The sequence below is a fragment of the Macaca fascicularis genome, chromosome 14, assembly GCF_037993035.2.
Source record: "Macaca fascicularis isolate 582-1 chromosome 14, T2T-MFA8v1.1".
In the NCBI taxonomy this organism is placed as follows: Eukaryota; Metazoa; Chordata; class Mammalia; order Primates; family Cercopithecidae; genus Macaca; species Macaca fascicularis.
Window position 1 is genome coordinate 93,032,019 of NC_088388.1, and position 109,383 is coordinate 93,141,401.

The 109,383-nt window shown below is 40.2% G+C and overlaps 1 protein-coding gene and 1 pseudogene across 1 annotated transcript; one reads left to right on the top strand and one right to left on the bottom strand.

The window, feature by feature from the left end:
• The first annotated feature begins 22,187 nt into the window (after positions 1-22,187).
• Positions 22,188-102,373, top strand: HEPHL1 (hephaestin like 1). Its single transcript, XM_005579371.4, has 20 exons — positions 22,188-22,357; positions 39,466-39,710; positions 58,941-59,153; positions 59,763-59,942; positions 62,880-63,134; positions 65,871-66,039; positions 68,252-68,391; positions 68,534-68,665; positions 70,403-70,614; positions 77,609-77,759; positions 81,167-81,379; positions 83,949-84,162; positions 86,382-86,521; positions 89,079-89,219; positions 90,782-90,888; positions 92,727-92,949; positions 94,188-94,327; positions 99,406-99,568; positions 100,038-100,106; positions 100,193-102,373. The coding sequence occupies exons 1-20, from the start codon at positions 22,188-22,190 to the stop codon at positions 100,393-100,395; spliced, it is 3,480 nt and encodes a 1,159-aa protein (XP_005579428.3). The 3' UTR covers positions 100,396-102,373.
• On the bottom strand, positions 50,052-51,001 carry LOC102133316 (prohibitin 1-like; annotated as a pseudogene).
• Positions 102,374-109,383: the final 7,010 nt, after the last annotated feature.

Genomic DNA, 109,383 nt, shown 5'->3' on the forward strand with positions numbered 1-109,383 from the left:
AGAATTAATGTTATAAAGAAGTACTGTTTTTAATGAGAAAGTGATGAGAATAATATTCATGCATTATTTGTACCAGATAAAAGCTTTTTAAGTATTGTATTGTTGATTTAAAAATGACAGAACCAATGAACCAGATACCAATTTATTAGAACCACAAATTATCTCAATCTTGTCCTATAATTCCATTTTTAGGAAAAAGACAAGAAAACAGTTGGTATCAGAGATATAGTAGTAGAGAAATAACTTTTAGGTCAAGAACTGAGCTCAATGAACATTCATCCTAGTCCTCATTTCTACCCTACAGAGCATACCATAAGGCCTGGTCCTAGAGTGAAACCATTCATCCTTTAGGATGGTGATTATTGGTTAAGTTCATTATGTGAGGACATTTAACAGATACCACAGAATGATTTTCCTTGTTCAAATAAGGGATTCATTTATTTACTTAAAAATATTTATTGTGTGCTTAACTGTGTACCTGACCTTTCTAGGAGTTGAGGTTTCCTTCAGAAGAAGAAAGTCTGTTTTGAGACAAAGTATGGAGTTTATCAGACAGACAAGTGGAAGGAAATGCATTCCAGGCTGGGGGATCTTCAACCCCCATGTTGAAAAGCTCCTAAACCCCACTGTACATGGTGGATTTGGAAACATACAAAGAGTGCTTTGTGGTGGAGGATAAAGTTGAAGAGGTGTGAGGCTGGTTAGGTCCTCAGGGGCTGGATTAGGAAGGGTCATTTATGGCACAAAGAAGGCTGCAGGAGGTGGATCATCAAAAGATTTGTGTAAGAGAAAGATTACTCAAGAGCAGCATGGAGCCATGATGGAGGGGACTGGAGGAGCCATGAGACCAGTGAAGACATGGGGGCCATCTCCACACATGAGATAATGCCTGTCTTGATCAGCAGCTGTTGCAGTGAAGAAGAATGGAGCCAGAGCTGTCAAAGGAGCTAGCAATGATGAATGTGGTAGAAATTAAGGGGAGGGCATGTAAGAGGAAGCCAGGTTTCCAGCCTAGGCTCCTGGTGGTGGTACCCATTACTAAGATGGACACAGGAGGAGCAGGTTTGGGAACTGAGATACTAATTTAGGTAACATGAACCCCAATGTCACTCTTTGATAACCCCACTGCTAGTGTTACTTATGCCAGTCTTTGGTGGTGGAACAACTCAAGTCAGACCAATCCTTGATGCAATATGAAGGAGTCACATCTCAAGGCCCCACTTTCCAATTTTTTCTAACAAGTAAAAATGGTGCCCATTCACTTTTTTCTTTTTTAATTACACAACTTATACATGACTATATGCTTGTTGGAAAAATTCAAGTAATATAATTTACCCTTGCTTGGTTTATTAAATTAGCAATTCTCAAACTTTTGAACTCAGGACCTCCTTATACTCTTAAAAATTACTGGAGACCCCAAATAACTTCAGTTTATATACAGCTTTTGATATTTATCACTTTAGAAGTTAAAATTGAGAAGTTTAAAAAATACTTATTAATTCATTTTAAAAGAAGAATAATGTTAACATAAAACCCATTAAATGTTAGCATAACATTTTTATTTTATTTTTATTTTTTCCTTTTTTTTTTATTATACTTTAAGTTCTGGGGTACATGTGCAGAACGTGCAGTTGTGTTACATAGGTATACATGTGCCATGGTGGTTTGCTGCACCCATCAACCGATCACCTACGTTAGGTATTTCTCCTAATGTTATCCCTCCCCTAGCCCCCCACCCCCTGACAGGCCCCAGTGTGTGATGTTCCCCTCTCTATGTCCATGTGTTCTCATTGTTCAGCTCCCACTTGTGAGTGAGAACATACGGTGTTGGGTTTTCTGTTCCTGTGATAGTTTGCTGAGAATGATGGTTTCCAACTTCATCCATGTTCCTGCAAAGGACATGAACTCATCCTTTTTTTTGGCTGCATAGTATTCCATGGTGTATATGTGCCACATTTTCTTTATCCAGTCTGTCATTGATGGGCATTTGAGTTGGTTCCAAGTCTTTGCTATTCTGAACAGTGCTGCAATAAACATACGTGTGCATGTGTCTTTACAGTAGAATGACTTATAATCCTTTGAGTATATACCCAGTAATGGGATTGCTGGATCAAATGGTATTTCTGGTTCTAGATCCTTGAGAAATCACCACACTGTATTCCACAATGGTTGAACTAATTTACACTCCCACCAACAGTGTAAAATCATTCCTATTTCTCCACATCCTCTCCAGCATCTCTTTCCTGACTTTTTAATGATCGCCATTCTAACTGGTGTGAGATGGTATCTCATTGTAGTTTTGATTTGAATTTCTCTAATGACCAGGGATGATGAGCTTTTCCCATGTGTTTGTTGGCCACATAGATGTCTTCTTTTGCGAAGTGTCAGTTCATATCCTTGTAAATTTGTTTAAGTTCTTTGCAGATTCTGGATATTAGCCCTTTGTCAGATGGATAGATTGCAAAAATTTTCTCCCATTCTGTAGGTTGCCTGTTCACTCTGATGGTAGTTTCTTTTGTTGTCCAGAAGCTCTTTAGTTTAATTAGATCCCATTTGTCAATTTTGGCTTTTGTTGTCATTGCTTTTGGTGTTTTAGACATGAAGTCTTTGCCCATGCCTGTGTCCTGAATGGTATTGCCCAGGTTTTCTTCTAGGATTTTATGGTCCTAGGTCTTAGGTTTAAATCCTTGATCCATCTTGAGTTAATTTTGTATAAGGTGTTAGGAAGGGGTCCAGTTTCAGTTTTCTGCATATGGCTAGCCAGTTTTCCCAACACCATTTATTAAATAGGGAATCATTTCCCCTTTGCTTGTTTTTGTCAGGTCTGTCAAAGATCAGATGGTTGTAAATGTGTGGTGTTATTTCTGAGGCCTCTGTTCTGTTTCATTGGTCTATATCTCTGTTTTGGTACCAGTACCATGCTGGTTTCGTTACTGTAGCCTTGTAGTATAGATTGAAGTCAGGTAGCGTGATGCCTCCAGCTTTGTTCTTCTTGCCCAGGATTGTCTTGGATATGCGGGCTCTTTTTTGGTTCCACATGAAGTTTAAAGTAGTTTTCCCCAATTCTGTGAAAAAAGTCAGTGGTAGCTTGATAGGGATAACACTGAATTTTTAAATTACTTTGGGCAGTATGGCCATTTTCACGATATTGATTCTTCCTATCCATGAGCATGGAATGTTCTTCCATTTGTTTGTGTCCTCTCTTATTTCCTTGAGCAGTGGTTTGTAGTTCTCCTTGAAGAGGTCCTTCACATCCCTTGTAAGCTGTATTCCTAGGTGTTTTATTCTCTTAGTAGCAATTGTGAATGGGAGTTCACTCATGATTTGGCTCTCTGTTTGTCTGTTACTGGTATATAGGTATGCTTGTGATTTTTGCACATTGATTTTATATTCTGAGATTTTGCTGGAGTTGCTTATCAGCTTAAGGAGATTTTCGCTGAGACGACTAGGATTTTCTGAATATAAAATCATGTCTTCTTCAAACAGACAATTTGACTTCCTCTCTTCCTATATGAATACTCTTTATTTCTTTCTCTTGCTTGATTGCCCTGGCCAGAACTTCCAATACTATGTTGAATAGGAGTGGTGAGAGAGGCCATTCTTGTCTTGTGGTGATTTTCAAAGGGAGTGCTTCCAGCTTTTGCCCATTCAGTATGATATTGGCTATGGGTTTGTCATAAATAGCTCTTATTATTTTGAGATACATTCCATCGATACCTAGTTTATTGAGAGTTTTTAGCATGAAGGGGTGTTGAATTTTGTCAAAGGCCTTTTCTGCATCTATTGAGATAATCATGTGGTTTTTGTTGGTTCTGTTTATGTGATGGATTATGTTTATTGATTTGCATATATTGAACCAGCCTTGCATCCCAGGTATAAAGCTGACTTGATCGTGGTGGATAAGCTTTTTGATGTGCTGCTGGATTCGGTTTGCCAATATTTTATTGAGGATTTTCACACCAATGTTCATCACGGATATTGGTCTGAAATTTTCTTTTTTTGTTGTGTCTCTGACAGGCTTTGGTATCAGGATGATGCTGGCCTCATAAATGAGTTAGGGAGGAGTCCCTCTTTTCCTGTTGTTTGGAATAGTTTCAGAAGGAATGGTACCAGCTCCTCTTTGGACCTCTAGTAGAATTTGGCTGTGAATCCGTCTGGTCCTGGACTTTTTTGGTTGGTAGGCTATTAATTACTGCCTCAATTTCAGAACTTTTTATTTGTTTATTCAGGGATTCAACTCCTTCCTGATTAAAACTTGGGAGGGTGTATGTGTCCAGGAATTTATCCATTTCTTCCAGATTTTCTAGTTTATTTGTGTAGAGGTGTTTATTGTATTCTCTGATGGTAGTTTGTATTTCTGAGGGATCAGTGGTGATATCCCCTATATGATTTTTTATTGTGTCTATTTGATTCTTCTTTCTTTTCTTCTTTAGTAGTCTGGCTAGCAGTCTATCTATTTTGTTGATCTTTTCAAAAAACCAGCTCCTGGATTCATTTAGTTTTTGAAGGGCTTCTTGTGTCTCTATCTCCTTCAGTTCCTCTCTGATCTTAGTAATTTCTTGTCTTCTACTAGATTTTGAATTTGTTTGCTGTTCCTTCTCTAGTTCTTTTAATGTTAGGGTGCCAATTTTAGATCTTTCCTTCTTGCTCTTGTGGGCATTTAGTGCTATAAATTTCCCTCTACACGCTGCTTTAAATGTGTCCCAGAGATTCTAGTATGTTGTGCCTTCCTTCTCATTGGTTTCAAAGAACATCTTTATTTCTGCCTTCATTTTGTTATTTACCCAGTAGTCATTCAGGAGCAGGTTGCTCAGTTTCCATGTAGTTGTGTGGTTTTGAGTGAGTTTCTTAATCCTGAGTTCTAATTTTATTGCATTGTGGTCTGAGAGACCGTTTGTTATGATTTCTGTTCTTTTGCATTAACTGAGGAGTGTTTTACTTCCAATTATGTGGGCAATTTTAGAATAAGTGCAATGAGGTACTGAGAAGAATGTATATTCTGTTGATTTGGAGTGGAGACTTCTGTAGATGTCTTTTAGGTCAGCTTGGTCCAGAGCTGAATTCAAGTCCTGAATATCCTTGTTAATTTTCTGTCTTGTTGACCTGTCTAATATTGACAGTGGGGTGTTAAAGTCTCCCTCTATTATTGTGTGGGAGTCTAAGTCTCTTTGTAGGTCTCTAAGAACTTGCTTTATGAATCAAGGTGCTCTTGTATTGGGTGTATATATTTAGGATAGTTAGCTCTTCCTACTGCATTGATTCCTTTACCATTATGTAATGTCCTTCTTTGTCTCTTTTGATCTTTGTTGGTTTAAAGTCTGTTTTATCAGAGATTACAATTGCAACTCCTGCTTTTTTTTTTTTGCTTTCAATTTGCTTGGTAGATCTTCCTCCATCCCTTTATTTTGAGCCTAGATGTGTCTTTGCATGTGAGATGGGTCTCCTGAATATAGCACACTGATGGGTCTTGACTCTTTATCCAATTTGTCAGTCTATATCTTTTAATTGGGCATTTAGCCCGTTTACATTTAAGGTTAATATTATTATGTATGTGTGAATTTGATCCTGTCATTATGATGCTAGCTGGTTGTTTTGCCCATTAGTTAATGCAATTTCTTCATAGTGTTGATGTTCTTTACAATTTGATATGTTTTTGCAATGGCTGGTACCAGTTGTTCATTTCCATGTTTAGTGCTTCCTCCAGGAGCTCTTGTAAGGCAGGCCTGGTGGTGACAAAATCTCTCAGCATTTGCTTGTCTGTAAAGGATTTTATTTCTCCTTTGTTTATGAAGCTTAGTTTGGCTGGATATGAAATTCTGGGTTGAAAATTCTTTTCTTTAAGAATGTTGGATATTGGCCCCCACTCTCTTCTGGCTTGTAGGGTTTCTGCAGAGAGATCTGCTGTTAGTCTGATGGGCTTCCTTTTGTGGGTAACACGACCTTTCTCTCCGGCTACCCTTAGCAATTTTCCTTCATTTCAATCTTGGTGAATCTGATGATTATGTGTCTTGGGGTTGCTCTTCTCGAGGAGTATTTTTGTGGTGTTTTGTGTTTCCTGAATTTGAATGTTGACTTGTCTTGCTAGGTTGGGGAAGTTCTCCTGAATAATATCCTCAATAGTGTTTTCCAACTTGGTTCCATTCTCCTCATCACTTTCAGGTACACCAATCAAATGTAGGTTTGGTGTTTTCACATAGTCCCATATTTCTTGGAGGCTTTGTTCGTTCCTTTTTATTCTTTTTTCTCTAATCTTGTCTTCTCGCTTTATTTCATTAAGTTGATCTTCAATCACTGATATCCTTCTTCTGCTTGATCAGTTTGGCTATTGATACTTGTGTATGCTTCATGAAGTTCTCATGCTGTGTTTTTCAGCTCCATCAGGTCATTTATGTTCTTCTCTACACTGCTTATTCTAGTTAGCAATTCATCCAACCTTTTTTCAAGGTTCTTAGCTTCCTTGCATTGGGTTAGAACATGCTCCTTTAGCTTGGAGGAGTTTGTTATTACCCACCTGTTGAAGCCTACTTCTGTCAATTCGTCAAACTCATTCTCCACCCAGTTTTGTTCCCTTGATGGTGAGGAATTGTGATCCTTTGGAAGAGAAGAGGTGTTCTGATATTTGGAATTTTCAGCTTTTTTTTGTGCTGGTTTCTCCCCAACTTTGTGGATTTATCTACCTTTGGTCTTTGATGTTGGTGACCTTTGGATGGGGTCTTTGAGTGGACATGCTATTCCTTTCTGTTTGTCAGTTTTCCTTCTGAAAGTCAGGCCCCTCTGCTGCTGGTCTGCTGGAGTTTGCTGGAAGTCCACTCCTGACCCCGTTTGCCTGGGCTGCAGAACAGCAAAGATTACTGCCTGTTCCTTCTTCTGGAAGCTTCGTCCCAGAGACGCACCTGTCAGACGCCAGCCAGAGCTCTTCTGTATGAGGTGTCTGTCTGCCCCTACTGGGAGGTGTCTCCCAGTCAGGATACACGGGGTTCAGGGTCCCACTTGAGGAGGCAGTCTGACCCTTAACAGAGTTCAAACGCTGTGCTGGGAGGTCTGCTGTTTTCTTCAGAGCCGTCAGGCAGGGACGTTTAATTCTGCTGAAGCTGCATAGCTATAGCCACCCCTTTCACCAGGTGCTCTGTCCCAGGGAGATGGGGGTTTTATTTATAAGTCCCTGACGGGGCTGCTGCCTTTTTTTCAGAGATGCCCTGCCCAGAGAAGAGAAATCTGGCAGTCTGGCCACAGGAGCCTTGCTGAGCTGCAGTGCCCTCCGCCCAGGTCAAACTTCCCAGTGACTTTGTTTACATTGTGAGCGTAAAACCTTCTACTCAAGCCTCAGCAATGGCGGACACCCCTCCCCTCACCAAGCTCAAGTGTCCCTGGTTGATCTCAGACTGCTACTGTGCTGGCAGTGAGAATTTCAAGCTAGTGGATCTTAGTTTGCTGGCCTCTGTGGGGGTGGGACCTGCTAAGCCAGACCACTTGGCTCCCTGGCTTCAGCACCCCTTTCCAGGGCAGTGAACAGTTCTCTCTTACTGGTGTTCCAGGCACCACTGGGGTATGGAAAAAAAGAACTCCTGCAGCTAGCTCAGTGTCTGCCCAAATGGCTGCCCAGTTTTGTGCTTGAAACCCAGGGCCCTGGTGGAGCAGGCACCATAGGGAATCTCCTGGTTTGTGGGTTGTGAAGACCGTGGGACAAGTGCAGTATTTGTGCTGGAGTTCCTCAGGCTCAGTCCCTCATGGATTCCCTTGGGTAGGGGAGAAAATTCCCCAACCCCCTGTGCTTCCCAGGTGAGGTGACACCCCACCCTGCTTAGGCTCGCCCTCTATAGGCTGCACCCACTGTCCAACCAGTCCCAGTGAGATGAACCAGGTACGTAAGTTGGAAATGCAGAAATCACCTGCCTTCTGCATCGATCTTGCTGGGAGCTGCAGACTGGATCTATTCCTATTCGGCCATCTTGCCAGCAATCTCCAACTAACATTTTTTAAATTAAAATTTTCCAAAAAACATTTAGTGAGAAGAGTGGCACAGTTAAACAATGGTGCAAACCTGTCCAAAGGTTTGCCTCTGTCTTCAGCTTCTTGTGATGTCACATGTCATGTGCCTCTGGAAAACTTCAGTGTACATTTGTGAGAGAATGAGAGTAACAAAATAAGCAAATCATAGCTTTGTATCATTATGAAACTTTTTCTGTGGGGGACAGGATCTTGCTTTTTTGGCCAGGCTGGAATGTGGTGTGACTTCGACTCACTGCAGCCTCAACTTCCTGGGCTCAAGCAATCCTCCCATCTCAGCCTACAGAGTAGCTGGGACTATAGGCCACCATGCTTGGCTAGTGTTTTTTTTTTTCTTTTTCTTTCTTTCTTTTTTTTTTTTGTATTTTTTTTTGTGGAGATGGTGTCTCGCTATGTTTCCCAGGCTGGTCTTGAGCTCCTGAGCTCAAGAGATCCTCCTGTCTCAGCCTTGCAAAGTGTTGAGATTATAGGTGTGAGCCTCTGTGTTGGGTCATGAAACAGTTCTGACCTTACATGTCCCCTGAAAGGATCTTGGGGACCTCAGGATCCCTGGACTGTACTTTGAGAATCATTAAACTGTTTCATTAGGGGAGTGCTGTGGTCAGACTTCAGTAATTGGATTTCCATGGGATGCAGGGCAGCCTCAAGTGAGACAGCCAAGTCTGGCCACCTGGTTCCTCACGAAATGTAGTTCTGCCTTGGAGCAGCTTTGTGGTGAGCAAGTCAGGCAGCTCTCTGGACCTCAGTGACATCACCTGGGAAATGAAGTGGTCAGACTAGAACATCTCCAAGTTCTCTTCCTGCTCTAAAATTCTATGCATTTATGAACCTACTTGTGGTACATGCCTAGCACATATTTTTTGAATGAATGTATGAATAAATAAAGAATACATAATGTTGTTGAAAGGGCTTTTGCATTTAATGGAAAACTGGACTAGAATGCAGAGGTCAACAACTCACATACCTGCAGGCTGGGTGCCCTGAACAAACACAGCAGACTGTTGTGAGACTGTGGACTGGTGGGGTCTGCGATGAACTGGAGGGATCATAGCCTTATTAAGGAAATCAAATTCAGATTTTTTTTTTTTTATTAGATACTGCTTTAGACCAACAAAACAGGCTAGAGTTGGCCTGTGGGCTGTAAATTGGAACTTCTGAACTAGGTGGTTGCTTAGGTTCCCTCTGACTTGTAGCAGAGTCTTACTGGTATCTCTTCCTGAAAGACCAGGTGCCTCATGCTCCCTCTGTTCCTCCTTCCAGTCTTCACCTATTCATGGCAAAGCACCTAATAAACTCATCCATTGAAGGCAGCTGCAACCAATGAGACCAATGCCATGAGATACTTGCATTTTTACAGGGTTAGTCTTAAGCCAAAATTAGGACGCTATGACAGTGGAATTCGGGCATCAGGGATCAGGCCAGAGCAAGGAGCCTTGGCCATGCTCCAAAATCCATACTACATGTGTACATGCCCAAACCTGGGAGCTGAAGCCCTACCTATAAAGCTCTTCTCTGTAGCATGGCTGTGTGCTTTGATCATCAGAAGCATTGTTTCTGGGATTCTATGCCCCAGGGAAGTCTCACCTAAGCAGCTCCCACCTGGAGCCAGAGACCTCATTTCTAACAGGAATTCACCTCCTGCAGCTACCCACACCCAGAAATTTGCTACAGTTAATCAGCATCATTGATGCCATATAACAAGATTTCCCAAAGAGCTCTGCTCCTCAGGGTGGGATTTTAAAAAAAGTGCTGGTGAACAGCCTGGTACCTTCCCAGAAAACAGGTTGGGAGTCTGTAAACTCCTTCCTGGGTGCCCTGTCCAGCTCATCTGCATTCTGCCAGCCTCGGTCACTGAGGTATACTAAGCACAGCCCTATTGAGCCATTAGTAAAAGAACCATAGAAGGGTGGGAGAAAGAAGAGGGGCTCTTTCATCTTCAAAGAAGAGATGATCTAGAGTTTGGATTGACCTTCAACCAACCAGTCCTAGAGAGCGCCCTGATTTGCCAAACGCCTCCACACAGACATCACACTGAAACCTACAGGTCTCAAACAAGAGAACTCACTTTGTCTTTAAGACTTTTTCTCTGGTCACTAAAGATGAGCAGAAATGGAGATGTCTCCACTAGTACAAATGAATGTGAGTACAACCAAGGTCAATACAAAACAAGCTTCAAGGATCAGGGAGGACCCACCTATTTTAAGAGTATTGGATACACACACAAAATTCTAGGTTCAACAAAAGAATTCTGAGAGTTCTAACGCAATGGAATTTGACCTGTACTGATCACCCACATGTGCCTTCTTTGTTTCTGATAGGAGGTCTCAGGAGCAGTTTTTTGTTTGTTTTGTTTTGTTTTGTTTTGTTTTGAAATAGGGGTCTCCAACTCTTGGCCTCAAGTGATCCTCCTGTCTCAGCATCCTATAGTGCTGGGATGACAGGCATGAGCCACCACTCCTGGTCATCTCGAAAACTTTTGGTGACTGGATTTAGGAGAAGTTATGACCATATATCATGTACCCAAGTAACAACACAGCTGGTTGTGAGGTTTGAGCATGGAGGGTGGCAGGGCATATTTAGGTTATGAGGGGGATCATGAAGGGGATCCCTGTTCTGTGGAGGAGTGAATGAATGCCTGACCCTTTAGTCATAGAAAGAGGCAGTTGTGAGTCTCTAGGATCTTTCCTGCCCGTTGCTCTGGTTTCTCTCTTTGAATGAGAAACACAGAGCGCCACCCTAAAGGGTCCAGAAGTGTCACCCATGAAATGCTATGGGAAAACCCTATGTCTCGATCACAGTGGCCAGATTGTGCCCACATCTCCCGTTTCTCCCCCAACAAAACCTCCAGACACTGGAGCCAAGAGAAGAGCTAGATGCCTGAACCCAGTATTGTCCTTAGACCTGGGCAATAGGGCCCCTGTGCCAAGCCACAGCCCTCAGAGGGTCTTTTGTTTAAAGTGCTGCCCTGAAAGATGGTTTCCTTCTGAGCTCTGGGACTGTCTGGGCTCCTCTGGGCAGGTTACCCTGAGACCAGACAGCAACCTTCTTATGCCTTTGAAGATCTCCAGTAGCATTTTCCCTCTTTGGGGTGCTCTCTAACCCTCTAGCTTGTGCAGGGGGAGGTGGTCATCCAGATGCCCTAGGAGCTCTAGGACTTGTGTTATTGGGTTGTTCAAGGGCCCTCTAGGCAGCTCCAGTTCCAGGAGGGTGGCCTTGTTGGTGGACTATTACAACTGGCAGACATGATATTTCTTTTGTAAGACTGGGCTACCAGAACTGTGCTCAGGTTACTTATATTCACCTCCCACTCCTAGAGGTGGCTCTTCCAAGATCAAGGATCCTATAGTGCCTTGTCATCCCAGATCAAGATCCACAGAACAAAGAGCACTGGGGGCTTGAATCACCTCCTGGGCTGGGAAGGGAGGGGAAGACAGAGGAGCCTGAGGAGAGAGTGGAGGGAAGCCAATGTCCTTTGTTCTTCTTTTCACTGTATCCATGATTGAAGGCTGGCTTTTCTGAGTCTCTGACACCAGAGTTTGCCTCAGGCTTGTGGGAGGTGAGGTATCAGCAGGTACTTTCCAAGTGGAGGAAAAAAATGAATGCCTGAGAGTGGATGTTCCCACTGGGCAGGGACGTGTGGCTTCTTAACTTTTCTCAGAGAACTCAACCAAAGTGTCTTTCAGGACCACCCTGAGTTGTCCTGTTTTTTTTTTTTTTTTTTTTTTTTTTTTGAGACAGAGTCTCTCTCTGTCGCCCAGGCTGGAGTGCAGTGGCCAGATCTCAGCTCACTGCAAGCTCCGCCTCCTGGGTTTACGCCATTCTCCTGCCTCAGCCTCCCAGGTAGCTGGGACTACAGGCGCCCGACACCTCGCCCGGCTAGTCTTTTGTATTTTTTAGTAGAGATGGGGTTTCACCGTGTTAGCCAGGATGGTCTCGATCTCCTGACCCCGTGATCTGCCCGTCTCAGCCTCCCAAAGTGATGGGATTACAGGCTTGAGCCACCGCACCTGGCCAGAGTTGTCCTGTTTTTTGTCGTTGCTGTTGATGATGACGGGTGAGGTTTCTAGGGATAGGACTTCTATACACTCTATTTCACCCTGTAAAATATAAGCATGCTTCAGAACAGGCTGCTGGGCCACCTCCCCAGACACCTCCTGGGTGCGGTCTTTAGGTTCTCTCTGCATCATTCACCTTGGGTTTAACTTGAACTTTGCTGCACTCATCACAATATGTAATTAATCTAGAAAACTTATTTGTGGTTCACAATTTATGTTGTTCACTAGATTATGAACTCTTCAAGGACAGGGACTGTCTGTCTCATTCCCAGTTGACTAGAATGGTGTTTGGCACAAGGCAGATGCTTGGTAAATATTCTCAAACAATTAAATACATTATTTCATCACAGCACTTTTATTTGTTGGGGTGTTTGCCCATATGCAGTCTCTATGCTGTGCCTTTACAATTCTTAGGTCCTGGTTATGTTGGAGGAAACCTCTTGTATGATGCTCATGTTTCCCGCTTTGAAAGGGCCTCCTGAGCTGGCATTGGCTTTCCGGTTAGCCCAGTTCCACTAATGCCCACCGAGTGTGGAGCTCTGGTGTGTAGGCTTTGGAGTCAGAAAGACCTGGGTTTGAATCCTGGCCCGGCCATTTTCTAGCTGTGTGACTTCAGGCAAGTTATTAACCTTCCCAAACCTTAGTTTCCTCATCTGTAAAACAAGGACAATAACATCTACCTCATAGGGTATTCTGGTTGCAGGATGAAAGTGATACTATGTGTAAAACAGCATGCCGGCTGATATACTGTAAATGCTACAGTTGTTAATATTATTTCCTCAGGGCCTGCTGAGCACCTGGTTCTATAATAACCACTACACAAAAAAGAACAAGATAATCCCCTGATCCAGATAAGAAATGGCTTAAACACCAGACCTGGGTGTGATGGTGAGGCAGCCTGGCCCTCAGACCTCAAATCTTGGAGCAGAGGTTCTTGGTAAGAGCAAGAGTTTAAAAACTGGGGATCTAGGGTACAGGCAGCGGAGGCTGGAACAGCCCCTGAGCTGCAGATTCTTTTAATAAATTCTTGAGACAGATGTAGTGGGAGGGTGGTATGGAGACCTGGTCAGATGCTATTCTCAAGGGGTTCAGGATCTTTTAAAGCAGACTAACATGTAAGCAAACAATAACATAAACAGGGATAGGCGTGTGGGCAGAGTACAGAGGAAGCACAGAAAAGGGAGTGATTAATTGCCAGGGGCTGGGAGGAGGGAGGGTGTGGTAGGTGTGGCAGGAACCAAGGAAGGCTTCAGAGAGGAAAAGCCCAGGATGATTTGGGAAGATGAGAAGGAATTTAGTGGGGGTGGAGACTGGGGAGCACGTGAGGCAGGGGTGGAGGGTCGGGACACAAAATGGAGGAATGAAACAAAATGGTATGTTTGGGTGTTTTAAGTGGACTGTCTGGGTGGATGGGCTAAGCTGGAGGGGCATTTTGGAATCCTCCTCCAGTAAACCAGTCCTTCAACATCCCTGGCCCATATTTCTTTGCAGAGCATGGGTCCCACTCTGCAGCATGAAGCAGGTGACCATGGTCTCTAGGCCCCCCACCAATCCCCATTTTCCTCGTCTGGATGGGTTCTGTAGGGATGCTGGTTTTAGAGTCTTACAGACCTCCACTATTTGCCAGTTGTGGGGCATTGAGAAAATAATCCGAATTTTCTAAATCTCAGCTTCCTCATTTGTAAAATAGGGGTAAAACTTGTGCACACCCTGAAAGGGCTGTTGTAATAAGAAAATGAAATAAAGATCTAGTGCAGAGACTGCTACATAACATAGAGCCAGTGTACATTTGCAAGCATCTTATATTCATTTGTTCATTCAGTCATTCATTTGCACATGCCTTAGTTTGCCATTTCTCCAGTGCCTATGATGTGTCAGATCTTGGGGACACAGGGGTGAACAAGACCCAGCCCCCGTCCATGAGAAGCCTGTGTTGAGTGTGTAGGGGAGAGCAGATGAAGAGGTGGTCACTGTACTGTGTGACGGGCTATGGCAGAGGCATGCACAGCACTGGTGGGAGCTCAGAGGAAGGGCACAACCATGATGATGACTAAAGGTTGAGGAGTGACCCCAGTTCCCAGAAGTCAAATCAGGACCAGCTCTAAAAGTTAAGTCAAGACCATTAGTCCTTACCCTAAAGGCCAGAGAAAACCATTGAAAACTCTCAAGCAGTGGAGAGACCTGGTCCTGTCTGCAATCGGTAAGGTCACTCTAGCACCAGTCAGTGCAGTAGAGAAGCCACAGGGCTCCAGGTGGGGAATAATGAGGTACCATCAAGGGACTAGGGGCCCCAACGAGGTTTGAGAGCCATGATTTACTGTAGCAGGGCAGGGAGAGTGCAGGGCTGATGGAAGCTTGCAGTCACAGTTTGGGATATCAGAAGTCTTTTAAGGAGAATTCAACATATCTCTCAAAAAAGCAAAAAGTCTGAAGAATGGGAGAATCAATTTTGTCTCTTCCATTTTACTTATTTTAGAAAATGACACTTCAGCTAAGGCTAAGTAGAATATTATTCATTTGAATTGGCTTCTCCCAGGTCTAGCTAAGATAAATTTTTACTTAAATAGCCTGTATATAAATAAATTGGGGGAAATGACACCCTATCCAATAAATGGTGCTGGGAAAACTGGTAAGCCACATGTAGAATAATGAAACTGGATCTTCATGTCTCACCTTATATAAAAATCAACTCAAGATGGATCAAAGACTTAAATCTAAGACCTGAAACCATAAAAATTCTAGAAGATAACACTGGAAAAACTCTTCTAGACATTGGCTTAGACAAGTAATTCATGAATAAGACCCCAAAAACAACAAAAACAAAAATAAATAAATGGACCTAATGAAACTAAAAAACTTCTGCACACACACAAAAATAATCAGCAGAATAAACAGACAACCCACAGAACGGGAGAAAATATTTTCAATTTATGCATCTGACAAAGGACTGATATCTAGAATCTACAAGGAACTCAAACAAATCAGCAAGGTAAAACCAAATAATCCTATCAAAAAGTGGGCAAAGGACATGAATAGATAATTCTCAAAAGAAGATATACAGACAGCCCACAAACATATGAAAAAGTGCTCTACCTCACTAATTACCGGAGAAATGCAAATTGAAAGCACAATGAGATACCACCTTATTCCTGCAAGAATGGCCATAATTAAAAAGTTAAAAAAAAAAAAAAAAAGATGCTGGTGTGAATGTGGTAAAAGAACATTTATACACTGATGATGAGAATGTAAATTAGTACAGCCTCTATGGAAAACAGAAAGGAAATTCCTTAAGGAACTAAAAGTAGAGCTACTATTTGATCCACAATCCCACTACTGGGTATCTACCCAGAGGAAAACAAATCATTACATGAAAAAGACACAGGCATATGCATATTTATAGCAGCACAATTCACAATTGCAAAGATATGGAACCAATCTAAGTGTGCATCAACTGAGTGGATAAAGAAAGTGTGCTGTAGATACACCATGGAATACTACTCAGCCATATAAAGGAATGAAATAATGTCTTTTGCAGCAACTTGGATGGAGCTGGAGGCCATTATTCTAAGTGAAGTAACTCAGGAATGGAAAACCAAATACAGTGTGTTCTCACTTATAAGTGGGAGCTAGGCTATGAGGATGCAAAAACATAAGAATGATATAACGGACTTAGGGAATTGGGGCCAGAATGTTGGGAGGGAGGTGAGGAATAAAAGACTACATATTCAGTGCAGTATGCACTGCTTGGATGATGGCTGCAGTAAAATATCAGAAATTACCACTAAAAACTTACCCATGTAACCAAAAAACACCTGTACCCCCAATCCTATTGAAATAAAAATAGAAGTTAATTTAAAAATATAGCCTACACAGGCCCACCTTGTCCTATTGCCCTTCGTGTCATTGCACTTCACAGATACTGCGCCTTTTGCAAATTGAAGGTTTGTGGTAACCCTGAGTTGAGCGTGAGCTGACAGAAGTTTGCAGTCAGAGTTTGGGATCTCTCAAAATGTATTTCTCAGTCTATTTGTGCCGTATTTCCAACAGCATGTGCTTACTTCATATCTCTGTGTCACATTTTGTTAACTCTCATAATATTTTAAACTTTTCATTACCATTATATCTGTTATGTTGATCTGTGATCAGTGATCTTTGATGTTACCATTGTAATTGTTTGGGGGCACCACAAGCCATGCTCATATACAACAGCAAACTTAATTGATAAAATGTGTGTGAGATGACTGCTCCACTGTTGGGAACAGGCCCCCAAATTTGGCCATAAACTGGCCCCAAAACTGGCCATAAGCAAAATCTCTGCAGCACTGTGACATATTCATGATGGCCATGACGCCCACGCTGGAAGGTTGTGGGTTTACTGGAATGAGGGCAAGGAACACTTGGCCTACCCAGGGCGAAAAACCGCTTAAAGGCGTTCTTAAACCATAAATAATAGCATGAGCAATCTGTGCCTTAAGGACATGCTCCTGCTGCAGATAACTAGCCAGACCCATCCCTTTACTCTGGCCCATTCCTTTATTTCCCATAAGGAACACTTTTAGTTAATCCATAATCTATAGAAACAATGTTTATCACTAGCTTGCTGTCCATAAATATGTGGGTAAATCTCTGTTCAAGGGTCTCAGCTCTGAAGGCGGTGAGACCCTGATTTCCCACTCCATACTCTATATTTCTGAGAGTGTGTTTTTAATTTCTCTAACACCACTGAGTTAGGTTCTCCATGACAGAGCTGGTCTTGGCACTCCATTGGCTGCCATTCTCCTGTCACTCTCTCTCCTCAGTCCTCTCTATTCCCTGAGACACAACAATGTCAAAATTAGGCCAATTTAATAACTCTACAAAGGTATGTGTTCAAGTGAAAGAGTCGCACATCTCTTACTTTAAATCAAAAGCTAGAAATGATTAAGCACAGTGAGAAAGTCATGGTAAAAGTTGAGACAGGCTGAAAGCTAGGCCTCTTGTGCCCAACAGTTAGCAAAGTTGCAAATGCAAGAAACATTCTTGAAAGAAATTTAAAATGTTACTTCAGTGAACACATGCATGCTAAGAAAGCCTTATTGATGATATGGAGAAAGTTTTAGCGATCTGGATAGAAGACCAAATCAGTCACAATATTCCTTTAAACCAAAGCCCAATTCAGAGTGAGGCCCTAACTCTTTTCAATTCTTTGAAGGCTGAGAGAGATGAAGAAGTAGCAGAAGAAAAGTCTGAAGCTATGAGAGGTTGATTCATGAGGGTTAAGGAAAGAAGCCATCTCCATAACACAGAAGTGAAGATGAGGCAGCGAGTGCTGATGGAGAATCTGCAGCAAGTTTTCTGGAGGGTCTAGCTAAGATAACTGATGAAGGTGGCTAAACTATACAATACATTTTTTTTCTTTGTTTTTTCTTTTCTTTTCTTTTTTTTTTTTTTGAGACAGGATCTCATTCTGCCTCCCAGGCTGGGTGCAGTGGCAGGATCTTGGCTTACTGCAATCTCAGCCTCCTGGGTTCAAGTGATTCTCCCAGCTCAGCGTCTGGAGTAGCTGAGATTACAGGCGTGTGCCACCACGTTTCGCGAATTTTTGTATTTTTTGGTAGAGATGGGTTTCACCATGTTGGCTAGGCTGGTCTCGAACTCCTGACTTCAAGTGATCTGCCCACCTTGGCTTCCCAGAGTGCTGGGATTACAGGCATGAGCCACCACACTAGGCCAATAAATTTTCAATGTAGACCAAACATCCTTATAGTAGAAGAAGAGGACAAGTCGATGCCTGGTTTTAAAGCTTCAAAGGATAGGCTCACTCTTGTTTTTATTTGTTTTTACAAGATGGGGTCTCACCATCTTGCCCAGGCTGGTCTCAAACTCCTGCACTCAAGTGATTCTCCCACCTCAGCCACCCAAGGTGCTGGGATTACAGGCATGAGCCACTGTGCCTGGCCCAAGGATAGGCTAACTCTCCTAGTAGGTGCTAATGCAGCTGGTGACTTTAAGTTGAAGCCAGTGCTCATTTACCATTCCAAATATCCCAGGACCCTTAAGAATTATGTACAGTCTACTCTGTCTATGCTCCCTAGATGGAATAATAATGCCTGGACAGCAGTACATCTGTTTGCAGCGTAGTTTACTAAATATTTTAAGCCCAGGGCTGAGACTTACTGCTAAGAAAAAAAAAATTCTTGCAAAATATTGCTGCTCATTAACAATGACCCAAGAGCTCTGATGGAAATGTATAATGAAATGAATGTTGTTTTCATGTCTGCTAACACAACGTCCATTTGGTTTCTCATAGATCAAGGAGTAATTTTGAATTTCAAGTCTTATTATTTAAGAAATACCTTTCTTAAGGCTATAGGTGCCACAGATAATAATTCCTCTGATGAATCTGGGCAAAGTAAATTGAAAACCTTCCGGAAAGAATTCACCATTCTAAATGCTATTAAAAATATTTGTGATTCATGAGAGAAGGTCAAAATATCAACATTAACAGGAGTTTGGAAGAAGTTGATTCGAACCCTCATGGATGACTTTGAGAGGTTCAAGACTTCAGTGGAGGAAGTACATGCAGATGTGGTAGAAATAGCAAGTGAACTACAATTAGAAGTGGAGCCTGAATATGTGACTGACTTGCTGCAATCTCATAATAAAATTTACATGAATAAGGTGTTGCTTCTTATAGATGAACAAAGCTAGTGGTTTCTTGAAATGGAATCTACTGGTGAAGATGCTGTGAATATTGTAGAAATGACGACAAAGGATTCAGCATATTACATAAACTTAGCTGATAAAGCAGGAGGAGGGCTGGGAAAATTTATTCCGATTTTGAAAGAAGTTCTTTTGTTGGTAAAATACCGTTGAACAGCATCATGCGTTACAGAGTAATCTTTCATGAAAGGAAATCAATTGATGTGTCAACCTTTATTGTTCTTATTTTAAGAAATTGCCACAGCCACCTCAACCTGCAGTGACCACCGTCCTGATCAGTCAGCAGCCATCCACATTGAGGCAAGACCCTCCACAGCAAAAAGATTGACTCATTGAAGACTCAGATGATTGTTAGCATTTTTAAACAATAAGGTGTTTTTAAATTAAGGTATGTACATTTTTTAGACATAATGCAATTGCACACATACTTACTAGACTATAATATTGTGTAAACACAACTTTTTTTTTTTTTTTTTTAGATAGGGTCTCACTCTGTCACCCAGGCTGGAGTGCAGTGGTGTGATCTTGGTATACTACAGCCTCGACCTCCTGGGCTCAAATGATCCCCCCACCTTAGCCCCCTGAGTAGCTGGGACTATAGGTGCACCCCACCATGCTTGGCTATTTTTTTTGTATTTTTTATGGTGACAAGGTTTTGCTGTGTTGCCCAGGCTGGTCTCAAACTTCTGGCCTCAAGTGATCCTCCCACCTTGGCCTCCCAAAGTACTGGGATTACAGCTGTGAGCCACTGTACGTGGCCTAAGCATAAGTTTTATATGCACTGGAAAACCAAAAAATCCATATGATTCAACTTTATTTTGATACTCGCTTTATTGTGGTGGTCTGGAACCACACCTGCAATATCTTCGAGGTATGTCTGTACCATAATTTCAAATAAATATGATTTAACCCAGGATTATCTTTCTCTGCTATTGATGCATGGTGTCAAATTTACCATATCTGAAAACTGGTGAATGTTTTGAGGAATGGAGTGAATATCTAGAACTGGCCATCTCACATAATAAATGCTTGATAAATGGGTTTCTCAACTTTAAAAAACATGTCAGAATAGTGTTCAACGGAGTTGGAAGTATTTGTTAACATTATTACTTACACAGGTTACTTAATCAAATTTTAAGTTGTCAAACACATCTTGTATGTAACTGCGTGTTTTCAAAAATGAGTGTTGACATTATAATTCACAGGTTTCCTGATAAAATTTAGACACTATCAAACACATTGGGCATGGAACTGTGGACTTTCCGAAATGAGTATTATAGGAACACTGCATTGTCTCATACCAGTTTCTTTTCTTTAGCTCCTATGGCATTCAAATGCTCTTTGAGTAACACCTTTACTGTCCTAGGATAAGGAAGAATTTGAGAGAGCTTTCCAGAACCCTATTTCATTGTTTTTAATAAACTCTTTCCCTCTTTTGGCTCTCAGGAAGTTCTCTGCTACAAACAGAGTAAATGCATTGACTTCATCTGCTACAGTGACTCAGATTTCTTGACCTGATCTATTCTGCAGATCTAGTTTTTGAATCAGAAGTTAGATAATGCCTTCTCCTGGGTTTTAATTACACGTGTTCAGTATCTTGGGCAGGAAAGTTAACTCTTTTGTCTCTTTGAGCTGTATCACTTATACCTTTTTTTTTCTTCTGTGCAAAAAGGAGGGAATATGTCCTAATAATGCTTTTGATAGGCCCAAAATAACCAGCTTCTTTGGGATATAAGCAACAAGATATTTGATTTGGGACATTTCCAAATTCCCCAAACCTTTTTTTTTTTTTTTTTTTTTAATGTGAGACAGTCTTGCTCTGCCATCCAGGCTAGAGTGCAGTGGTGTGATCTTGGCTCACTGCAACTTCCACCTCCCAGGTTCAAGCGATTCTTCTGCCTCAGCCTCCCAAGTAACTGGGGTAACAGGTGCATGCCACCACGCCCGGCTAATTTTTGTATTTTTAGTAGAGACAGGGTTTCACCATGTTGGCCAGGCTGGTCTCGAACTCATGACCACAGGTGATCCGCCTGCCTTGGTTTCCCAAAGTGCTGGGATTATAGGCCTGAGCCACTGTCCCTGGCCTATTATTAATTAAGATGAATGTTAATACAAACTGTGCTATGGGACATTTATAGGGTAGCTACAGTTTAAAGAAAAATAATTCTCTTACTTGAGACAGGTAGAAGGCATGGCACATAGGACTTTGGCAAAGAATAGTGGCAAGAAAGCTGAAGACTGTGGGGAAATGCAAGTCTGTGGGTACACAGGTTGACAGTCTCTCTTAGAGGGCATGAATGAGGAAGAAGGACTTTAACACTTATTTAGTACCTACTCTATGCTAGGGACTGGGATAGGCACTTTGTAGACATCATCATTTAAAAAGTTCCTTAAGAATCCCTCAATCCTTCTTCTATAGTCTCCAGCTCAATGATGTTAAGTGATTCCTCCATGCCACTAAATTAGAAAGTGGTAGGAACTCACATTCAAACCCAGGTCTGACCAACTTCAAAGGCCAGGAGGCTGTTTCCTTCATTCCATGGCTGTTCCCTCAAGAGTAACTCTGCATGGGGATCAACCTCTCTTCCAAGGTTGATCAAGGTCTCTATCAATACTGAGATTCTGGGACACAGATTAGATAGACACAGAAGAATGGCCCAGCCTTTTTCACCTGTTACTGAATTTTGTCTCCATGTGTCTGAAGGGTACTCCCCCATCATCATTTTCATTTATCCCAAGAAAGGCGGCTCCCTGTGTGGAGGTGGTGGCCACTAACACTTTGGCTGACCTGAGTAGTCAACCTTCTCATTTTTGCTGGTAGGATTTGAGAGAATATGGGGGAGATGGCACATGAGCCAATGAAGGATTAGTGGGGTTTTATGTTGTTGTAATGAACTTTATGATGTTAGTTTGTGGTTTCATGTAGCCTCATAAAACAAGCTGGATGGTGATTATGTCACTTCCTCTACCGTCCTGGCAGAGATGAGGCCTTCTTTAGTGCCTGGAGTATTTCCTGATGCTCCACTCAGGCCAGCTCACTTTTCAGATTTTAATGTGTTCCTGTAAGAGGTGTGGAAAAGAAAAGAAGCAGAAGGGGTGGGGGAAAGCCATCAGCCCAAGTTGTCATACTGTCATCCTGGCTGACAAATGACTGATGTCAGAGCATGGTACCGAAACTTACAGAAACAGGCCTATTGGCTTGGGCAGTAAATAAATAAGCCAGTTACACATTTCCTGGATGGCTGGCAAAAGTGTTGTTGTCAAAGTAACGCCCGCATTGAGCTTGCTTTGCTTATGCAAGTCCTCAACCTCTGCCTCTGCCCCAACTCCAAGCTACCTGAGGAGGAGGAGCTGAGTGAGGGGGAGGGACCAACAGATTTGTCCCCTGTGCAGGCTGCCTGCCTGCTTGAGTTACATCCACAAATGCCTCGGAAGCAGCCGGCTGGCTGCATCTTTCTCCTCACATTCCTGGGTCTGTCTGGGCTGGTTGGCGCAGTTACCAGAACATACTACATTGGGATTGTGGAAGAATACTGGAACTATGTACCCCAAGGGAAGAATGTTATTACTGGGAAAAGTTTCACGGAAGACAAGTGAGTGAACTTAGGGTCCTCTTTGACTCCCAGGTTTGGCCTCTTTTTGACTCTGCATGGGGAAGGTTGTATTTCTTGGGTACTTGTAATTGGGGTGAGTTGATCTAGACCAAGAGAAGATGTTTTGTTTTTTTGCTTGAAGATCCCTAGTATGGATGGGTGTGTAATTTGGAAGAGATATTCATAGCTCCATATATTTGTTGAGCCACCTATTAACAGCCTTGCCTGTGAAGAGGCATATACACAACCAGGTGTTTGACAATTTTCACCAGGCACTACTAGTAACTTCTGGGGGATTCTGTTTGTTTGTTTGTTTTTAAATGACAATACTTGGGATGAAGATTTGAGAAATTTCAGGAATTCCTTACTGTTAAAACACAGTGTTTTCTTAGTTTGTATTTTTGGAATGAAGCATCATAATTGAAGATGAGTAAGCTAAGTCATGTTTTTCAATGTTTAAAAGAGAGGGAAGTCACAGGAGATTTGCCTGCTATTTTCAGAGTTTCCTTGAGTCTACTTAGAGATAGCTCTATCACTGGTTAAAAAGTCTATTCCAGCTCCAAGTCATTCATGCTGAGGGCAATATCTTATCCCAGAACCCATAGCATAGCTAGGTGAGATGGTGCCACGGTGTTCTATGTTCCTGATTTTTAATTTGGGGCACAAAATAACCCTTGCTCCCTGCCCCCTCCAGGGCCTAATATCTTAACTATCTAGTTTGTTTCATGGATCTCCCTCTGAAGTCACCTCCTGACTCCAGAAGCTGCCATGCTATTTTCAACTTTGTGGTTAGTAGAACATCTTTTGAGATGTTTTGGCAAACTCTGTTGGATATTTGAATGCTTGCTTCTTTTCTGATAGGCAGAACCCATTGCATTCAGCATCCATGTTCCATTTCCTAAAGATGAGTTTAGTTGATAAAACTCAGGAACAGCACAGGGCCTAGCAAAAAGTCTTTAAGAGCCGGGGCCCCTTGTCTTTGAGGAAAGACCAAAGATACAGTTGACTTGGAAATACAGCTTCCAAGTTTTCTAACAACACCAAGGTGGTATAGTCATGTTTTGTTTACCAAAGATAAAGCCTATGCCAGACAAGCTGCCAAGGAAGACTTTTCCTTAAGCTTTGTACCAGGAAATATAATGTCTGCAGGGCTATTTCCAAAGGAAACTCTTGATTGCTTTCAATCCCACATCTGCTGACCATTGGTGGTGGTATCTTTACTGTGATGAATAGCTATGGGATTGAAAGGGTACCCAAAATGCCAGGAGCCTTCTCTACAAATAGAGCTCTGCTATTCTCAGAGAGGGCTCAGTAGGAAACGGTCAATGTGAGCAGCTACTGGGGATAAGAATATTGAAAATGTGTACACTGAGTGTAATGAATATAGCGTTTAAATGTGATACTGGATTGCTTTTCCATAAGATTAACACGCACAGAAATTCTGTCTTCTTCCTAAAATGCCCATGTCACTATAACTGTGTATGGACCTTTGTTCTGACCCAAAAATTCTATGAGGGATTTTTCAATTCATTATTGCTTGCAGATATTATTCTCATTTTATGAACCAGGAACCAAGTCTCTGAGGTTAAATACCTGCCAGAGTTTATAGAGTAAATGTCTGATATTTAAAGGACCAGGAGAGCCAGGTGCTCAGAATTCCACCATGAGTGGAAAGAACCTGAAATAGAAATCTGGAGACCTGACTTCTAGCACTTGCTTTGCCCAACTTGGTGTGTAATCTTGAACATGTCACATAATCTCTCTGAATATCACTTCCTTTAATCTGTGTAAGAAGGGAGTTGAAATGTAATCCATAGAGTCACTTGAGAAGTGTAATGCCAAAGCATTAGAAATAATTTTGAAACCGAATGAAAAATATCTTACCTGACTTGCCAGTTCTAGAAAGATTTTTGCAATGGTGAATGAAAGGAGACAGATGATTTGCAAATGTTCAGTCCTAGAAATTAGAGTTAGAGAAGACATGGGACTGATTGTGGACCTATGTGACAACTTTTGAAGTAGTCTGTATTTTTCTTTCTCCATTTTTTCCCCTGTCCTTTAAGAATTATCTCCAATTCCTCACTTCATACATGAAGCTTTCCCCCATGACCCTGGCTTGTTCTGATCTGTTTCCTTCCTAACCACTCATGGAGCTTGGGGTCTTTATCATGAACTTAGACACTGCATTTTCTTCCCTCTGCATTGCCCTCTAATTGCTTGATGTACATCAGTCATGTCTGCAGCTGCAGTAAAACACCATGATGATAGATAAGAAGTTTGGCCATAAATTTAATAGTCCCCCTTCCCTACACGAGCTTTGTCATTGACAGTACCCCATGGAGGATCTAGCATAGGGCAGGCATTCAAAATCATTGAAGTAAAAATGAATCACCTGATCGAATGAGTTGTTCTAGTTGCTTCATCTTTGAATAAGGGGAATGGGCAAAAATCTGGGGGAAAACATGGTGGGTGCCAAAGTTTCGGTAATGTAAAAACATTTGGAAACCAAACTTAGGCACATCCTGATGCACAAGGATGAGATCAGAAATGAATTGAAATCATTTCACTGAGACTCTGTAGCCCTTAGATGGTGCAATTTAATTTTCCTACTTGGTACCTTTGCTTGATTATAGGGTTCAAAAATATAATTGAGTCTGTAATCACTAATATTTCCTAGAAAGTATAGGATTTAGGAGTTAGATTCTATTTAGGAATATTTTCTCCAGATAAATATACTTCTTCTCCTACTCCCTGGAGTAAATGGGGGCACCAGGCTCCTTTGAGTTGCCTGGGGATGGTGTCAGTATTTTGATCTATTTATACCAGTCCTGCTCAGGCTCATAAAGTGCTTAATTAAGGTGTGTGTTTGGTGGTAAAGCCTGGTCTTTAATGGAACTAGAGTGGGGTCATCTTATTTAAAGCCACAGTTCTCACCATAGACCCCATTAGACAATCAACACACATTCTGGCATTTTCTTCCCAGTGAAATGCAGGGTTTTCATGGATGCTAACTCATGGGTGGAACTGCGCTTAAACACAAATGAGGCTAGCCACTGTTCAAACCCCAGGTTTGTAGGGTCTGTTAGTTGACCCAGCCACATCACTGCATCAGCCCAGTGGGTGGCAAGGGGCTTGGACTATTCTAAGAAGCAGGCCCTAGGACGGGTAGGAGAGAGAACTCACACATCTATCTGAAAGAAGGACCAACTGAGGGGAAGCAGGGAGGAGACAGAGGTTTTTGTGAGCTTTGAAATAAAGAAAAGAATATCATCTGGTTAGTGCATAGTCTAAACAAACGGTAACTTTCAGACCTCAACTTCTGTCTTATCAGCACCAAAAATATTTTGTTTAGACTGATACCATATGAATCTCTTGGAGCTGCTGTTATATCCTATATCAGAGAGTGATTGTTTCTAGCTGCCACTAGAGACTGGAGTATAATGTCTTTAACAAATTAGGATTTTGTATTCATTTGTAGAAGAATCCGGAAGTGGGCAGTCCAAGGCTGGTGGGATAGATGGTATAATAGGATCTCAGGGGCTTTCTATATTTCTGATCCACCATACTTAATTTATGTGCTTTAAACCCTATGTGGTTTCCCTCCTCAAGCACATTCATGGTCACAAGATTGCTGCTGGATCTCCAGCCGTCATGTCTATATTCCAGGAAGAAAGAGAGGAAGGGAAAAGGTAGAAGCAGAACAATTTTTGCTGCATCTGCCTTTTAAAGGGTTCTCACTGAAACCCTACCCAACTGATTTACTTACATCTCATTGGATATGCATAGCCACAAAGAGAACTTGAAAAAATATAATCTTTCAGCTGTGTGCTTTTCTGCCTGAATAAAGATAGAATTTGTCTCTGACACTAAGAAAGAAGGGGAGCATGACTATTGCAAGGCAGCTGGCAGTCCCTGCTACCCTCCTCTACCTCAGTTCTCCCCTGTTTTTCAGGATTCACAGGCATCCTCTTAGTCCTCGTCTTCCTTTTCCCACCTCCATATGATGGGCCCCCACCTCCATATGATGGGCCCCCAAGGCCTGGTTAGCAGGATCTGAAAGATAACTCATTGACAGTATAAGTTATCTAAGTGTCACTGAGTATTTACTATGCTCCAGGCATTGCTTTAAACGGTTAGCACACCATGAAGTGGGGTGACCAATCTTCTGTACCTGAGAGGGAGATCAGGGGGCATCAGGAGGATTTCCCCAGCCAAGTGTAGCCCAGCCTTGGTCTGAGGGAGATGCCGTGGCAGACCAGTTTGCTGGTAAAGTATTGGGCTCTGGCATCAACTGTTACATTTAAAATTCTTGTCCCACTTTATGGGTGAGTAATTCAATCTCTCTTTGCCTCAGTTTTCTCATCAGTAAAATGGGGATAGCGATAGTACTTGCTTTGAGGGTGTATTAGTTCCCTGTGGCTGCTATAACATATTACCACAAACTAGGTGACTTCAAACAACAGCAATTCATTCTCCCCCAGTTATGGAGGCCAGAAGTCTGAACTGAACGTGTTGGCAGGGCCACACTGCCTCTGGAGTTTCTAAGGGAGGGGCCATTCCTTGACTTTTCCAGGTTCTGGTATCTGCCAGCATTCCTTGGCTGTGGCTGCATCACTCTGATATCTGCTTCCACTTTCATATTGTCTTGTTCTCTGTGTGTGTCTAGCCGATCTTTGCCTCTTACTTATAAGGACACTTTTGATGGTGTTTAGGGCCCACCCAGCTAACCCAGGATGATCTCCCCATCTCGAGATCCTTAACTTAATCACATCTGCAAAGACCCATTTTTCCAATAAGTTTCTGTGGATGAGGACTGTGGAGTTGTCTTTGGGACTTAGGATCTGCAGATACTCAGACACAGTGCCTGCCACTTGAGAGCACTTGATCAGCTCTCATGGTAGCTCTGCTGTCTCATGGGGTTCTCTGGAGAGCAGGAGCCCTGGGGGAAAGACGTTGGCTAGTCACATTTTCCTCTTTTCTAACAAAGCTGTACACCTGACCAGAAATAATCATAACTGTCATTGATTCAGCACCACTCTCCCCGTTGCTGTTTGGGGGGTTCCACACCTATTCTCACTGAATCCTTATGATAGCTCTACCACAGTCACCAGTTTACAGCAGAGGAAACTGGGTTCAGCGAGGTTAAGTCTTTTCCCCATTTCACAACCAGCAAGTGAGAGAGTTGGGATTCAAGCTCATTCTCCTTCCCCCTCATCATGCCATTTGTTTTGAAAATGCCTTGTATATGCGCTGGAGGGCTTCTGTGGAAATGAAGAGTGAAAAGCGAGGACCCAAGACATAGGTGGTACCAGGGGACCCAGAGTGAAAGAATGTATCTAGAAGCATATCATCCAGATGCTATTAAAAATTATTAATCTCATAGGGAGGGTGCAGCTTCACCAAACTGAATGTGTAATCTCTGTCTCCACCCTTCCTTTTGCCAAGTGGCACTTGTCTCAATCTCATCCTTTTTTCTCCTTGGTGAAGAATGTTTCTTCTCAAGCTCAGACAATATTTCTTGTCCTTATTGTGACCCTTATGATCTCACGTGTTGGCTCTGATCACACTCTCTGCTAAGGTTATTTTGCAGTTTATCTTCATCCTGTATTTCCCTGCCCTCTCCAGACATGTGGGCTCTGGACAGTAGAGTTGGCAGTTAACATTGTAGAACTGTGTGTTTATTGTCAAATGCATATGTTTTGTTTCCCAACTAGATGGTAGAACTCTTGCATGCAGGGACTGAGATTAATACATCTCGGCCCCAGCTTCTAGTTTTATGTTCCAGACATAGTAGATGATCAGCAATTGCTCCAAGGAAGCGATTGGAAAACATTCCGCTAAAAGATGCAGGGGTCATGGGATTGCAGGTGTAGTTTACACCCCTGCAAGCTACGAACTCCTGAGAATCTAACCTGGAAGTCCAACTCTGCACTGTGTAGGGGATTCCCAAGGGCAGGTTTGTTCTGATAATGATTCTGATAATGATTAATGTCCCCTGCTTTTGGAAGATATCTCCCTCCACAGGATTGACCCCGGGCACCTGGCAATGTAATGTTCCAAGTCCCCATCTTGTCTTTAAGGCAGTTGCTAATGGTAACCTTCCTGGACTCACTGGATTCCTTTGCAGCAGGAAGTAGACACCTCCTTAGCTTGAGTCAAGATGTTAGAATGCAGACTGAAAATGTTCTTGAGGGATAGTGATTGCTCAGCCCCTCGCCATGGCTACGCAATGAACAACAGATGGCTCACCAATGTGACATTCTAATGAATATACTCCATTTAAATTGGAGGCTGCTTCATGGGGATGACTCCCTTGAAGTTACTTCCTTACTTTGTTTCTTGGGCAAATTTGCATTTTATAGAACTCAAAGGAGCTGGAGTTTCTGTTCTACTATTACAAATGCATAATATGTTCTCAATGGCTGGTTTGCTGTGTAGACACTAAAACAAACTGCTTTCTCTTCTCTTACTTCTGTCCCTTCCCACTTCTTTTTTTTTTTACTTTCAAGGTTTTTTTTCTATTAGTTAAAAAAGAATAGAGACAGGATCTCACTATATTGCCCAGGCTGGTCTTAAACTCCTAGCCTTAAGTGATCCTCCTGCATTGGACTCCCAAAATGCTGGGATTAGGCATGAGCCACCACACCCAGCCTCAACAAATTTTTATCAAACAGTTATTATAGTTTTTGTTTTGTGTTAAGTATCTTCCTAGGGTACCTTCATGGGTCAACCCTGTCCTACTCTTGATGTGGAGTCAGTGAAGGGGAAGAAGTCCTGGGACAAGGAGGAAGCTATGGGTTCTCTTCACTGTCTAAGCAGGAGGCTCCTCCCGCAGCAGAGGAGGAGAGGGTCTTGCAATAATAATTAAATCCCCGACCCAGAAGTGACACATGGCATTTCCACTCACAGCCCATTTGCCAGAACACTATGGCCCATCTAACTTGCAAAAGCAGAATCATTGTGGTCTTCTTTGGTTAGGGGGAAAGAAGAATTAGTATAGGCAAGCCCTGAAAAGTTCTACTACACGAATCATTTGGTGATCTTAGGAAAAATACAGATGCCATGGTCTTGCCAGTAGAAAGTCTGATTCCATCGCCTGAGAATAAAAATTTGGCAAATGTTCCAAATGAGTCTGATGCAAGTGGTACATGGGTGGACATTTGGGAACCACTGCTTTAGAAAACCCAATCCCCCCTTGGGGTGACTATTGGCTGTATAGGTGATAAGACTGATATGTGTCCAGGAATATGAAAAACAGTCAATGTATAACTCAGTGCCAAAATATGAAGCATATATAATAAAGGCTGCAGTCCCTACAGGGACTCAGCAAACACTTCACTGCCCCTCCTGATACTTATGTTGTCTCTTATTTGGGTGCCTTTGCCAAACAACTCATGGTAAGCCCTGGTCTTGTGGAGGTGATGGAGAAAGGTCTTGGGCAGAGGTGGGGTCAGGACCTTTTAGCAGATTAAAAGCAGCAGTACATATGTGAAGATGTGAGCATGTGTGTATACTTTTGTGTCTTCATGTGCGTGGTGGGAGAACAGGGTAGAGAAGTAGAGTCCAATGTCCATCCTTCCCTGCAGGACCTGTTGGAATGATAAGATCCTATGAATAGTAGTGTTGTATTATAGCTTTTTACACATCAGGCTGAACCCAGAGAGCATACGAGAGATTCTGAATTAATCCTTGCTGTGCCACCTTACTGGGTGACCCATTGTCAGCTATAAAACTGGGCAATCTGAGGCTTATTAGCAAGCTTGGGGATGACTCAATTCTTCCTCTGCCTCTTCCTCTTCCTCTTTCTTCTCCTTTTGAACAGCCTGTTCAATCAGGAGTTGTATTCAGCTACTTGTTAACAGAATCCTAAAAAACAGAAGTGGTTTAAATCGATTAAAGATTTATTATTATTGCTTACATAAAAGAGAGCCAGAGGTTGGCAATCATCTGGGTCCCAGGTTCCTTTTGGCTTTCACTTGACCATCCCTAGGGTGTGATCCTCTTCCTCATTATCTCAAGATGACTGCTGGAGCTCCAGCCATCTTATCTACATTTCAGGCATGAATAAAGGGAAGAGAAGAGGATAAAAAGGGTGTCTTCCAGCTACACCTGGAGAAGTATCATTGAATGACTTCTGCTTACATCTGATTGCCTACAGTTATGTCACATGACTATTCCAAGTTGCAAGCAAGGACTGAGAAATGTAACAGCCTCTATTATAAAGGTCCAGGGTCAGGCATCCCAACTTTTATATCCCATTCTCTTGCACAGGGAAGTGTAAATCTTTGCCTTGTAGAATGGGAGAGGGCTAACTCTTGCTCCTAGGTAGACACATGCAGGCTTAGTGGATGCTTGGATACAACAGACCCAAAGTGTTCATAGACAGGCCCAAGGCTTCAGCCTCAATGCCTGAGAGGAGAGTTGGCAAGCCAGAGACTGAGCAGGGATTCTCTTCCCTCCAACTCATTGAGCAGATGCCATGCTCTCTGCTCCAGAGGCCAATCCCTTTGCAGAGCACAGCTCAATCCAACAACACCCTTTGTTGTGGCAGTTTTGTTTTTAGAAATAGAAGGCATGCAAGAGAATTTTGGCCCCTTGGTGGCCGAACAGCCTGGGACTTCTTTTTTCAATAAAATATGAGCTTGTTTTTAGTATTGAATTTGTAGGTACAGAATAACTGCCTCTCCCATCACAACAGTATAAAAGAGAATGAATGAAAGTAAAATTCTCATCTGTCCTCCCTCCTACCTGTGGCTTCAGTCTCATAATCTGGAGGCAACACTTTGTTTCCCTGGTCACTTTCCAGATGTATTGTTTGCATATAGGTAAATGTGCATCGTTACACACACACACACACACACACACACACACACACACACACACACACAAATGGGATAATACTTTACATACGGCTCTGCAATTTGCTTTTATTTATTAGTGTCTTGGTGATCATGCCATATCAGCACCTGTAGACCACCTTATTCTTTTCTTATGGGTATGTGGCATGAATGCCATCATTTATTTACCCAGCTGCAGTTGAAGAACATTTTGGTCTTTCCAGGCTTTTGCTATCAAAACCATTCTCTAATTTTTAAAACAGGATTCCTGTCTGGATCACATTGTTTGGATTGGAAGCTGAACCTAGTAGTTGGGGGAGAGAAAGCATTGCTGCTGCCTCTGGGAGGTCTTGCCCCGTGATTCCTGGGGTTCTTCTCTAGTCAGGCCCATCTCTGGCTTCTCCATGGGGGTTCTACACCCATGGGTTCCTTCTTGTCCCAGGACCTCCTCCCTACCACGGACTCCACATCAAGGGTGGGATAGGGTTAACCCTGGGAAGGTTAATAATCGGGTGCTCTGGGAAGATAAATAGCATGGATCTCCTTCATCTATAGGAGAGGCTGAGTACTGAGGAGAGGAGAAAGTGGCCTCGTGGCGGCCGTTCTTACCTCCCTTTGGCTGCAAGCAAAAAGCAGTCCGCTCTACAGTTCACTGGACCAATTCTCCGTGGAATAGATTTTTGTGGCCACCTGTTAGTATTCGAGCATAACCTTTGGAGTCTCTACCCACCTCCCAAACCCCATCTCAAACAGCTAATCAAAGCCTCCTTTCCAATGACATGCAATGCTTACCTCACAGAAGTTCCAGAGGTTGCAATTTTCTCCACCTTCAATGTCATTTCCAGTGAATTTTATTCACCCTGCAATGCTTCCAGCTCCCCAGTGATGTTCCAGTGCCCTTTAGATCTGAGACCCAACTGCTCTACCCCTTAATCTGGCTCAGCTGAAGACCCCGGGGGATTCTCCAGACTCCGAGGCCAAGGCCTGCTTCGTTAAAAGAGGCTTTGTTGCTGGTGGGTTTGACCTGGCTTATGGTTTTATTAGGTGGTCTGGGGCAGGCTGGATACCTCAGCTGGTTAGAGAGCGGGAGTGATAATCACTTTTTAGCTTGACTTTTAAACCTGGCTGTGCTCTCTTTAAAGTCTTTTCTTTTTAATTTTGCTATGCTGTACGCTTCAGTTTACAAATTAGAAAATGTCAAGGTGGCTGTAAACCCCATTTGTTAGCAGGTCCCAACAGTTTTTGGGAGGCATACCCAGCAAACTGAAGCCTATAATGTTGTTATAGTAGGTAGCTAGTCAGGCATGAGCAGGGCAGGAGAGGGGTCTGACCAGGAATGTCAGGTAACCATCAGGTGATGGGCAGGCAGGCAGTTAACTGTCTCTCTAAAATAATAATAGGTCACAGTCAGTGCCAGGGAAAGGCAGTCTCCCTATAGATAGAAAAAACCTGAAACTGGTGATCAGCAGCTTCCTGATAAGATCTCAGGAGTTAGGCAAATGGGCCCAAGCAAGTGCACTGAGGGGCAAAATGGCAGAGTTTATCTGACATATGACCTTCCAGGGACATTCCACCGGTAAGGGAAGAATGCCTCACGTGAGCATGCGTGCAGCTCCGGTAAACACACTGCACATAGTCATCTCCCAAGTGCTGGCAGGCCACTGCACATATGGACAACCCATGCCAAGGGAAGAATCAGGGGAGAAGGGACGCAAGAGCCCGGAAGTATGCCAATGTATAAAACCCCAAGTCAAAAGGTCAAACTGCACACTTGTCTTTCAAGTTGCCCGCTTGGCCCTCTTCCAAGTGTACTTTCCTTCCTTTTGTTCCTACTCTAAAGCTTGCTAATAAACTTTCATTCCTGCTCTAAAACTTGCCCCGGTCTCTCCTTCTACCTTATGCCCCTTAGTTAAATTCTTTCTTCTGAGGAGGCAAGGATTTAGGTTGCTGCAGGCCCGTATGAATTTGCTGCTGATAACAAGGTTCATATGTTGAATTTCTGAGAGATGTTCACTGGATATTTTCTGATGGGCACAAACTGTACCCTGGACCCAGGAATCATTAGATAAATACCTTATGTATTTTGGTTTTAAGGAGGGCCTAGTAAATGAATATAGGTGGCTTATTCCCTAACCGTTGCCACTATGAGAAAACAACTCAGTGTGTGTCCTCCCAGTAGTAAGATATGGTGTCATCCAGGTGTAGAGAGGACCTGAAGACTCTGGAGTACTGTGTGGCCTGGCCATTTGTGTAGGGCAAGAAGAGCAACTATGTGCCTGGAGTGCCCCCAGCCTCATATCCACAGGAGACATCTAGTGTGGATCATGGCATTCTTCTCTCATTGAACTCAACCTTGACTTCTTTTCTAAGCAATTGCCACCAATCAGATTTGGTGCACAAGGTAAAATTTATTGGCTATCCTGGACCTAGAGGGTATTCAAATACGGTAATCTATGCTTTTCAGCAAATAGAGTTTGCAACACTATCCCAGCTTTAGCTTGCCAATATGGGGACAAACTCACACTTGTTTGTTTGTTTTTGAGTGCCAAAGCCATTAAACACCAACTCTGTCAGGGAAGTTGCTGGGGCTTACGAATAAAAAGGATGTTTAAAGAGGTTTTGTCTTCAATGAGCTCGCAAACTGGAGATGTGCATATCTCACTGTAACACACTTTGGTGAGTACCATTATTAGCACATGAACAGAGCACTGTGTATGTAGAGAGGAGGAAAAGAGGAAGAGTGTGAACCTACCTCAAAGGGTGCTTGGCAAGTAGAGAATGAGGAAGACCGTGGAGGCCCAGGAAAAAGAATGCGCAGAAGTCTTAAAATGCTGAAAGGACATGGTGTGTACCAAGAAGAAAGTGTCTGATCTGGCAGAAGCACAGGGACCTGGGAGTTGGGGCAAACAGGGAGGAAATGAGGCTGGAGAGAAAAGCTGTTGCTTCAAAGAGGACTTTTTCTGTTTGATTTGAAACTGTGGATCCTTCTCCCCAGCTTGACTCAGGTGCCCTTTCCTCCGTCTGTCTAAGTGATTCTTCCACCTTCTAGGGTTGTTCCCATCTTCTGCTCCATGCAGGGATGGATTCCAGGCTACCTCACATGTTGACCTTTAGCTCCATCATCCTGAAAAGCCTGCAGGGTGGGAAAAGCCACCATTTATTACTAAGACTGCTTAGGAGCTTTGGAGTAGAAGCTGCTTTGGAGTTTGTGCCTGAGTCACGGTATACTAACGTGATCATCTCTTTGAGGAAATGAAGATGAAGCCCTGAAAAGACCTCTTTATCTTTTGGATCTATAGTGTTTTTCCCAACCTTAATGAAGCTAACAAAGATTCATTATTTAATACAAAGGCTATCAGACCTGGTGTAACTCCATCAACAAAGGAATGTGGCTGTAAACCCTATTTGTCAGCAGGTCTGCACCTTGTCAGAAAGAAGGGAGAGCAATGCAGAAAAGATGACATTTAGGTAAAGAAAGATAATAAAACTTCACCAAAGAAAGTCCCAGACTAGACAGGCAAGCAGATGCCACCCTGGGTCACTGGGAGTAGGAGGCCCAGCTGAATCAGATACCAAGGAATAACACCCTCTCCCCAAAATCAGGCATCAAGTTAAACAGAGCCCTTCTGAGCATACAGATGTAATGACTCAGTATTCAGAGGTGGAGGGTAAGGAAGGGGCTTGATCCAGTGAGCAGAAGCAGATGAGAAAGATCATGTGGGCAGGTATGATGAAGAGGAATCAGATATGGGATCCTTACAAAATTGTCTTCCCAAGATACAGATCTGGTCAAATACATCAGTTCAAGAATCTTCAGTAGCTCTTAGTTGAAGATATAATTATATCTAAATGCCTTAGCCCAGCACTCAAATTTCTCCACAGTTTCACTCTTAGCAAATTTTCTGGTCCTATAAAGCTGCCTGTGATTTCCTGAACTGACCTCTAATTCTCTCACCTCAACACCTTTCTCAAGCTATTCCTTCTACTTGAGCAAGGTATTGAGGTGTCTCTCCCTCTGTCCTAAATTCCCATAACATGTTCTGTTCCTACAATTCTTAGCAGTTTCCTTTGTGCAGGTAACGAAGGCTTTGTTCCTCTTGACTACAAACATACTTATTTAGAGATTGTACCTTTTTCATTATTGCACTCAAAACATCTGGCCCAGTACTTTGCATGCTATAAATCCTCAACCTGTACATGTTGAAAGTCAGCAGAATGGTTTTCAAGCTTAACCAAGACTGAAACAGAGGTGATGCCCATGGGATCTTCTGGGAGAGTTCTTAAAGGAGTCATGCAGGGTGATGGGGGCAGCCAGAGCCTATGACAAAGGTAGGCAGAGCCTTCCCGTTGGTCCCTCTCCAGAGTGGTCATGAAAGTCTCTTTTAAATTTAATTTTATTTATTACTTTTCTTTTATACCACCACTGAAATGCCTGAAGTTCATGGAAGCCCTTAAGGGTTTGTTTCATTAGGGTGACACAGTCATACGTGAGTATAAACTTTATATATTTTGGTCCAGGAAATATGTCCACCTCAGAAGGAGCACTGTCCCTGCGTCTGTCTCTGGACAGAATAGGAATGCAACTGAGGTACAGTTAAAGGCTAAACCCCAAGGGTCTATGAGTTTATAGCTCCACCTGCTGATGTCTGAGGCTGGGGCTTGGGACTAGACAAGGGTGCCTGACCAAGGCATCTGCCTAGGATTCTGACTTGGAGAAGGGAGAGAAGAATCAGAGAGGATCATTGTGCCCTATGCTGAGGGAGGTGAGGGATGGGAAGAGTTGGTGCAGGACACTCTAGAGGAATTTGTGAGGCCTGAGTCATCTCACAACTTTTCAGGCTCCAATGCCATAGAACAGAGCTTCTACAGTCTTCTAGATCCAACTGGTCTACCCACCTTAGAATTACCCTGACACTCACGGTGGACCTGGAATGAACAGAACTGCATGAATTGCTCATTCTGGCCCAGAGTGGGTGGCTTGAACACTCCGTTAGACATTTTTTTTTTTTTTTTGTATTTTTAGTAGAGACGGGGTTCCACCGTGTTAGCCAGGATGGTCTCGATCTCCTGACCTCGTGATCCACCCGTCTCGGCCTCCCAAAGTGCTGGGATTACAGGCTTGAGCCACCGCGCCCGGCCTCCGTTAGACATTAATTCCTTTGGGAAAGGCTGGGATAAGTTTCCTTTGAAAACAATTGGGAAAGAGAAAAGAAAAACAGAAAAAATATTAGGGGCATAGAAAAGTAGAAAAGAGAAGAGCTTCATGATCCCTAATAGGTGCTTAACACAGTTTTTGAATAAATTATATGAATGATTGAATTCTTGGATCTGAGTGAAAGAATAGAAAGTACAATAAAATAAAAACAGAAAAAAATGAAAAGAAATAGTCATACGATGATGAAAACAAGTAGGAGTTGATTAGAGGGGAAAAAGTCAATAGCCAAATTTAAGAGATTAGAGGAACAAACAACTCTCAGACAAACTTCCTTCTATGGTTACCTGAAGCTCCAGACTCATGTCTCAGTTCCAAGTACACAAGAAAGAGATGCTTCACAAGTCCCTAAATTTTCTCGGATTTAACCAACCAGACACTCTTTGGCTGTCCCTGAACTAATCATGATGGCCCAGAGTAGGCTGGCTGGGGGATGAATGATATCAATTGGCCTGAATCACAATTCCTGCCCTAACAACAGCTTATTAGAGAAACTTGACATGCTCATGGGCTAGCCTGAGGCCCTTGCTCCATCAGTGGGACTGGGGGATGGAGCACCACCCAAAGCACAGAGAACGAGAGCGAGAAAGGTGTGCTCTCCCGCTCTCGGCACACTCCTCACTCCTCAAAGAGTGGAGTGTGGGTGCCGAGTTGCCAAAACTTTAAAATGTCTTCTACATCAACTTTCTTTCTTTCTTTCTTTCTTTCTTTCTTTCTTTCTTTCTTTCTTTCTTTCTTTCTTTCTTTCTTTCTTTCTTTTTCTTTCTTTCTTTCTTTCTTTCTTTCTCTTTCTCTCTTTCTTTCTTTCTTTCTTTCTTTTCTTTCTTTCTTTTTCTTTCTTTCTCTTTCTTTCTTTCTTTCTTTCTTTCTTTCTTTCTTTCTTTCTTTCTTTCTTTCTTTCTTTCTTCTTTTCCTTCCTTCCTTCCTTCCTTTCTTTCTTTCTTTCTTTTTCTTTCTTTCTTTCTTTCTTTCTTTCTTTCTTTCTTTCTTTCTTTCTTTCTTTCTTTCTTTTTCTTTCTTCTCTCTCTCTCTTTCTTTCTTTCTTTTGCTTGAGTAACTCTTCTTTGAGACTATACTGAAGCATTACTTCCTTAAGGAAACCTCCCCTGACCTATCTTTGACTCCAGATTAGATGCCCCAGAATGTAATCTGTGTTCTCATAACTCTCCCTTCCAGAATAGGGGCTCCTTCAAGGCAGGGGCTTTGTCTTTTTTCCTCCATATCCCTAGTACTGAGGTCAGGGCTTGATATAATTAATGTTTGTTGGATAACTGAGAGAGACTAAATGCACAGACACTTGCAGGAGTGTGTCTCAGAGTAAGATGTGGCCTCTTGCCCCCAAAAGGGACACAGCTACATTGGGATGGCTGCACCCAGGAGTGCTGGAGCTTTTGCTCAAGTAGAAGCCAGTATTTACAGAGCTGGAGCTAGGATGGGAGCTCCATGCTAATCACATAGACTGAGAGTGGGGAAGAGGGCTTCACCTCTCCAGGAGAAGATTGTCTGGCAACTCTCAAGCGGTGCTATTGTTTCACGCTCCCAGACACCAGGGACTGAGTCTCCCCAACATCTAGGTCCTCAGGAGGGCATCTGGTCATCTCAAGTCTTAGAATTCTATTTTTCTCATGTCCACCCCTTTTCTTCTATTGCACCACCCCCTTCTGGTCTCATAACAGTCTCTCTGCCCCTCAACTTTGCTCTGCCTTTTGCTCAACTCCTCTAAAACTTGCACAACACTGCCATAGAATAGTCCTTAAACACATGATTATCATGTCACCCATTTTGTGAAAAACCTCAGTGAGTCTCAGTGCTTCCAAGATAAATTTTAAATTCTCCAACCCGGAATTAAACTTGTCAGTCTATCTCCGGAGCTTACATGCATCCTTATCTCTCATTCCTCACCTCCTAGACCTTTGCATCAGCATATAACCTGCTCTTCTCATTCCATCTGTACTGCTTCCTCCTCACTGTACATCCATTGTCCCGCTTAGTGTCCTCAGTTTTCCCTTTTGTTACTCAATCCTACTTCTCCTTAATTCTTGCAATTGTCTGACCTCTTGTACCCACAGCAATCTTTTCCTTCTCCAAACCATTTTTTTTTTTTTTTTTTTTTTTTGAGACAGGATCTTGCTCTGTCATCCAGGCTGGAGTGCAGTGGTGCGATCTTGGCTCACCGCAGCCTTAACTTCCCAGGCTCAAGTGATCCTCCCACCAGGCTCAAGTGATCCTCCCACCTTGGCCTCCCAAAGTGGGATTACAAGCCTGAGCCACTATGCCTGACTTTCTGCTTTTTTTTTTTTTAAATGGAGTCTTGCTCTGTCACCCAGGCTTCCATGATCATGGCTCACTGCAGCCTTGACTTCTCAGGCTTGAGTGATCCTCCTGCCTCAACATCTCAGGTAGCTGGGACTACAGTCGGCCCACCACCATGCCCGGCTGTTTTTTTTTGTTTTTTCTTTTTGTTTGTTTGTTTTTGCAGAAACAGGGTCTCACTATGTTGCCCAGGCTGGTCTCAAACTCCTAGGCTCAAGAGATCTGCCTGCCTTGGCCTCCTAGTGTGGGGATTACAGGTGTGGATCACTATGCCTGGCCTCCCTGAACTATTAGGTTCCTAGAAATGTTGAGCCTGTATCTGTTGTATCAATCATTCACTTGATGCTTAATCATCTAAGCCCATTATTTGATTACAAACTTTTTACACCATCTAGCCACATGCTGGGAATGCAGTAAATGTGCAATGAGTGTTAGTTAAATGAAAAAGCAAAGGGGAACACGTTGAATGGAAAGGGGCAAATGTGTAGTGTGGCTTTAGAGTTCTTTGGATTTGTTTTAGTTTGGTTGTGAATACTACTTGTGCCCTTTGGCGTGCCACTTAATTGCTGAATCTCATTTCCACATTAGTAAATTGAGGATAATCTTCCCAGCCCTACAGAGATTACAGGTTATGGGGAACACCAAATGAGAGGTCATACATGCAATACTTTATAAACTCCTAATGGTAAGCTATTAGGGCTTCTCTTTTCATTTCGATTACAAAATATTTTTCTTCTTACTTTTAGACTTGCAACCTTATTTCTCGAAAGAGGGCCCAACAGGATAGGTGGTATTTACAAAAAGGCTGTTTACAGACACTTCACGGATGGAACCTACTCCATAGAGATCCCCAAACCTCCCTGGCTTGGATTCCTGGGCCCCATCTTGAGGGCTGAAGTGGGTGATGTGATTGTCATTCATTTAAAGAACTTTGCTTCTCGACCTTACTCTCTGCATCCCCATGGCGTTTTCTACAACAAAGATTCGGAAGGTAAATATCAATCCTCTATTATTGGGGTCTTGTCTCTATTTCATAAGTAAGGTAACTGTCAGAGTTAAAAAGATTTTAGGAGCACAATGATTACATGGATATGTTTGTCTCCTCTCTGTCTCCTTCGGCATCCATCTCTGTCTACCTATTCTGTCTCACTCCTTTCTTGCTTTTTTTTTTTTTTTTTTGTTCTGTTTTCTGTTTTTCAGAGGTAGTCTTACTCTGTTGCCCAGGCTGGAGTGCAGCGGCATGATATCAACTTACTGCAACCTCTGTCTCCCTGGTTCTAGATATTCTCCTGCCTCAGCCTCTGTAGTAGCTGGGATTACAGATGTGTACCACCATGCCCAGCTAATTTTTTTTGTATTTTTAGTAGAGAAAATATGGTTTCACCATGTTGGCCAGGCTGGTCTCGACTTCCTGACCTCAAATGATCCGCCCGCCTCAGCCTCTCAAAGTGCTGGAATTACTGGCATGAGCCACCATGCCTGGCTCCCCTTCATGTTTTTTCTTTCCCTTATTTCCTCCCTCTCTTCTTCCTTGCTCTTCTTTATGTTGACACAAAACTCCTCAGTACCTGCTCCACCATGCCCCAGAAGCACACTAGCTTTCTTCCTTGTCATTTAGTCATGCCTGATTTGCACATTGGATAAAGGGCAACATGCTCCTTTCACCCAGTAGCAGCATTAGCTGTGGGTATGGTTTTATCAACAGAAGCTGATCCCCACTCCTTGCTTCAGGCTGCTATTTTTGGTGCTGCCTTTGTGAAGCAGTCCTGTCTTCCTTCTTGTGTGTACTTTAGGAGTTTCATTAGGGCAGTTTCTGGATTCCTCCCTAATTGAAAAATATTAAACAACTTTCTTAGACTTTTGAGACACAAGTATTTCTCTAACATCAAAAATAATTTTTGCATCCTGTATTTCATTCTTGCTCATGACCTGGTGGAATGAGTCAAAAGGTGCTGTACCTGCTAGGTGATTGCTTCTGGGAAATGTGCCAGCACAGTGCCATTAACTCTGAGGCCAATCACATTATCATCAAAGGGGAGTTTCTGGGCATTAACAAATATCCCAAGGCAGCCTAACTTGTGTGGCAGCTGCCCCAGCCATGTCTCTGTAAGCAGCCAGAGGGGAGAACTCTGATGGTGAACACACAACTGGGATTGCCCTTTGTTCTGCACTCTTTTCCTCCACCTGGAGTGCAGCCAAGATTTTGTAGTTCTTAATTATTGAGGATGAGCACAAAAATTGTGCCAGGTGAACTTTAAGGTGTAACTGTGAATGCATTTTCTTTAATACAGTTTTTAAATACTTTTATTTTATGTTCAGGGGTATATGTGCAGGTTTGTTACATAGGTAAACTTGTGTCATGGGGATTTGTTGTAAAGATTATGTCATCACCCAGGCATTAAGCCTAGTACCCATCAGTTATTTTTCCTGATCCTCTCCCTCCTCCAACCCTCCACCCTCTGCTAGGCCCCATTGTGTGTTGTTCCCCTTTATGTGTCCATGTGTTCTCATAATTTAGCTCCCGCTTATAAGTGAGAACATGCGATGTTTGATTTTCTCTTCCTGTGTTAGTTTGCTAAGGATAATGGCCTCCAGCTTTATCCAAGTTCCTGCAAAGGACATCATCTCATTCTTTTTTATGGCTGCATAGTATTCCAAGGTGTATATGCATGACATTTTCTTTATCCAGTTTATCACTGATGGGCGTTCAGGTTGACTCCATGTGTCTTATTTATACTGCAGGTAGAAAGTAAAGCTGTACCAAGATAGTTGTTCCTGACTTTTCAAATATGGAGAAAATAGGGGCATCTTTAAGTCTAATTTTTGTCTTCTTTCTTCCATATGTTTCTGGAAAGCATACCTTAATAGAGTTAATGGTGTCCTGAAAAATCATTTAGGCCAGTGATTCTAAAGCTTTATAGGGCCACAAATTCCTTTTTCAAAAAAATTGTGGTAAAACATATGAACATAAAATTTACCATTTTAACCATTTTCAAGTGTTCAATTCAGTGGCATTAATTACATCCACAAGGTTGTACAATCATCACCATGATCTATTTCCACAACATTTTCATCATCCCAAATTGAAACTATATAGCCATTAATCAGTACCTCTCCATTCCTTCCTTTTGTTGCCCCACTGGCAACTTCTATTCTAATTTCTATGTCTATGAATTTGCTTATTCTAGGTACCTCATATAGGTGGAATCATACAATATTTGTTCTTTTGTGTCTGGCTTATTTCACTTAGCATAATATTTTCAAGGCTTAGTTATACTGTAGTATGCATCACAATGTAATTCCTTTTAAGGCTGAATAATATTCAATTGCACGTATATACCACACTTTGTTTATCCATTCATCTATTGATGGATGCTTTGGTTGTTTCCACATCATGGCTATTGTGAATAATACTGCTATAAACATTGGTGCACCACAGATCTTTCTGACCATCTGTGAGAGCCATGAGCCCTTGCACCAGAAAAGTATGTATGTGCACAATTTTCTTTTTGAGATGGGGTCTTGCTGTCACTCAGACTGGGGTGCAGTAGTGCAATCATGGTTCATTGCAGCCTTGAACTCCTGGGCTCAAGTGATCCTCCTTCCTCGGCCTCCCAAGTAGCTGGGACCACAGGCACCTGCCACTACACCCAGCTAATTTTTCAAATTTTTTTCATAGAGATGAGATCTTGCTAAGTTGTCCAGGCTGGTCTCAAATTCCTGGCCTCAAGCAAACCTCCTGCCTTGGTCTCTCAAAGTGCAGAGATAACAGTCATGGGCCACTGTGCCCAGCCTGTGGATAAAATTTTGAACCCGCTTTAAAGAGATTCTCAGGGTCCCTGAAAACATTCATAGGTCCTTAAATTAAGAACATTTCAAATGTTGCTTACCCAGGAAACCTTCTTTCTATCCTGTCTGCAGGACTCTCTCATTTCAGAAGTATGTTGGTTTATCTCATAACACTTAATACTGGCCAGGCATGGTGGCTCATGCCTGTAATCCCAGCACTTTGGGAGGCCAAGGTGGGTGGATCACCTGAGGTCAGGCATTTGAGACCAGCCTGGCCAACAGGCGAAACCCAGTCTCTACTAAAAATACAAAAAATTAGCCAGGAGTCGTGGCACATGCCTGTAACCCCAGCTATTTGGGAGGCTGAGGCAGGAGAGTCACTTGAACCTGGGAGATGGAGGTTGCAGTGAGCTGAGATCATGCCATTGCACTCCAACCTGGGCAACAGAACAAGACTCCATCTCAAAAAAAACCAAAAAACAAAAAACAAAACAAAACCAAAATAAAAGCAAACCCCATTAATACTGGTATAGTAGACATACAAATGGCCAACAGGTATATTTAAAAAATGCTCAACATCACTAATCATTGGGGAAATGCAAATCAGAACTACAATGAGATCTCATCTTACCCCAGCCAAAATGGCTATGATCAAAAAGACAATAAAATGCCCTCCCCCAAAACACAAAACACAAACAACCAGATACTGGCAAAGACACCAAGAAAAGAGAACACTTATACACTGTTGGTGGGAATGTAAATTAGTACAGCCACTATGGAAAACAGTATGGAGATTCTTCAAAAAATGAAAAATAGAACTACCATATGACCCAGCAGTCCCACTACTGGGTATTTATGCAAAGGAAAAGAAATCAGTTTATCAAAAGGGTATCTGCACCCCCATGTTTATTGCAGCACTATTCGCAATGGCAAAGATATGGAATCAAACTAAGTGTCCATCAGTGGATGAATAGATAAAGAAAATGTGGTATATACACACAACAGAACACTATTTGGCCATAAAAAGCATGAAATCATGTCATTTGCAGCAACATGTATGGAACTGGAGGTCATCATGTTAAGTGAAATAAGCTAGGCACAGAAAGACAAATATAGCATGTTCTCACTCATATATGAAAGCTTAAAAAAAGTGGATTTCATGAAGATAGAGAGTAGAGTGATAGATAACAGCAGGTTGGGAAGGGTGTGGTAGGGGGATGAAGAGAGGTTGGCTAATGGGTACAAACATATTGTTAGATAGAAGGAGTAAGTTCTAATGTTCAATAGCACCATAGGGTGACTATAGTTAACAACAATGTATTGTATATTTCAAAATAGCTAGAAGCGAGGACTTGAGATGTTCCGAACACAAAGAAATGACAAATACTCAAGGTGATGGATACCCTAAATACCCTGACTTGGTCATTTCACCTTCTATGCATGTAACAGAATATCACATGTACCCCATACATGTATACACATATCATATATCAGTTTTTAAGAACTGGTACGGTAAAGGGGACCTTTTCTGTTTGCTTCCTCGTGTGTGTCTGTCTCTAAATTAGATTGTAGGGTTCCCAGGAGCAGGGACCATCTCGGATCTTGCTGGGCATTGCTTCCCAGTACCTGGCCTAGTGCTTGGCATGTGGTAAGTGCTCTCTAAACACTTTTTGTGTGCTTCCCAGATCTAGCCCAAGATCATCAATACTCAGAGGAAATGTGCTTGGACCAAAATCTTACAGTTGATTAGGAGCTGAATTGGGATGGACACAGGCTATTCATTACTATTCTATCTCCCATTCTAGGGCTCTCTCCACTGTTCCACACTGTGCCTTTGCCTGTGCAGGTAGTTAAGCAGCACTGCCCATCCTGTGTGCAAATCTCAGCAGGCCACTGGGAAGTCTTGATTTTCAACCTTCCTGGGTCTACCAGAGGGATTCTTGTGAAAGTTTAGAGCAATGGCCACGTCTTTAGTTATGGGCATGAGGGACCCTTGATTTGCTTCTCCTCACCACCATATATAGTTTTTCAAAAGGTCTGTATTCATTGATAAACCTTTCATTGAGCACCCACCAGGTGCCAGACACTGATTCTGGGTCCTGAGGATAAAAGATGAATGAATCATATGCTGTAGTAAAAAAAAAAAAAATCAATGACCATAAGTATAAGGAGTTAATTTCAGTGCTCTTAATTCTGCTCCATTGATCTATATACTTATCCTTGGACCATTGCCACAATGTCTTGATTACTGTGAACTTCTAGTTAGTTTTGAAATGGAGTCGCATAAATCCTTCAACTTTGTTATTCTTTTCAAGGCTTTTTGGCTATTTAGGTTCTTTGCCTCCATATATATATTTGATCAGCTTATTAATTTTTACCAAAAAAAAATCAGCTAGGATTTTGGTAGCAGTTGCTTTGCATTAATTTGGTTGATAAATTGTAGGAAAATTCCATCTGCATTTAAAAAACAAATGGTCATCTTGCCAATATTGAGTCTTTCAATCCATGAACATGGAATTTAGGTCTTTAATTTCTCTCAATAATGTTTTAGTTTTTAGTTTACAAGATTTGCATTTATTTTGTTAAATTTATTCAAAAGTATTTTATTTTTTCTGTTGATATTATGAATGGAATAGTTTTCTTAATTTCATTTTTGGATTGTTTGGTGTTAGTGTGTAGAAATAGAATCAATTTTTGTATGTTGAAGTTATATTCTACTTCCTTGCTAAACTTGTTTCTTAGTAGATGTTTAGTAGATTTGCTGGAATTTTCTACATATGGACTTACACCATTGTGAATGAAGAGAGTTTTAATTCTTCCTTACCAATCTGTATACCTTTAATTTTTTTCTTTTGACTTATTACATGGCTATAACCTTTAGGAAAATATTTAATATTAGTAGTGAGACCAGATATTCTTACCTTTTTCCCAATCTTAGGAAGAAAGCATTTTGTCTTCCTCCATAAGCATGAGGCTAGCTGTGCATTTTTTCCAGATAGCTTTTTATCAGAAAGAAAGTTTCTTTCTTTTTTTTAAATTTTGAATTTTTGTGGGAACATAGTAGATGTATATATTTATGGGTTGCATGAGATATTTTGATACAAGCATGCAATGCATAATAATAACATCACAGTACATGGAGTATCCATCACCTCAAGCATTTATCCTTTGTGTTTCAGACAATCCAATTATACTCTCGTTATTCTAAAATGTACAATTAAATTATTTTTGACTATTGTCACCCTGTTGTGCTAGCAAATAATAGGTCTTATTAATTCTTTCTGTTTTTTTATATCCATTAACCATCCCCACTTCCTCCTACCTTTCCACTACCCTTCCTGGCCTCTGGTATCCATCCTTCTATTCTCTATTAGTTCAATTGTTCTAATTTTTAGTTCCCACAAATAAGTGAGAACATGTGAAGTTTGTCTTTCTGTGCCTAGCTTATTTCACTTAACATAATGACCTCCAGTTCCATCCACATTGTTGCAAATGACAGGATCTCATTTTTTCTTGTGACTGAATAGTACTCCATTGTGTATATGTACCACATCTTCTTTATCCATTCGTCTGCTGATAGACACAGTTGGCTTCCAAATCTTGGCTGCTGTGAATAGTGCTGCAATAAACATGGAAGTGCAGATATCTGATTTCCTTTTTGGGGGCTACATTAAAATGGGGTATGTACCCATACCAGTGGGATTGCTGGATTGTATGATAGCTCTATTTTTAGTTGTCTGAGGAAATTTCAAACTGGTCTCCATAGTGGTTGTACTAATTTACATTCCCACCAACAATGTACAAGGATTCCCTTTTCTCCACATCCTCACTAGAATTTTTTATTGCCTGTCTTTCGAATAAAAGTCATTTTAACTGGGTTAGGAGAATATCTCATTGTAGTTTTGATTTACATTTCTCTGATGACCAATAATGTTGGGCACTTTTTCATACACCTGTTTACCATTTGTATGTCTTCTTTTGAGAAATAGCTATTCAGATCTTTTGCCCATTTTTAAACCTGGTAATTAGATTTTTTTTCCTATAGAGTTCCTTATATATTCTGGTTATTAATCCCAGATAGGTAGTTTGCAAATATTTTCTCCCATTTTATGGATTGTCTCTTTACTTTGTTGATTGTTTCCTTTGCTGTGTAGAAGCGTTTTAACGTAATGTGATTCCATTTGTCCACTTTTGCCTTGGTTGCCTGTGCTTATGGGGTATTCCTCAAGAAATCTTTGCCAAGACTAATGTCCTGGAGAGTTTCCCCAATATTTTCTTGTTGTAGTTTTATAGTTTAAGGCCTTAAAGTTTTAATCCATTTTGATTTTATTCGATTTTTGTTTGTGATGAGAGATAGGAGTCTAGTTTTATTCTTCTGCATATGGATATCCAGTTTTCCCAGTACCATTTATTAAAGAGATTGTCTTTTCCCCAATGTATGTTCTTGGCACCTTTGTTAAAAATGAGTTCACTGTAGATGTATGGATTTATTTCCAGGTTCTCTATTATGTTCCATTTGTCTATGTGTCTGTTTTTATGCCAGTACCATGCCATTTGGGTTACTATAGCTCTGTAGTATAATTTGAAGTCAGGTAATGTGATTCCTCCAGTTTTGTCCTTTTTGCTTAGGATGGCTTTGGCTATTCTAGTTTTTTTGTGGTTCCATATAAATTTTAGGAATGTTTTTTCAATTTCTGTGTTGACTGTCCTTGGTATTTTGATAGGGATTGATTTGGACAGTATGAACATTTTAACAATATCGATTCTTCCAATCCATGAACATGAAATGTTTTTCCATTTTTTTGTCCTCTTCAATTTCTTTCATCAGTGTTTTATAGTTTTCATTATAGAGCTCCTTCACTGCCTTAGTTAAGTTAATTTCTAGGTATTTAACTTTATTTGTAGCTACTGTAAATGGAATTACTTTCTTGATTTCTTTTTCAGATTATTCACTGTTGTCATATTGAAATGCTACTGATTTTGTATGTTGATTTTGTATCCTGTAACTTAACTAAATTTGTAAGTTATAGTAGTTTTTGGTGAAGTCTTTAGGTTTTTCCAAATATAAGATTATATCATCTTCAAATAAGGATAATTTGACTTTTTCCTGGCCAATCTGGATGTCCTTATTTCTTCCTCTTATCTGATTGCTCTAACTAGGACTGGAGGAAATTCTTTTCTATTCCTAGTTTGTTGAGAGTTTTTCACTAAGTAAGTACTGGATTTTGTTTAATACTTTTCTATATCTGTTGAGATGGTCATGTGGCTTTTCTATATCTATTGAGATATATTGATATATTATTACATTAACTAATTTTTGGATGTTAAGCCAACCTGGCAATCGTGAGATCAATCTCATTTGGCCATGGCATACAATGCTTTTTATATGCTGATGAATGTGATTTGCTAATCTTTTGTTAAGAATTTTTGTGTCTAAGTCATGAGGGATATTGGTCTGTAGTTTTCTTGCGATGTCTGTATCTGATTTTGTTGTCAAGGCAATACTTGCCTCATAGAATGAATTGGAAAGTCTCCACTCTTCTATTTTCTGAAAGATTTTGTAAAGTATTGGCATGGATTTTTCTTAGTATTTGATAGAATTTTTATATAAAACCATCTAAACCTGAATTTACTTTCAGGGAAGATTTTTAGTTACTAATTCAATTTCTTGTTATACGTATATTCCAATTTTTTATTTTTATATTTTAGTCAGTTTTGGTAACTTGTGTCTTTCTAGAAATTTGTGTGTTTCATCTCAGTTGTCTAATATTTTGGCAGAAAGTTGCCTATATTTCCTTATGATACTTTTAAATTCTGTATGGTCAGTGATATCGCCTCTTTCATTCCTGACTTTGGCAATTAGTGTTCTCTTTCTCTCTTGGCCAGTCTAAATAAAGTTGTCTCAATTTTGTTGATCTTTTCTAAGTACCAACTTTTGGTTTCATCTATTTTTTTTTTCTGTTTTCTTTTTCATTGATTTCTGTTCCAGTCTTTATTTCTTCTTTCTGCTTGCTTTGGATTTGTTTTTCTCTTCCTTTTCTAGTTTCTTAAGATGAAAGCTTAGGTTATTGATTTGAGAGGTTTTTAAATTTCTGAGATAGATGATTTAAAATCTAAATTTACTTTTTAAGCATGGCTTTACCTGTATCTCATACATTTTGATATTTTTGTCTTCATTTTAATTCAGTTCAAAATATTTTACAATTTCCCTTGTGATTTGTTCTTTGACCTATGGGTTACTTAGAAGTGTATCATTTTATTTCCAAATATTTAAATGATTTCAAAGATTTCTTTCTCTCAATATTTAATTTAATTCCCTTGTGATTGAAAAATACGCTTTGTGTGATAGTAATCCTTTTCAATGTATTGAAACTTATTTTATGCCTAGTATATGCTCTACTCTGGAGAACCATCCATGTGCTCTGTAATGAAGGTATATTCTACACTCATTGGGTACAATGTTCCAGAGACATCATTTAGGTATAATTGGTTCATAGTATTGTTCAAGTCTCCTATATCCTTGCTGATTTTCTGGTTAGGTGTTCTATTAGTTATTGAGAGTTGAATATTGAAATCTTCAACAATTATTGTTGAGTTGTCTATTTCTCCTTTTTTGGGGGGGAAAGTCTGAGTGTCTCTTATTAACAGCAGTTTATACAGATCTGTTTTCAAAGTTCAGGCACAGAGCCCTGGAGAAGAGCAGTCTCTGAATAAGGACGCCAGGAACACAGGATGTACACATCTTCGGCAGGCATGTTTAGCCGCAGAAGGATTCAATACTTCAAATTGGAATTCCACTGGATATTTGAGAGGGACCAAAGTTGAGGGTAGAAAGAAGTCTTCAACAGGACTCAGATCTCAGTCTAGGGCTCCTCTTGCACTGTCTAAGTCCATCCAAGGACCCTGGGGGGCAAGAATCAGGCCAATCCATTTCAACAGAAGCAGATTCTTCAATCTGCACTCAGTTAGTTCACACTTGTTTCCACTGGTCCCACAGTTAAAGAGAATTGGCCTTATAGTAAGAGACAGACCACTTTCTCTCTGACCCTCTCCAGCACCTCTCTTCAGCTGCATCTGTGCAGGAACTGCTGGGAAAATTGAGGCCTGCCTTTTCAATTCAGCATGTGCCTTTACCCCCAAATATTCAATCAATGACAGGATGGAGGCTACCTGTGAACTCAGGCTGACAACTGTTCTCCCCAGTCCATCACACACATTGCCCTACCTTAGTTCTGCCAATTGCAGTACCTAGGCTGGAGCTACAGTAGACCTCAAATTGGGACCTAAAGCCAGTCTGCCTAGGCACTCGGGAATTTTTCGTAGCAGGTGTGGATAAAAAAGTAAATGAATGTGATAATGTGAGAAGAGTGAAAGAGCTTCATTTGATAATTAGACATCTGAAGTGATTTTACTTTTATTTTATTCACTTTAAGTCAATCATGAAATTTCACAGTGATTTCTCAGGTAGGAGCAGAAGGAAGACAGTGTCAAGAATCAATGGGGCTGTGGCCCAGTTGGCCTGAGGAGGTACAGGCAGGGTGGGTCCTCACTGGGGCAGCTGGGGGGGCACAGACCGCCCTGCTAGAAGGTAGATGATGTTATGAGAGCGTGAGAACTGGTATGCAGTGTCATCTGCAGCTTCCAGCTTGTGCAGCTCAATCTGGCCATCACCTGTGGTGGCCAGTGAGTTGGCACTCAGCTCAGCTGCCTTGGAGACTCCCTTGGCAGAGATGATGACCACCTTTTTTTGCTGCTCAGACTTTTCCACCATGAATTTGGCCCTCTCTGATTCCTGCTGAGCCACCAGTTTCACTCCTACCACTTCTGTGAACTCCTTCCCAAAGGTCAGATGTGTTAAGGATACATCATCCAAGATGAACTCAAAGATGGTTGCTTAGTCTGTAAGGTCGTTGCTGACCCGCCTTGGAGACCAGCTCTCTCTGGGTGATCAGTTCTCCAGCATCAAAGTAAGCCATCAATAACATGAGGATCTTTTCACATCATCCAGGATGAGCTTAAAGGTGGCTGCTTGCTCCATAAGGTCGTTGTTAACCTGCCTGGAGACCAGCTCTCTCTGGGTGATCTCCAGTATCAAAGTAAGTAATCAGTAACATGAGGATCTCTTAGTGTTGTACAGCAGCACACGCTCATCATAGTCCTCTCCAATGCTGGTGAAGATGTGAGGAAGCTGGCTAGTGACAGGCTGGAAGACAATGTGCACTGTAATCTTGACATTCTGTAAATCTTCACTACCAGTGATGACTGGTGTGTTATGTGAGCAAGAGTAGCAGTCAACGATAATTGGTTTCTGTACCAATAGGATGAGAAAGTGAGTTCCTTTCCCTACTGCAATGTCCTGTACTCCATGGAATCTGCCAAAGATATAGCTCTGTGCTCAGTATCCACATAATATAAGGCAGAGCTCACCATGCCTCCTGTAACAGCTAAGGCCAGGCTAAACTTGCCAAAGGACTCTAATACTTTCGCAGCCATGTTTCCTTCTGCTGGACTCTTTTACAGCCAGCTTCTATTCCCTGTTCTTTAAATTAAGTCAGTTTTTCCTTCATGTATTTTGATGCATTTTTGTTAGATATGAATACATTTATAACAGTTACATTTTCCTGATATATTGACCCTTTTATCACAACAAAATATCTTTATCTCTAATAATATTTCTTGTCTTAAAATCTATTTTGTCTGTTATTGATATAGCCTCTTACTTTTGCTATTTCAATTATTTTACTTCAACCTATTTGTGTCTTTGAATGTAAGACACAATACAAACAGCATATAGTTGAATCTTGCTTTTTTTCCCCCAGTGTGACAATCTCTGCATTTTGATTATGGTGTTAGACCTTTCACACTTAATGTAATTATTTATTAGTTTGATTTATATTTGTCATTTTGCTAATTATTTTCTATATGTCTTATGTCTTTTTTGTTCCTCTGGTCCTCTTTTACTGCCTTCTTTTGTGTTGAGCAAATATTTCTTAGAATAGTATTTTAATTTCTGTTTATTTTTTAGCCTATATATCATTGAGTCATTTTCTTATTGGTTTGCCTCGGGATTGTAATATGCACCCTAGTTTATCACTTTTACCAACTAAATTCTGGCAAAATGTAGAAGCTTTGCTCCATAAAGTTCCATTCTCTCCCCCTCCTTTGTGCTATTATTGATATCTATCTATCTATCTATCTATCTATCTATCTATCTATCTATCTATCTATAATGCCCTTCTCTAAATAAACCCAGCAATACATTGTTATATACTTGGTGCTTTATATTACTTTATGACTTTTAAAAAATAAAGAAAATAAAGGAAAATATATTTATAGAACCTCATATAAAGTCATATATTTCCCATTTCTGGTGCTTTTCATTTCTTCCTGTGATTTCAAGTTACTCTTTGGTGACATTTATTATGAAGGTTGGTCGTCCTTTAGTATTCCTTGTAAGGCAGTTCTGTTAGTAACAAACTCATTCAGTCTTCATTTATCTAGAATGTCTTGCCTTTAGTTTTGAGGGATAGTTTTGCTGGATATAGCATTCTTGGCTAACATTTCCTCTCTAGCACTTTGGGTATATCATCTCTTTGTCTTCTGGTTTCGAATATTCAGTTGAGAAGTCAACCATTAATCATGCTGATGCTCCCTTGTACGTGATGGGTCATTTTTCTCTATCTGGTTTCAATATTACATTTTTGGCTTCCTTTACACTTTCCACAGTTTAACAATGATGTATCTATTTGTGGACCTCTTTGTATTTATCAAATTTTGGCTCATTAGGCTTCTTTGATGTGTAGGTTAATGTTTTTCATCACATTTGGGAAATTTTTGGCCATTATTTCTTAGAATATTTATCCCATACTTTTTTTTGTTGTTGTTTTCCCCTCTTTCTGAAGACAACTGTTATACACATGCTAGTAAATACATTGTCCCACTGGTCTCTGAGGTTCTATCCATTTTCTTCTATTTCCCCCCCTCTCTTTTTCAGATAGGATAATTTCTATTGATCTATCTTCAAGGTCACTGATACTTTCTTTTGCCTTCTTGAATCTATTGTTGAGCTCCTCTAGTGAGTATTTTATTTAATGTATTGTGCTTTTCAATGCCAAAATTCCAATTTGATTCTTTTTATTATTTCTATTTGCTTATTAAGATTCTCTATTTGTTGAGTCATTTGTCCCACTTTTCTTTAAACCTTTACACATAATTCCTTTTAGTTGTTTGAATGTATTATTATAGCTGCTTTGAAGTCTTTCTCTGCTGAATTCAACTTCTAAGGACGTAAAGAGAGATAGTTTCCACTGGCTGCCTTTTTTTCTCTGACTATTAATCACACTTGCCTGTTTCTTTGTGTTTCTCATATTTTTGTTGTTCTTGAAAACTGGATTTTTTTTTTTTTTTTTTTTTTTTTTTTGAGACGGAGTCTCGCTCTGTCACCCAGGCTGGAGTGCAGTGGCCGGATCTCAGCTCACTGCAAGCTCCGCCTCCCGGGTTCACGCCATTCTCCTGCCTCAGCCTCCCGAGTAGCTGGGACTACAGGCGCCCGCCACCTCGCCCGGCTAGCTTTTTGTATTTTTTAGTAGAGACGGGGTTTCACCTTGTTAGCCAGGATGGTCTCGATCTCCTGACCTTGTGATCCGCCCGTCTCAGCCTCCCAAAGTGCTGGGATTACAGGCTTGAGCCACCGCGCCCGGCTGAAAACTGGATTTTTTTAAAGAATGTAATGTAGCAACTCTGGATTCTCATTCCTTCAACTCTAGGTTATTTGTTGTTGTTTGCTTGCTTCTTTGTTTAGTAACCTGTGGGCTAAAGCTGTGGATTATCTTTCCTATGGTGTGTGGCCACTGAGATTTCTGCTTTTTTTATTATTTATTTTTATTTTTAAGTCTGGCTTCTGAGAGGTCATTCCTATGTCTGCTTAGCTCACTGGTCAGCAAATGATTGGAAGCAGTTGTGCCTAAGCATCTTGAGCCAATAAATCTTATGTTCTCTGCTAGTGGATCTGTGAGTGGTTAGAAAAACAATGCTGTAGAATCCTACTCTTCTTAGCTGCTGTTCAGCAGTTTCAAGCATAAACATTGCTAAATGTTTTTATTCAATTTCTAGATACCAGAATGGTTTGTTATTTTTTTAATCAATTTTGTCTAACTTTATAGTTGCTTTTTTGGGAAGAGAATTTGCTGACTTCTTTGCTCTCCTTTAATGAGGTTTTGTCTTTGCTATAGCTATAAGCTTGAAAGTCTTAAAGTCTCTGCTTAATTCAGCTTAGTGTTTGCTGTGAGCCAGACACAATGCTGGGTTGTGAAGAAGAGTAAATATACAGCTGTTGCTTCCAAGATATCATCCAAGGGAGGGGTAGAGAATGGAACTTAGAAGTGGGTTGAGCGGGTGGGGCTAACATTAATTGAGAAGCTATTTTATGCTAATGCCTGTGCCAGAGGTCTTATATACATTCCTTCATTTAATGATAAAATGAACTAGTGCTTTCTTGACCTACATCTGAAATATGCTTAAGTATTAGGAATTATTTAAAAATAAATTTTATTGGTTTTTAAATTTTATTTTTTATTTTATTTGTTTTATTTTTATAGAGATGGGGTCTCGCTATGTTGCCTAGACTAGTCTCAAACTCCTGGCCTCAGGCAATCCTCACACCTTGGCATCTCAAAGTGCTCATATTACAAGTGTGAGCCACTGCACCTGGACTGGTTTTTGCTTTAATATAAAAAAGTATAAAGCAGGGGAAAATTGCACACAATCTGATTCTTTACATACTCACTAAAATTAGTTCAAAATAGAAAATTAAAGAGAAAGTACCCTATGAACATGGTTAGAAGTTCTTAAGAGTAACGAGGTATAAGAAGAAAAGTTAAAACCCTGCTCGCTTGTCTTTCACTCGAAAGGCAATAATCTTAAACAATTTCTATAAATTTTTCACAGACTTTTTTTCTATACATATATTAGCATGTATGTATGTGTATATTCTTGCTCATTTATATAAAAGGGGTTATGCTAGAACACTTTCTGTTTTTCACTTTTTACTTTGTCTTGGAGATTTTCTCATATTAGTACATATAGTGAGACTTCCATTTAACAATTGTGCAGTATCCCATCATATGAACGTATCAGTTCAGTATTGATAATTTAGGTTGCTTCCAGTTCATGTAATTTGAAAAACATTTTCAAGTATGTTTCTCAATACATTATTACAAATAAAATTGCTGGTTGTATATACTTTCTTTGAATAGGAATTGGCAAGCTCTCTTCTGAAAAATTGCATATTTTACTCTTCTGCCGTTTGTTTATGAATGAGCTTAATTCTCCCATGACCCCATCCATCCTCCAAATTCTCAAACCTGACGGGTAAAAAAATTGTGTGAATTTTAAAAGCTCACACAGCCTAGAACATATATAAGTAAATAAATAGTGTTTTATAAATAGTTCATATTGAACAATATGAACAATATAAATAGTTCATATTGTTAATGTTACCATTGGTTAAAATCCTTAATAAATTCTTTTGAAAATGACTTTAAGAACAACTTAATAAGCTACCTATCTCCAAATCACTTCTTCCTTTATATTTATACTTTATTTTTGATTTCCAATGATATTCTTCAACTTCAGTAGTGGCACAAAGGCTCTGTTTGGGGATTCTCTCTCCTCATTTCAATAATAGCCTTCAATAACTCCTAATAATAATAAAAACAAGACCCACTAAGTAAATTGTGAACATAAGAATTTCTAGAACAATTGTTATTTATATTGATTTGTATCATGTAATCAATTCAAAATAAGTGATCTCAATAGAAACTTCAAGACAAGTCCACTCTCACTCAACTCCTGACCCTCCGTATATAAATCTTTCCATATAGAAAAGAATCTTCCAAGACATGCATTTTATTCATAGAGCTTTGGACAAAGGCAGTGTAAGGTAATGCCACTCAGTCATATTTTATTTTTATATATATATATATGTGTGTGTGTGTATATATATATATATATATTTGCACTGGGGTAGGTCTTAAAGATACAACCATGAGCAAAAAGAAGCCTGGTATTTGCTTTAATGCAGCTTACAGTCTAACATGAGATAGAGACATTAATCAAGCAATCATACACACACACATGATATTTATACATGTGTGTGTATGTATACACATATACATGCTATATATGTGTTTTATATCTATATAGTGTGTGAATATATACACATACATAAATATACACATGTATAATTAAAAACCTACATAAATGCTATAAATAAATAAAATGGCTTACTAAAAGGCTACTATATATCAGGCACTGTGATAAGCGCTTTATAGATATTATATCCTACAAGTCTCAACAATCTGATCCTTTCCTTACTCCTTATACGAAAATTAATTCAAGATGGATTAGAGACTTAAATGTTAGACGTAAAACCATGAAAACCCTAGAAGAAAACCTAGGTAGTACCATTCAGGACATAGTCATGGGCAAGGACTTCATGTCTAAAACACCAAAAGCAACGGCAACAAAAGCCAGAATTGACAAATGGGATCTAATTAAACTAAAGAGCTTCTGCACAGTAAAAGAAACTACCATCAGAGTGAACAGGCAACCTACAGAATGGGAGAACATTTTTGCAATCTACTCATCTGACAAAGGGCTAATATCCAGAACCTACAAAGAACTCAAACAAATTTATGAGAAAAAAACAACTCCACCAAAAATTGGGTAAAGGATATGAACACACATTTCTCAAAAGAAGACATGCATACAGCCAACAGACACATGAAAAAATGCTCGTCATCACTGGCCATCAGAGAAATGCAAATCAAAACCACAATGAGATACCATCTCACACCAGTTAGAATGGCAATCATTAAAAAGTCAGGAAACAACAGGTGCTGAAGAGGATGTGGAGAAATAGGAACACTTTTACACTGTTGGTGGAATTGTAAACTGGTTCAACCATTGTGGAAAACAGTATGGCGATTCCTCAAGGATCTAGAACTAGAAATACCATATGACCCAGCCATCCCATTACTGGGTGTATACCCAAAGGATTATAAATTATGCTGCTATAAAGACACATGCACACGTATGTTTATTGCAGCACTATTCACAATAGCAAAGACTTGGAATCAACCCAAATGTCCATCAGTGACAGATTGGATTAAGAAAATGTGGCACATATACACCATGGAATACTGTGCAGCCATAAAATAGGATGAGTTCGTGTCCTTTGTAGGGACATGGATGAAGCTGGAAACCATCATTCTCAGCAAACTATTGCAAGAACAGAAAACCAAACACCACATGTTCTCACTCATAGGTGGGAATTGATCAATGAGATCACTTGGACTCTGGAAGGGGAACATCACACACCGAGGCCTGTTATGGGGGGGGGGGTGTCGACGGATGGCATTGGGAGTTATACCTAATGTAAACGACGAGTTGATGGGTGCTGACAAGTTGATGGGTGCAGCACACCAACATGGCACAAGTATACATATGTAACAAACCTGCATGTTGTGCACATGTACCCTAGAACTTAAAGTATAATAATAAAAAAAGAAGAGGTAGGAATTTATGATTATCACCACCTAACAGATAAGAAGCTAAGAGTCACAGAAGAGAACGAAATTGCCCAAGCTGCGTATCTAACAAGTGATGGAGGTAGGATTCCTTTCCAGGCAGTCTAATTTCAGTGCCTGTGAGCTTAACCACTGGCTCTACTGCCCTTCTCTCAGTGTGAATGCATTTTAGAAAACTGACCCAGTCCAGGGAGTTCAGGATTGCCTGAGCCAGACCATGCTGGACCTTCTAATCTACATTAAACACATTTGACCTTCATCCCAACACTGATGGGAAGCCATGAAATGATTTTAAACAGGGAACAATAGAATTATATTTAAGATTTGAAAAGATCACTCTTGTGGTAGCTTGGAAAATGGATTAGAAAGGCAAGAGGAAGGGAAGCCAACTAGGAGGTTACTACAAAGTCCAGGTGAGAGACGATGGTAGTTCAGGCTATGGATGTGATGATGGAGACCAACATAAATAAATGGATGAATTTGAGAAGAAGCAGAGATAGGACCCTGTGGTATTTTGGAAATGGAAAGAGAGGAGGAGGAAGAAAAATGCTTCCTTTGTTTCTGGCTTGTGGCTGAATATTGGTAGTGCCTTTTACTGGGAGTAGTGGCAGTGGCTGAGGATCAAGCTTGGGAGAGAAGAGCTAATACTCCCTGGGAAAGGTTGCATTTGCAATCTTCTTGAAGTTTACAAGTAGGGATGTCAAACAGACAGTTGAATATCAGTGTAAAGTACAGAGGTGAGGTCCTGGCTGGAGATAAACATGGGGGTCACTGGTGCGTGGCTGATTGGTGGCACTGTAGGGATGAGCACTATCGGCTGGGGAGAAAGCACAAGGCATGGAAGGAAGAAGCCAGCATTATACTTTGAGGATTTCTGACAAAAAAATGGCAGATACAAGAGAGTGAACTGGAAAAGTGGACTGAAAAAGAGTGGTCAAAGCATATGATGTGATGCCACATGAGTCAAGGAGGGAGGGAGCTGACAATAGTATCAAATGCTGCTGAGATAACACAATTTTTTAAAATGTCATTTGGATTTAATGGATGAGGGGCAGCTCTCTGGAGTTTTTTTCCTATGTCCTGTTCCTCTATCACATTAGATAAGTATCAAGTTAGAAAGCAGCAAACTACATTAATTTAACTTTGAGTACAAATAGTTTTGTCAAAATACTATTCAGTATTATATTCTCACCCCGTATTGAGAAAAAATGTAAGAAACTATTTTAAAAAGAATGTTTTTGCATCTTTTGGAAACCATTCTTGAAAACATTGAAGACATAATTCATTACATTACTGAATAATTTATATATAATAACTTTCTTGAAAATACTCTCTCAGAATCTAGTACTAGTAAAAAGTTCCTTTCTCTTAAGTAACTAGTAACTTTCCCTTTACTGGACAATGAAACAGTATAAGCTAATTATATTCACCTAATATATATTAACTCTATATTTAACAATATAACCTAAATATAATCAGGAAATTCAAAGCTTCAGTTGATATGAAAGGGCTCTAACTAATTATGTAGCATATGGGTTTAATTTGTAAAGTGGCTCATCAGAAAGAGTCCTTATTATGAACATTTATTAAGTTCCTAGTTCTGTTCAAAACACTCTGTATACATTGCCTCATTTAGTTATTACATCCCTGTAGGATAGATATCAACATTTCAGTTTTACTGATAGAGAACAGAGACATTGAGAATTTAAGTAACTTGCCTCAAGTCCCATAGCAAATGAATTTTAATTCAGTTATGTTTGATTCCAAAGCTCTGGCCCTCTCTACTATAGCATGTGATCTCTGTGTTTTAACTATGTTTTATCTTTTTTTTTTTTTTTTGGAAGGAGCCCTATACCCAGATGGAACATCTGGAAGGAACAAAAATGATGACATGGTTCCTCCTGGAAAAAACTACACCTACGTCTGGCCGGTGAGAGAAGAATATGCACCTGCTCCAGCCGATGCCAACTGCCTGACCTGGGTGTACCATTCGCACATCGACGCCCCTAAGGACATCTGCTCTGGGCTAATTGGTCCCCTATTGGTCTGCAAGGAAGGTAAAGAACTTTGTTTCCAGGTAACTAGGGAGTTGAAGTGTGAATAAGATTCAGGTCTTATTTTGCCTACCTCCTTTGCTCCACACAGAATGTGCCTCTTCTTCCAAATTTCTTTAGAAATTCTAACATGGAAGATTAATCCGACACCATAGCAGGGGGCAGTAATTCAGATTTTTTGTCTAAGCATCATCACAGCATTCTTAGACTTTATAGTTATTTTTTTAAATGATATTTCATAACACAATGTATAGAAAAGTGAGAAATTTAGTCAAATGACCAGGGATGCCTTTTGCTTCATTATTTCACCTAAATAATCATTAGCTATTTTATACCTTATTATTTGACTTAGCATGTCCATACTTTGTCAATAAAATGAGCTCCCTTTAGAGATAGCCAGGCTTCCAAGTATGCGATTATGAAGATTTCTGTTTTATGACTTTTCTATGGCTCTGTCATTTCCATTAAAGTCTTTTGCTGATTTTATATTGTGGGTTATCCTTGTAGGTATAGGTCTTCACCAAACTTCACACTTACCTGACACTATTGGAAGGAAGCAAAGCTCATCTTGATTTAGTTCTTTCTCTCTACTCTTTTGAATGTGCCTGATAGGTATCCTGAATAGATATTCAGGGACACGGAATGATGTGGATCGAGAGTTTGTTATAATGTTTACTCTTGTGGATGAGAATCAAAGCTGGTACCTCGATGAAAATATCAAACATTTCTGCACGGACCCTGATTCAGTTAACAAGAAAGATGCTGTTTTCCAGAGGAGTAACAAAATGCATGGTGAGTACTTCCCATGTTCCCAAACATATACCTTTTATACTATAAGGTACCACAAGGGATACAAAATACACAGAAATGTTGATCTGAGTTTGGCAAGATTTATAACTCAGTGATGACCATGGTTAGAAAGTGATACAATACATGACACATGTTTGAACCTGAAACAATCTGAGGGGGACAAAGCAGTGGATACATGCTAAATTGGGCATGCAGTGTGGACAAAGCCATAGAGCTTTGGAAAAATGGAAGGATCAATGTTATATTGTAACTGGAAAAGAATCGGTGCCTGAGATGAGCCCAGAGCATGGGTGGGCTTTGACTGACTGGAAGGAGAAAGGAGAATGAAATCATCATCCTATAATAATCCTCTGTTTTGCAACATTTTGCTTTATCCAGTAACCATTTTCTGAGCCGCTGCTAAATTTTAAGAACTGAGTTATACATGGGGTTTAAATAAGCACTTATGAATTCATTACATTTCCCAGGCATTCTTTACATCAACAAAATTTATTGAGCATATACTATACATCAGACTCTGTATTTGTTCAAAATAGTGAACTTCTATAGTTACTTCATTAGTTCTCGTGCCTGTTTTGCAAAGCAGTAGCTTAATGTAGCATTTTAAGATTTTCTTAGAGAGTTCTAGTAAACATAAAGGAAATAGTCAACCTACATATCCCACCTTATTTACTGACATATCTTCTCCTTCTATTGCTTGTCTCTCTCTCAGAATTGTTCTAACCAAGTTATCCTCAATATAGTCATAAAATCATAAGAGAAATAGAAGGAGCTGACGATCATCTGACATCTCCATTTTACAGAAGAGAAACTGAGGTCAAGAGACTATCAATGACTTGTTTAAGGTCAAAGTGATAATTAGTGCCTGACAGTTTCCTGAGAGAAGTCCCATAGCAAATAAATACAAATTTGGCCATGTTTTATTCCAAAGCACATCAAGGCATGATTGTCAGTATGTTGACTATTTCCATTGTATTGCACGCCTTCTCTTTTCCTTCTAGTGGTATTTTGGAAACCTTGTGTGTAGTGATTCTTGGAAAATATTTTAGGAGGAAAGGAAGTAAGGGAGAGAAAGAAAGGGGAAGGCAGGGAGGCAGAGAAAACAATGAAGGATGGAGTCAATGAAGATGTAAATTCAAATCATTGCTGTGACCAGTTGTAATTCATAACCTTTACAAAATGGGAGTGATGATCTCAAATATTACAGAAAACTACTAATTGTGATTATTTAAGACTCACCTGCCCAAATAATTCCTGTTACTCTGTATTTATTCTTTTGAAGTGAAAATGTCCAACAAAATGAAATGAATTACATAAGCAAACACAGATTACATGTATCATAAAAAGAAGCCTGTCCAGGCACAATGGCTCATGCCTATAATCCCAGCACTTTGAGAAGCAGGTATGGGAGGATTGCTTGAGGCCAGAAGTTCAAAACCAGCCTGGACAACATAGGGAGATCCATTCTCTACAAAAAATTCAAACAACAACAAAAAAGTGAGCTGGGCATAGTGGCACATGCCTGTGGTCCCAGCTACTTGTGATGCTGAGGTCAGAGGATTGCATTAGCCCGGGAGTTTGAGGCTGCAGTGAACTAAGTGCCACTGCACCCCAGCCTGGGTGACAGAGCAAGATCCTGTCTCAAAAAACAAGAACAAAAAACCCTAGTCTGTATGCTGAAGTAGATGTGTGTTTGCAAACAATCCTTCAAGACTGGAAAAGGGCCAGGTATGGTGGCTCATGCCTGTAATCCCAGCACTTTGGGAGGCCGAGGTGGGTGGATCACTTGAGGCCAGGAGTTTGAGACCAGCCTGGCCAACATGGCAAAACCTCTCTCTACTAAAAATACAAAAATTAGCTGGGGGTGGTGGTGGGCAACTGTAATCTCAGCTACTGGGGAGGCAGAGGCAGGAGAATCTTTTGAACGCAGGAGGCAGAGGTTGTAGTGAGCCGAGGTTGTGCCACTGTACCTCAGCCTGGGTGTGACACAGCGAGACTCCATCTCAAAAGAAAAAAAAAGAGAGAGAGAGACTGGAAAAGGAGACCTAATCAAGTAAAGAAAAAAATTTTATTAAAAAAAATCTAGCCTATGGAAGATAATTAATATGTACAAGATTTATTGATCAATTTATTTAAATTTACTAAAATAATTTAGAATTAATTTCAGCAACAATTGCCTTTTAACTCAGTTTGAACTTAAGAAGGGATGTTGTGACTTTTTAAAGCCCTGAATCCAGTTCTTTTCTGAACTTGGTCAAGTCCCAGCTGCCATTTAGATGGTTTTAAAGTTTTTGGTCCTGGACTTACGCCAGAAACTTAATAAGATTCTGCCCCAGCAACATGTAGTAAAAACTGTTTTTCTCTTGGCTTTTTAAAGTAAACAAACAAAACAGTTCTCATAAATCCCTTTTAATCAGTTCCTTTTCTTTCCATCTCACTACATGCTTTTGACACTTCAGTAAGTAGATACTATGTGCCAGTTTTTCTGCTAGGTCCTGATAACTGTTAAGATGAACAAAACAGGGTTTCTAGTTCCAAGGAGCACAAAATCTGGTGGAGGCAGCAGATATGCCAGTGAAGGATTAGGACAGAAGGTGACTGAGCCTCCTGTAAATATGAGCAGCACTCTGTTTTCTCCTGACCTCATTATTGCGTTCTCACAGCAGCTCCGAGGCTGTTTTCAGTGTGTGCTGATCTTCGCTTTCATTGAGTGTTTTTTCTGGAAAAAGGCCAATACAAACATTTCTTTTTTCTTTTGTACAATATATATTTCTAAGAGCCAGGTTTTTCTGCACCAAAACCTTACAACCAATGGTCTGCACTGGTTTTCCAGCCATACTCAAGTATGTATTACCAACATTTCTGGTTCTGGTCGCCTCTGCAGGGGAGTCTCTTCCACTAGTGTGTTTCTATTTCCAGCCCTCAATGGATACCTCTTCGGAAACTTCCCTGAGCCTGATATGTGTGTTGGTGAATCTGTGTCCTGGCACCTATTTGGAATGGGGAATGAGATAGACATCCATTCCATCTATTTCTATGGTAACACCTTCATCAGCAGAGGGCATCGGACTGATGTCGTCAACCTGTTCCCAGCCACCTTCCTTACAACAGAAATGATAGCCGAGAATCCTGGGAAGTGGATGATAACCTGCCAGGTCAGCGACCACCTACAAGGTAAAAAGGACAAAGACCAGTCGATATGTTTAGAATGGTACAATAAAACCACACAGTCACCAGTGCTCATCCAATGCCTACTGTTAGATAGAGTCTTGTACGTATTATATTTAATTAGGTAATAAATATACAGGAAAATATAATGCTCATCTCTTTGATATTCTATCAACAGATATTTATTGACCACTTCTGTATGAAAAAGGTGGAGAAGTGATTAAAAATTGATGAGACCTTCAAGGAACCTATAATCTAGTAGTTAGACATAGTTAGACATGCACAAAATGAATAAAATTTAAGGCAGAATGAGACAAATGCTCTTTGGGGGTTGTAGTCACTACTCTGGAGCAATCACAGGGGCTTCCTGAGGAGCTGGCTCCTAATATGGGCCTTGAAATATGAGTAGGAACTGAATAGATAAAGAAGGAAAGACTTTCCAGATAGAGGAAGCAAAATGAACTGGGAAAAACACATGTTCTCTTTGAGCAACTGTAAGTAGAATAATAAAGTTTTAGCACTGGAAAGGACTTTCTGGATAATAAGGACCAATCGCCCCTTCAATTATTTAATTTCCTTTTGAACATCTCTTGTGAGTAGTTATAGCAGCTCACCTCATCTCTGGACTGCTCTATTGGAATGTTCTTCCTCAAATTGAGACAAAATCCATTGACCTGTAGCTTCCTTCATGGCCTATCACAGGTGCATGATAAACATTTGTTGGCTTAAGTGCCTGTTGAATGACCATGGAATGTTCTTCCTCAAATTGAGACAAAATCCATTGACCTGTAGCTTCCTTCATGGCCTATCACAGGTGCATGATAAACATTTGTTGGCTTAAGTGCCTGTTGAATGACCTGGTCCTGGTTTCTTGGCACACCATACACTATGTCCTTTCTGAGCTGGACCATAATGTTCCTTACAGAGAAGTGATGACAGAAGAGCCTGGGGAGGCTCATCAGGCCCCTTAGCAAAGCTAAAGAGGTGGGGCTGTGTGATCCTTAGCTCTTTAGGCACACCAGTGACATAATCAGTGCAGTTATTTAGGAAGATAAATGTATGCATGCAAGAAGGACTTGATAGAGGAATTCTGGTCACTGGATGCTAGTTAAGAAGCATTTGATAGCATTAGAGTTCTAACATCAAAAGGGTCTGCCCTCAGATGGTGAAATCAAGACAAAAAAAAATATGTTAATGGAATAGACATAGAAGAAACAATGTCTGATTAAATTTGGATACTAACTTCACCTAGTCACTAATAGGTGCAAAGATCCAGCTGAACAAGAATGTGATAACACATTCTTGTTCCTGTCCACCTTCCACAGTGAATCATAGCATTAGTCAACTGCAGTATCCCAATTACATTCAACTGAAAAATTAATCAGTTAATATGTACTAGATGCTCTTCTGGAAAAACAAAGATTAACAAGACAAGCTTTGTATTCTCAAAGAGTCTCATGCTGTTAAATCTGGGGAGAAACTGTAGATTTAAAATCAAGGTATCAGCAGCCATTTGAGACTAGTAAGATTGCTAAATTAGCCCAATAGTTGTGGATATAAGCTGGTATTTATACTTTCACTGAAATACAATATTTCTAAATTGTCCGTGCATTCAGAAAAAAGTTATTCTAAAAAATTAGAAAATATATATAATTGGAGGTTTTTTAACAAATAGAGACAGAGTCTTGCTATGTTGCCCAGGCTGGTCTCAAACTCCTGGGCCCAAGCAATCCTCCTACCTTAGCCTTTCAAAGTGCTGGGATTATAGGCATAAGCCACTGGATCTGGCCCCTATACATTGATTTTAAAATCAGTAGTCCCATAATAGATATATTTTACATTCACATTTTGGTGAATATCTTCCCTATTTTCTATTTCTTAATATGCAAATATGTATGTATTTTATAAAATGAAATCAGTCTATTGATGCCTCACTGTAGCTAACTTTTCTCGTTTACAAATATATCAGAAACACATTTTCATGTCGATGAATATAGAGCTTGGGTCATCATTGTTAATACTTTCAGTGTCCATTATAAGGAGATTACAACTTACTTAATCAACACTCCATTGCTTAACGCTTATGTTTCCCACCAATTTTTTTCTATTATAAACAGTACTTATGACTATTATTTATAGATGTTTGCACTTTCGTCTGAACATTTCCTTAGAAAAACTCCTAGATTTAGAATTCCTGGGTCAAAGAGTTTGATTTTTTTTTAAAAAAGCTATGGACATACATTGCCCCATTCTCTTTTGGAAATTGTTATTCTTCTACCTGAAGTGTACGAGTATGGCTCTTTCCCAGTCATCTACCAACCTGAGAATTTTTAGTCTTTCTAATCTTTACTAATCTAATCAATGAACATAGTATCATTTGAATACTGTCAAGGTGTGAGTACTATTTGAGTACTATTAAGGTTGAACTTTTTTTTTCCCTTTGTTTATTGGCCAATGTTACTCCTTTTGTGAATAAACATTTCTGTTCCTTGCTCATTTTCTACTGGAGATTTACTTGTTTTCATCTTTATTTGTAAAAGTGATTTACATATTAATATTTTGTCATATGTATCACAAATATTCCTCCTGTTGCCATTTATCCTTTTTAAAAAAACTTTCTTTATGGTCTAATTTTCTGTACAAAAGTCTAAATGTTCAATAGTCAAATCTATCAGTGTTTTCCTCTATGATTCCTTTTGTGAGCATTTATGCCTCAGCTCGTGGTTTTCCTCTGTTCTGCAGCTGGTATGCTGGGGCAATACAATGTTGCTAACTGCAAAAGTGATATTTTCTACCCGGAGATGAAGGGTCAACAGAGGCGCTACTTTATAGCAGCTGAAAAAGTTCTTTGGGATTATGCTCCTCAAGGCTATAACAAATTCAGTGGTCTTCCTCTAAATGCCTCTGGCAGGTAAGCACTCTTTGCTGGTGTTTCTAAGCCTCTGGTCAGAGAAGCATGTGTTGGGCTTTCTTTGTGATCTCATTTGTATTCCAATCGCTGCTCTGATGAGCTCATACTGCATGGATGGCATAGTGCTGCAAAAGCACGGCTGAGAACTGGTAGAATATTTCTTGTTTTGTGACTTACTGGCTAAATCAAAACACTAGTTCATTCATTGATCAGAATTTCCTGAGTAGGTACTATGTGCAAACTCCAGTGCAAAGTGCTGTTAGAAATCCTTTGACTCCTGATTTGAATGAATCATGTTCTCTCTGTGCTCCCATAGAATATACTATTTAAAAAAATTGAATCTAGCAATTTATTAGATGGATCTGGACTCCTGTGACTTGTTACTATATAACCATATGCAAAGATGTCTGTGAAGATATTAGAAAATGTACAGTATGATATTAAGAATCCTTTTTTATATTTAAGGGAATGTTTTAAAAATTCTCTTTGTGATCAGTAAAACATCATTTGCTTCCTTAATTGTACATTTTATTCATTCATTCATTTATTCATCCATACATTCACTAATTATTCCACCAAACTGATGCACTTGAACCCTGCCTAAAGAATTTGTGTGAACCATATGTGAAAGACTCTGATATCAACATTCTCTATTGACTAGTATTTCTCCATAAACAGAATATTGAGAATTAGCATTCAAAATTGTCTTAGGGGCCTTGTAGAATTCTGAAGTGCCTTCTGAAATACGAAAGATTAAACTATATTCAATCAATATTTAATGTGATATATGAAAGCACAACGTGCAAGATGACATGAGGGATACAAGGATATCTAAAGCAATAAAAAGCAGAAGGAGAAGTTGGGTTCACAGGAGTAGAGAAGTAACTGCAAGTTACAAATAAGAATGAGGTGAGTTGTCCTGGTAGTGAGTTATCTGGGTGTTCAGAGAGAGCTAAGCTAGTCATAGAGGAAGTGAGACTTAAGCAAGATCTTGAGGAGTGATAGAATTTATCTAACTGAATAGGGAAGAAGGGAATTTTAGATGCAGGGGTTGATGCAAAACACCTATGGCATGGGGGGAATGAACAGATGAGACTGCAGTAACAATTTGCATAGAAGAATGGGCATTTGCATAGAGAAATAGAGAATTGGGGTAAACAGAATATCAATTGCAGAGGGCCTTTAATCTTTTTGAACATTATTTGACTGGCAATTGGAAGCAATTGAAGATTTTGGAGCAGGTAAATGACAAAATTACCATTTTGGAGATTAATATTGTATTAAGTGAAAAAGTAAGTGCAGTCTTGGCCATTAAAAGTAATTTGTAATCACGGTCTTGGCCATTATGACCATTTGGCTTACTTTTGCACTAATCTAATAGTTGTGTGTGTATATGCTAAGAAGAAAAGTAAATGAGCCAGTATCAGATAGAGAATACAGTTCAGAGATTCATATAACGGGCCACACCCAGTGTGATTAGGGCATGAGCTGGGGTCATGGTAGTGGAAAGAAAGGAAAAGAAAAGATGCACAAGGAGAGTAGAAAAGGAAGAGTGCCAGAAAATTTTACAAAGTAAGGATGAATGAGTTAAGGGAATGAAGGAGAAAAAGAAAATCTACATGGCTGCAGGAGTGATGGTACCATTAACAGAAATAAGGTAGTATAAAGACAGTATTAGTCAGAATTTATATTATCATATTCATGACTTGGAAATTTGGCATTTCATGTATATGGTTTATATGGTAGCTCTCCATTAATTACACTATTTGATTGACTAGACACTCCATTTCTTAATAATGCCATATGTCAAAGAGCTTACTAGATGCAGAGACTATTGATATTAACATCAGCAAGAGAGAGAGGGATGCTTATTCTGCAGAGAAACCGGTTAGCTCTTTGTAACTCTGTAGAACACCATTCTCGGACTCTAATATTGGTAAACAAGGAGTTTACTTGTGCCTGCTTCAGTTGCTGGACCTCTGGGGGAAGAAAGTACAATGGCTAAGAGAGAAATGAGCTTGAGTATCATCCAGACTCTGAAGACTTTTAGGGCTGGTTGACTATTCCTGGGAACACTGTTGAAGCCTTTGCTGTCTTTTCTGGGGAGAAGGGTGGGTGAGTGGACTAAAAGTGATAGAATAAAGCTCCATAATTAAAGCATTTGGTGGATATGTTGAGAAGTGTCCTCAATCGGGTTCCTATGTCTTTTCAGTGACTCTGATCTCTACTTCACACAAGGGGACAACAGAATAGGAGGAAAATACTGGAAGGTTCGGTATACTGAATATGTTGATGCAACTTTTACTAAAAGGAAGAGACTGTCTGCTGCAGAAGCCCATCTTGGAATTCTTGGTACAGTAAAACCATCCCCCATGCATTGAACCCAGGGAGATGTTTTAGCGGGGCATATACATCTGCACAGAGTGACTCTTCTGCTCTACTTCTTTCTGTCTCTTTTCATTCTCTTCTCTCTCTTCTTCTTGATATTTTTCAGGCCCAGTCATCAAGGCAGAGGTGGGTGATACCCTGTTAGTGACCTTTGCCAACAAAGCTGACAAGGTCTATAGCATTTTGCCCCATGGCGTGATCTATGACAAGGCATCTGATGCAGCCCCAAACCTAGATGGTAAGTCTCACTCTAACCTTAGGGAGTAAACAGGAAGGGTGAGCAAAGCACTTAGAAATAAACAGACCTGCTTCAAATCCTGGTGCCTTCCCTTACCTGTCCTGAGGGCTTGGGCAATCACTTAAACTTTCTGAACCTGATTCTCTCCTGTCAAATGCAGATAACAATACTCACCTCACAGGGCTTTGGAAAAGGAGGGAGAGAATTTAGGACAAGGTCTGGCCCATGGCCGGTTCTTAGGAAATACTCATTTCTTTCTTTTTTTTCTCAATAATATAGTAAATTGCAAAAGTGAGCTACTTTCACAATCACTTCTTTTTCTCTAAGATGGAGAGCTTTTCAGTTGCAGGTTGCATAGGATTTTGCAGATAAAGGCTGAAGGGAAAACCTGATTTCTAATGGTTTGTTGACATCAACATCTTACACATGGTCTTTGCTCTGTATCAAATCAACAAATATGTTTATAAAAAACAGTAATATGTGCTTATCATCTGATATGGCCTCTCCCCATCACAGAGTACGTGGCACAGGTTCTCTAAATGTAAGAAAGGTAGCTGTTGCCCATTGGCTGTGAGAACTCTAATCCATTCATGATACTGCTCTTGGGAAACTTCTAGTTCCTTGGTACTCATCCCTGTCACTGCAGCAGACACCTTGGCTTCCTGGGATACTCTTAACACTCGAGTGTGATGCCAGTTGAGAATAGGTTTTGTGGTGATGGTGAGGGGACAGAGGAGAAAGGAATGGAAGAGAATTCCCTCTCCCTGGACCCATCCTCACCCTCTCTTGCTGTGGTAACAATTCCTATACCTGTCCTCTCCTCCTTGGTCAAAATACTCAAAATGGCTGGGTGCAGTGGGTCACGCTTGTAAGCCCAGCAATTTGGAAGGCTGAGGCAAGAGGATCTCTTGAGCCTGGGAATTCAAGATTACAGTTATAATCATGCCAGTGTACTCCAGCCTGGATGACAGAGCAAGACCCTGTCTCTTAAAAAAATAAAAGAAAAAAAATGCTCAGAATGACTGTGTGTTTGTGTGTGCAGAAAGAACACTAGAACAGACAAAATACTTGTGAACTCAGCAAACATATTGGGCACCTTTTTGCAGAGCACTGGATAAAATGCAGAGTGAGCCTCTGGCCTTGTCTAGTAGGAAAGATTCAATGTGTTTTTTGGCAGTATGGTGTAAGGGTTAAGTTCACAGTCTTTGGAATCAGACAAAAACTGAATTTGAATCCCAGATTTTCTATTTATCAGCTTTGTAACCTTGGGCATTCACTAAACTCCTCTATCTTGTAGTTATTTGGATGATTTCCGAGTTCAGTCTCCTATATTTCAAACTCTTTAAAGACAGGTTTCTTGCTTAATTCTTTTGGGTATCTTCTGCAAGACCAAGTATAATATATTCTACATAGAAAGCATTCCAGTGATATTTTATGAATTTTCACTTAATTGTTGAATGGGCCATTATCAGTCTTTTAATATTTGTTAAGGCTGGCATTTGAGTAAGAAACTGTATGGGATTTATTAAGAAGATAATCCTTTGATTTAAACGTTCATCTCATAAGCCAGTAGATTGTGGCAGTGGCCTCCTCTGGTAGGATACACAAGAGAAAACCACTCTCCTGGTACAAAATTCTTCATCATCAGAGGGAGATACCCGGGGCTGGAAGACCCAGTGTGACCAATATAATGTTCTTGCCTGTTGCTTTGAATAATTGTTTTGTTTATATCCTCAGGATTTGTGAAACCCGGGGCACATGTTAAACCAGGTGAAACCTTCACATACAAGTGGACAGTGCCTGAGAGCGTAAGCCCAACTGCTGGTGATCCTCCCTGTCTGACCTATCTTTACTTCTCAGCAGTTGATCCAATTAAGGACACCAGCTCTGGCCTGGTAGGGCCTTTGCTAGTCTGTAAAAAGGGCGTCCTCAATGCTGATGGGACACAGGTAGGCCATTGAGTGTCACCAGTTCTTCTCAGGGCTGTATGTGGGAGAGATCCGCAACAGAGCTAGAGATGAGACAGGAATAGTCAGTTACAAAAAGCGATTTATCTTTCTTCCTCTTGAAGTAGACTTCTACATAATGGAGATTTTATTTTATTATGTGGTGAAAATTAAACATCTAAATTTGTAGTTACAAATGCTCACTCGGGAACCTGGAATCTCTGCTTGTTGTGGTTAGGATTTGGCAGACCTCTTTTTCTGTGTGCTGCTTTTATTACAGAATCTTTAGAGATCCACATGGAACACTAATGGGAATTATCTTCTTGAACAAGGTTTCTCAAACTTAGCCACCATCAGAAATACTTGGGGACCATTTAAACATCTATTATTCAGATACTACAGACTAATTAAATCAGAATCTCCAGATGATTCCAATGTGCAGCCAAGGTTGAGAAGGAACAAGAAAGCATTTAGATAACTTCTTGCAAGTCCCAACTTAGAGATTTGAATGGATCAACTGATTAGTGTAGTGAAGCAGAGCCTTTCAAGCTATGTCTACATGATATTAAACATTGATGAAAAGAGAAAAATACAGTCATTTAACCATCTATTTTATCCATCAGAAATAGCAAGGACATTTATTTAAATAGTATATTTTATAAGTGTTGGCATTGTGTGACTCCACTTCTGGACTCAAAAGAATTTCCAGATTTAAAACACACAAAATATCTCGATCCTATTTGGATTTTCCTTTTTCTACATGAAGGAACAACCCCAGAAATGTCTATTGCATGTGTTATAAGACTGAATGTTTATGCTGTGCCTCAACAAGCACACAAGGCAAAGCAGAGTGATTATCCATATTTTAGAGCTGAAGAGGCTCAGAGACATTGAGTGGAATTCCAGGAAATACACCTAGTAAGTAGTGAAAGTTGGCAGTAAAACACAGGGCCTTGAACATCCAACTTTGTCCTTTTTCCAATGCATCCTCTTGCTTCCTCACAGCTAAATACCTAAGCCAAGGAGATTAAGTGCCAGAAAATGTTTGAAAGGTAGTTCTGATTTTGCCCCTGCTGTATCCATTTAATAGTACCTTTGAGGTTTGCTGGAAGCACCTCATAGTCTATGGGAGTTGTTGCCTAAGCCAAATACTATTCATGGTTAGTCCACTTACACAAAATTCATGGAAAAAAAAAAAAGTAACCTGAAACATCCTATACCCATAACTTGGCTGAGAGAGAAAACCATTTGGCCAGATGGAAAGGTTTGTTCAATTTAAGAGTTATTACTTATGAAATACCTACTATGTGCCAGTCCCTCTATAAGCAAAATGGTCAGTCCTCTTCTAGGCATGTGGAGAGATGAAAATGGAAAGAAGTGTTTGCATCTCTTTGCAGTAAATTGTCATAAATTCTCGCAGTGGTGAAAGGTCAGGTGACAGAATGTCATTTACTAAGACCCCTGGTCCTCCACAATAACCATTCAGTCAAACTCCCTACTCCCACGCTGTTTCTTTCTTTGAATTCACCTCTCTATATATCTTACACTTTAAAAAAAAAATCTGACTTATGAAAAAGTAGAAAAAATTTGCAAAGAATCCTCATATACCCTTCACCCAGATTCATTAACATTTGATCTCATTTGCTTTATTATCTCTGTTTTTATGGGATTTTTTTCTGAACCGTTTGAGAGTAGGTTGTCTCTCAAACGGTCTTTGAGAGACAATATAATGTCTCTTATAATGTCATAATGTCTTTATAATGTCATAATGTCTTTCAGTGTGTGTTTCCTAAAAGCAAGGACTCTCTCTGACATAAACAAAGTAAAATTATCTGAGTCAGAAAATTGACCTTGACATTGTCAAATCTACATACATTTTAAAATGTTGCTGATTGTCTCATTGATGTTCTTTATAGCAAAAGAAAAACATGTTTTTCCTGGTCCTGGGTCTGATCTAGGATCAGGTATTGCACTGAGCTGTTTCCTCTTTCCCCCATGATTAATTTCTTTTTTTATTTTTAATTTTTGTGGGTACATAGAATGTGTATGTATTTATGGAGTACATGAGATGTTTTGCTATAGGCATGCAATGCATAACAACCACATCATGGAGAATGGGGTATTCATCCCCTCAAGCATTTATCCTTTGTGTCACAAACAATCCATTTATATTCTTTTAGTTATTTTCAAATGTACAATTAAGGTGACTATAGTCACTCTCCCCATGATTAATTTTATTACAGGGCACCAGGCATGATTTTTCTAAAGTGCAAATGAGATCAAGTCACTTTCCTGTTCTACACCTCTAGTGGTTTCCTATCACACCCAGAATAAAAACCAACACTATTTAGACATGCCCCAGCCTCTTGGTCCCACAAGTGGGCACCACGCTTCCTCATGCCCACTTATGCTCCATTCACATTCTGTTCCTCTTACAGGTCAAGCTTGCCTTTGACTTTGGGCCTCTATACTAGGCTCCTTATGCCTGGAATGTCTTCCCCTGACCTTTGCATGGCTAACTCTTCTTGTCACTCCTCAGGGAAGCCTTCTCTGATCACCAGGTTAAGTCAATCTCTTTTATATCACCTGATTTTGCTATCACTTACCACCATAAGACAGTTTCCTTCTTTATTTATTTGCTTATGTGTATAGTATGCTTCCTCCTACAAGAAGATAAGTGCAATGGAGCAAGGACCTTGCCTATCTTATCTTCCTTTCCTAGAACAATGCACGGCACATTGTTGACATTCAACAACTATTTCTGCTTGAATAAATGAAATACAGGGTAAGTACTCTTATCCCCAAGGTTAAGAAGTTTAGTTAGCAGAAAATGCCATATTACACACATCTTAAACATTGTGTGGCCTGCAAACAAACACTGAAAATTCCGGTACGACCTCATTTGCAAAACTCATTTTCCTTATCCACATTTCAATACTCAGAGTTGTGTGATGGGTTGTGGTTTAGACTTCTCACCTTTCTTTCCTGCTGCTGTGGGAGCCTACTATATGCTAACTTATATGCTTTTCACAAAATAGCTGTGTGCTGCAGACACCAGTCACTACTCAGATGTTCCATATATATGGAGAAAGAGACACAGAGAGAGATATTTATTATGAGAAATTGGCTCATATGATTATGGAGACTTATAAATCTCAGCACCTGCAGGCTGAGTCAACAAGCAGGAGACCCAGAAGAGCCAATGGGGTGGCTCCAGTTAGAAAGCTGACAGGCTCGAGAACCAGGAAGAGCCAACATTTTAGTTTAAGCATGAAGGCAAAAAGAAGACAATGTCCTAGTTCAAGGGCAGTTGGGCAGGAGAAATTCTCTCTTACTTAGAGGAAGGTGAGCCTTTTGGTTCTTTCTATTCAAGCCTTCAACCAATTGGATGAGGTACACTCACGTCAGGAAGTACAATCAGTTTTATTCAGTCTACTGATTCAAGTGTTAATCTCATCCAAAAACATCCTTCCAGAAACACCCAGGATAATGTGTGAGCAAAAATCTGGGCACACTGTAGCCCAGTTAAGTTATACATATATTCACCATCATGCAGGGGTTCTGCCACCTTCCTTCTAATGTTTTCTTGGGCTAATTTCCCACCCTCATTAAACCCAGTTACTCTCCAAATACCTGTCAAGCAATGAGGTTCTTCAATGCAACTCCTTTCAATTGTTCATTCTTGTACTGTGGACAATTGCAGTCACACCTAATAATAACGGCACTGAGTACTTAATATTTGTCAGTTGTTGTGTTGAGTGCTTTAGCTAAGTCATCTCATTTAATCTTCACAAAAAACGTGATGTGAGGACTACTATTGCCCTCATGTTGCAAGTGAGGGAATTAGGGCTTAGAGAGGATAAATCACTTGCTCCAGGCTTCACAGTGGGTGAACAGAAGAATAGCATTAGAACCTAGGTTTTTCTGTTCACATAGCCCATGATCTTTTAAAAAACATTTTGATCTTTTATGTTCTTCAAATTTTTAACATTTTATTCCAAAAACTTTCAAGTCTTCATTGTTTTCTTCTGTAGCTTATGCTCTTATACCACTGCCTTCTAAAGCATCACATAATTAAGGAAATAACTATATATAAGGGATAGTAGGAGCAAGGAGTACTCACATCGTTGATGAGGAGTTAGGAAAGCATCACAGAAGTGGGCAGCTAAGCAGAACCATGAGGTTGCTTAGTGGTTTGCAAGAGAAAAGAGTGGCAGACTATCAAAGCTGAGGGAATATGTGCACGAAGGGCAGAGGGATGCAGAACACAGCAAGTGCAGAGGGCAACAAGGAGCTTGGTCTTGCTTCAAAGTGCCAGGAGGAAAGAGTCAAGAGATGAGGCTGAACAGGTAGGCAGGAACCAGAACACCATGAGGTGAGACTGCATTGTCCAACATAAGGAGAGAGATGTGGTCAGATGACATTGTTGAGGGTCCCTCCACAGCATGCAGCAGGATGAAGGTGGCTTGGGTGGGGAGTGTGTTAGAGACAAGAAGGCATTGAGGGATGGAAAGGATGGTCACCTCTATTCTTCACAGAATTAGAAACAACAACTTTAAAATTCATATGGAACCAAAAAAGAGCCCATATAACCAAGGCAATCCTAAGCAAAAGGAACAAAGCTGGAAGCATCACAGTACCCGATTTCAAACTATACAACAAGGCTACAGTAACCAAAACAGCATTGTACTGATACAAAGTCAGACACATAGAGCAATTGGACAAAATAGAGAACTCAGAAATAATACAGCACATCTACAACCATCTGATCTTTGACAAACCTGACAAAAACAAAAAATGGGGAAAGGATTCCCTATTGAATAAGTGGTGCTGGGAGAACTGGCTAGCCATATGCAGAATATTGAAACTGGACCCCTTCCTTACACCTTTTACAAAAATTAACTCAAGATGGATTAAAGACTTAAATGTAAAACCCAAAACTATAAAAACCCTAGAAGAAAATCTAGGCAATACCATTCAGGGCATAGGCACAGGCAAAGATTTCATGATGAAAATGTCAAAAGCAATTGCAAGAAAAGCAAAGCATGACAAATGGGTTCTAATTAAACTAAAGAGCTTCTGCACAGCAAAAGAAACGATCATCAGAGTGAACAGACAACCTACAGAATGAGAGAACATTTTTGCAATCTATCCATCTGATGAAGGTCTAACATCCAGAATCTACAAGGAACTTAAACAAATTTAAAAGAAAAAAAAAAAACCATTAAAAAGTGGGCAAAAGACATGACCAGATAATGCGGCCAATAAAACTATGAAAAGAAGCTCAATGTAACTGATCATTAGAGAAATGCAAATCAAAACCACCATGAGATACCATCTCACACCATTCAGAATGGCAGTTATTAAAAAGTCAAGAAATGGCAGATGCTGGCAAGGCTGTGGAGAAACAGGAACACTTTTACACTGTTGGTGGGAATGTAAATTAGTTCAACCATTGTGGAAGACAGTGTGGTGATTCCTCAGAGACCTAAAATCAGAAACACCATTTGACCCAGCAGTCCCATTACTGGGGATATACCCAAAGGAATATAAATCATTCTGTTACAAAGATACATGCACGCATATGTTCATTGCAGCACTATTCACAATAGCAATGACATGGAATCAACTGAAAAGCCCATGTCTTTTGACAGACTGGATAAAAAATTGTGGTACATGTACACCATGGAATACTATGCAGCAATAAAAAGGAATGAGATCATGTCCCTTGCAGGGACATGGATAGTGCTTGAAGCCATTATCCTTGGCAAACTTATGCAGGAACGGAAAACCAAACAATGCATGTTCTCACTTATAAGCGGGAGCTGAACAATGAGAACACATGGACCTAGGGCGGGGAACAACACACACTGGGGCTTGTGGGGGTAGGGTTGGAGGGAGGGAGAGCATCAAGATAAATAGCTAATGCATGCTGTGCTTAATACCTAGGCGATAGGTTGATGGGTGCAGCAAACCACCATGGCACATGTTTACCTATGTAACAAATCTGCACGTACTGCACCTGTATCGCAAAATTTTAAATTAAATTAAAAAGAAAAGAAAACCTAGTCATCTCTCTTGGTGAGCTCTAAAGGAAAGCATATTGCAGCAATCTGTGATGCTGTGTGGTCAGATAGGCTCAAATAGACTGATTAGGAATACACACCGTGGGAAGTCATATCCACTGTCCCCTCACTGCCCACTCAAGTTAACATAATTTAGCTAAGTCTCATCAGTTACATGAATTCATTATTTCACTCAGAAATGTATACTGAGTGCCTGCTTTTCCAGGCATTTTTCTTGGTGATGCAGGAACAGAGAGGAATCTGAGGTGTTCCTACCCTCAGGAAACTCACATTGCAGTAGGAAAAAGTTAAAAAAAAAAGACTTCGTAAATAAAATACAGTTTCAGGTGAAGATAAGTGCTATGAAGAATAAAATAGGGTAAAGTGAGTGAGTTTCTGGGCAAAAGATGGTGATTAGTTTAGAAGGGTGGTTAGGGAAGACCACTCTGAGAAAGTGACATGCAGAAAAGTGAATTGAGGAAGGGACAGCACATGGAAAGACCCTGAGGCAGGAATGAGGTTGGTGTGTTCATGGAAGGGCAAAAGGCCAGGGTGCCTGGAGCAAGCTAGGAGGTGAGTACAGGGAGATGCAGTCAGAGAGAGAGGCTGGGCCAGGGCTTGGAGGTCAGGGTAAGGAGAAGAAGTCAGTGAGGACTAGCCTGGCAACAAAGGCTAAAAGAGTAGAAAGTCTTCTGAGCAGGGGCTGATTTCCTTGGAGGATGGATGTAACCAGAAAGACACATTTTCTGGATGGGGAATAAATTCATCAGAGCAACATTCAGTATCCTGATTTTAAAATGACCTGGGAACTCTATAGCTGATGTTGATCTACCCTAACTTATTAATACTTTGTGTGAACTTTGAAAGGAAAGCAATTCTGTGAATTCCTCCAAGCTGCACTTTTTATGTATTCATTTCTTTCTTCTCTGTAGAAAGGAATAGACAAGGAGTTTTACCTACTGTTCACAGTCTTTGATGAGAATCTGAGCAGATATTTTGATGAAAACATTCAGAAGTTTATCTGGCATCCCTTCAGCATTGACAAAGAAGATAAAGAATTTGTGAAATCCAACCGAATGCATGGTATGACAAATGACTTTCCCTCCTGTAAATGAAAGGCTGACTTGCATTCGAAGTGAAAATGATTGGTGTGTTTTAATTATCTTAATTTTGGTTTCTTGGGTATTGTTCTTGGTCACGAGTAAGTTATTTCATGCCTTCAGCTTCAGATGGTATAGTGAAACCTCCCTATCTCTCAGAGATGTGAAATTTAATACTTCTAGAACACTTTATCAGCCTTAGATGAAGGAACACAAAATTTAAACTAGCGGCCCTGCAGGTGGCTAACGCCTGTAATCCCAGCACTTTGGGAGGCCAGGGTGGGCAGATCATGAGGTCCGGGGACTTAGCCTGGCCAATATGGTGAAATCTCATCTGTACTAAAAATACAAAAATTAGCTGGGCGTGGTGGCACGTACCTGTAGTCCCAGCTACTCAAGAGACTGAGGAAGGAGAATCGCTTGAACCTGGAGGCAGAGGTTGTAGTGAGCCAAGATCGTGCCACTGCACCCAGTCTGGGTGACAGAGTGAGACTCCGTCTCAAAAATAAATAAATAAATAAATAAAATGAAATTTAAACTAGCCAAGTTCACAGTACATCATAAATGTAGAAAATTACTGACAAACTACTCCCCCTTGGGTTCACAATAACATCAAGTTGGAAAACCAAAGTGATAATAGGAGATAATCATTACATAGCAAAGTGTCTATAATTAAGTAGTATGAATGACTTCATTAAGTAGTATGAGTGACTGGTGAGTGTTAATTTGTGAAATACTATCTGTAGCTATCCCAGATCTTCATTTGAGAGGAATTACTTAATTCTCCCTCTGTCTCTTTTTATCAAGTGTTACAATAGCAAACCACCTGCTAATTGCTCGTGAGTAACACAGGATGCTCATTACTCTTAGGCATATTACCTAAGGTAGCAGAGTAATGAGAGTCCAAACTCAATGCCTTGCAAGAGTGTGCAGTCAATAAAAGTGCCTGAAGCAAGTAACCTAAGACTACAGGTGCTAACCTGCTTGTTTTAGGACTCAGCATAAAATCCATGTATTGCCTTTTAAAGCATTATGGAAGAATAACAAAATAGCCCTTAACCTCCTTTCCTTGCATGGAAGTAAAAAATAGTCCAAGGTTACAACTGCCCCATGGCAACCAGGTCACAGACCCTAGGGTCCCAGATGCTCATTTCCAACAGAGTTCCCTCTTGTGCCAATGGAAAGCACGGAGTAGTGCATTTTCAGTGTCATCTTCTACAAAAAGTTTTGCTGTAACTGAACAGGAATATTGTTTCCAAACTTCTTAGTAGACAATAAAAAGGGGAAATTAAGGTAGAAATAAGGAAGTATAGCAGTTTCTTGTTGGAGAGGCTAAATTGTAAAAGAAATTTATCATAAGAGAGGTCTTCATCTAAAAAAATAGTAAACAACTGAATGAACTACGTCAAATCCAGCCCCACCCTATTTTGGCAATGTGAAACTACTTTCATATTTAGAAATACAGTATGTAGTCCAGGCACAGTGGCTCATGCCTGTAATCCCAGCACGTTGGGAGGTCAAGGTGGGAGGATCACTTGCATCCAGGAGTTCAAGACCAGCCTGGGCAACATAGTGAGACCCTATCTCTACAGAAAATACAAAATTAACCAGGTATGGTGGTGTGCACCTGTAGTCCCAGCTGCTACTCAGGAGGCTGAGGTAGGAGGTAGGAGGATCTCTTGAGCCTGGGAGGTTGAGGCTGAAGTAAGTATAATGGCTCCACTGCACTCCAGCTTGGGCAACAGGGTAAGACTCTCTCTCTCTTTCAAAAAATAAGTAAAATAAATAAATAAATACAGGATATATCATTGTTAAAACAAAGTTCAAGGAAAATAATGCATCTTAATTCAAATGTCACATTGATTATAAATTAAGTTCTAGCTTCAGTCCTGCTTGCAGGGAGTGGAAGGAAGAGAGCAACAAAGCCAAAAAGAAAGGGCCTGACATGGTACACAATACTTTGTGTTGTGTTTATTATATAGCCTGTATTCAAAACATGTTTGTTGAAAGAAAGAATGGATGAGTGAATGTTGTAGAAAAAGAGGCTTTAAACAAGCATTCCAAGGCAAGAGAAGATTCTCTACCAACCAGTCAAGGACTGAATTTATTAGCACCTTGATTTATACTCAGATCTCATTAACATTTGATGGACAAGATTTAGATCATTTATTTGCAAAGACATTATCAAAGTATTTTTTTTTTTTTCAGAAAATGTGGTGTTCTTCTCAGAAGTGCCAGAATTTCTTGGAATTTCTACTAATAATCCCAGATCTGAGTACAATTACCAAGCACCACTGGTTCTGCAGGCACAGAAATATTAGGATAGTACAAAAGTAATTGCGGTTTTTGCAATTACTTTCAATGGCAAAAACTGCAATCACTTTTGCACTAACCTAATAAAAACTAATTTTATTTGATAATGGGATTATAACAGAAGGTCATTCATGTGCATGATAATAGTTCTGTCCTACTATAGGCTTAGTAGAGAGTAGGAGGCGGGTAGAAATATTTATTTCTCCAAGAGACATCAAGCATGAGACGCAATTATGTTCATTCACCAGTCAGACATTGCTGTTATATCATGGCATTCATCCCTATAGCGTGAGAATGTGGTTTCTAAATTCTTCTCAAGGCACTACTTCAGATAGCCACTATCAATGGATTGGGGTTGATGTCAAAGATAAAAACAATTTTCCACTCTGGAAGCACAGAGGGTCTTCATATCTAACTAATCATTATTTATTAATAAAGTCCCTCCAGTAATTGTGTTGGGGTAAAAAAGTACAAGTTATCATAAAGCAAATTTATTTACTCAAAGGCTAACCTCATATAAGCTTAAGTACCCCCTAAAAAAAGCCCTCTCCACTGAACACACATGCACACATACTGTCAATCGATTAAAAAATCTTTCAAATAATGCTGAATCCATGTAATCAGTAAAAGCATGTCTGATAACTTCTAGAACCAAATGCAAAGCCCACTGGCAAATGAGGGTCTTGTAGAATTCAATGAATTAATGACTGAGGAAGAGACATTTAACAAGGGAGATCATAGGAAAATAACCTCAAAAGAAAAAGGTTTTCATATCAAGAGCCTTAGAGAAGAGTATGGGGAAATTATTTCATAAACAATCTGATTTATCCCTTAGTCATTCTTTGAACTAGTGTTCTTGCATATGTGTTGTTAAAGACAACATTTTAATAATTTCCGTATATTTTCATTATTCATTGTTAATTTTGGTCTCCATTTTAAATGGATTCACCATGTGGCTTTTCCCTGGTACTGTTTATTCTCTGAAAACAAGGATCTTTTGTAAACAGTTGACATATTTGAAGCTCCCCTGCCCGATACACACTGATAATTTTTCACTATCTTTCTTCTTCCATTTAGCTGTTAATGGCTACATGTACGGCAACCAGCCAGGCCTAAACATGTGTAAAAAGGATAGAGTTTCCTGGCATCTGATTGGATTGGGCACTGACACCGACATGCATGGAATTGTTTTTCAAGGGAACACCATCCACCTACGAGGGACTCACCGAGACTCCCTGGCCCTGTTTCCCCACATGGCCACAACAGCATTCATGCAGCCAGACCATGCAGGTAAACTTGCTAGGTCCATCTCAGGTGACCAGATTTCTACCTTCAGGCTCATCCACTTACAGTCCTCCCGCAGAAGAAATTGACAGACTTTGTGCACTTCAAGTGGTATAGAAATAGATATAGTCTCGATTAGAATCAGAGAATCCTGAATTATTAGTCCAAACACATAGTACAAGGGACAGAGGGGAAATATCTAAAATAGCATCCACAAAACAGAAGTAGAAGCCCTCTAAAGTCTTTGGTGCATAAATCCTAGGAGAATGTTTTTGATTCACAGTCCATAAAAATTCAGCCCTGATAAAGTGGACATGTTTTGCTCTCATTGAGCATGAACATAATTTCAGTTGCTTCTCTGAAGCATCTACCAGTTATGGACATCCCAGTGGATGCTTCCAGATTATAGATGTAGGCATAATTGCAGCCTGGTCTCTCTTCCATAGGTACTGATAACTGCCTTTTGATTGGGGGGCTTCTCTGTTTTCATTCCGTTGGGCACCCTTGGTTTCCCCACAGGGCAATCTGCATTGGATCTGGAATTTATGGAGACCCCTGTATAATGCCAGTACCTGGAACTTCTTCTCTTAGGGATTCCAAGTTGATAAGATAATTGGGGCATTTTCATAAAAGATCTAGAGCAACACATGGTAGCATATGCTAATCACTGCATGAAAAGTGAGGAGAACAAGCCCTACGGACATTGAACATGTTTTTCCAATCCCATTTTTTCATCAGTCTTGGCAAGAAACCAATATGCTACCTAAGATGAGTACTTGCTGTTTACTAATGGATGTTCTACTTCTTTGCTTTCCACTGGAACTGCAGTTTAGATGTCTCCATGTCATCAGTTAAGAACTTAAGGCTTGGGCTTCAAAATCTTTGCCTAAGGACTGCCTGAGACTAGGAGCTCCATAGTCTTTTCTATGTGAATTTTTCCTAGTGTCCAATCTCTGTACATTAATATAGTTGATCAGTTATGAATTACTCAAATCAAGGGATGCCTTGGACACAACTTTTTTTTTAATACACTCTTCAAAACCAAAGAGAGGAGGGGATTGTGAAGTAGCCAAATTATTTTAATCCATAGAAATAGGCACTCAAAGTTAGAGCCGCCCAGAATAATTTTAGAGATGGAGCTACTTATTCTAGTGCTTTGATTATTACTCCATATGTCCTATAGGTTTCTAAAGAGCTTCACAACGTTTTCCAGTTTATGTTTGGTGATAAGCATAAATCTGTGACTGCTTAAAAGCTTAGCCATTTCACCAAATTCCTGTCCCTTACCTATAAGTCAAGAAAGAGGGTGCTCAAAACTGGGTAGAGTAGACTATAGGCTGCAACTCAAACATTTCCATGTTCTTCTATTTTTATTATCATTATTATTAATTTTCTTTTCTTCTTCATGCTACCTTGTCTAAGATCTTCTTTGTTCTTAGAGGAGACAATTCCTCAACTATTGAAGTGCCATGATCAACACATAAACAATAGGCTGCCTGGAAAAAAACAAATGCAGAGACAGTCTTTCCAAGTCTGTCTTCAAAGGTGTCTTTTCTGTGGTTTTGTATAAAGACCCTTCCTCCTGTGTCCTCATCAGTGCCTGGGTGTGTGTGGGTACCCACTTAATCAACCCATTGAGTTTTCGCTCATCTAAAAGGAGTAACTTGGTGATGGTTAGACAACAGACTTACATGTATAGCCAGATAGAAGATACCTCTGTACATTGTAGAAGGTTAAAGAAAGGCACACTCCTCCCTCACCTCTAAAAACAGAGGCTACTAGAGAAAGGGAAGGAAGAGTTATTAATCCGATATTTTCATTGAGAGTTAATATCTTCAATAATTTTATTTGTCTTATGTGATTTTATGGTGAGTTCAGTTAAGAGATATCTATCTGATGCCAATGCATCTAGAAAATTCAATCTAAAAATTACATAATTGTTGGCAGACATGATCGTTGGTGTTATATAGAAAAATTCAGTTGATTGATTTTCTGTTTTCTGTTTCCTTTTCATTTAGCATTATATAGACCTACCACTGGAAATGAGAAACTTCTTTGCTTAAGGGCTTAATGAAGTGATACACTTGGCTTTAATGATAATAATACCTTACATATTTATTGCACTTTAGAATTTATGAAATCCTTTAGGGCAAAACACTCATCAGAAATGTGGCTTAATCTGAACCTTGTCTAGGATAATCATCTTACCGGTAATTAGTTGTTTTTAAACTGGGCTGGGTTAAGATAGTCATTGGTGGTTTTCCAGGAGAGACTGTCTTCTAATAGGTGTCTATTATAGGGGAGACCCAGAGAAGTCATTTCTTGGTAGCAATATTGTAAGTTTCTTTTTTTATTACAAATGAATTTTGGACAGGATCTTTCTCCCCACAGAAGTAAATATATTCAAAGTAATTTATTCCCCTTGGGGTCTGATTTTAAACTACTAGGTGACTGGTATTTTAAAAATCCACCTAACTGGTTATTTTGGAATAAAATATGCAGGTTTGCTAAAAACAGAACATCACCAACAAAAATACCGAGCACCACACTCAATGCCGAGCCATTTCTCTTGCAGGTATTTTTAAGGTGTTTTGTGCCACCATGCACCACCTCCCAAGAGGCATGGGTCAGATCTATGAGGTCAACAGCTGTGACAACAGGGACCCTTCTGAGCAGCCACACGGGATGATAAGAACTTTTTACATCGCCGCTGAAGAGGTAGAATGGGATTATGCCCCTAACAAAAACTGGGAGTTCGAAAAGCAGCACTTGGACGCAAGAGGGGAAAGGTACCACAGGCGCCGCCGCCAGGGCTCTTCAGTGGGATCGCGCATGCTCCGTAGGACTTTAGCAAGTGTGGCTCCCTACAAATTCCCAGCTTGTGTCTGCGCTGGTCACTACCACATGTAACTGGGACTCCTGAAAAATGAAAGTAGAAGAAAAGTTCTCTTCCCTTGGAAATCATACAGTCTAGGGTGGAAGTATACATGCATTTATTAAATACCTACTATATGCTAGGCATTGTGCAATGTGCTGGTAAAACAGTGTAGAGGATAGACAAGGTCCTTTCCTACGCAGAATTCCTGGTCCACGGTAAGACTTTAGAACAAGTATATGGAGTGAGGCAGTCACTATGAGAGGGGAAGGGTAGAATGCAGCAGGAGATATGGCAGAAGTACACAGCCCTGTCTTGAGGAAAGGTAGGGAGAAGGTCAGTAGTCAGGGGGTGCTTCTGGGAGGAAGTAGTCTTTGAGTTGGGACATGAAGAGTAGTTCACTTGAGGAGGAAGGAAGCATGTTCGTGGCAGAGGGAACAACCTGTGTAAAGGCCTGGAGGTGAGGGAGAGCACATCATGTTCAAGAGAGTGAATGTTTAGAATGACCAGAGCACAGAGCGGAGGGGGCCAGTGATGGGAAATGAGGCTCAGGAGGTGGCAAAGGCAGATAGGGAGGCTTGAGAGTCAAATTGAGGAGTTTGGCAGTGGGAAATCATAAAAATGCTTAAAATCAACGTGATTAAATGTATAGCTTAGGATCCCTTTGACTGCAGTGTGGAGAATAGAGGGCAAGGAGGAGTACAGGTGGCAGGCAGAATGGTTAGGAATAATTCCACCCAAGATAGGTAAGTGATACATGTGGCTGAGATGAGAATGCAAGCTCCCTCAGTGGAAGGAGATGGAAGGGGTGGGTCTCACTGTATTTTAGAGATAAAATTAATAGATTTTGAAAATCTGTCTTTTGTGATGATCTGTCTTGGCAATAGATGAAATGTACTATACATGTACGGTACACATACAGTCTATCCTCATTATTTGTAGATTCTGCTTTTGCAAATTTGCCTACTTGCTAAAATTTATTTTTAACCCCAAAATCAATTCCTGTGACATTTTTGTGGTCATTTGAAGGTACATGTAGAGTGGCAAAATTTTATGTTGCCTGATGTACACATTTTCAGCTGAGGTCAAACAAGGAGTCTCTCTGCCTTCTTGTTTCGGCTCATACTGTAAACAAATGTCCTTGTTTTCAGACTATTTAGTGCCATGTTTTTTGCACTTGTGTGCTTTATGTTGGTGCTTTCACTGTTTAGAATGCCCCCCTTAGCAGAGTGATGAAGCCGTGTCCTGAGTGCAAGAAGCCTCTGATGTGCCTTATACATGTGAGAGGTACTTTGTTCTTGCATGAGTTATAGCGCTGTTGGCTGTTGAGCTCAGTGTTAATGAGCTCAACAGTGTTAATGCTGTTGAGCTCAGCAATATATATTAAATAATGTGTCTTCAAAAAGAAACAGACATAAAACAAGGTCATATGTTGATCAATTGATGAAAATATTATGACCAGAGGTTTGCAGGAACCTAACCCTATATTTCCCCTAGGAACAATGGTTCAGTCTTTATTAGTCCAGTTATCAAAATGACTTTCTAGAACATAACTAGGGTGAAGAACAAGTATCAACTGTATCTATCTATATTTGTATATGGGTGTATGCACAACATATGACTATAGTCCTTCTTGAGATCTTTCAAAGTGGAAAAGCATTACCATGTACAGAAAGATGCAAATGAAATCTGGAGAAACTCAGGGTGGTAGAGGGTGGATGTGTGTGTGTGTGTGTGTGTGTGTGAGAGAGAGAGTGTGTGTGATGACACACACAAGCAGATGCATGTATGTAAGGTTAGATGGTCCCAGAAGAGAGGTGCAACCTCAAAGGATCCTTAGGAGTCTCTGAGGTTGGCCCTACTCAGTGCTTAGCAGAAGATTACAATAGTGATTTCCAAGGGTGGGCCATGAACTGGTGCTGGGCTGCCCATATCAGAACTCAAGGAGCTTTAAAGTGCAGATTCCTGGCCTCACTCCCAGAAAGTCTGGTGCAAAAGGCCAGCTCCCCAGGGAGCATTTGATCACAGCCAGGTTTGGGGAGCACTTCTCCAGAGTACCCCTGAATCACTTAGAAGCGCTCAAAGCTTTTCTGCTTTCTGACAACTTTAATTTCTGATGCTTCTGATTTTCAGACATGGAGATATATTTATGAACCGCACTGAAAATTGGATTGGCTCTCAGTACAAGAAGGTGGTTTACAGGGAATACACGGATGGAGAATTTGTGGAGATCAAAGCCCGACCACCACGAGAGGAGCACTTACAACTCCTGGGTATGGCACAGATTTCAGGCGTGCACTATCAGCCCCAAGCATGTGCATGCACACACACTCATGTGTTCTGTTAGACTTGTGGCTGAGAAAGGATAGAAGAAACAGAGTAGCTTGACTACATTCCTCCAAGTGCAATATTTTCCTGCTCTACCATTATCGGGGAGTGTGCTGAGTGCTCAACTCATACAAAAAATAGTCATAATAAGCTACCAGATAACACACAAATAGGAATCCATGACGTTGGGGCAGTCTAACTAGTGTATGATACCCTAAAGCTTCTTTCCAACCCCTATACTGAGCTAGGAAGTTTTAATTTGAAATAGTTTGATGTGTCAGAACAGCAGGCAGAATGTTTCCATAACTTCTTAAGGTCCTGGGTTATCCATGCACAGTGCTATTGCAACATACCATGAACATATTTATGACAAAAGAAGAGCTCCTATGTGAGATGGGGCCAAGGGAGAAAGGTCTGGCTTTCTCCTTCCTGAGAGATCCCTCTCAGTTTAGGAGGCCCTTATTCATGGCCTTCTCAGAACCTGAGCTGCCGGACCTGGCAATGAGATAAGCTCTTCCTGCTTTCCTTCTCCACTTTTCTTCATGGGAAGTCACCTCTGACCCCATCTTGGGGATAAGACCTTAAAGCAGAGGGCAAATCTAAGGGACTTTTGGAAATCCTGCCCACTTTTTAATACACAAGGTAACTTATATAAACAGTATGGTCTTACACAGGGCTTTCCAACATTAGAATAAGGCCCCACAACTCCTAGCTTGATAAATTATTAAATTAAATGCTCCATCCATGTAATACATGTGGAGGTGTAGTAGACCCCACACTTCCACAGTCTACTAACGTTCACAGATAAGCTTGTTTGTCTCATCAAATGAGTGAGTCAGCCCTGATCGAAACATTCATTCATTTGAGCTGTGATGTTGACAGAGCTTTAAAGACGCTGAGGTGCTGGTCCTGCTGAGGGGTTTGAGGTGTGCCTCTAAGGCTCTTTGGTTTGGTTCTTCTCAGCAAAACGACACAAATGAGTTGACTTTATGAGAGGCAAGCCCATCAGCACTTCAGCCAGAGGAATGTGAGGCCCATTTACTCATTTTCTGCGGCTCAGGGAGAGGCTTGGGTTCCTCAAACTGGGCGCATGGCAGGCACACTTCAGTTCATTACTATTCCCTGATAGTGACCTCTCAGGCTCTGAATCAGTACCCATTCGCTCTTACTCATCAGTAGTCATTTGCTCTTACCAACCAGTATAGCAAGGCATGTGCAATTCAGGTGGTAATGAGTACACAAATAATGATTTTAACATATGCATACATAGGCACTTGTTTCTAACTATAACCAAATGTACTGTTTAAGAACATGCAAAGCGTTTTCTTCTTTTTTTCAGCCCAGTCCACTTGCCTTCGGGTTTTCTTTTCTAATTTTGCCATTAAGGGGAAAAAATGAGTGCTTTTTAGAACTTCCTGATTCATGTTAAATATTTTAAGAAAATTTTATTTATTTATTTTAATTAAATGTATTTATGTTTTAAGAAATTGAGAGAAAATTGAAAATAATAACAGTCCAACAAATTTTAGATTTACATATACCTTTCTCAGAAAAGCAATTAAAACCATGGCTTGAATCAGCAAGGAATTGATATGTGTGGCCAGACCACCAACTGTGAGTGTATCTCCCTGTGAATGTAGAATGCACCAAATACCCAAGAGAGAGCCATAGGGATCAAGCACTCCTGAAATGGGAGTCTACTCACCATGAAGCAGTGCACAAGTCATGCTGCTACAGGCCCTCTCAGCCAGGTGTAGGCTCATCTCCATTGGCACACAGCCTGGTTGCTTCCAACAGAAATGCACACACCAGAGGAGCTGAAGAGTGCTTGTCTCCTTGCGTAAACAAATATTGAGAAACAGAGTTAGACGTGCATTCATGAAGTCACTGTATTAATCATAAATTAATACATAAATGATTTTATTTCACTCTAATCCTTCAAATTCCTTTTATACACATTTCATTGGATCTTCATTATTATTGTCATCCATTTACCAGATAATGAATAATTTCAGACTTATCAAAGGTTATACACAGGGAGATTACAACTGAAAGTCACCATATCATGTGGATATGGCTTTTCCTGGAGATGATTTCTCAGTAGTAAAAAGTTAAGCATTTACTGAGTACTTATGGTGTATCAGTGCACTGAAGTAAACACTTTCACATACTTTATCTTATTCAATTCTTACTATAATCCCACATGAAAGTTATTACTAAACCAATGTTAGAAATGAGGAAACTGAAACTCAGACAGATTACATCACTTACCCAAGGCCCCTCTAATAAATGAAGGAGGCAGAATTTAACTATTGCTAAAGACTACATGATATTTAATACCACATAATGTTGCTCTCTAAAACAAAGTAGATTTATATATGCCTTTCTCAGAAAAACAACTAAAGCCAAACTATTTTATTTGGCTCACTACTGCCTATATTTAAATTACACTAATGTTGAAAGAGCAATAATAATGCACACAGTCCTGTGTTTTGCCTTTAGGCCCAATGATTCATGCCGAGGTGGGCGACACCATCCTGATCATATTTAAGAACAAAGCCAGTAGGCCCTACTCCATCTCAGCCCAGGGTGTGGAGGAGATGGATAGTGGAAAGCAATTCCAAGTGCCCATGACAAAACCAGGTAAGTTGCGTCAGAGGTCTGCTCCATCTTGAAGAAGAGCACTGGAGTCAACTCTCTTCTGACCTCAGAGGGGTCTTAAAGAGCTCATCTTAATGTCAATGTGTTTCAGCCATCATCTAGTCACTCTGGTATGAGATCATCATTCATCCAATGACCAAATGTTTAGGAATTTCTAGGGCTCCGTTAGGAACCTCCATTAGGAACCCCATTATCAACATCCCCCACCAGAGTGGTACATTTGTTGTAACTGATTAACCTACATTGACACATCCCCTAAAGCCTATAATTTACATTAGGGTTCAGTCTTGGTGTATACACTCTAAGGGTTTTGACAAACGCACAACAACATGTATCTACCATTGTAGTCCTATAAAGAATAGTTTCACTGCCCTAAACATTCTCTGTTCTCTGGTGTTTGTTTTTTCCTCTTCCTTAACCCCTGACAACCACTGATCTTTTTACTGTCTCCATAGTTGTTCTTATAGTAGCTCCCCCTTATCACGGTTTTGCTTTCCTTGGTTTCAGTTACCTGAATCAAACTTGGTCTGAAAATATTAAGAAATTTTGAGATAACTTCAATTAGAGACTATAAAAAGATATTTTGAGAGTGAGAGAGAGACTACATTCACATAGCTTTTATTATAGTGTACTGTTATAATTGTCATATTTTATTATTGTCAATCTCTTACTGTGCCTAATTTATAAATTAATTATAGGTATGCATGTATAGGAAAACACATAGTATATATAGGTATGGCACACTCTGTGGTTTCAAGCAACCCCTGGAGGTCTTGGAATGTATTCCTCCTGGATAAAGGGGGACTACTGTAGTAAACATAAAAATTAACACATTAACTGCCTTCAAAATGAAGCATTATCCTGTGTATTTAATTACATTATTTCATTTAATCCTCACAACAATTAGAAAACTATGATGACCAACCCACTTTACAGATGAGGATACTAAAGGTTAGTGAAGTTAAGTAGCTTGTCAAATGTAGGAAAAAGGAAGTCATAGGGTTGAGATTTGGAACTACATCTCTCTGATTCTGGTTCTCACTAAATCTCATCTGCCCACTTGAGAAGCTTTAAAAAACACTAGCACCAGAGTCCTAGACCCCAGACTCTCCGATTTCACTGGTCTGGGGTGAGACCTGAGCAGCAAGAGCTTACAAATATCCCTGGTGACTCCCATAAGAAGTCAAGGCAGAGGTCCTTGATGACTAAGATGTGCTCAAAGACGGTTCTTGGGAAGAAGATACAACATTTAAGGAGGAAAAACAGTAAGGTATAAAATGTTCTTATTTCCTGAATACACACCAGTTGACAATAAAAAAGGGAAACTAGAGGGAAGGCTGGAGCCTGACATGACAAATCTGCCATTTCATTTTGAAATAGTAGAAATCGAGATGGGAGTTTAATAAGAACATTTGTAATGAATGAGTAATTCTCTCCAGCAATAAACTTTAATGAAATATATAAAGACCTGCTTGTATTTCTTCAGATAAATCATCTGAAACACAGGTAATTCTAATAATTTTTTTCCATTTCATTTATTACAGGAGAAGTAAAAACTTATAGATGGAATATCCCTAAAAGATCCGGTCCAGGGCCTTCCGATCCCAATTGTATTCCATGGGTTTACTATTCAACAGTAAACTTTGTGAAGGTAAGGTGGAGAGAGCAACCAAAAGGTTTAAAATAATCTGGATGAAAGTTGACTAAAATAATCTGGATGAAAGTTCATCACGGCTTGGGTTGGTATATGTGAAAGCGTGTAATGATTAAGAGCAAAGGGTCTCACACTATGGCCCATTTACCAAATCTAGCCATGCTGGATTTACGTTTACATTGTCAGTGGTTGACCTGAGTAGCTGCAACAGACTGTATGGCCCACAAAGTCAAAAATATTTACTATCTGGTGATTTTTTTTTTCCAAACAAACAAAAAAAAAGTTTGCTGACCCTTGACTTAAAGTATGGGGGATAAAAACAAAATCCCGATGTTTCAGTTACCAAATTTAGAACTTCAAAAGATAAAAGGTTTGAAGCAAAAGAGGATATGTAAATACATAACAATAAAATAAATATAACTTAGAATACAATTTATGTATGGTTTTGGATGTGTGAAATCTGTTCATTTTAAATGCATTACCAGGGCTACTAGGGCTTAGGAAAAGAAAGTTCACTTTAAACATAGTAACTGAAACTACAAAACTATTTGAATGATTAATGATCTAACTTTGAAATAAAAGGCAAAGATTCAATATTGAATTTGAGCCAGATATGTATGTGTAAAACAACCACAGTCTTTAATTACATGCCATAAACCAAAGTCCAATCTAAAGCTGTTACCTGATGTAAAATGTAAGCTTTGCCTATTAAAGAAAAAAAAGGAGGGATTATCTTAACCTCCCTCTTAGGTATTAGATGGCTTGTGTTAATGTCCTTGAGTTGTACTGGACGGTTCTAGAGTTCAGAGACAGATATACAAGGCACTTGAATAAATAAACTTACATATGAGAATTATGGGAAAATCCATATTTATTTATTATTTTATGCATCACAACAAATATTTATTGAGCACTTGTGATGTGCAAATGACCCCACCCAATACTATGAGAGATGCAGATACTCCTCTCTCTCTTTTTTTTTTTTTTTTTTGAGACAGAGTCTCGCTCTGTAGCCCAGGCTGGAGTGCAGTGGTCGGATCTCAGCTCACTGCAAGCTCCGCCTCCCGGGTTCACGTCATTCTCCTGCCTCAGCCTCCCGAGTAGCTGGGACTACAAGCGTCCGCCACCTCGCCCGGCTAGTTTTTTGTATTTTTTAGTAGAGACGGGGTTTCACCGTGTTAGCCAAGGTGGTCTGGATCTCCTGACCTCGTGATCCGCCCGTCTCGGCCTCCCAAAGTGCTGGGATTACAGGCTTGAACCACCGCGCCCGGCTGATACTCCTGTCTTGAAGAAACTTACAACTTTGTGGGGGAAATAATACATGTCCACACTTGTAACTGTAATAGAGCTCTGAATCTGGTGAATTCTGTAGGAGTGGCAGACTAACTAAAGTACTATAGAAGGTTTTGGAAGGAGAGTCTAGGAAGAAAGAGCATTATGAGCACAGCTGAAAATAGGGAAGTAGAGGGAGTGTTTGGGACATGTTGAGAGTCCCATTTGGCTATCATAAGGGGTCCAGTAGTAAATCAAGAGGTAGCCTAAGCCAGACAAGTTCATTAGGGGAGCACATGGAGGGCTCACGGACCTGCAAGGATTTATATTTAATTCTGCAGGCCATGGAAAATCACTGAAGACTTCTAGATACGAGAGTATAAAGATTACTGTGATGGTGTTCAACAGGATGGTCTGGAGGTGGGGTGAATCACAGCCGAGAGAGGAATCAATTTCTAGTCCAGGGTGAGGTATTATGACCCTATACTAGAATGGTGGCAGGTGGAATGAAATATTATTAAATTACTTAATGGCTCTTTTAACTCGGTTTATTTTTCTTCCAGGATACGTATAGTGGTTTGATGGGTCCTCTGATTACATGCCGAAAAGGAGTATTGAATGAAAAGGGAAGAAGAAGTGACATTGATTATGAATTTGCTCTCTTGTTTTTGGTATTTAATGAGAATGAATCCTGGTATCTGGATGACAATATTAAGAAGTATCTCAACAAAGATCCACGAGATTTTAAGCGCACTGATGATTTTGAGGAAAGCAACAGAATGCATGGTATATCCAAAGTTTAAAGAGAAGAAGCCTATGTTGAGATAAGCTTATAGGATTTCTGTAAATGTAGGAGGCTCCCAGCATCCTTCTCTGAGCCTTTCCCCCTTCCCAGGGGCACCTGGACTGAAGAAAGTCCTCTAATGCTTTCGTTCAGACTGAACCAGCCTAGCCACTGATTGGCTGGCAATGAAGTCATTGAGGCTTTGAACCAACTTGTAGGGACATGTATTTTTGAATGCTGGAATCTCTAAGCTCTAAGACTGTGAAGTAATCCTTTAAAAACAAATAATGGCTTATTGTCATATTTTTATAAGAATATACCATAACTTCCATTTGATTAAATTTAAGGGCCAGGTTTGTCTCTGGGATACGAAACACTATCATCAAATTTCTGTTTTAATGTATCTGTTTTACTTAATTCTGTATTATGTAAGGTAGTTTGTTGGTGGGAATAATGTGTTTGAATTGACACATCCAGTTTCTCACCAACAGCTATTTTTGACCAAAGTGCACAAAAAGATAGGCCTTGCCCAAGGTCACAAAGGTAGTATTAATATAGATTAGAATATAGTAGCCTGATTCCCATTCAGCTACTTTTTCCCCTACCAGTTTTGCTTTCTTCTCCTGAAGATTTTTTAGTATGGTCTCCATTTTTAATGAATGCAGGTCATTTGGTTGTGCCACAATGCACAGAATCAAAAGTCAGTAGACAGCGGAGGAGTGGAAGTAACCATCATGTAAACTCAGTTTGCTTTGGTCATTGTTTGGTCACGAGCTGAGCCTGTGTGGAGTTCTCTTTTATTTTCGGAGGTTCAACCAGGCTTAAACGATTCTCAACAAGTGAAGTATTAAGAAAATAGCTTCTAAGTCACTCAATTTTGATTTATATAAACTTGTTTATGCCTCAGTTTATTCTCTGTAGAGTGGTATAAATCTGGCTACCTCTCCAATGAGCCTGTAATTTCCTTCATAAAGAGATTATGCTGAAAAAACAAAACACTGCCACCAAGATATGGCTTTAAAACTGCTATTTCTTTGTTCTCGCTCTCTTTGTAGAAGGATTTCTCAGTAATCTGAATTTTGGGTCTAGAATGGTGGGACACTGCTAGGGGTGAGTGAGATTGTTACATGTTTACTAGACAGATGAAAATATCAGTGACCTAAAGATCTTCTGGAAACATTTAAAAAATCAGCTTATATTTTAATTAACCAAAGGTTATTTTCTTATCACCCTTTTAAAGCTATTAATGGAAAGATTTTTGGGAATCTCCATGGCCTCATAATGAACGAAGATACAATGACAAACTGGTATTTGTTAGGGTTAGGAAGTGAAGTGGACATACATACCATCCATTATCATGCTGAGAGCTTTCTCTTCAAAGTAAGTATAAGGAAAGTGCTTTGGGAAAGACTTTTTTGAACTAACAAATTCAATGTATTTCCAGTGGAAAATAAGAGTTACTTGGCAATAATGCTTGTGAGAGGAGGCGAAAATGGAACAGAATAATGTGATTATACCCTTTCCCTGGTGTATATTTCCTTTTTTTTTTGAGATGGAGTCTCGCTCTGTCGCCCAGGCTGGAATGCAGTGGCGCGATCTCCGCTCACTGCACCGCCTCCTGGGTTCACGCCATTCTCCTGCCTCAGCCTCCCGAGTAGCTGGGCCTACAGGTGCCTGCCACCATGCCATCTAATTTTTTTGGTATTTTTTTAGTAGAGACGGGGTTTCACTGTGTTAGCCCAGGATGGTCTCGATCTCCTGACCTCGTGATCTGCCCGCCTTGGCCTCCCAAAGTGCTGGGATTACAGGTGTGAGCCACCCCGCCTGGCCTGGATATTTCTTAATATGTGTATGTATATTATTGTGCTTATAAAAATCTCTCCAAGCCTCAGGTGAGAGTTTTTTCATTAGTGATCTGGGGATAACTCTGACCACCCTGGAATATACTGTTAATATTGTATATGAAAGTACTGACACTGACAGCATTTGTCTCTTTTCCTCACCCTTCTTTTTTTCTTTCCCTTTCCTTCTCCCTACCCTTTTCTTTTTCTGTGTGATTAGCTAACAGAATAGCTCTATCTAGTAAAGGAGCTGTTTTGAGCTCTGGCCTGAGCTCTCAAACTTTATCTTGACTTTTGCCCTAGTGAGCTGGGCTGGACGATGTGTGACCTTCTACCCTCTAGCATCAAGCTATACCATTTGGGTGGCACTTCCTGTATAGCAGAACCATCTGGGGAACCATGTAAAGACCCTATTGCCAGGCCTTGCCCCAGACCTGCTGAATCAGAATCTCCATGGATAAGGTCCAAAATAGTCTGTCATCTGAAGTTCTCAGTGCTGTCTACAAGGAGGTGGAATAGACAAGAACAATCACATCCAATGTGTGGAGAAAACTGGAATTGGTCTTTCCTAGTTAGATAGGAATAATGGTAACTTTAATAAAACATTTAATATCCTTTCTCCTCTGTATATTTCAACATTGTTTAGGACACCAAGTATTAGCCTGCTATCATTAGAGTTTCACATATTAAATGGCTATGCTGCATTTCAGAATTTGGCTTTTTTAAAGTTACATTTAAAAAATTATATTAAAAATTTATAAAATTCAATAACATATATAAAATGATAAAAGTTTACATATATACTTTAAAAATGAGATATAATTTACATTGAATACAATTCACCCAATTTAGTGTGTAGTTCTCTTTTGATAAGCACATACAGTAGTGCAGCCAACAGCAAGCAAAATACAGAATACTTTTATTTCTCTGGCAGATTTCCCCATTGTAACCTCTAGTGTCGACTACTTCCCCATACTTAACACCTGGCAACCACCGTCTCTATAGATTTGCCTTTTTTGAAAGGTTATGTGGAAATCATAGTTTGCAGCATCTTGAATCTGGCTTGTTTGATTTAGCATAGGCATTCAAATTGCATCCATCTTGTTATGTGTATCAGTGGTTTATTTCTTGTGATTGTTGAGTAGTATTCCATTGTATGGATATAATGCAGTCTGTTCATCCATTCTCCTGTTGCGGAACATTTGAGTTATTTCCAAGGTTGTTTATTACAAATCAAGTCATTACAAACATTTGTGCACATGTTTCTGTGTGAACATATGTTTTCATTTTCCTTGAGAAAATACCTAGAAGTAGGATTGCTAAGCCATGTGATGTGTATGTTTGATTTCAATAAGAAACTGCCAAACTGTTTTCCAAAGAGACAGTATCATTTTGCATTTCCAAAGAAATATATGAGAGCTCCATATGTTGCATATCCACATATGCAGTTGGTATTTTTAGTTTTTGTTTCCTTTTTTTCCCTTAGGCATTCCCTCGTTGGGGAGGGGATATAGTGGTATCTCATTGCTTTTCATTTGCATTTTCCCAGTGGCTAATGATATTGAGCATTTTTTTCATGTGTTTGCTTACCATCTGTCATCTGTAAATCTTTGGTGAAGTGTCCAAATTGCAAGGCCATTTAAAAAAATTGGGTTATTTGTTTCCTTATTGTAGAGTTTGAGGGCTTTACATATTCTGGATACAAATCCTTTTTCAGCGATGTGACTCACAAATATTTGCTTCCAGTTTGTGGTTTATCTTTTCGTTCTCTTCACAGTTTTCAAATAGAAGTTCTTAATTTTTGATGAAGTACAATGAAGTACAATTTTTCTTTTTTTTCTTTATAGATCATACTTTTGGTGTCATGTATAAAAAATTTTGGCCTTACTGAATGAAGGTCACAAAAAAGGTCTTTTGTTTTCTTTTAGAAGTGTTATAGTTTTAGATTTTATATTTAGGGCTCTGATACATTTTAATTTTCTTATGTGGTTCAAGATATGAAATAGGGTTCATTTTTTTTCATATGTATGTCCAAATGTTCCATCACCACTCATTGAAAAGATTTTCTTTTTTTCCCACAGAATTGACTCTTCACTTTTGTCAAAATCATATTGAACACACATATGTGGGTCTATGTCTGGGCTGTCTCTTCCATTACACTGGTTTATAGTCTGCCCTTTCTTGAATGTCACAATGTTTTGACTACTTTAGTGTTACAGTAAGTCTCAAAATCAGATGGTGATTGTTTTAGCTATTCTAGATGTTTGCCTTCCCAGATAAATTTTAGAAATAACTTGTTGATTTTGATTTTTAAAATCCTGTTGGGATTTTGATTGGTATTGCACTAAATCTATACAATGGGTTGGACAGAACTGACATAACAAGATTGAGGCTTCCAATCCATGAACATGGTATATCTATCATTTACCTCTTCTTTAATTTGTTTCATCAGCATTTTGTAGTTTTAAGTATAGAGATCTTGCATATATTTTCTTATATTTATTTATAACTAAGTATATAAAAGGCTTTGGTAATAGTGTAAATGATAGTGTTTTTATTTCAATTTATAGTTGTTTATTGCCAATATTTAGAAATATAATTGATTTTTGCATATTGACCTTGTATCCTGCATCTTTGCTAAACTCACTTTAGTTCCAATAGTTTTCTGGTAGATTTTAGGGGGATTTTCCAAGCTGACAATCATGTTGTCTGTGAATAGACATGGCTTCATTTATTTTCAATCTGTATGTCTCTCATTTCTTTTGTCTTATTGCACTGGCTAGGGCCTGTAGTGCAATTTTGAATATGAGTGATGAAAGTGGACATCCTCACTTTGTTCTTAATCTTACAAGGGGAGCATTTAGTCATTCACCTTTGAATACAAAGTTAGCTGCAGCTTTTTTGTGGATCCCATTATCAGGTTGAGGAAGTTTCCTTCTAAATTTGCTCAGAGTTTTGATCATCAACAAAAGTTAAATTCTATCAAATGGTTTTTCTGCATCTATTGAGATGATCAGATGCTTTTTCTTTAATCCATTGCTGAATTAGATTTATTGATTTTGGAGTTTTAAAACACTTTTTCATTCCCAGGATAAACCTTGGTCATGATGTATTATTCTTTTTTGTGGAATTGATTTGCTAGTATTTTGTTATGAATGATGGTATCTATGTTCATGAGGAGTATTGATTGTAGCTTTTTTCCCTTGCAAAGCATTTGTTTAGTTTTGGTATCACAGTAATGCTGGCCTCATAAAATGAGTTGGAAATGTTCTTTCCTCTTCTATTTTCTAGAACAGTTTTTTTACAATTGGTATTATTTATCCTTTAAATGTTTGGTAGAATTTGCCAATAAAGCCATCTGGAGTTTAATTTGTTGGAATATTTTGAAGCAATTGTTTCTTTAATAAATATAGTGCTATTCAGGTTATCAATTTATTCTTGAGTAATCTTCAGGAGTTTGTGTCTTTTAAGGAATTTGTTTATACCCTCTAAGTTGTAGAATTTATGGATAAGAGGTGTTTGTCCAGTATTTCCTTTTTAATGTGTGTAAGATATTAATGATGTCCTCACTTTCATTCTTGGTATTTCTTTTTTCTTTTTTTTTTTTTTTGAGACGAAGTCTCGCTCTGTAGCCCAGGCTGGAGTGCAGTGGCCGGATCTCAGCTCACTGAAAGCTCTGCCTCCCGGGTTCACGCCATTCTCCTGCCTCAGCCTCCTGAGTAGCTGGGACTACAGGCGCCGCCACCTCACCCGGCTAGTTTTTTGTATTTTTAGTAGAGACGGGGTCTCACCGTGTTAGCCAGGATGGTCTCGATCTCCTGACCTCGTGATCCGCCCATCTCGGCCTCCCAAAGTGCTGGGATTACAGGTTTGAGCCACCACGCCCGGCCGCCATTCTTGGTATTTCTAATGTGTCTTTTCCCCTTTTCCCTTGGTTAGTCTGTCCAGAGATTTGTATTAGTTATCTATTGCTGCATAACAAATTACTCTAAACTTAGAGTAATTCTTGCATCAGGAATCTGGGAGCAGTTTAGCTAGTTGGTTGATTCAGAATCTTTCATGAGGAGGCAATCAAGATGTTGACTGGAGCTGCAGTTTTCAAAGGTTTGACTGGAGCTGGAGGATCTACTTCCAAACTTACTGATATGGTTGTTGACTAGAGGCTTCAACTCCTGATCATGTGGATAAGACATGAAAACTGGCTTCCTCCAGTGAGTTATCCAAGAGAAGAGGGCGAGAGAATATGTAAGACAGAAGTAATGATAACCTAATCTTGGAATTGGAATGCCAGCACTTCTTCCACATGCTATTGATTGCACATACCAACCCTTATACAATGTAGGTAGGAACTACAAAGGTTATGAACACCAGGAGGTGGGGATCATTGTGGGCCATCATGGAAGCTGGCTACTACAGAGTTTATTGATTTTATCGATCTGTTCAAAGAATCAGTTTTAGATTTCTTTGACTTTATTGTACTTCTATTCTTGATTCCTGCTCTTTCTTAGTCCTTCCTTTTGCTTACTGTGGGTTTTATTTGATTTTGCTCTTCTTTCTCTTCTTGCTGTTCTGAGCAAAGAAGGCTACTAGCTGTTGTTTTTTAAAACATTTTTGCAGATAGATAAATCTTACCGAGAAGATGTGTATGATCTCTTTCCTGGGACATTCCAAACCATTGAACTGTTTGCAGATCACCCAGGGACATGGCTGCTACACTGTCATGTGTCTGACCACATCCATGCTGGCATGGAGACAACCTACACGGTCCTTCGTAACATAGGTACTGTTATCTGTCAATGATGCCAGATGATGGCACCAAGCTTCCTGTAGACCCTGAAAACAGGAGGCATGATAAAAACCCAGATATAGCCCTCAACAAGCTCAGTCAAGTAAGAGAGACATATATGTAAATATGTAACTATAATCAAGTATGCTATGTGCCGTAGCAGAATGCAGAGTACAGGGCTTACTGGCAGCAGTAGGAGGGAATGGGTAACAGTTGGAGATTATGAGCCAAAGTTTCACAGAGGCCATGATGCTCCAGATAGACTCAGTGGGTGAGCAGAAGTGGGAAAGACAGACGGGGCAGGAAAGCATGTACATGGGAATGAAGTAGCACAGTAAGAATCCATAAATGATTGGCAGATGCTGACGGAATAAGTCCTCGCCGGTGAAATGAAATGACTCATGTCATGAAAAGAACCCCCTTCTGTTGTTAATAAAACAATCAACTTGTTCTCTGTGTGCAGACAACAGGATTCCTTACTCCACCACATCTCCTGGAGGGGCATCCCACCCAGCCACGGTGCCATCTAACGGTAATGATACCCTCTCCCCATGTAAATGAGTCAACATTTCACTCCTCAAGAATGGCAGGGGCCTGACAACTTTATCTTTTTCACAGAACGACCTGGCAAGGAGCAGCTCTATTTCTTTGGCAAGAATCTGGGTCCAACGGGAGCTAAGGCAGCCTTGGTCATCCTTTTCATCATTGGACTCCTCCTTCTAATCGCCACGGTGATTCTCTCCCTTAGACTCTGCTCTGCAATTAAGCAGACAGATTACCAGCAAGTCCAGTCCTGTGCTCTCCCCACGGATGCTCTATGAACCATCTGGTCTCCCTCAACAGGAAAGGGTGATGTCCCACAGCTGGCCAGATGGCAGCCAACAGGGAAACTGGACCAAGGCATCACTCACCAAGGAAGGTTGACACTGTATCCTGGATCAGCCTTCTGATCCTCTGAAACATCATCCAAAGCAATTTGCTTTTATTTATTTATTTTTAAACGGGCTGTGAATAATCCTCAGATATAAAACACAGAAAAAGGAGAATGGGCATGGCTGAGAATGTCAACTCTTAGTCTGTTCTCTGGATGGATTCACTGAATGGGAGACCCTCAGAAAGATATCTTTATATTCCATCTTTTATAATTCCTAGATTAAACAGTGCTTTCTTAGCTAACCACCAGTTTCTAGATGAACAGCTTCTAGAAAAAGTTAGAGTGCCTCAGACATTTAACTTTTTCAACATTGTTGCATAACATGCATCCCTTTGTTGTTCTATGGAAAATATCTTTCTTAGGAGTTCTTGGAAATGTCTAAGTCAGTGTCTGCTGAGAATTAGACCAAATAAATTTTTTGGAGGCTTTAACCAGCTCTCCTGGCCTTTTCCTCTTTGATATAAATAGCCTGTGCACTGCTTATTATAAAAAGCAAAGTTATAAGCTTTTTTTTTTTTAAATTGCTGCTGTTTTTATTCAAACCTGTAGAAATACTTGAATATCTACATGTTTTTACGACATGTTTTTATGGCAATGTTTGTACTTTCAAAAACCAAGTAGAGAAATTGTATTTCTACTTCAGACTGTGGGAGGGCTGAAAGTTGTAAAACAACATGTTAGGCTCTCCCTTTATGAAGCAGGGACTCCCTGAGAGTTTAGAGCAAGTTCTCTATAAGGGAGGGAAGCTTTGCAGGAGGCAAGTCCGGGCTTGAATTTGGAGTTTGATTTTTTCAATCAGTTAGAGGAAATCTTTACAAGTCTCCATCTTCTATGAAATAATAACATTCTCATTGTATGAGAAACACCCGGAGGAATTTATCAATGTAGGTGACTGGATAGGAGAAGGGACCTCTGAAGATCCTACATTCTGTGCTTTTTAAAGATATACCCCTTTATGGAAGGAGAAAAAAAGGAAAAGAAAAGGTGAGAAAAAGATAATCTTGGTGGCAGATTCTCTTAAACCATTAAACCAGCTTTGAAAATTAATAAATAATTTCCAAGGTTTGAATGCAAAAAAAATTATTGAACAACAAAACTCAACCCATTATGAGCAATCTACATGGTCCTATACTTAGACATTAGGTGTAAGATTGATAAAAGCAACATTGTTTATTACAAGACTGAGAAATTGCTTTTAGCTCTGGGTGAGATGCCCTGAGATGCCAATGCCAATGCTAGATGAGTGATACTGGTATGCCTGCCTTAGCAGTGGGTCATTTGAATGTCAAAGTGAATGACAAGGAGCTAAGAAATATTCTGGTGGAGGGGCCTTTCATACTGTCTCATCTTCATCTTGATGAGGGGAAATGGGTAATTGGATAGAAGCTATAGTCTTAACATAAAAGGATACAAATGCTAATAGTTCTGTTCATAGTTTGCTTGAATGTCATATTAAACACCATACACAAAAGCTTTTGAATTTCAGTCTGCTAACCGTGGACAATGTGATTTCATAGTACATGTTCTACAGTTTTCATACATGTGTAGGCTGCAATTTCATAATAATTATGGTAAATGCCTTATTTATTACCCACCTTAGTAAGACAAGTTGTTGTGTTTTTTTTCTTTTCAGTTTATTTTTTTAATGAAAACAAAACCACAAAGTAGTTTGATTGCATCATTTCTCGTTTTAATAAAGTTTCCTATAATGTGGCTATTTGCATGGTTATTTTCACTTAAAATTTTCTATCACTGAACTAGGGGAGGTGGCTAAAGGGGAATTAATTTTTAGATATTTAGGAGCTATGACTATGCCAATGATAATTGTTAGAGGAAAAGAAACAAAATAATGTATCTCCACAAATAATATGACTTCTCAAACATTGTTTCCTCAAACATAACTACACTCCTTGTTCTCAGCCTCACTCTTGAGAAAATCAACTTGGCCTTCACGCCTTCACTTACACACACCTTTCCCTCCTGTTAAAATACAAGTGTCCCTGCTCCTAGCAGGGCAGTCTCTTCATTTGACTTTGGGCCTCACTGCTTCTTGCTTTCTCAAGGACTTCATTACCTTGGGTGTCCATTTTTCCTCCTGCATCTTTCTATGGACATCAGCAATGTCTGCCACTAAAAACAGAAAACAATGAGCTGTCTTCTTTAACTCTATAACCCCCTCCGACCCAGTTTCTCTCTTTCTTTGATAGCAGAACATGGAGGTATTCACACTTGGTCCCTGTATCACCTCACCCCATGAATTCCTCAGCACATTCTGATGACTTTCAATCCAGCGTGCCCAGCCCCCACGCCCCAATCTGCTGTGGTAGAGATCACCAACCATGATGCCATTTCCAGTGGCTTCTTCTCCATGTTTATCTTACTCAACCTCTCAGCAACAAGAAACAGCTCCTTCCTTCTGAACACTCAGAGTCTCTAGTCCCTTGGCTCTGCAACATGACTCTCTGCCAGGCTTCCTTCTTCCTCAATGACTATTCCTTCTCAATCTCTTTTGCTAGTTCCTTCTCCTCTGTCTGACCTAAATGTTAGCATTGCCTCAGAACTTGACACTGGGTTCTCTTTTCTCTTTTTTCCCTCTGTGGTAGGCTGAATAATGCCCCGAAGATGTCATGTCCTAATCCCTGAATCTGTGAATGTCACCTTATGTGGTAAAAGGGACTTTGCAGGTATGATTGCTTTAAGGACCTTGAAGATAGGAAATTTATACTGGATTATCCATATTGACCCTATATGTAATTACAAGTGTCCTTATAAAGAGAGGCAGTGGGAGATTTGACTACAGAAGAAGAAGGCAATGTGACAACTGAGGCAAGATGCTTTGCTGCTTAGAGATGGAGGAAGGGGTCATGGGCCAGGGAATGCAAGGAATGCAGCTCCAGAAGCTGGGAAAGGTAAGGGAATGGATTTTCCTGTAGAGCCTCCAGAGGGAGGTTGGCCTTGCAGATATCTTAAAACTGATTTTGGACTTCAGAGGTCCAGAACTGTAAGAGAAGAAATGTGTGCCACCAAGTTTGTGGTAATGTGTCACCAGCTACTCCATAGTTTATTTTATCCATCCTTATGATTGGAAAACCATTTTTCTGTGAATAAATTAAAAATGTGTTTCTCTAACCCTGACCTTGGGCTGCAGATTCACACAAATCTTGCTTGAGTAGGGTCAGCCTCTCCATCGTCACTACTGCTCCTTTCAACCACTGTCCACACATTGCCTCGTGTTTTTCCAAATTTCATCCCTTCTCTGGTCGCTACCCTTTACTGTCTTCCCATTGCACTTTTAATAACATCCAAACTCTTTACCTTGTCTTTAAGTCCCAGCTTGACTTGGCCCATGCCCACTCCTCCAACTTCTTCAACTCTGCTCAAGCTTTCATCTGCTCCTATACCCTGCTAGTTCTTTCTTGCCTCAGGGCCTTTGCACATGCTGCTTTCTATGCCTGGAATGCTCTCTCTCTCTAGCTTCCTCATTCCCTCTCTGTATTAGTCAGGGTTCTACTAGAGGGACAGAATATATATATGTGTAAGAGGATAATAATACGCGTCTTGTGCTTTTAGATGCTTAATCTGCCAGTCATGTGTAGAATGGATGCAGGAATGGGGTACATGGGAACTCTCTGGGGGTGTGTGTGTGTGTGTGTGTGTGTGTGTGCCTGTAGAAATAGAGTCTGGCTCTGTCACCCAAGCTGGATATATATCATTATATATATAATGATATATAATATATATTATACAAATATATATAAAACATATAAAATATATATAATGATATATAAACTCATATGTGTGTGTGTATGTATATATATAAGTTCATTAAGTATTAACTTACATGATCACAGGGTCCCACAATAGACTGTCTGCAAGCTGAGGAAAAAGGAGAGCCAGTCCAAGTCCCAAATCTGAAGAACTTAGAATCTGACTTTCGAGGGCAGGGAGTATCCAGCACGGGAGAAAGATGTAGGCTGAGAGGCTAGGCCCATCTCTCCCTTTCACATTTTTCTGCCTGCTTTATATTTGCTGGCAGCTGATTAAACTGTGGCCAATGGATTAGGGGTGGGTCTGCCTTCCTTGGTCCACTGACTCAAATGTTAATCTCTTTCGGCAACACCCACACAGACACACCCAAGATTAATACTTTGTATCCCTCAATCCAATCAAGTTGACACTCAGTATTCAATATCATACTCTCCTAGCTTTTCTAGTTCACATGTGGGTTCCCCTAACTTCCCTCTCTAAAGTGGGTCCTTCCCCCTGTTATTTACTATCTTCACTGTTTTCCTTTGCAGCACTTATTACAGGACATAATCATTTTATGTCTGTTGGCTTAAGTTTTGTCTGTCTCTTTGGCTGGAATGTAGCTCTGTGGAAGCAAGGACCCCTGACCTGTTTAGCTCACTGTTGCATCCCCAGCAGAGATCATAGTACAAATACACAATAGTTTATTAGCAAATATTTATTGAACGAATGAATGAATATATAAAGAGATTAGGCAGTCTACTGAACTTCACTATTTTGACTTAGACTGTTTTGGTTGCAAAAGCTCTCATATTCAAATGTCAAGGGTCTCCAACAAGTAAAACAGAGTTCTAAGAGACTGGCTATGAGGTTCACAACCTACCTTGGCTTCTTTTTTGTTTGTTTGGTTAAGACAGAGTCTTGCTCTGTGCCCAGGCTGGAGTATAATGGTGCAATCTTGGCTCACTGCCATCTCCACCTCCTGGTTTCAAGTGATTCTCTTGCCTCAGCCTCCTGAGTAGCTGGGATTACAGGCATGTGCCACCACGCCTGGCTAACACCCGGCTAGCTTTTGTATTTTTAGTAGAGACATGGTCAGCCAGGCTGGTCGTGTTGGCCAGGCTGGTCTCGAACTTGAGGCCTCAAGTCATCCACTGGCCTCAGCCTCTCAAAGTTTTGGAATTATAGGCGTGAGTTACCGCACCTGGCCTCCACCTTGGCTTCCTTCTAACAAATGATACTGGGACAAGGGGAGAGGCAGGGTGGACATGGGAGAAGGATGCGTGATTTAATCCCTAAGTGTATGTTCTAATTATAAAAAAGTGATTTCATCAAAAACAAAGCATGAGAAACAGCCAGGAGGAGCTAAGAAGACATGCTGATGAAAGAACCATACTATGGTATTCTAGATGGGCTCCTGGAACAAAGGATATTAGGGGGAACTAAGGAAATCTGAATAAACTATGGACTTTAATTAATGTATCGATATCTCATTTCTTGTAAGAAATATACCATGCTAATGTAAGACAACAACAATAGAGGTCTTGTGCTTTAAGATGATTAATCTGCCAGTCATGTGTAGAATGGATGCAGGAATGGTGTATATGGGAACTCTCTGGGGGGAGTGTGTGTGTGTATGTGCGCGCACATACGCACGCGTGTGCAGAGAGAGAGTCTGGCTCTGTCACTCAAGCTGGAGTACAGTGGTACAATCATAGCTCACTGTGGCCTCAAACTCCTAGGCTCAAGCAATCTTCCTGCCTTATCCTCCAGATTAGCTAGGACTACAGGCACACACCACCACACCTGGCTATTTTTTAAATAAAACTTTTTGTAGAGATGGAGTCTTTCTATGTTGCCCACGCTTGTCTTGAACTTCTGGCCTCAAGTGATAAGTCTATGTTTTAAAAAAACAATGTTATCTACACTCTCATTGGACATGTTAAAGTCCTGTGGTTGGTAATAACAGCTATCAAATGCTAAATGCCACCAATGTGGCAGGTACTGTTACATATATTATCACATTTAATCCTTAGAACAACTCAAGAGGTAGGAAGCATTATCCCTATTTGGAGAATAGGGAAATTGAGGCTTACAGATTTCCAGGGACACAGCCATAGTCACATATCAAGTAAGTGACAAACCCAGGAGTTGAACTCAGGGTCTTACCTTCTCATTACCCCCAAAGAATGGTGGCACATGTCAGATTGTCTGATTTGATTTTTACAGTAGGAAAAATGGCTCCCTTAGCTACCACACCCTTCTGTGCTACTCATTTCTATCCTCCAGACCACAGCACCAGTTTGGGCCCTTGTTACTTCTCCTTTGCAAAACTTTGACAGCCTCTTACCCAGCCTCTCCATCTCCACTCTCTGCATTACAGTCCATTGTACACATGGCTGGCAGATTAATCATCTTAAAGCACAACATCCTTTATATTCCTCCCCTCCAGAAACCCCCTAATGCCTACTGAAAAAAATCCGAACTACTTCCTCTGACCCAAGTTTTCATATTTGACTTGGCCCTACACCAGTGTCCGGTGGCTCCACATCCTATTTCCCAACAAGTTCTCCATCTGGCTTCTATTTTAAATTCATTGAAAGTAGAATGGCATCATACTGAAAGTAAAAAATTGCCAAAACTGAGGGCAATTTATGCAACTGCTGAGATTCAGCCCAGATCCTCAGAGGAAATTGATATGTAATGAAAAAAGAGATACGCAATCCACCATCCCATCACAGAAGGCAGAATGAACTAACTGCTAAGCCAGAGGAAGAGAACAACAAGGGAGGGAAGGATTCATTACAACTGGAGGATCCTGGAAGGCTTCCTAAAAAGGGGTCATTTGAGCCTATGGGATGAGTAGATTTTGGCAAGGAGAGAAAGGAAATGGGACTCATGATTTCCTCACTCCCAGAAAGCCCCTGTCCCAGCTCTGAATGTCCCAACTGACACATTCTCCCAGGCCCTACTTATTCTCTGCACCTCCCTTGGTATACCCCACTTTTCACAATAATCACTCTTTCTACCTTGTATTATAGTTAATTGTGTACATGCCTTATTTCTCTAAGCCATAAGTCTTTGAGGAAATGGAATGTATTCATTTCATTTCTGCTTCCCCATCCACTCAGCGTAGAACTGGCCCATCACCAGCCTCTAATATATGCCTGGAATGTATGGATAAGTGAGTGTGAATTGGGCCAGCTTTAAAAAGTGTTCAGATGCCTTCAGACATTTATTTAATACTATGAATTAAAACATCAACTCTGTGCGAGGCATTTGTGCTAAGTGTTGAGGATAAAAGTGCTACACATGGGCATGGACCTACCCTCAAGAAGTCGATCATATAAAGGCGTGGCAAACACTAAATAAATGAATAAATATTTGTTGAGTTGTAATTGTGACTATTTTTTAAGAAGGAAAAATAGAGAGCAACAATGACAGATGATACGTACCTAGATTCACAAGTTGCCAGGCACTGGCACTGGGCACTACCCATGTGTTAACTCATTTGGTCCTTACCACAGTCCTAAGAGGTATGACCTTTTTAAAGATGAGAAAACTGAGACACAGGAGAGTCAAAGAACTCCCCAAGACTCACAGCTAGTAATTAGTGTTGCTAGTATTATGGGAGAATTTCACAAAGCGACCTAATCTAGTCTGTCTACTTAGGGAAGGTAAGTGACATTGAGCTGAGGCCAGGAGGGTGAATAAAGGTGGGCCAGGCAAAGAGGCCACTGTGGGGAGTGTTTTGGGTGGGAAGGCCTGGAGGAGGCCAGGGGCTTAGCTAACTTGAAGAACTGAAAGGAAAGCAGTGAAGCTGGTGGTGAGGTAGGCAGAGGCCATGCTAAGAAATTTGTATTTTATGCTAAAAACAATGTACACTTTAAGTAGAAAAGATGATCTGACTGGAGCTTTGAAAAGCTCATCCTGGCAGCTGTAGAGGAGAATGGATGGGGACCCTGTCGCACATATTTCCTATATGTGGTTAGGAGACAGGATGGTGAGTTGAATTGGGTATTGGAAGTGCAGGTGGTGGGGTGTCAGATTTGCTATATTTAGGAGAGAGAAGTAAGAGAATTTGACACTTGGTTATGGCAGCTGTGAGAGATGGAGTGTTGAAGATGGACTCCAGGATTCCAACTTGGGTGGACGGGTGGCTGGTGGTACATTTAGTAAGATGGGGAAGACGGAGTTCAGATTTAAGGGGAAGATGAAGACTGAAGTCCTGGTCATTGAGTTTGAAGCCCTATGAGCCACCTCTTGGATGCGTGTTCAGCGGCCAGGCTGGGATGGAGAAGTACATGTGGGAGTTGAGGCTTATATCTGTGGACCCACAGAGAAGAGAGCCAAGCCCTGCCCCAAGGTGCCCTCGTGCTTGCAGGTCCTGCCTGCTTCAGATGTTGCTGGTGATAACCTACATGTCACATTTGACGGGGCTTCCAAACTAAGCCATCTGAGAAAGGTCTTATGATTCATGGCTTAGATCCTGTCTGTCCCTGAGTAAAAAAATCTGTGAGTCTTTGAAATCTTTTTGTCAGTTCCTCGAACTGTTGATGTACTGATTAATATGTAAAAACTGACATTGAAAAGAACACTTGACTTGTTTCTGAATCATAGAAACTTTGATTTTCTTGTGCACAAAACATTTTAGACTGTATGCTGTCACCCGAAGCCCGTGACTGTAACCTGTGTACCGCACCCTCCGATGAAAAAAAACCCAACTCCGACATGAGGGGTCCTCCTCCCTTTTCCTAAACTTTCTTCTAAAACCCTTCCAACGTGTAACACATTTTGAAACATGCCCAACTTTGCTGGTAAGTCTTCTTGGGTGGATCCTCACATTTAGCTTCCGATAAATCGAATTATTTCTACCTCAACAGCCTTAATTTCCGTGGACACTTGTCAGAGTATTTCCTCCTGTCTTTCTATCATCCACTTCCTGTGAGCTGTTCAGAAGCAGCTCTCTGCAGCCTCAACACCCAGCTACCTGCAGGCCGCCCCTCTGCTGGCTCCCAGAACAAGGCTCTGATTGGGATGGCAGAGGAAAGAGAAACGGGACCAGCAGCGCTACTCAGGCCTCAGACGGGTCATACTCCACACTCACCAGCGTTTCCACGCCACCATC

Excerpts from the sequence above, each read along its gene's own strand:
- HEPHL1 (XM_005579371.4), top strand. The coding sequence starts at position 22,188 with ATGCCTCGGAAGCAGCCGGCTGGCTGCATCTTTCTCCTCACATTCCTG. Across the intron at positions 59,154-59,762 it reads CCTATTGGTCTGCAAGGAAG|GTATCCTGAATAGATATTCA; the intron begins GTAAAGAACTTT and ends TGTGCCTGATAG. Across the intron at positions 70,615-77,608 it reads TCAATGCTGATGGGACACAG|AAAGGAATAGACAAGGAGTT; the intron begins GTAGGCCATTGA and ends TCTTCTCTGTAG.